At 40.8% G+C, this 125,548-nt stretch overlaps 1 protein-coding gene across 1 annotated transcript; it reads right to left on the reverse strand.

The window, feature by feature from the left end:
* Positions 1 to 12,209: 12,209 nt before the first annotated feature.
* LOC124862490 (myosin-binding protein C, fast-type-like) lies at positions 12,210 to 72,465 on the reverse strand. The gene is given in 26 exon segments (XM_047356445.1): positions 12,210 to 12,575; positions 17,688 to 17,982; positions 18,693 to 18,899; positions 22,392 to 22,531; positions 23,727 to 23,922; positions 31,575 to 31,663; positions 32,841 to 32,999; positions 33,124 to 33,264; positions 33,405 to 33,593; positions 35,020 to 35,124; positions 35,501 to 35,660; positions 35,727 to 35,863; positions 37,655 to 37,684; positions 37,769 to 37,875; positions 38,322 to 38,487; positions 39,516 to 39,685; positions 41,656 to 41,761; positions 43,222 to 43,346; positions 50,092 to 50,224; positions 50,488 to 50,654; positions 50,740 to 50,796; positions 61,395 to 61,443; positions 61,683 to 61,800; positions 64,280 to 64,428; positions 67,217 to 67,300; positions 72,429 to 72,465. Coding segments are annotated over 26 exon segments (3,351 nt in total). The 3' UTR covers positions 12,210 to 12,540.
* Between the last annotated feature and the right edge of the window lie 53,083 nt (positions 72,466 to 125,548).

Raw genomic sequence — 125,548 nt, forward strand, 5'->3', positions numbered from 1 at the left:
GCTTTGTTGTAAGTTCTGCACAAGTCACAAAAACAAGTCCTCTGCTCTGGTTACGCAGTCTGCAGAGTGTTTAATGTACATATAACAATGGATTTGTACGTCACTCCTGTGCTGGCACGTCACAGCTGAGATGACATCTGCGGGGCACGGCATTTAAGAGTGCCAAACGCAGAAATCATATGCAAAACAGAAACATAAAGATAATCATTCGGGTTTAAGTTCTGATTCATTATCCTCGTCACCACTTGTTTCAGCCTCAGCCTCATTAGCATGCTTAATGCCTCATGGGTCAACAGTTACCCTCTGAAGCTCCTGCAGCTCTTCCTCTGTCTGTGGTGTTTTTAAATAAAACGTCACTCATCCAGCATTGTGTTTATGAAAGCCAACATATCCCTCTGAAACTTTATGCCAGTCCTCATTGTTTACACTGAATCTGGCCATCTTCTATCTGCTCTTATGACCCCCTTATCAAAAATGGTTGATTTTACCAATAGAACAAAATGTTCTATTGGTAAACTTTTTGCTTCCATCCAAGCCTGGATGTAATGCTTGGAATTTGTAACTTAACTTGACATCTGGTAGTGTTAGCATCTGTTTTCTTTTTCTGTAACTATTAACAGGATTTCTTCCAATGAAGATTCTGTCCCGATGTCTCCTTGTGTTCATCTGCCCTGTTCAGTCCATGTTTCTCATATGTTTTTAGGATTTTTCAGACCGTTATCTCTCTCTCACTCTGCAGATGGATTTACATACACAATATGTGATTCATCTGTGTGTGTCAACACATTTATCACCTTCACACATTTGCATGCGTGTGCACACCCACACATGCTACTTACGTGAACCTTCTGTTGCTTATATTTGTAAATGAAAACCTGAAACTGAAACAGCTACATCACAGCTGCCCAAACTGTTTTTATTCCTAATCGTGCAGCTTTGTCTCCACCTGGTTTTAAAATCAGAATAAAATGTATAAGTCATAGAAATGGTTTTGACAGCATCCTGTTGAACTGGAACCAGAAGTCGACAAGTAATCCAGTAAAGAGGAGTAACCTCGTATAAGTACTTATACTTATTTTTCTTATGCAGCTCGCTTGAATAACTTCCCTTCTTCTGGTAATTTTGGTTCCATATGCATAACAATGTGAATCTGATCAATCATTCTAATAACTAGATGCATTTAAAAAAAAGATGTATTTCTGGATATGCTTCATCCTACTGGGATTGCTGGGGGTACTAGTCCTATCTAAGCAGCCCAGGATGCCCGAACTGGTCACCGGTCCATCACCAGAGTAGCCCTGCATGCCAGACGGCAACCTTCTACTGGTGAGGCACCAGTCTTCACTCCAGTGGTGTTTCACATGCTTTGGGTGGAGATGGAAATCACACGTTGGTTTTACGTGGTTGTGTTTTTCAATGTTTTGCTTGTTTTAATAAAACCGAAGACCTTCAAGCTGCGAAGGGGCGGTTTTAACCACCAGATCCACTACGTGACCGCTGGAGATGCTGGTAATGAATCTTTATTTGACAGTTTTTGGTTATTACGAGAATTTTAGTGACCCAAATCTTCGTCTCCACGAAGATCACACATTTATGTTTAACCACTTGCAGACTATTGTCAGGCAGCCTCAACTTATTTACATTTATTTAGAAAAATAACCTGTCTGTTTTTAAGGAGGTGATGACTTATTTGGATATAGGACATATATGCATACTTGTAAAATTGGGCATAAATGCACAAAACTCCAATATTTAGGTACACAAACATGATTCTTAGTATGTGTAGAATGTGCATCAACAGGCTTATACCTTTTTTTCTGTGAGGCAATTTTTGTACCCTCTAGACCAATTTGCGGCACAGGTAACCCTAATTTATGTTGCTTTTCCAAAGTAGGCAGACAGGAGATGAGGTGGAGGGAGGGGGAAGATATGTAGCACAGGTCTCCAGGGTCGGGACACAAACCCAGAAAGCCAGGTTGAGAACTGAGGCCTCTGCATATGGGTTGCTTGCTATATCGCTACGCCATAAGCCATGCCCCCATTTCTCCATACCTTTAAGAAAAACATATACAGAATACAGTAAAGAATAAAAGTTACAGCTTTGTGGAGAACCACTGGATCTAAACCTGCAGCTCTCTTTAGATATGTTCTTTGGTTATTTTATGAAAACCGGTGACCTTCTAGCTGTGAAGCAACAATCTTATCCACCAGATCCACTGGAGAGCCTTTTATTTGATATTCCTGGGTTATTTTGAGAAAACCATAAATTTTCTTGCTGCGAAACAACAATATTTACCACTGCAGCCACCAATGAATATTTTGGGGTTATTTCAGGAAGAAAAGTGATTTTTTAATTTAAAGCTACAGTGTTAACAGTGTTATTATGTTTCAGCATGACAGGTTTGGCTGCAGTTTTAGTATTTTCAATACAAAATCTTCCTTTGAGTTTCACCCTGTAGTGATGTACTGTAAATGTAACTGTATGAGAGTGAATCCAACTGTGAATCTGATTCCATTCTGGGAAGTTTCAACAAGGGAGAAACCTCCATCACAAAGCAAGGGGATAAAAATATACGGCCCCTCTGACCTGGGAGTACCTTGGGAACTGGAGATTCTGAGGATGAGCTGTTATAAAGGAAAAGGACGTCTTGGCTCGCCTGCTTCTCCGGTGACCCGGACCATATTGCTGGAAAATGGATGTTGGCACTAAAATAAAGTAGGTCCAAATTACCAAAAAAAGCATCCACAAACCTGATTTCCAAACTGCCTGTGTTTTATGCTGTGCTTCAGTTTCCCATCCATGGACTCTTAAATAAAGAAGAGATGCAGGTAAGATTTTCTCCTCTGTTGTGAATGCTATCTTTTAACGCACAGTTGAAGTTTAACCAAGGTATAGCACTACTATGGTAAAAGTACAGATATTCAACTGCTTCTCTGTAGTTTTATTCTGATTATCTGACAAATTGTCTTTGCTTATTGGAAATAAACAAACATCTGCTTTGCTGCTCCTAAGATGAAATATTTCTGATCACAATGGTTACATCTGCTGCGTGCTGCTGTGTCAGTTTACAGTGCGGTTTGATTATGGACCAGTGCTGTAATGCATCGGTCTATAATCAGATGTTGTAATGCAGTGTTTATTCCTGCTGTGCTGTCTACATGACTAGACTCTTCAAAATTCAGAAAAATGCTCTCAGGAGCCATAAGTGATCTCTGGCCATGTTTATGTGTAACTCAATTAAAGATGATGAGGTAGTTTCTTAAAACCATCTTATGATCTTAGTGTTTTTGCTGAAAGTTGGTAATTATTTTTAATTTATGTACACAGTTTTGTATCAGGGTTCCTACAACTTCTTCAAGGCAGAATTATAACAACATTTTTAGTCCTTTTTGGACCATTTTATTATTTATGATATAATAAAATATTTCTATAGCATTCATGTATTAAATGTTTAAGCTATAAAAAGACAGACTGTGATCATGAGGATGGATGGATGGATGGATGGATGGATGGATGGATGGATGGATGGATGGATGGATGGATGGATGGATGGATGGATGGATGGATGGATGGAGAGACTAAGGGATGAATGAATGATACAATAAATGATTGAACGGATGGATGGATGATAAGAGGTAGACAGATTGAAGGGTGATAGGATGAATTGATCAATACCTGGATGGATGATAGGATAAATGGATGAGCAGATCGATGGATGACAGGGTGAAGGGACAGACAGATGAATAGATGATAGGATGAACTGATGGTTGGATAATTGGACGAGGAGACGGAAAGAAATGATGTGTAACCTAAATGATTATTTATTTTTTTACTTGTTTATTTATTTTGCAAGTCAGAAAGAATTCATGTAATGCATGAACAACTGTGGTTTTTACGTGCTGTCCCTCTTTGTGGTCGTTTCCGGGACGTCTGACTAAAATCTGCACAGGTTTAGTTTTATTGGTTCTCCTAATAGGACCCTGCAAGGCAAGCAAAGATGAGACGGGTTAACCTACACTTGACCCAAAGCCTGTGAAGCTTGAATTTCATCAGCACAGTCTGTTTGATGAGAGTCTCTTCTGCTTTCTTCACCTCTGCTAGATATATCTTAGAGACCAATTTGTCCCACACACTGTGGACCTTTAAAAGAGAGAATGAGTAAAAATGAGTGAAGGTACTCTGAATTTTATGGGAAAGGGATAGAGAGCTTTTCTGGTGTGGTCCAAAATATAGCATAAATAGCATTTTTAAATGTGTTTGTCTGTTGTGAAGAAGCCAGTTATGAAACACTTGCAGCCATGAAGAAGTCATTTTGGAGAAGAAGAGCAGCTCTCTCCTTTAAGACCTCGATCCAGCCTGAGATACATGGAGCTCATTATATGGGTCATGGGCCCAGGGAAGGTTTGGGTTGTTCAAACAACAATCGTGATAACAGAACATAAGTCACACAGGCTTTCATTAGAGCATCCATATAAAACTAGAAAATGAATTCAGGAAATTCCTGCTGTAGTCTGGATGCATAGTAATGTACAAACGTCTTGAGTCAACTTTGTTATGTTATTTAGTATTTACTTTCTTTGATGTCAGACTTGCCTTGAGGTGGTTTAATTGAATACTTCTCCAGGCTTTCTAGAGAAGTATTCATCTTCATCAGTTTCTACAGGTGAAGTTGAATACTTCATCTGTAAAAACAGGTAGTTCTTGTACCTGTCTATGGCAACATGTTGTGCATTGAGTGCTTAAAATATGAGGGATGTGGAGAAAAGACGTTATGGAGGCTTAAAGAACTACCTCCAGCAGAAGAACGTTAGTATTGGTGAGTCAAGTCATCTAAGAGTTGTATCTATAAAAACAAATAAGTAAAAAGAAAGAAAACTGAAGAGCTGAGACACTACCTGAGATATCCATCCTTTGGTTGATTATCTACTGTAGCCATTTTTTTATCCAGTAGCTCTGGGAATCTTCTTTGTGCTAAAATGCTACTTTCTGTCTCTAAAACGTTATTTTCTTTAGTATTTTCAATATATACAACTAATGAAATAGGAATGTCTTTAGCTGTGTCTCTTTTCTGGACAGAGCCATTGTTGAAGCTATTGCTGCCATTAACTTTGTGTATTCTCCTTTTGTTTGTTTCCCATGGAACGTCCACCTGGCTCAGCATTTCTGTGTTTAGCTGCATCTATTTTCTGAATGGAGCAGTTGATGTGCTGCTGTTTGCGTTTTGTTGTTGAATTAATTAATCCTGTGTTTAGCTGTGTCTCTTTCCTAAATGGAGCAATGGACAGAGCAATTGGGTATAAAAGTTGTTCTGCGTGCTTATTTTTCTTTCCCACGGAAATTCCTGGCCAAGAGCTTCACAGCTGCTGACAGTAAAACTGGTTTTGCTGGATCTTCTTTCTGTTAAAAAACATTTGTTCCTCTCCACAGTCCCCACATACTTGCTCGGTGATCCTCTGAATTTGATGCAGACGTAAACTACACTTATAAGTGAGAATCTACGTTACAGTGAGCAGGAAATGGCTCCTACATTCTCTCAAACTTCTTCTGTGTGCCAGGTTTATGCAAAGAAAGTTTTCCCATTTGTGTTACTGACATCTCTTTTAGGCAGTGTGGGGAAAAAAACAGGTTGTTTACCAGATGAGTTTCTTTGCCACCATCATCACCAGGCTGTATTGCAATTTGACTCAGCTGGACTACATTTAATTGGATCTAAATCTGACTATGTCATTGGGTTGTAAACTGGTTTGGTTTGAACTGAACATGGATCTATAAATGAATATAAATCGGATCTGTTTGCCATGTGTTGTGGATCAGAGCTATATAATAAGACTTTATTAAAATGAAACAAAATGGGTGCATATCTGCATACAACACAGAGTACTGGACTGAGACTGGGTGAAAAAGCAGTCAAAAAAAGTTTTAAAAGACTTCCAATAAAAGAGAACTACTAATGAAGAGCGCATTCAGAAAGATAAGCAAATCTAAAAAACAATTAGGGATGATTCAAGACTTCTTATTGTGCTGGACATTAAAGTAACGTTTAGGAGCACAGGTGAAAGGTCCTGGTCCAGTGTGTGTCTGTTTCTTTTAGTTCCTATACTGTAATTACTCAGATAGGACTCACAGCGAAGCTCTCTCCCTCCACTGCTCTCTCTTTCACTCCAAGTCTGTGATTTCATGTATAATTACTCGCATAATTATAGTTCCCTCCATCCTACTGTTTCAGGAGGTCTGTTTCTGTCTCACTTTGCTCACACATACACAACAGTACTCATCCCCTCATAAATCTACCTCCCCCCTCCGCCTGCTGCTGAGACTTGTCACTTCTCTTTGTCTCGTCGTCTCAGGCAGGCCTGTTCTAATATTGGAAAAACAGCAGAGCAGATACAGTGGTGGTTTACTCCTGCACTGCCATGCTTCCTTATTAATTATGCCGCCACACATCACAAACTTGACGAGCCTTAAGGTTTGCACGGGGAATGTGGGGAAAACAAAACAATCCATTATTTTTCTTTTTGTCGTCTTATTTCTGTAAGTGCTCTAAAGTTTGTGCACGCACACAGCAGCGCTGCGAACCCAAACCCTTCTCCTGTTTGTAAAGTTTCCAAAGGCTTGCGGATGATGCCAGAAGACACAATTAATGTGATTGCTTAGCAACTGAGTGGGACTTTTAAGGTGAGGAGAGCTGAAGCTGAATATTGAGGTTATGCGCTGTCTTTCTGCAGGATGTGTTTTTTTTCCCCAAACCCTCTATGCAAAGCAAGGCGCTGTGGATCCCCTGCGCCGCTTTCTTGTGTCAGTCAGCAGAGGAACACGCCACGCTGCGTCTCAGGTTAACTGACAAAAACGTTATGTCAACATCCTCACACACGTGAACATGAGTCGGAGTTCAGGTTTCAGACTTCGCTCTGCTCTGCGTATTTACTCTGCAACCAGTCATGGCCCAGTTCTAGGCATCTGGAGGATGTTTTTGCAGGATCTGGGCCTGGATGCACTGTAAGTGATGCTGTAATGTAAAGGAGGAAAGGCAGAGAGCTGTCCACTGTGTGGATCTCTTCGGGTTTTGAGTTTCAGGCTGGGCAAAGAGGTTTAGTCATGTCTAATTTCTTTATATTTTGACTTTCTTTTTAAAAGGTTTTTTTTAAATGCCTAGGATCTATAGCTCCCCAGGCTTCCTGAAGGTCTTTTAAAGTTTTTCATTGGACCTGAAGCCTGAACCATCATTTAAACTTTAACCTGAATTTTATCATTTAGCCTCAATTAATCTTTACTTTAACAAAAACAAAGCATATTTCTCAAAGCATTAGGGTTAGTCTCTCATAATAGTGTTGTTTCTGACATTCAACGTTTTGTTCCTGTATTTAGACCCAGCTGTTTTGTCCTGACTTGATTGTTTTATTATTTATTTTTATATCTACTTCTTCTGAATTTGTTGGGTTTTTTTTATTGCATGATCCTGTGTATATCTTTGATTTTAACCTCTTGATTGCACGGTTCCTAGCAGAGGGAGAAATGATCTCTCCCCTGAGAAGGGGACAGGTACTTCTAGCATAAGAGAACCAAGGGCCCGGCACCAGAACCAGCATCAGGACCAGGTCCAGAGAAGAGCCTGGAGGATGCTTGTACTCGTCGTCTTCCGCTTATCTGGGACCGGGTCGAGGGGGGCAGCAGACTCAGCAGAGACGCCCAGACGTCCCTCTCCCCAGACACCTCCTCCAGCTCCTCCGGGGGGAGCCCAAGGCGTTCCCAGGCCAGCCAAGAGACATAGTCCCTCCAGCATGTCCTGGGCCGTCCCCTGGGCGTCCTCCCGGTGGGACGTGCCTGGAACACCTCCCGAGGAAGGCGTCCAGGAGGCATCTAGTATAGATGCCCGAGCCACCTCAACTGGCTCCTCTCGGTATGGAGGAGCAGCAGCTCTACTCCGAGCCCCTCCCGGATGGCTGAGCTCCTCACCCTACTCTCTAAGGGAGTGCCCGGCCACCCTACGGAGGAAGCTCATTTCAGCCGCTTGTATCCGGGATCTCGTTCTTTCGGTCATGACCCAAAGTTCATGGCCATAAGTGAGGGTAGGAACGTAGACCGACCCGTAAGTCGAGAGCTTCGCTTTTCGGCTCAGCTCTCTCTTCACCACAACGGACCGGCACAGTGCCCCCATTACTGCGGCAGCCGCACCGATCCGTCTGTCGATCTCCTGCTCCATTCTTCCCTCACTCGTGAACAAGACCCCGAGATACTTAAACTCCTCCACTTGAGGCAGGAACTCCCCTCCAATCTGAAGAGGACAAGCCACCCTTTTCCAGTCGAGAACCATGGCCTCGGACTTGGAGGAGCTGATCTTCATCCCAGCCGTTTTACACTCAGCTGCGAACCGCCCCAGCGCATGCTGTAGGTCTTGACTAGAGGGGGCCAGCAGGACCACGTCATCTGCAAAATGGAGAGATTAAATCCACTGGTCCCCAAACCAGACCCCCTCCGGCCCTTGGCTGCATCTAGAAATCTTGTCCATAAAAGTTATGAACAGGACCGCTGACAAAGGGCAGCCCTGCCGGAGTCCAACATGCACCGGAAACAGGTCCGACTTAATGCCGGCAATGCGGACCAAACTCCTGCTCCGCTTGTACAGGGACCAGATGGCCCCTAATAAAGGGCCCCCGATTCCATACCCCTGTAGCAACCCCCCACAAGGGCATCACGAAGGAGAACGCCAGGTCAAGACTCGCCGGAGAGCACCTGGTGGCCGGGTTGCTCCTCGCGGGACCCGGCCTTGCCAAGCCCAAACGAGAGATGCAAGGCCATCCCCCAGTAGGCCCACCACCTGCAGGGGGAACCGTGAGGGACCGGTGTAAAGAGGATTGGCTGGCCTGGAGGATGCACTGGAAGTAATTTAGCAGGGAGAGGACGTCCAGCAGCAGAAAGACAGCAGGAATGGACCTCATAAACGGGGAAGAGTCTGGTACTGCTTTCCAGTTGATACCCACAAATTTTAATCCGGTTTTTAGTTAATTTATTTTTCTTGATTCGGTTTTTGCTTCATCTTAGCTTCTGGATTTGTCGATTTTCTTAACCTATTTATTATATTAATGTTTTAACCGTTTTTAAACACAATCTATGTCTTCCTTGATTTCCAGTTTTGTCCTGCTTAAAAAGTCATGAGACTTATTTGATTTTGATCAGAGGAAATAATATTATTGTTTTCACTCCAGTGTCTGAACATTTTCAGAGAAATGTTTAATTTTTTATAATTTATGTTCCTAAACCTACACATAAACCACATAAAATGTGATCTTTGGCCGCTTTGTTACAAGTAGCCTGTTACAAAGACACAACATGCTCCAATGCTCTGTCTGGATCCATGAAAAATAGGATCTAAGTCATCGGATTTGGAAAATGTACCCTGCTCACAAATTTGCTGACACTCTTGGCACTTACAGCTGCTGTGCTAACAATAATGTGGGAGTTATATTTCCAGTTAGAAATCATTGCCAAGGTGAGGCGGTATCTCCCCAATGTCTCATCTACTGCAGCGCTCTCTATGCTGGTCAAGATCAATCCTCTCTGTATCTATAGAGCCCTTGCACTAAATCTCCTCAGCTTTGCCTTCTCTCTGCTGACTGAATGTATTTTAAGTTTTTTTTCTCCTTTTTAATTTTTTAAACACAAAACAAAAGATGTTCTCAACTTGCACACACCAGTGAGAGTGTTACGGTCAACCATCCGGTTTCTCTTCTTCCATGATCCAAATAAAAACAACGCCTCTCCATATGAACAAACACCACAGAGTCTACCAAACATTTAAATCTCTGCTTGAGGCGCGTCTCTTTTTTCTGACTTTTTATTGAAGCAGAGTGTAGAACCTACAATGTTCTTCGCTTTCTTTGACCACACTGCAAAGATGCTAAAAAGAAATTTGAAATGAAATCCACTTCTTGTGCTGAAAATTTTAGAAAAATCCAACCTTTGATTTAATTACATTGAGGGGAAAACTGCTTCCAATAAAGTCTCAGATGCCATATTTTTACGTTTTTAAGCTGACCAAAGTGTTTAGCCGCATCTAATTAGTAAACCACGACTTTATGTTCCCCTGGGGCATAAATAAATAGGATGCTTCTATTAGCCACTCTTCAAAATGGGAAATACAGGAAAAAGTAGCATTCACAGATGAATGTTGGTCTTTATAATTCAGGAAATTGTTCAACGAAAATACAATTGTTAGCTGCATAAATGTGCCCATGTCTGGAGTCAGAACTGTGTCAAATCTGACTAAAACATGATCCGAGTTTATTTAGCCACCTCACAACGTAAGCATGGTGGACATTTAGGTAAAAACAACCTTTATGACTTACTGAAGCAAAGGTCTGCACCTGGGTGGTCACCAAGCCTCCATAACAACCAGCAGATGCTATTTACAAGCCAACTGGTTCTGTCCTAACATCACAAACATATAGAGTTGGCTGAACACTACCTGGACAGGAACTATACGCTTTGGTCAGAAGAGGTCAAGACTGAGCTACTCAGCAATAAATACTCAAATCAGGCTGTAAATCAAAGGATAAATATGTTGAGTGGCTCCTCAAGCCCACTGTTAAGTACGGTGGAGGCTCTGTGGTGATGTGGGCCTGTTCCATCTCTTCCAAAGGCCCTGGGATTCTGGCTGGACTGCATGGTATATATAATAATAATCTTGTTAATGTGCGCTGTGCTGAAGAGAACAGACCAAAAAAGAAAACCCAGAACTGTGGAGGATCCAGAAAACTGTGCAGAGGTCTGTCTTTGTATGTTAATTTGTCTCAGAGATTAAAGGTCAGAGCTGCACTGATAGCATTCTGGTTGCTAGTCGGATAACAACTACAACTTCCACCATATTCTGAATGCGAGCAGCTATATTGGATACTGAACCTGGGCCCAACTTTCCAGTCAGGATTCAGACTTTCATTCCTGCTGGTTTTCTGGAGAGTCCTATTTGCTGAACAGGGTTGTACAAAACATTACATGACGGCAGCGGTGATGCTGGTAATTCTCTAAAACAAATTAAGATTTTATTATTTATTAATGAAATAATTTGTTAGTGTGGAGACAGAATACATGTACTTGAATTAAAAGTTGGACTTTTCTAAATTTGGCTGCTTCTGATTTTCCTGCTGTCAGAAAAGATGAATTATTTTAAGGCTTTTTTAAGAAGCTGGTGTTTGTTTAAAGACACCCTATCTATCCATATATATTAGCTGAAAACTTGGGATCTATGATGCCTCTCTCTGTTCGGGTCTTTCCTGAAGCCTGGTACAATTTTTCTTTCCGCTTTCTGCATTTTCTTCAACACAAACGACAACATTTTGCTATGATCAGGTACAAGGATTAGCAATGAAGTTGAAAAGCAGCCAAAGTCCAAAGTAAAACTATTGCTCAGGACCACTGTATGCATTTCAAGGCAGTCTCATGCACACATGAGGACACAGACCCTTTTGTTGGTCAGTTGTGGTCTAGGTCTCTGTGTTCTTACCCCCTCTGCTGGAGAGACAATGACCTCAAGGTCTGTCACAGTTGCAGTTATTAAGCAACATTTGATCATCGCACGAATCTCCTTCAGTCAGAAAGTTCAGGTATGAGAAAGCAAGCGTGCCCACAGAGCCCAGAACCACTAGGGATGCCGGTTCGGCCTGCAGCACCTCGGCGAGGCTTTAATTTGGTGTCTCCCAGCAGAGACGGTGCTGTGTTTGTTTTGCGGGTGTGTAAATTATTCGTTTGCTCAGTAATGACGTGGGAAAGCTAATTAGAGCAGTGTTGATGGGTGCATTAATTAGTCTCTAGCGTGCGTTGCTAATGAGACCCTGATTTGGAGTGCGTGTTTGTGTTTGCACGAGTGTAAGTCATGTATCTGTAAAGGCCTTGCACTATAGGTCATGCCACGAGGAATGCATTATCAAAGCATGTGGGAAAATGTGTGTTTAAATGATGGATGCAGCAGGGCCATATCTGTGTATAGGAGCCTCTTAAAGCCCTGTTATTCCAGCATGTCTTCCATGCCTGGCTGAGTATTGATCCCTCCACTGAACCATCACACACTCCAGAAGCAGAAGAGCATAGAGGGGGTCAGTCACACTGTGCTGGTTTTGGTTCTACAGCTGGATCACTACCATAAATTCATCCCGAGTCGTAAAAACATCCAGGACACACACGGACACAGCGAAAAAATAGACGACACAGGCAGTGGTAATGGATGAGGAGCTGTTTTATAAGTGTGTTCAGTGACAGGTCCACTTCACAGAGAAGAAGGCTCTGCCTGTGTGTGGTCACAGCAGGGGAGTCATGTTACAGAGCAGCAGCGGGGATGGGAGAAGGTGGCGGCTTGCTGGAGGAGTTTATGGCACATTACTGATTGGTCATAGCAGAAGTGAGGCATATGAGAAGTGTTTTGGGGGTTTGGTTTTAGAGCCTCACCACTGATCTATTCTGATCATATTTATTCATGACTATCCTGTTATATAGAATCCATTTACTTTTTCTGTTGGGCTGTTTTAGTCTCTGGTGCTTCATGCTGCAGCTCATTTCTTCATCTCTTCTGCCTTCTCCTGAAAAACTGCGGAGATAAAAACCATCAAATCAGAAAAAGTATTCATGCCCTTTTAGCTTTTTCTCACCATGTCATCTTACAAGCAAACATAGAAGCATACAGACCAAACACCAATGTATTAATAAGCCAGTGGTCTGCAACCTGCAGCTCCAGAGACACACGGGGCCCTTACCAATGACATTATGAATGTCAGGGTCAGGTGCATATGCTTTGATGCATAAATGAGGATATTTTATTTTATAATCGCCTCATTCTCTGTTGGATTCAAAGCTACGACCTCTAATAATGAACCTACGTCACATTTTTCCTTTAATGTTTGCAACATTTAGTTGTTAAATTAAACAAAGTTTACAGAAACTAAGTGTTTTAGTCTTTAAAAAATACAAGATGGAGTGAGGCAGAATTAGAGTTGGCAGGTAAGAAAACCAGGAATGGGTATTGGAGTAAAGCCTCTGTACAAAATGAGGAATTTGGACAAGAGGATAAGAAATAAGAAGCGTCAGGGTGGAAAACTGTCTCCAGCAGTAAATCAGTATCTGAAAGTAATCACTTTAAGGAGATTCTCTGAAGGAGAGCTAACAGAAGTCAGACTGGATCCCCTTAAAGAAAGGATTTTTAATAAAATTCTTAATTTTGTTTTTATTTAATAAATGAACGCGATTTTAAGAAAGAGTGATTTTAGCAGTTCTTTTGAATGTTGCATAGAAAATCTACAACAAAAGGGCAGCAATGGTGCAAGGCCTTTAAAATTAATTTAATGGTTTTAGCTTCAAATTGTGCTTTATATTTTTTAAGGGGGCTACCTATCTCTCTATAAAAACTGTATTTTTCCTTTGTAAAAGTTAGATGATTATTTTTTTCTAAAATCTAAAAATAGAAATACATTCTAGTTTAATTTCATTACCTTTTAAATTTTATCTTCTTTGTACCTCTACAATAATTTTATTTTGTAGCAGCGGTTTTAGTTTTTAGAGTTTTGAAGTGGGGATCCCTGTGATCCACAGACACTAAGAAGTGATTAATTGACACATGATTTTAAAATGTTTTTACAACTAAAAATCTGAAAAGTGTGGTGTGCATTTGTTTTCTGCCACCCTAAATTTAAACCTATCTTTCACTGCATTTTGTAGCTGCAAGTCCATCACACACCTGGAGGCAAAATGTTTGCCTGTTCTTTGCAAAACAGCTTAACATCCATGAGATTGGATGGAGAGCCATTTTTTGACAGATATTATCAATTTGATTTAGGTCTGGACTTTGACTGGGCCATTCAAACACTTTGATCTAAACCATTGCAGCTCTGGCTGTATGTTTAGGATTGTTGTCCTCTTGGAAGGTGAAACTCAGGTCCAGTTTTATTGGAGCATCTAACGGGTTTTCTTCTCTGACCAGCTGCCCTGTGCCTGCTAAAGAGCCCCTCAGCATGATGCTGCCACTACCATGTCTGACCATTTTACAAAACAGCTGTATTAAATAAATCATACACACAATAACTCTGTTTACTAATTAGATAAATTCTACAGATAAATGGTTGCATTGAATATTATTTAAGGGTATTTCCTTAAACAAACCTCACAAATGTTCACTACTTTGTGTTGGTCTCTCACATAAACCCCCAATAAAACACAATGGAGTTTGTGGTTTAATTGGTATGAATACCCACTGTGCAAAAGTTCTAAGCCACCCCTGGTTTTATCCAGTTTTACTTCCAAGAAATCAGATTTTCTTGTATTTTAACACATCTTGAAAATATGCTGTTATGGTCCAAAACAGCCAAAGTTCAAATGAAAATGTTACCTTCAAAAAACTCAAAAAACAACTAATTGATACGATTTTAAATATTGAATCTGGTAATGAATGAATGAGCTAGTTATCTGCTTGTTTGATTGGCTCAAAGCGTTGATCAACAGGTCAAATATGGAAAATCTGATATTTTTTCATGTCCATGTCATGTTTTAAAACTAAAAGCTTCTACTTTCTTCCAACCCCAAATGCATCAACAAATAACACAATGTTGTTTGTTTTAAGCTTAGTGAAAATCTCAGAAGGGTCAGGTGCATATGCTTTGATGCATAAATGAGGATATTTTATTTTATAATCGCCTCATTCTCTGTTGGATTCAAAGCTACGACCTCTAATAATGAACCTACATCACATTTTTCCTTTAATGTTTGCAACATTTAGTTGTTAAACAAAGTTTACAGAAACTAAGTGTTTTAGTCTTTAAAAAATACAAGATGGAGTTAGGCAGAATTAGAGTTGGCAGGTAAGAAAACCAGGAATGGGTATTGGAGTAAAGCCTCTGTACAAAATGAGGAATTTGGACAAGAGGATAAGAAATAAGAAGCGTCAGGGTGGAAAACTGTCTCCAGCAGTAAATCAGTATCTGAAAGTAATCACTTTAAGGAGATTCTCTGAAGGAGAGCTAACAGAAGTCAGACTGGATCCCCTTAAAGAAAGGATTTTTAATAAAATTCTTAATTTTGTTTTTATTTAATAAATGAACGAGACAGTAAAAAAGAGTGATTACGTCAGCCAAGCTGCCTTCCTGGAAGATCTGGGGATATTTGTAAGACAGTGCAGGCTGTCAGCTCGAGCTGCTTCATCCATGATCTACCACACCCACACAGAACATACCTAACACATACAAAACATCCTAGGCTGCAAAGCGGCATGCCTCACTTTGCATATCTGAGCTTCTGCTGCCTGCTTCTTTTCAGCCATTCCACCCGTGGGCTCCAAGGTCGGAGATATTCTCACTCTATGAATATGTTGAGCAGCATGTTAATGCAGCGATGGCATCAGAGCTTGGAAGTTAAACTCAAACCATATTCTTTAAAGAATATATATTCATTCATGTGGGGGAACATTTTTTTCTAGATTTAAGAAAATTGTTTCTCCAGTTAAGAGCAGGATTCCTTATCTTCCATCTCAAACTGTAATCCTTGCCCTAAAAACTTTCTCTCTCTTAAAAAAGACCTGCTTGCTTTCTCAAATTTGCTCATATTTCCCTCGAAACAATGTTTTTGCTCTCAGATTTAATGCTGCTTGTGCCAAACTGGTCTCTTCCCTCTCTTTTCCCTCAAACGTCTTCCTTCTGCTAGTGTATAGACAGAACACATCTTAGGGGCACAGGTAGCAGCATTGACATTTTCAAAGTAAAAAACAATATTTGTTGCATTTAAAAGCAATAAGCATCTCTCCTGCACCCAGCTGCAGTAAAAGTAACGATGTTACTGCAGCTGTGGTCCAATACGTCCAGTCTCTTGAACCACAAGACTAATTTTTCTAATCTGTTGTAGCCCATGTTTTGTGAATTGTGAATTGTTGCCCCAGTTTCCTGCTCCTAGCTGACAGGAGTGGCACCTGTTGTGGTTTTCTGCTGCTGTAGCCCATCTGCTCTACGTCTCCATGTATAAATGCACTGAGTTGCTGCCATTTGATTGGCTGATGTGCTATTTGTGTATATCAGAGTTGCAAAGGTCAGGCCACAAACATTTTTAACAATCCCCCAAATAATCTGTGGCAGCCTGTCTCTAGCTGGGGATCAAATGAAATATGCAACAGTATCGGATGCATGAGAGGGTGATGCTGCAGCGCATTTTCTTACGCCATTGAAATGCAACACAGATATACAATACAGTGAAGGAGGTATAAACTCAAAACAACATGCATCAAAGAAACAAGCTATTTACTGATGCATTAGGGTTGCAAACGTCTGGGAATTTTTCAAGGTTTGAAACTTTACATGGTAATTACCAGGAATTTATAGGAATAAACAGGAATTATCCTGGAATTTAAAATACTGAAGGCTGGCTTGTAACTGGGATTATAAATATAGTTCAGGAAAATTATTTTGGAATAATCTTCACTCAAACAAGCAGATTTCTTGCAAATGAACTTGAGTGCTTACTGCAGGGTTATTGAGGCCACAACCCTTAGACACTCTGAGCCTTCCTCCATCACCTGCGCATATGATTTCGAGAACCCTGTGATATTGAGGCTACATTTCTCATGGAGGCTGTTAACGAGGTCCACTGCCTGGACGGCTTTGGTAAAAATGTAGAAGCTGGGTTTGAGACGTTTGAGGGAGGATAAAATTTGAGGGAGGATAAAATTTGATTTCCATGTTGAATTTGACTTTTTCAGAGGGTTCTTGTGCTGTCTTCATTTAATCTTCTGTAGGGTACCGTATAAAATATATATAGTGAATTGGGTGTGTTGTTGCCATGACTTCTTAAATGGTTTGGGTTGGGGGATGAGTAATATTTTACTCAACACTCGTGAACGAATTGATTGTTCAAAAACAATTAAACAATTCTACATCTTTTGAAATTTAATGTGTTTTAGTTTTATTATTTTGCGCCGATCTCTGCGTGTCACAAAAGAATATGTCTATATTTATGTTTAGATACTACCCAGTGTTTTCAAATTACCTCCAAATTAGTATAAATTTCCATAATTTCCATTGAAAGTTAAATAGGAAAAAACAGGCAACACCAGAGGGTCCCAATATTAAGGTCTACTGAAATCTTGTCAGATTTGTAGTTAAACTGCTGTAAAAAGGTTATTTCTGCACAGAGATCATGATTTAAAAGAAAAGGGAAACACAAAAGTGTGTCAACAAGGGCTGTATTTCTATTTGAATCAGTCCATGATTTGTTTGGTAGAGGGTAAGCAAAACCAAAACTTCATCAGAACAGAAAGCGCCCCTTGTTATCAAACCTGTTTCCCAAGCTTGTTTAAGCAGTCTCTGCTGTGAAATGGGTCTGTGACGGGCCTGAGCCCGTTCAACTGGACTTAAACAACCAGCTTGTGATTTTGTCTGGGAACACGGACATTGTTCTGTTATGGAAATAGTGATAAACTAAACAAGTTTTAATATGACTGAAATCTGCTTTATAAATCTGATCTGACTGTTACCCGTATGACAATGTGTGTTTCCTGCAAAGACCTGAGATAAAAAGCTGTCAAAGTCCAAAGAAAAACTCCCTTAGCCCTTCAGAAAGCCTAATAGAACTGCTAATTAAAACAAAGCCTGGCTGCGTGGAAGCAAAATATAAAGAAATTAGGCCTAGCTGAATTTGTCTTATAAATATTTCAAAGGGAAGTCCGCACCTCGAACCTCCAGCTTGCAATCCACCTCGTCAACCCCCAGCTCGTTGATGGCCCTGCAGGAGTATCGGCCCCCGTCGAACAGGCTTGTCTTGCGGATGTTCAGAGTCAACACCCCCTGGTTGTTCTGCATCAGGAACTTGGGGTCACCTTTGATGGTTATATTGTTCTTCATCCAGATGATCTTTGGCTGGGGTACGGTGTGTCAGGACAGGAGTGGAGTGGAAGGTTGGAGGCGGAGGCAGTGATTTAACAGAGGAGGGGAGCAGGGGGAGAATGTGAAATTAGGTCAACATTTGTGGTTCTGACAAATTTCTGCTGATTTTAAAGGAACCAAAATGATCTTTCTGCTCTGCTTCTTGTTCAGGCTTCTGACATAAAAATACACTCAAAACCTTTTTATTGTCCTGCTCTTACTGTCTCACACACAAAACACATAAAGTTATAATTAATATTTATTTTTTAATTGCTTGCTCATCTGTTCTATTTTTTGTAAAGCTAAGGTTTTAATAATCATCCAGATATATTCTTCTTATTTTTTGAATTATTAAAACATATTTTAATTTTCCTATCTGTTATACAGTATGTATGTGATTTTTATAAGAAGCTGAGATTTTATTTAAATCAGAGTAAATATTTATTGAAATTAGTAAAATCTTAGATTAATTAGTGTTTAAGATTCTATAAGATAAATATATGATCAAATAAGTCTTGATTCTTGCTTAAACTGAGCCAAACTGGAAAGTGTATGTCCTAACTGGGATGGGAGTAAGACTTATGAGTGACCTACTGTACTCGCTTTTAATTGCTTTTGCATCATTTAACCTTGGATAGATTAACAGAGGGAAGCCCAGATCATAATATGGCCACCACAACAATCTGTGGTGGAATGAGAGCCTCATTTCAGCCACCAGTTCTCAACGGTGTTTGTAACACAGTCTGTAACACATTACATCTGGCAAATGCTTCATGTCATAACTTCTGCTAATCTCAGTTTCAGTTTGCCATCAGTGTCTTATGTTTCTGTGCACAGACGTTTGCAGGGATTTGTTCACCTGTTTTGTTAATGATAGCGGTGTTCTTGCTGTAGCCGGGATCGTCGCTGAGGCCACAGATGTTTTCGCTGAACACTCGGAAGGAGTACTCGTTCCCCATGACCAGGTCGGACACGGTGCAGCTGGGCCTGCGGTTGTGCTCATAGACTGTGAACCACTCCTAGGACAGAGAGACGAAGAAGCAGCTCATAGACGCTCATTCCTAAAGTTTGGCCTATAAAGTTCTATATCAGCAGCACCTACTTGTAATTTCAAAGATTCAAGAAAGCTTCACAGTTTTTGGAGGACTTTAGATCAACTATTGCTTCAATTTATTTCTGCACAACTGACAAAACACAGTATCAAAATCAGTTTGAGGTCTGGACTTTAACTAGGCCATTGCAGCACCTAGATTCTTGTCTTAGCCATTTTGTTGCAGATTTGCTGCTGTGTTTGGGATCATTGTCCTGTTGAAGACCAAGTTTGTACCAAGCTGTCAGAGAGATGTCCACACATTTGACGCTGGAACACTGTAGGGTAGGAAGGAGTTCGTGGCTGACTCAGTGAGTGCAAGGTGCCCGAACAAGCCCGCATCATCAACTATCCATCACCGTACTCAACAGGTGGTAAGAAGTCTTTGTGCTGTGTTTGGCTTTCTCTAAGGATGGTGCTGTGCATTATGGTCACACATCTCTACCTTGATCTCATCTGTACAACGGACATTGTTCTGGAAGTCTTGTGGTTAATTCAAACACAACTTTGCAAACCTTTGCTAAGTTGTGGTGCTGTAGTTTTAAAGAGATGAGGCCTTTATCTTAGGCATTTTCCAAAATGATGCATTATTATGTTATTTTTTAAAATATTTAACCTGCTAAGGCCTGTAGAGATGGAGCTCTATGGTTTTGCGTAGTTCCTCAGAGCATTTCACTGTTTGATTCATCAATTTATTGAATTTCAGCTTATAATACTGAACAAATCTATACAGATATTGAATTTAGAAGCAATTACATGAAAAGCATGAGCAGAAGGGTTAGCTTATTACGCCTACACCGTCTGACTTTATTATGAACTGTTTTCCATTTTTAAATAATCTTTTTCACAGCATAATGTTGAAAAATAGTGTGGAAATGATCTTATAACCCTTCCCACAGTGATGGGCAGCAACAATTTCCTCTCTAAAGGCATTGCTGATGTCTTTCCATCTTGGCATTGTGTTAATACATACCAGCATGCTCCAAAGCTGCAAACTGCCAAATCTAATGATGTTATAGAGATGCTCACATTGGTAGTGATCAGCTAATCAATGCTTTTGACAAAGGCTGCCAATTTTATTCCATGACTGTTAGTTCTTCAGGTCCACTTAGGTGTAGATTTAGACAACATATGAGGACCCTGACTCTATGTTATGACTGTAAGAAATGTAAAAATTACCAAGTTTGCATAGCAAAACAAAAACAACAATGCGACTCCTAACAGTTCAGGCCAGCATGGTGCTAACACGAACCCTCAGAGTGAAACGAAGCATTGGAAAGCAGAAAACTAAAGTCCATGAGATGAAAAGCAGAATGAGTCTCTGCAGAAGCTTAGATGGCTGCTTAATTGGGTAATAACTCTTTGTGGGTTTAATATCTTTAGTGTTACATGTAGTCATTTAAATTACAGTTTAATATGTATCAATTACAGTCCTTTAATCAAAATGAAAATATTACAATCTGCTGCAGAACAAAGCTGCAGCTAAAATCTAGAAAGTAGTTGTATTTCCTTTTTAATGGTTCATGGTTAGCAATAAAGGCGCTCTGGCATTTTCAACACTAACCATTTCAAGTAATGTGTTGTAAAAATAAATTAAGATGCACTTGAAACATTTTAACAGATTTGATTTAGACACTATTATCAGCTTGAGTGTCCAGGAAAAAATTATTGGTATGAAATAATCCCTCCACATGCACTTGGGCCTGTGGGAAAAATCCTATAAATGATTTTTTAAAACACTAGAAAAATTTCCCACTGAATGTTTTGAGAAAATCCAACCTTTACTTTGACTACATTTAGTCAGTGTTATTGAAAGGTACTTTTTTACATTAATCAGACTGTCTAGGAGCATTTAGTTAGTGACTTCCGTGACTTCTTGCTCTACAGGGGTTTAAATATTTCTCCTTGGCTCTTCTCAAAAAAGGAAAGACAGAACATGCCATTAACCTAAGGCAGATGTTTGTTGATCTTCATTAGTCAGGACAGGGAAATAAGGATGTAAACATGCCCATATCGACAGTCTGAGCAATAATGTAAAGTGTTTGAAGCACCTGGACCTGTGACAACCAAGGCTGGATAAAGACCCATGTTCATCCCGCCAACTCGTGCGGTGATGGTGGATGGCCTGGGAGGTAAAGAAATCTCATTAACCTCACTGCTAGAGAGCTTCATCAAAGAGTGGCATCTCGAGGTCTCCAAGTCGCCATAGTAACCACTAGATGCTATCTACAGACCAACAGGTTGTTTGGGATGCATGTTCTGTCCTACAATCACAAATGTAAACACGGGACTTTAAATAATGGGACTAAGATCCATCTTTTAGGCAACAAACATTTTATCAGGGCTTGCAAAATGGAGGACCCCAGAATGCAGACTAGCAGGCAGCATGACCGTAAGTGAAAAAAGGATTTAAAGAATAAAAACCAAAAACTCACTCACGGAGGAGGCAGGAACAAAACAATAAACGGGCAGGCAAGACAGGCATGGCATGATCCAAAAAAACAAGACATGAGCATGATCGAGAGAACAAGACATGAGCATGATTAAAAGCAAGACTTGAGCATGATTTGCAAATGTTTCCGCAAGGAATAAACAGAACAGGTGTGTATATATGGAGTGTGAACCAGGTGGAGCAAGGAGACAGATTAGCTTGGAGCAGGTGAACCATATAAAGATAATTAACAGACAGAACACAACGTGACAGGGGCAAAACAGAACTTCAAGGATACAAACAAATAGAAATCTAATTAGAAAAACATGAAAACAAAGCATAACCAGAGGCCCAATCCAAGAACACAACTTAGCAAAACATGAATATAAAAACTAAAGCATGACCAGGAAAATAAATAGAAACATGATTCAAAAACTGTGAGAAGCATATTTGAAAAAAACAGAAACCAAACAATCCCAAATCATAAAACATTTGATGGATAAATATGTGGAAAAGCACCCTGTGGAAAAGCACCCTGTGAGCCTTTTTCTCCTCTAAACTCCATTGTTAGAATCTTTGTATTATAAAATGTGAGGCCATTTTAAATACAAATCTGGTCTCCTCTACCAGATAACTGTAAATGGGTGGTCACTGGGTCTTTCAACAGGATAATGTTCCAAATAAATTTCCTCATCAATATAGAAACACTTCAAAAGATACAAAATCAACCTTCGTGTAACAAATATATTTCTTGATTTAGGATATATGTCTTACTAACTATACTAAAGGGTTAAAGGTCATCTTTATCTAAATGTTTAAGTGAAAGAATATCCTGCTGCAACAAAATATTAAGTAATTTTTTAAAGACTTTTTACATGAACCTTGGCGATTGCTTTAACCCGTAGATTTACCCAGAACACACTTGGAGTGTTGTAGAGCCGTACCTCCTCAACATGCCTGTCGTAAAGCAAATCCCTCCTTCATCAATACCTTAGTCTTCATGTCACATTTCTGTATGGTGTAGCCGATAATCTCGCAGTTGCCATCATCTTTGGGTGGCTTCCACTCCAGCGCAGCATTGAAGCCCCACACGTCGGTGACGTGCACGTTGATGGGCGGACCGGGCTTTTCTGGAAAGATTGTGAGGTAGAAAGAGACGAGTTGAAGGATTTTAGGTGAAACTCTGCAGGTTTGTTAGATGTTGTGCATAGCGAACAGACACAACTCTCAGCCCTTCGTGAAGATAAATGCTGACAGAAGACTCTTAGAGGTAAGGAAGGGAAGAAATCCCAACGAGAGACAAAAATCAACAGTTGCAGCAGTGGAGATTTGACAGATTAGAGAGATTAGAGAGATTGTCAGATTAGCTGAGCAAAAGAAAAGGGATCAAGGAAAGGCAGAGAAAGATGAATATATCACTATAAAAAAACTGTTGGCACAGAACTGACAAAGTAACCGGATGATTTGCATTACAAAGAAGAATGCAGTCTGTTGTTATTATTCACTCATCTGTGAGATCCCTATGACACACAGCATAGCAGAGGAATACTGTACAACATCACTGAGTGTTTATCATCAATCCCTCTCTCCTTTGAAACTGCTTCTTTATTCCTCCAGCTCAAACAGCATGGTGAAGGATCAGGCAAGGGAGGGAGCGCGATCTGAGCCTCTCATTACCTCAACCTTCTGAGCAAAGTTAAGTGACAGAGTAGCCCTCAAAATCCAACCCTAATCCGAGTCTACGTGCAAATAATCCTCCCAGAACCCCGGCCCACGGAGAAGAGCCCTGCAGGATGGAGAATAGAGCCGGTGGCAGCGCAGGAGTCGGGATTATGCGCGAGAGGGGAATGAGCACTTTGATGATTTGCTACTTTTAGTCACACATCCCTCGGATCAGGAAATGTGGAATTATCATCAAGTTTGGAAAAAAAATCTCGACATGTCACAGATTTAGGTACCGTCCCTCCAAACAGGTTATTAATCTTGTACCTCGTGAAAATGGAACAAGCACAATGCTCTAATCTTAAAGAGAGAACGTGCAACACAAGGCTCTTTAAGGGAGGCCAAAGGCCAGTTTATAACTCATATGGGTGATGTCAGCTGTTTTCAGGGAAGGGATGTAAGAAGGAAAACTGGAAACTTTTAAACAGCAAGAAGAGGATCTCCTTTATGTAAAAAAGTAACCACAATAGTTACAATCTGCATGCTTTTTCAGGCTCATTAGCACTGATTAACATCCATTCGCTCATGGCCTCTTAAAATGCAGAGTTTGCAGTCACACATTTTGCTGTCCATTATACCCATATGTTCAAAAACAGAACTGACCTACGACCTGGATGTTGATGTTTGCACTGTCCGACATGTTCTCGATCTGAACAGACAGGGTGAACATTCCTGAGTGTCTTCTCTCTGCAGAGCGGATGAACAGGATGCTGTCCACCTCGCTGGTGCGAGTCCCCACGGTTTTGTCTTCCAGGAGAGCGCCGTCTTTGAACCAGGTCACAGTGGGCCGAGGTTTTCCCTGCAGTTACAGCAAACAGGAAAAATCAACACAAATACGTCCAAGAAGAACTATAAAGAGCTTTACTTTTTATAGTCTTTATATGATACAATGAGGTGGAAGACATTTTTTCTCCACAGCTCCCTTTAGGTCACACTTCAGCATATCTTTTTATTTATTTCTACACTTTAGTATACCCTGAGCATCTGCGGAAGAAGGTTTAAGGCTCTACAATGTATTACAGCACCCTCAGGTGGTCAAAAACTATTAGATGAACTAATCAGAAAGCAGGCTGAACTGCTGTAAGTTGGAGCCATTTAAAACATTCAGCATTCAGAGGTGAATGGAATTTTATCAGTCTAGACAGAACGTCTGCACAGTGTAGTATGAGGTTGCTGTAATTAACATTATTTGGGCATTGTCGTGACAGTTGAGTCAGTTCTCTAGAAATACAGCATATATGTGGTATATACAGGGGTTGGACAATGAAACTGAAACACCTGTCATTTTAGTGTGGGAGGTTTCATAGCTAAATTGGACCAGCCTGGTAGCCAGTCTTCATTGATTGCACATTGCACCAGTAAGAGCAGAGTGTGAAGGTTCAATTAGCAGGGTAAGAGCACAGTTTTGCTCAAAATATTGAAATGCACACAACATTATGGGTGACATACCAGAGTTCAAAAGAGGACAAATTGTTGGTGCACGTCTTGCTGGCACATCTGTGACCAAGACAGCAAGTCTTTGTGATGTATCAAGAGCCACGGTATCCAGGGTAATGTCAGCAAACCACCAAGAAGGACGAACCACATCCAACAGAATTAACTGTGGACGCAAGAGGAAGCTGTCTGAAAGGGATGTGCGGGTGCTAACCCGGATTGTATCCAAAAAACATAAAGCCACAGCTGCCCAAATCACGGCAGAATTAAATGTGCACCTCAACTCTCCTGTTTCCACCAGAACTGTCCATTGGGAGCTCCACAGGGTAAATATACACGACCGGGCTGCTATAGCCAAACCTTTGGTCACTCATGCCAATGCCAAACGTCGGTTTCAATGGTGCAAGGAGCGCAAATCTTAGGCTGTGGACAATGTGAAACATGTATTGTTCTCTGATGAGTCCACCTTTACTGTTTTCCCCACATCCAGGAGAGTTACGGTGTGGAGAAGCCCCAAAGAAGCGTACCACCCAGACTGTTGCATGCCCAGAGTGAAGCATGGGGCTGGATCTGTGATGGTTTGGGCTGCCATATCATGGCATTCCCTTGGCCCAATACTTGTGCTAGATGTTGAGGACCATGTGCATTCAATGGTTCAAACATTGTATCCTGAAGGCGGTGCCGTGTATCAGGATGAAAATGCGCCAATACACACAGCAAGACTGGTGAAAGATTGGTTTGATGAACATGAAAGTGAAGTTGAACATCTCCCGTGGCCTGCACAGTCACCAGATCTAAATATTATTGAGCCACTTTGGGGTGTTTTGGAGGAGCGAGTCAGGAAACGTTTTCCTCCACCAGTATCACGTAGTGACCTGGCCACTATCCTGCAAGAAGAATGGCTTAAAATCCCTCTGACCACAGTGCAGGACTTGTATATGTCATTATCAAGACGAATTGACGCTGCATTGGCCGCAAAAGGAGGCCCTACACCATACTAATAAATTATTGTGGTCTAAAACCAGGTGTTTCAGTTTCATTGTCCAATCCCTGTATGAGGTCTCAGAGGTGGGATGCTCACACTGCAGGTTTTTTGTGCAAAAACCTGCGGCAGCCTGACTTAGCTGGAGATCACATTGTGCGTTACAGTATGAGATGTGTAGAAAGACAATGCTGGAGCGTTAATAATCTAAAGCCTGCAACTCACTGTGTAAATCGCACAGGTGTTAAATATGTCACAATGCAAACTTGACATTATAAAATCTAAGTAGGTGCACCCGTCATGCTGCATGACTTGTTGCAGCAACAGTCTCACGTTGGAAAGGTCAGATAGATATTTCACTGCAGCAATAGATGGATAGCAACGTATGATTGTTAACACTCCTATTAGAGTTAGATGATGAAAAGAAGGAGAGAAGGACCAGGAAAGGGAGTCAAGAGCAAAAAAAAAAAAAAAAACAGAAAGCAGGAATCTGTTGTAGCAGCAGTCCCACTGCTTGATTGCCCCAAAGAGTTTGTTACACTGCTCGATGCCTGTTGTAACTCATCTTTGTTCGCCTGGGTACAAATTCATCAGTTTGTGCCTCTGTCACACCAAATGACCAAACCTACTTCAGCTCACAATAAGTCTGAATATAGTCTGAACCCAGCTTAAGACAGCATAACTTCCTGTGGTGCTGAGACCCGAGTCAGATACGGATGGAGGTACAAGCTTGTTTAGTCCTTCACTAACATTTCTGTCATTAACTTTAATTTTTACCATTTGATCTGGGGCCTTTTTTGCAGCATTTCTGATAATTGAACGTTCTGTCCTTGTGGTGATTTTTCAAGTTCCTAGGAAGTTTGGTAGCTGTTGTCAAAATTTATTTTAGCTGTAACTGGTGTGAGAGCAAGAAGCAGAGAAGTACTGTGTTAGAAAGCTTGAGGCTGAGCACATAAGGAGGGCACCATGGCCTGGGAGACAGAGGCGGCAGAGTCATAACATTAGGACGGGAGGGGCAGAGGAGGGCATGGGTGGAAGGTCAATGAGCAAGCTCAAGTCTTTCTTCATCATTGCGTGGTGCATTAGACAATGCAGCCCCCTTGAAAAAGAAGGTAATTATTCATAGGAGGCAGGCTCCTTGGTTTAATTCAGAGCTGCATACTTTAAAGCACAATGTTAGAAAATTGGAGAGATAATGGCGCTCTACACACCTAGAGGATTCCTACTTAATCTGGAAAAATAGCCTACTGTTGTATAAAAAGACACTTCGCCAAGCTAGAACAGCTTATTTCTCATCATTAATAGAAGAGAACAAGAATAATCCTAGGTTTCTCTTTAGTACAGTTGCTAAACTTACACAGAGTCGTAGCTCTGTTGAGCCATCCATTCCCTTAGCTCTTAGCAGTCATGATTTTATGGGATTCTTCTTAAATAAAATTGATTCTATTAAAAAGAAAATATTTGACATACTCCCGAAGATGATTACTTCATACTCGACTATTGTAATTCGTTACTATCAGGATGTCCACAAAATGCAGTTAAAAGTCTTCAGCTGATTCAAAATGCTGCAGCAAGAGTTCTGATGAAAATTAAAAAGAGAGATCATATTTCTCCTATTTTAGCTTCCCTTCATTGGCTCCCTGTTAAATCCAGAATAGAATTTAAAATTCTCCTCCTCACATATAAAGCCCTTAATGATCTAGCTCCATCATACATCAGATTGGTCCATATGTTCCTAACAGAGCACTTCGTTCTCAGACTGCAGGTTTACTGGTGGTTCCTAGAGTCTCTAGAAGTAGAATGGGAGGCAGATCCTTTAGTTATCAGGCTCCTTTCCTGTGGAACCATCTCCCAGTTTTAGTCCGTGAGGCAGACACCCTGTCTACTTTTAAGGCTAGGCTTAAAACTTTCCTTTTTGATAAAGCTTATAGTTAGAGTGGCTTAGTTTATCCTGAGCTATATTCCTTATTTTTTACCTCCGTCTTCTTCCCTCCCTGTTGGATGGAGTAAGGGGGAGTCAGGTTTAGCCTAAACCGGCTCAGTTATGGTTGAGGTGCAAACACACCCTCCATTTCTGCTACCTGTATGACCCCTTCTCTTTTCCAATGGTTATAATCAGTCTGACAGAGAGAGGTATCCCAATCATTGTGGTTTTTAGTATAACAATGACCATCAGTGGGACCCTTTGTGGGGTGCCTTGAGACGACATTTTTGTAAATAAGCGCCGTTTAACTAAATAATCTGAACTGAAACTATCTGTGTAGTTATGCTGCTATAGGCTTAGGCTGCTGGAGGACATAACGACCACTTTCACCCTCTTCGCTACATTCTCACACTACTCTCCAATTTTGCATTGTTTGCTGTTATTTCAGCTTTTAAATTTGTTCTCTCTTTGCTCTTCCTAGATGCTACACCTGGCCTAACTCTGTGTCTGCCTGTGACACCTTTCTGGAGAGGGGCATTGTCCAAGCTTCTGCTGGCAACAACTTAATGCTCACACTCTACGGATGATCCACATGGCCCTGTCTTTTAGTGTTTAACCCTTCCTCTCTCCTAGACATGGCAATTGACTGAGCTTTTGTAACTAATTATATGTGCTCTCTTTCAGACTCTAACCTTGAAAACTGGCTCAGAGTTTATCTGTTCTTTCTTTCTAGGTGAAACGACTAAAGGAGCTACATCCATTAACATTTACTTTTCCTTCCCATAGAAAGTACTCCTGGATCAGTGCTTCTTTGTTCTTTTTGTGTCTCTGCTCTGTTCTCTCAAACCCCCAGTCGGTCGTGGCAGATGGCCGCTCACACTGAGCCTGGTTCTGCTGGAGGTTTCTTCCTGTTAAAAGGGAGTTTTTCCTCTCCGCTGTCGCTACATGCATGCTCAGTATGTTCAATTGTTAGGATTAATTGGAATGTATGTACCTGACTGTTGTGAAGTGCCTTGAGACAACATGTGTTGTGAATTGGCACTATATAAATAAAACTGAATTGAATTGAATTGAATTGAATTGAAAGTCATAACAAGCATGGGAGCGAGAAATGAGAATTCAGGTGCACGCTGTTTTTCATCAGTCTGAAGTTCAAAAAACAGGCAAAAGTCATAACACAGGGAGCCAGCTGCGGGCTGTTTACGACTCTGTCTACAGAGTCTACCGAAAAGTCACGGCGACCGCGTAACTCAATGATGGGTAAGCTTGCCTGGCAACAGGGGATGAGCAGTGAGGCTATCTGCACTATAAAAACTGTGCCAAATAAAGAAACGGAGTTGATTCCTCGCAGAAAACCAGTGAACAGGATCGGACGGAGAAAGAAGCTACAGATGAATCAGAAGACCAGAGACGCAGCCCCGCTGACAATTCTACATTATAAAGAGGATCAACCCGTGTGCCCTGAGAAGAGCTGCAACTCAAAATTGAGAATCTGAATTTCATCTGTTGCATTTTTACCAAGACAACTGAAGTGAATTTGGTCAGTGAACAACTGATTGCTCTAAGGTTCAGGCTTCTGGAAGTCCTGAACCAACCTCAATTACACCTCAAAGGTTTCCTTCAACTATTCAGCCTCTGGAAGCTACCGACTTTTGAAACATATGCCAACAAAGATTCTGGTTTTTAAATTAAAAAATTTATTTTATTTATTTTTTTTTTTCCAACTTGATCATTGAAACCCCGAGCATCAGCGCCTGTCCACTTAGAGGAAGAGAACTGATGATTGGCCTTTAACCCAAGAAGAAAATCACTCTTTCCTGCTAAAGAAATCATTCCATTCGGATCCATGGTGGGGCTCCGTCTCCAAAGCCTCTTCAACCAGTTTCAGCATTAGGGAAAGATAGGTTAAGTTGATTGATTTATTTCTATTATTTAAATTATTAAGTTTTGCTGATTTGTAAGCTGTTACTGACCCCTGCAAAAGCATTATTAATTAAAGAAAGCATATCAAATTCTAGATTTATTGTGGACAGTCAATTATTTGAGTCACCTTATTCTTGGGTTTTCGTTGGCGGTACAAAGTACTGTTTTCTGGTTCCAAATGATTTTAGGAGGTTTTTATAGGTTGCCTTAAGCCAAACTAGTTAAAACAATGCCCTTGGGGCTCGTGCCGAGCCACTAAAGTCAGTCTAACCCATATACTAATTGCAAGTTGTAAAATAGGGAATGAGCAGCCATTAACAGAAGTGATTGTCGAGGAGTGGATGACTGCTGTGGCCTACTCAATTGTCCAAGCCACTAGTGGAAGAAGGGCGAGACTTCTGGAAAAGGTTGGGCTGTTAGAGGTTGGGCGAGTCATTTCCCGACAGCAGCTTAAACAGATTTTCCAGTAAACCTGCTTAGTAAGACCTTCCAGATTTAGGGAAGTCCAGACCCATTGAATGGAGCGCTGGATTGAGCAATCCCCTTAGAAATAGGGAAGTAGGACGGAGAGGTTAGCTCATCGGACAACAAAACTGTCTAAAATGTTTTACTCTTGTGAATTATCTCTCGCTCTGTGGCACGATGACACTTCAGATAGTTTGGAAATATTCTTATAACCCTTCCCAGACTGATGGGCAGCAACAGTTGCTTCTTAGGGTAACTAGCAAACTGACAAAAATACAGCTTTTAAAGAGATAGCCACACTGCTGATGAGTGCATTTAATTAGCAGCACCTTATTAAATAGCTAAGTTCTCATTTAAATTCTATACAACAGCAAGGCTGCAGCTGCGAACTGCCCCAGTGCATGCTGTAGGTCCTGTCTAGAGGGGGCCAGCAGGACCATGTCATCTGCAAAAAGAAGAGACCAAACCTATTGGTCCCCAAACCAGACCCCCTAGGGCCTTTGGCTGCGCCTAGAAATCCTGTCCATGAAAATTATTAACTGGACCGGTTCGCAGCCGAGTGTGAAGCAGCTGTGATGAGGATCAGCTCCTCCAAGTCCGAGGCCAGTGTTCTCGACTGGAAAAGGGTAGAGGGGAGCTCCTGCCTAACGTGGAGAAGTTCAAGTATCTTGGGGTCTTGTTCAAGGATGAGGGGAGAATGGAGTGGGACATCGATAGACAGATTGGTGCGGAGACCCAGGGGACGGCCTAGGACACTCTGGAGGGACTATGTCTCTCGGCTGGCCTTGGAGCGCCTTGTGCTCCCCCCCGGAAGAGCTAGAGGAGGTGTCTGGGGAGAGGGACATCTGGATGTCTCTACTAAGTCTGCTCCTCCTGCGACCCATTTCCAGATAAAGTATGAGTTGAGGTTAAATTTAAGTGGTTTTAGAACCTGTTAAAGACAATTTTTTTAAATGTCCTGATATGTAAAATTATAGAAATGAAAGAGGGTGAAAATATTTTGTGGCAGTGAAATCGGGTTACATATGTGTACGTATGTTTAAACAGCATTTTGTGTGTTTTATTGTTACAAAAGCAGCTGAAGGAACAAAATGTCCAACTCTTATATAAGATGACAGAACAGTTGATGCCCCTCCTGTCTTGGGAGATCATCATGTAGCTTCGTTCTCTATTTCAGAGCGAGCTTCTCATCTTCTTCCTCTGAACTGCTCTGGCTCCCTTTCTTCTTGTCTATTTCTGTTTGCGATAAGGGCTCCCTCTTTGCCGCTTGTGTTTAGCTTCTTCTTTACCAGCGCCATAATTTGCAATTTGCTGTCAGATGCTGTAGTTGTCCTACTGCCCTTAAAGCACTTGCTCTCTCTGTTGCGAGCGATATTTACAAAACGGATTTGTGTTCCAGGAGATGAAACAAAAATGCAGCCGTCAGGGGAATCTCGATTGTTGGTTCTTTCAGTATCCAAAACACACATGGAAAATGTATCTGGATGTGTTGCACAGGCAGGAGCATCGAACGCTCTCTTGCTTGTCGTTTTTGTTTGGTAGAGTTTGAAATAATCTGCTGCATTTTTCAGCTAAGGCTCACTGCAAGAATGCAAAAAGTGGGTTCTTCCAGCTACATCTGAAACTTTCTGGCCAAATGTAGTAATTTAGGAACCGGCTTTGATCTGCAAGTATAAGAGCTTTGCATGTAAGGAAAATAAATGAATAAAGAAGTCAGTCTTACCCGGAAAGGGATGACCAAGTTCACGTTCTCCCCCACAGCTTTGATGAGCTGAGATCTCAGGTTGCGAGGGACTCTAATCTTTGGATTTTCTACATGGTGGGAAAGAAAAGATGAATCCCGCTTATAAAACGGGCATTAATGTCCCCTTTATTAGTAGCAGATTTCAGCTAAACATTTTTAAAAGGATGCTTTGGAATGGTGAAGATTGAAGTCTATTTTAAGCTTTATAAATTAGCATAATGCTGTCTGGTAGTTAGGTTTTTTTAAAGAATTAGGTGAACAAGTTTTGTTGAGGATTTTCTCAAATCCAGATAGGGTCAAATTTTTCAATACAGTCTCAAATAAATGCACACACCCTATCTAGAAGCACCTTTTGCTGAATTAACGGCTTCAATTGCTTTGGGTATCTCTCTACCAGCTTTGCTAATCAGTATATTTTTTTTCTAAATAGCTCAGGCTGAGTCAGTTCGGATGGAGCAAACAAGTCTTTGTTAACAAGTCTTGCTTGCCACAAAAATATGTCTTGATCTTAACCATTACATTGTAGCTCAGGCTGTATGTTTATGGTTGTTGTCCTGCTGAAAGGCAAACCTCGGTCCCAGCCTCAAGTCTTCTGCAGCTTCTTACAGGTTTCCTTCTAGATTTGTCCCGGATTTAGCTCCATCCATCCATGTTACCATGGCCCTCTTTGCTGCTTCTCAGATTTATGCTCTCCCTGCCCGGCCTGTCAGTTTAGGTGGATGATCATGTCTTGGTAGGTAAGCAGTTTGTCCATCCTCTTTCCATGTCCAGATGATGGACTGAACAGCTCTGGGAGAAGTTGATAGCCTGGGATATTGTTTATAACCTAACCCTGCTTGAAACTTCTCCACATGCTGTGCTCCTTAGGTTCCTTCTATAGACAATTGGCTGCTCCGGAGTTTATTTAGGGGTACCACAGTAAAGGGGGGCTAAATGTGAACTCTTTTGAGTAAAAACAATTCAAAATCATGTATTAATTTTCTTTAACTTGAAACACATTGAAGTTTGTGTTTGTAATGTGACAAAATATGGCAAAGTTCTTGGGGTGGGAATACTTTTAAAACATTGGTTCGGGTCTTGGGTTTAGAAGCGGTTTGCCTTAATGATTTAGATTTTAGATTTAAATCAATCCCACTAAAAATGAGAGAAACAGTAACCAGAAACACTTCTGAAAAAGCCTTAATTAATGCTAAAAACTACTCCAGGCATTTTTAGAAACCTGTTTGGAGAAAGAGAGTCTCTCACCAACAATCTCCCTGATGGTGACGGCCTGAGACAGAGTGGCAGGGGGACTGCGTCCAGCCACATTGACTGCAAACACCCTGAATAGCATCTTCTCCCCACTTGGGAGATCCTTCACCCTGTACTGGTTCTTTTCCACTGGTTCCTCAATGGCCTGCACCCTTGGATGAGAAAATAGAAAAATCATCAATACCTGCCAATATATTAGGAAGATAGGTATTATTATCCTAAACCATGCATCACATCACATTACTGCAATGACTTCATATTAAGTAAGATCTGTTTTATTTACTTCCTTCTGTGCGGTATTCAATGATGTAGCCATCGATGCCGCCGGCTCCGATTTTTTCTGGAGGCCGCCACTTGAGTGCACAAGTAGAGTCTGTCACATCCACCACCCCGAGATGAGTGGGCTCGCCCGTGGGGGCTGAGACAGATAAGAGCTAATTAATACCTTAATACCTGGCATAAATAGGAAGGAAAGGCAGGTTAAGCTGCATCAGAATGAGCATCGTGTGAAAAGCTTCTGTTAATTAACCACCCTGGTAATGACATGCGGCAACGCACCGATGGGCATGAAGGGCTTGGAGCTGGTGCTGGGCTGAGAGATGCCGATGCCGTTGACTGCAAACACTCTCATCTCATAAAGTACACCCTCAATCATCTTCCTGGCCTCGTATGTGGTGGACTCGTAAACGTCAAAGTTTAGTTTGGTCCACCTGGATGAACCGACCTTCTTTCTCTCCATCAGATACCCTGCAATGAGCAATAAGTCCAATGCCGTGAACAACAGTTTTCCGCCTCACGGATTTCTTCTGTTTTTGATTTTTTGTCACACGTAAATGTTTAAAAATCATCAAACAAAATGAAATATCAGACACAAATGGTCAGAGTAAATGCAAAAAGATTACTTCATTTATTACAGGGAAAAATTGTTAATTAACTTTTATTAATCACATTTCTTAGGTTTAATTTCGCTTGCTACAATCGGGTCTGGTTGCTGCCTGACCTGTAGACTCAAGAAATTACTAAGATAGTAACTGTCTGACAAGTTAAATTAGGCTAAAGATCTCAAAAAGCAACACATCATGCTCCAATCTAAATAGGTTGAAAAACAGAGAAACAAAGTCACTGACATGTATCAGTCTGGAAAGGGTTTTAAAGCCATTTCTTAAGCTTTGGAAGTCCAGAGAACCATTATCCTCAATGCAAAAAACATGGAACAATTCAGTTTAGTTTATTTATACAGCGACAATGAAAAAATCTAAGGCACTTTGCAAAAAAGTTAAATGAATCTATATAAAGACACCCAGCCGATTGCATCAAGTCACTGACTTACAGAAGTCCCTCCTGTTGGATGAACATGTAGCGACACTGTACTGTCGGTTGCATTGAGTCGTCGACTTTGCAGCAATCCCCCGTACTGAGCATAGCGACAGCGAAAAGGAAAACTCCCTTTGATGAACCGTTCCAGAGGTGGCCAGTACACCAGAATTACTCCAAGAGCCCATTCATGACTCATTTAGGAGGTCACAGAAGAATCCACGACATCTAAGACATTGTAGACCTCACTTGCCCCAGTAAAGGTCAGAGTTCATGATTCAACAAGAAGAAAGAGATTGGACTAGAGTTTCAAAGCCAAAACCACTGCTGACCAAGCCGAACAAATTCAACCAAAGCATCTCGATGATTCCCAGGACTATTGGTAAAATATTCTGTGGATTGATGAGACAAAGGAGTGAAAGGTATGTGTCCAGTTACATACAACTAATCACACCTACAGTCAAACATGGTGGTGGCAGTGTGATGTCTGGTGCGGCGTTACTGCTTGAGGAACTGGACGACTTACTCTACTTGATGGAGCTATGAAGTCGACTAGATTTAACACAAATCCTGAAGGAGAATTTTGCTTGAGAGAGGCTTTTTCCCCTCACTCCAAGTCATCATTTAAAAATTACATTTTGTTATTTATTCAGGTTATCTTTGTCTGATCTTAACATGCGTTTGATGATCTAAAGCATGTAAAAAGCAAACAGAAGAAATCTGTTAGGGGGAAATACTTTTCCACTCCACTGTAGATCTCAGAGTCGTTTTAGAGATAAACCGGATCATAAAGCAGCTTTTTCCTAAGAGGAGGACGTTAGGTGTGAGAGAATCAGATGACGCGTGTATCAGTAGTTACCTTTAACAGGAACTCTGCCATCAAAGGAGGGAGGGTCCCATGTGATGAAGGCTGAGTCTTCGCCAACTGATGTGCACTTGACATTTTCCGGAGGGTTGGGCACATCTGGAGGAGCAGGTTACAGTTAGAGAGAAATTATGAATCAAGCAGGCAGGTATTTGCATATGAATGTGTTCAGTATTAGGATAGTATGCAGATAGCATGCAGACTTGATCTAAAAGTCACTGTGGAACAATCTGACTGAGGAAGAACCCCCAGAAAGCCTGGAGAACACTTGTTCACAATCACTTTAATTAATTATAAGAGTGTGTGGCTGCGTGGATGAAAAGAAGAAAGAAATTAACAAATTAAAACTTTTATACAGCACTGTGGTTAGTTTAAAGATAGTGCTATCTCTTAATTTGAGTGCTAACATTTCTTAGTCTGATTAAGATACAAGATTTGAAAAGAGGACTAAAAAGAGAAATGCAAAGCAGCTGACCCACGATCCTGACAAAGATTTCAGCCTTGTCTTCTCCTACAGGGTTGGCTGCAGTGATGGTGTAGGGACCCTCATCTCCTCTCTCCGCCCCCTCGATCACAAAGCTACTCACGGTCTTCCTCGACTCCACACGGACCCGTCCCTCGGCCTCAGAGACCACCTGTCCCAGAGACACAGGTGAGTTTAACGTTAAGCCCTCCCATTCTGAACGGGATCCTGATCTCACCTGGTCTCCCTTCATCCAGCACACGACGGGGGCCGGCTCTCCTGTGACCTCAACGTCGAAGCGGAGCTTGTTTCCAGCCACCACGGTGATGTTCTTATTGCCCCTGCCACCTGCGTCCAGGTGGATTTTGGGAGGATCTTTCATGTGATCATCCAAAGAAAAGACATGAATGAAAAGATTATTTGGATGATAGAGACAATGATTACTTCGAGGAGTCTTATTAGGCAACCTTTAATCATTTATGTTGAAGTTTATTGTTGCTGCAAAGATATATAGTTTTCTTCAAAAAACATTATGCAAGGAGAAAATCATAAATTAGACTTTAAATTTTTAATTTCAATATTTTGTTAGACAGTTTCCAAGGGTCTCATTACATCAGTATACATACACATTTAGTAAATACTTGTCTACATAACCACCACCCATTCACCATTATCCACACTTACTGGGACTGACCACATGTGGTAAAATAAACGCAACTGAAGCTCTTAGCCACTGTTCAAAATGGAAAAGACAGGAAAACATGCCATTTAAGGAGGCCGTGTGTGTTGATCTTTAAAAGTCAAGAATGGCTACAACTAACCTAACGTTCCCCACGTCTACAGTCACTCCATTAATTAAAGTTGAGATAAACAAGGTCTTAAGTTTACCCTGATAGATAGTAAGAAGGATGGTAATAGAGGTATAAAAAAATCTCCAAATCTAAATCCCAACCAGTTGTTTGGGAAACAAGCCAGGAAAGCCTTTTCCATCCTACCATCACAAACACAAATGTGTGGAGATCTCTAAACGCTGCTAGGACTTTAACTGGAACTGTGTGCTTTAGCCAGATGATATTAAGATTTAACTTTCTGGCAACAAACACTCCATGTGGATCCGGTGGAGGATCTGTGATGCTGTGGACCTGTGTTCTTCAAGGCACCATAAACTCCTTAAAATTTCAGAACATTTTGAATACGCATCCAGATCGACCCAGAAATAGTTCCCAGAATACAAACCTAACCTTCTTCCATGGCCATCTTAATCATCATACCTTCAGAAACAAGTGAGCTAAAGAGAGGGGAGCATGAAAGAAGAACCAGAACTCTGGAGACTATAGAGAAATGGCCAAAGATCCCTCTCTGTCTGCTCTAATCCTGTAAAATGTTATGGAGTAGGAAAAATCTGTTTTATCAACAGCAGGAATGCCAATGATTGCACTGGGTTCTGTATTTTTATTATGTAGAACGAGATACAGTAAATTCTGGTTCTGAATACGGCTTGTTTTAAGAAATAAAGATTCATTTGCTAAAGCTTTTTGTACTCGACAAACGCAGGCAGTATACAACTATTGCTCAATGAACATTCATCATGGTGGCAGTCAGCCGCTAGTATTCCGGCGTCCTGATAACATTAAGATTGAAATTAAGGACGCAGTTACAACTTACTCATTATTTCTCAGATAAAAGCAATAAATAAATGGCAAACAATTCCCAAAATTGTTGCTGCAAGTTTTATACTAAAATGTAGAGTCAAGGTATCCTAAGCTAATGTAAGCTAATAAGTTGTTTAATGATATACATAGTTAACGTTTTTATGATATAATTATTATATTTCTTTTGGTAGGCTATGCCACCTGCTGGGGGAAACAGATAACTGCATTTGGCTAAAATACAGAAATTGCAGTTTGTTCTTTTTCGGCGCACTTCAGCATGACGCGTCCAGTGTGTGCTTAGGTTTTTCCCTATACCTTTTAAAACAACTTTAAAAAAGGAAAATCTGTCTTTAATAAACAGTTAATTGCCATTTTCTTGCATGTTAGTTTTTCTAAACTGTTTAATTAGTGACTATCATAAGACCATTTGCAGATGGTTCTGGTGTTCATTTTTAAACAATTTTCATTCCATCATGCACCTCAATGAATATTCAAATAAAAACCAGAAAAGTACCTTGTCTGGGAACATATTCAATCTTGATCTCTAAGAGAAAAAAAGAAATGAACCTGTTGATGAGCTATTTAAGGTTAAAAAAGATTGAAATGCCAAATTTTTGTTTTGCTTCACCTAGGAAATTGAGTTTGGCAGACAAAGAAAGAGCATATCCATCTGGGATGAAGGTATAATCTCCTGCATCTGAAGGCTTCACGTCATCAATCGTCAGCTTGTGGGTCCTGAGGATAAGTAAGCAGATGTTACAAAGGCAAAAAAAACACAAACATTTATGCTAAAAGATTGTTGGCCTGGCAACATCTGCAATATTAAAGAGCGATGCTTTCACCTTGCGTGACCGCAGTCACCTCATGTATCTCCTACCATGGGCTTCTTTGATGGAAGGATTACTGAGAGAAAGCCCAGACCCCTGGGATGTGTGTGCTCTGTGTGAATATGCTTTTATTCTGTGTTTTCAGAGGTTAGAGCCTTACAGACTGCAGCCTATGTGGAAAAATAGGTCAAACGACCAAAAAAACCCTCTAGTAATAGTTTGCCAAGCCATTTGGCAGGCAGTGTTCTTAAGACTCAGTTTGAATGTGTGAAGCTATCTGGGATGGGAGAAAATGCTCAGCTGTCCTGAAATAAAACACAAACCCACATTGTTGTGTAATGTGTTTGGGAATACCTGTCAAAGTGGGCTATTTTGATGCGATCGCTGGGCTGGACTTCAACACCATCCTTCAACCATTTTCCCGTCACCTTTTCATCAGACACTTCACATTTGAACACGGCCTGTTCAGCTGCTTTTACTGTCAGGTCAGCAATGCTCTGCAGAACCTCAAGCTCCTTATCTGCAAAATAAGCAAGGCATAAGAAAACCGCATTGATGCTGCAGAAGATGGAGCTTTACCCTCTAGCTGGACAAAAACCCTAAACAAACAGCGAGAGCTACAACAGAATGGGAACGGTCCAGTCAAAGTCCAAGCCGAAATCCAATTGAGAATCTGTGGCAAGACTTGAAAGTGTATCTTCACAGATGCTCTTTGTTTAATCAGGCTGGGAGTGCAAAGAAGGATAGGAGAAAAGTTTGAAACTGTGGCGTTTCTATTCAGCCTCCTAAACTATGATACCCTTAAATAAAATCCTGGGCAATCAGCTGACTTCAGGAGTGACATATATTAGTGAACATAGTCCACCTGTATGTGATTTGATCTCAGAATTTATTTGTTAAAAGTCTGATATCACATAAAATAGAAGTTTGTGGTTGTAACAATACAAAATGTGAATCCTTTTAGAAATCCGGTGATGAATGTTGGTCCTTTAATCCGCAAAGACAACAGATTCACGCACAGCAGGTAACTGAAACTATCTTCTCTGTCAAAGCACATCCAGTTTCATGGTACACATATGTTGATGTTCACAGACTCTCAGTAATCTCACCAATTAACTGAGGAGGACAGACAGACATTGTCACACCATAATCAATTACCAGACTTATCTGGACTGAAGTACTGAGACAGCCTGATGGCTGAAAGAAGATAGCAGTCTTAGAGGTGTACAGGGAAATTAGCATGACGAATGCGGTGAGCTGTTGATACAAGGAACTAATGAAGTTATATTAATTACGACATAAGTAATGACTAATTTACTCCTTTTCATGCTTGTCAGGATGGAAAACGTCAACATCAGATTAAATCGAAGGAAGTCTGAGATTCATACTGGTAAACTTTAAATAGCAGCAGATTATTTAGATGTTACTGCCATACTTTTCTCTTCATTTCTGTTTTTACATTTATATGTAACAATGCCTAACTTTGACACGCATTTGTTTCTTGCTTGGTTGTTTGGTCACATTAGGTTATCCCTGTACACAAGGTACCTTCAACCTCCAACTCTGCCTTGGACTCTCCACCGTTGGTGAAGGCATAGTACATCCCAATGTCCTCTTTAGTTGCTTCATTTATGATCAAAACGTGCCTCTTCCCGTCTTTCTTGAACCTGTATTTGGAACCTGCTGTTTCTCTGTTCAGCTCAGCTTCGTCTTTCATCCTGTGGAGAAAAAACACAGCGATTGGAGACACTTTGCACCAGCAGAGGAATCACATAACCTGGAAACAGAACCGGCAGCACAAGGGGTTACGGTACCAATTTGTGTCAAACTTTAAATAACAATCAATTGTAAAGCTCAAGAGTGGGTATCAGATAACAGATTAAAACAGCAGAGATGTAAAACAACAACAGCTTATTAACTTCCTCAACTAAGCTTTCTTTTCTTGTTTTACGTGCAGCAATAGTTTTGTTTTTGCTCAGGTCACTTTGTGATACTCTTCACATCTCTATCATTATTACCTGAACATTTCTGGAGGAGGCAGCATCTGATTGGTAGATTTTAAAAGCATCATATAGATCAATCTACAATCATGTACAAAAATTAAAATAAGAAATTACACTAATAGTTGCATACATGAAGGTATATTCAGAAGTTACTTTATTTGCATCTTTAATCACTTGTAAAAATTCTATAATTCATCAAATTAAAATGTTTGGTTAGAGCTTATTAAATTCCCCTCTTTTTAATATTTTTTTAACCGAATTGGGAACTCGTTCAATTAGTCAACAAAAATGTTTATATTGAATGCTTTTGTTTTCATAACCAATTAATTACTTTAATCCACTGATGACCACTCCAGTAATGTTTTGTTTAATTAAATTAAATTAAATTATTTAGATGTATTTTATTCTTTATTTTAGGTATTTTACATTTATTTAAATTTATAACAAATTACTTTATATGCTATTTTATTTTTATTTTATATTTAATTAAGAACTTTTATCATTTAATTTACTTTAATGTTACTATTTGATTTACTTTTTAAAATAAATTAAATAAGTTAAATAAATTAAATAAATTAAATAATTACGTCTATATTAATTTTATTTATTTTATTTTGCATTGTTTTATTTATTTATTTATATTGTGTTTAAATAAAATTTCATCTTATTATTTTATTTTAGATGTTTTTTTATTGAATTCAGTTTATTATATTTTATTTTGTGCACGTTACTTTGATTAAATTTCATTCTGGTTTGGTTAATTTACTTTTATTTATTTTTTGTTTGACTTATGCTTATACAGATTTTTTTATTCTTATCATTGTTTTGGATATTATTTTGCTGTTTTTATTTTGTTCTATTTAAATCGCTTTAATTTAATCCTTCATTTGCTAAATGTTGCTACAGAAAATATAAAATAAACTGTCAAATCTTTGACTCTGGAAAGTTGAAATTTTTTTTATTTATTTAGTCCAGTTTTCCAACAGATTTGCAAAGGTCTCCTAATATATTCCTTAACTATAGCTGAACTTTGCATTTCATCCAGCTCCCTATAATGACTTTCCTGCATACTGCAAAGATCTTGAGGAGATCTATTTATCACTACTTTGAAAAATCCTAGTATCCAATTTTTGGTACTAGCAGGTCTAATCCAAGACACTTTGAAATCTTGAACCCAAACATTTTTTCAAAACTTGAAGAAGATTTCCCTAAAACTACTGAGGAGAGTCGCTGTTTTACCGCTCTTATTGTAATTATTATAGCTGACAACAAGCTAAGCAAATATTCAAAGCAGGTTTATGTTAAACTGGATTTCAATAAGTGATAAGGAGGCTTTTATACAGATTCAATTATTTCTGTAAAATTTGTTGGTCCTTCCGAAATGTCTTTGCAATCACATCAATTTCAATTATCCCTAATAAAAATGTGCTTCATAAATTTTGTTTTTATAGTTTATATCCAGGTAAAAAACAAAGTGCTCTGTAGCAAAATAACAACATAAAGAACCATCTGTGCACATGTTTCAGTGAAAGCGGATTCAAACCCTTTACTGTTGCAAATAAATGGTTTGGAATATTTGTTGGCAAGCTTTTGTTTCATGAATTGTGAGGCATTAAGAAAATGCCATGTTTTAAACTCAGCATAAAGTATTTGTACTTGGTTAACCTTGGAGTGCATGCACTCACCATTTAACGTTCGCACCCTCCTCTGACACTTCCACTTCAAACTCCACCTTCTCTCCCACCACAGTGTGAACATCATCCAGCAGCTTGGTGATGGTGACTGGAGGCTCTGAGGACAAATGGAAAGCCCACAGTTGCAAATTAAAATGTTTATCAGAGGAGCTGAGTTTAAGGTTGATTAAAACTCGAACAGAAATATGTCAATATGTACAACTGTTCAATCATAATCTCCCTTTTAAAAAAAGGTTTAGTTTTGTATCTATGAATGTAAAACCCAGAAATTCAAGCCATCACTTGCAAATGAATAATGTCACAGTATGCTCCTAAAGTCGTTATCTAAGCCCCCGAACACATCCGTCTTGCAGAGTTGGAAGGTAGATCAAGTCTCCTGAGGTGGCGGGAGTCACATTTTGCATTGTGCAACCACAGGGTGTGATGCTTGGTCCTCCAGTAGCCTCGACTATTTGTCATCGTCGCTGTTCAGTTTCCCCTCCAGACATCTTTAGTCCCTCAGCTGGAGCGCCCACAAATTCTCTGAGCCACGTCACAACACCACAGGAATGTGAACAGGTTCACTGCAGGCCTTTCAGAAGTTTTGCAGAATAACGTGGATGTCTTAAGACTAGTTCATGGTTTAAACTCAGAGTTCTTACCTTTAATTCTGGTGCAACAAATGATTCAAAATGTGAAATGAACTTTCTCCCCATGCAAAGGTTATTTCTCCTCCTTTACTGCATATACTGCCGAAATACTGTGAATAAAGGTTGTGTTAACAACCAATTGAACCATTTACCAATCTGATGTACAACCAGAGAACCTAAAAACGTGGCCAGTGTTTCTCTCATCTCATGCCAAAGAGATGCTGCATAGCACCAACCTGCCTTTAGTCTGATGAGAATACGCTTGACTTAGTCATTTTTAGTCCTCCAATAAGACCTGCTAACCTTCAGCTTTCAGGCCCATGCAAGAGATCTAGGTCTTCTTCTTGGACTATAATTTCAAATTTGACAAATCAGTGGTAAAGAGTTGTTATTTCTCATAATTAAAAAATACAAGATGAGATTCTTCCTTTTTATAAAGATGGCTATCAAAGAGCACTGTTAAAAAAAATGTATAGTGCAGTGTTTTTTTTAGCTTCCATTAATGGTAAAAAATAACCTGAAATGTGTAGGATTATTTAAACTGTAGCTTTCAAAGCTGTGGAATGAAATACTGAGTTATAAACGATGTAAAATATTTATTTCTTCTAAAGGAAATATCAAATTCAGTCAAGCTCTAATAAATATGTCAGCCCACTAATACAACCTACAAGAATACATGGTAATAAATAAAGCATGAACATTTCCTTTGCTGTGCAGCTATTAAATATGACTAAGCAGACAGGCGAAACAGAGAGCTGCATGTTACTGTCTGACATGAAAGCATTGAAATAAACAGATTACATCACAGGCACATAAAGTGAACAGAGCTGACAGGCCTCTCTGTGCTCGAATGAAAACATTTGTTAAACTGAGCAGAAAACTCTCTCCTAAGAGAGGCAGCTTCATTCAAAGACAGTGACTAATTTACCTTTAACAAAAACCTCTGTGAAGCACTTCTCCTCCCCAATAACGCACTCATACGCTGCGTCATCAGACAGGTTGCACCTGTTGATGTTGAGGGTCCGCTTGTTGCCCACGCTCTCAAACACGTACCTGGGATGGGGGGGGGGTCGTACAATGAGAATAAAGAACAATGACACGATGAAATCATAATGTGGTAATGCATTCAGCAAATCAGGCACAATGAGAGGCTTAAAGGCTGATGGCAGCGGAGTGACTCAGTCTGTAACAATCCACACATTTCTTTTCTATGTGAAGACCTCCAGACTTCTGTTTGCTTCCACACAATTCATTCAGGTTACAGTAAATTTAGTGCAAACATTAAAAAGCTGCAATGTCATCTTACAAGAGTCTCTTAAGATACAGATTGAATTGTCATGGTTACCAGCCTGCATTATCCAACACCCCAGTCTGGTACTGAGGGGTGTTTTTGAGAAGTACAATTCAGTGTTTAGACTTAGAAAAGAATGGGTTTAGGTTTGTCTAGATTAGTGTATTGGCCGCTGTAAGATGTCAGGATTTATGTGCTCTCATTGTAAGAAAGCAAACAAACAATATAAAGCAAAAAACAAGCACACAAATAAAAAAATTGAACTCCTTTTTAGCCAACATAGTTTTTCTTCATGTTTTAAATGCAGCTAAACTAAGAAACCTGTTCTTGTAAACAGCTTCAGACCTTAGGGCCTTTGCTGCTCTCTACACTTTTCCTGTCTCAAACACCATGAAAAAAGGCAACAAAATCTTTAAAATGTTTTTAAATTTATCTTAAATTTTGTTTTTCAACTTTGAAAATCAGCTAGCCATGCTAAAGCTCTAATGCTAGCTTAGCTTGTACGTAAACAGGAGCAACAAGTGAATATGATAAGAATAAAAAAATCAGCAAAATCAGCTTTTTTTATTCTTATTATAACATCCTGCAGCAACTGATAATGCTGAAATGCTAAATCCTATTGTCCTAACCACAAACTAGTTCAGATTCACTTTCAGGTGTATTATTTTATTTTGTCCTCATTGTTTTCATGTATACAAAATAGTTAGCAAAACCAGTTTTACAAAAAGAAATGTCAGTCAGTCATTTTCTACCGCTTATTCCACAGTGGGTCGCGGGGTAGCTGGTGCCTATCTCCAGCAGTCTATGGGCGAGAGGCGGGGTACACCCTGGACAGGTCGCCAGTCCATCACAGGGCAACACACAAACAACCATGCACACACTCATTCATACACCTAAGGGCAATTTAGAGTGACCAATTAACCTAACAGACATGTCTTTGGACTGTGGGAGGAAGCCGGAGTACCCAGTGAGAACCCACGCATGCACGGGGAGAACATGCAAACTCCATGCAGAAAGACCCCCAGCCGGGAATCGGACCCAGGACCTACTTGCTGCAAGGCAACAGTGATACCAACTGCACCACCGTGCAGCCTCAAAAAAAAAAAAAAGAAATGCTTATGTGAAATGGTTTTGTATTTTCAACTTTATTGTTCTAGCTTCCTGTAACGTCAAGGTGTTAAGTGCTAACATTAGCTGGGTTGCTAATGCTAGCTTCTATATAAACTGACAAAACAAGTAAAGATTTAGTCTTTATTATATTTAATTCTGTTGTTCCTCTGTAATTTACCTTAAAAGACCTAAACAGTTCTTTACATTAATTTCATCATTATTCCAACTTTGCTTTACTAGCCTCTTGTAGCAAATAGCTAGGAAATGCTACCGCTAGCTTCTATATTAAATAAGAAAAGTTGAGATTCAGATTTCATTTTGTTGTATTTATTTTTGCTCTTCTGTACTTTTTAACCAAGTCAACAGGAAGTTTCAAAACAGTATGTTTATTTGTATTGATATGATCATTTTTGTTAAGTTTACTCGTGCTGTCATGTAAGCAGCTACGCTCTTAAAAAACAGATAAGTAAATGGATAAAAATTATGTTTTCTTTAATTTTCAAGGATTGAAATAAGGAATATTAAAATTACTAACTTTCAGACATTTTAGAGCTAATGGAGGAAATACCTCCTGAGAGGTTTTTTTTAGAGCAAAATAAAAATGTCCTCTTTATCATAACAGGAAGAGCCTTCCTTCCTATAAACAGCATGAAGATCTCAAAATAGCAGATGGTAGAGAGACATTAAAGAAATACCACTTGCAACAGCTGTACCCTCTTCAATAAAACACTAAAAGAAGCCTTTGAAGGAGGAGGGGAAAAGAGCATAGCAGAAGGAGATACAGACGTTGGATGAAGCCCAGAAGGCAAAATGGGCTGAGAACTAACACGTATATATACTGTCTGACATGTCTCAAAGTCAAAGTTGATCCAATAAAATTTTAAATGAACACTTTATAAAGCGATCTGTGCTCAAACCAAAGCTCAGACTACACTTTCCTGAACAGATACTGTGGTAAACTGTACATTAGAAAATACAAAATTCATTCTTTGGAGTCTTTGGAATAATTCAACGAGCACATAAAATAGTTTTTTTTTAAATAGATGTCTGCTGAATAAGGTCTGTAGCACTGGAGCAGAAATATGTAGTAAAAGGTAGGGAAATATCTCTGTGTGGACTTGTTTCATGACAGTCACATTACCAAAAACTTTGCATTCATGTATTGTTGTATTTAAGTAGGACATGACTATAGTTAGCTCATCACATTTCTGTAAGCTGCCAAAGGAGCAAGACTGCAGCCACTCCAAGTGTCCACAATATTTCAATATGTGATATTTCCTAACCTCACTTTTGTCATATTGATGCCCCTTAACCTCAAATTTCAAGATTCAAACAAAAGTCACAACACAAGAAAATATTGCATTTTAAAGTGATTTTAAAAGTAGTATGTAAATCTGTGAAAATAAATGGGCAGCATTTCAAAATAAAGTCAGATTAAGTTTTCTTTACTTCACGTTTTCACGTTTCTACTCAGCTTTTAGGTTTTCTTAATTATTCCATTGAGATTGTGTAAGAATTACAGCCTTACAATATATCTAATAAGATTGTTTTTGAACTGCCATTCTGACAGGTCCTTATGTGAATGTCACCATTATCATCTTGGTGTTTTTGGCATCAGTAAATAAGAATGTATACCTAATAAAATGTTCAGTTGAAGTATTCTATGTATTCTAGACTAATGTGTGACTTTTACAAGCGTTATACTGCCACTTTTGTCACTGCCATTATTTCACGTCAGACGTGTAGAAGATAATTAGCTGAAGTAGGGCTCTCTCTAAATACCAATGGATCTATAATCTGACAAATTACATCTATTATCTTAATATTTATCTATCCTTATGACATGAACATTTCTGTAGGTCTTTGCTTCCCTTTTAAAGTGATGGCTCTTTTCAGTTTTAAACTGTTAGCTTACTCTTCTACTCTGGAGTGGCCCACGGGGAGAGGTGGCGGGCTGGGGTGGGTTTGCTTGTCGACCCCCAGCTCAGCCGTCTCGTGTTGGGGTTTACCCCAGTGGATGAGAGGGTCGCAGCCCTGCGCCTTCGGGTTGGGGAGAGGTCTCTGACTATCATTTCAGGCTACGGGCCGAATGGTAGTGCGGAGTACCCGGCCTTCTTGGTGTCCCTGTCGGGGTTGCTGGATAGTGCCCCTCCTGGGGACTCCATTATTCTGCTGGGGGACTTCAACGCCCACGTGAGAAACGACAGTGACACCTGGAGAGGCGTGATCGGGAGGAATGGCCTCCCCGATCTGAATCCGAGTGGTGCTTTGTTATTGGACTTCTGTGTTAGTCACGGATTGTCCATAATGAACACCATGTTCAAACTTAAGGGTGTCCATCAGTGCACTTGGCACCAGGATACCCTAGGCAGGAGGTCAATGATCGACTTTGTTGTCGTATCATCAGACCTTCCGCCACATGTTTTGGACACTCGGGTGAAGAGAGGGGCTGAGCTGTCCACTGATCCCCACCTGGTGGTGAGTTGGATCCGCTGGGGGAGGAGAAAGCCGGACAGACTTGGCAGGCCCAAGTGCATAGTGAGGGTCTGCTGGGAACGTCTGGCGGACCCCTTGGCCAGGGATGTATTCAACTCTCACCTCCGGGAGAGCTTTGACCAAATTCCGAGGGATGTTGGAGACATAGAGTCCGAGTGGACCATGTTCTCCGCATCTATTGTCGATGCTGCTGCCCGTAGCTGCGGCCGTACGGTCTGCGGTTCCTGTTGCGGCGGCAATCCCTGAACCCGGTGGTGGACACCGGCAGTAAGGGACGCTGTCAAGCTGAAGAAGGAGTCCTATCGGCTGTGGTTGGCTTGTGGGACTCCTGAGGTGGCTGACAGGTACTGTGGGGCCAAGCGTGCCGCGGCCCGGGCGGTGGCAGAGGCAAAAATTCGGATCTGGGAGGGGTTCGGTGAGGCCATGGAGAAGGACTACCGGTTGGCCCCGAAGCGATTCTGGCAAACCATCCGGCGCCTCAGGAGGGGGAAGCAGTGCTTTGCCAACACTGTTTACATTGGGGGTGGGGAGCTGCTGACCTCGACTGGGGACATTATCGGCCGGTGGAAGGAGTACTTCGAGGATCTCCTCAATCCTGCCATCACACATTCCCTGGTGGAAACAGAGGCTGGGGACTCAGGGTTGGACTCTTTCATCACCCAGCCTGAAGTCACCGAGGTGGTTAAAAAGCTCCGCGGTGGCAGGACTTCGGGGTTGGATGAGATCCGCCCTGAGTACCTCAAGTCTTTGGATGTTGTGGGGCTGTCATGGTTGACACGCCTCTTCAACATTGCGTGGCGGACGGGGACAGTGCCTTTGGATTGGCAGACTGGGGTGGTGGTCCCCCTACATAAGAAGGGTGACCGGAGGGTGTGTTCCAACTACAGGGGAATCACACTCCTCAGCCTCCCTGGTAAGGCCTATGCCAGGGTATTGGAGAGGAGAGTCCGGCCGATAGTCGAACCCCGGCTTCAGGAGGAGCAGTGTGGTTTTTGTCCCGGCTGTGGAACACTGGACCAGCTCTATACCCTCTACAGGGTACTCGAGGTATCATGGGAGTTTGCCCAACCGGTCCACATGTGTTTTGTGGACCTGGAGAAAGCATTCGACTGTGTCCCTCGTGATGCCCTGTGGGGGGTGCTCCAGGAGTATGGAATCGGGGGCCCTTTACTAGGGGCCATCCGATCTCTGTACAAGCGGAGCAGGAGTTTGGTCCGCATTGCCGGCACTAAGTCGGACCTGTTCCCGGTGCATGTTGGACTCCGGCAGGGCTGCTCTTTGTCACCGGTCCTGTTCATAACTTTTATGGACAGGATTTCTAGACGCAGCCAAGGGCCGGAGGGGGTCTGGTTTGGGGACCAGAGGATTTTGTCTCTTCTTTTTGCAGATGATGTGGTCCTGCTGGCCCCCTCTAGCCAAGACCTACAGCATGCACTGGGGCTCCTCCAAGTCCGAGGCCATGGTTCTCGACCGCAAAAAGGGTGGCTTGTCCTCTTCAGGTTGGAGGGGAGTTCCTGCCTCAAGTGGAGGAGTTTAAGTATCTCCGGGTCTTGTTCACGAGTGAGGGAAGAATGGAGCGGGAGATCGACAGACGGATCGGTGCGGCTGCCACAATAATGGGGGCGCTGTGCCGGTCCGTTGTGGTGAAGAGAGAGCTGAGTCAAAAAGCGAAGCTCTCGATTTACCGGTCGGTTTGCGTTCCTGCCCTCACCTATGGCCATGAACTTTGGGTCATGACCGAAAGAACGAGATCCCGGATACAAGCGGCGGAAATGAGCTTCCTCCGTAGGGTGGCCGGGCACTCCCTTAGAGATAGGATGAGGAGCTCGGCCATCCGGGAGGGGCTCGGAGTAGAGCCGCTACTCCTCCACATCGAGAGGAGCCAGTTGAGGTTGCTCGGGCATTTATACCGGATGCCTCCTGGACGCCTTCCTCGGGAGGTGTTCCAGGCACGTCCCACCGGGAGGAGGCCCAGGGGACGGCCCAGGACACGCTGGAGGGACTATGTCTCTCGGCTGGCCTGGGAACGCCTTGGCCTCCCCCCGGAGGAGCTGGAGGAGGTGTCTGGGGAGAGGGACGTCTGGGCGTCTCTGCTGAGTCTGCTGCCCCCGCGACCCGGTCCTGGATAAAGCGGAAGATGACGAGTACGAGTAGCTTACTTTTTAACCACTATGTATGTAAAGAGGAAGGGGTTGACACTAAGTTTCAGCTGTACTATCTGGTTTTTGACTTTGGCCTCTGTGAATTTTCCGCTTATTATAACGCTTAGCAAAAACAACTTTTACAAAAAACAGATTCTTATTTCAATTTATTATATTATTTTCAGCTTTCTGAGGTGGCTTTGTAATGCTAGCTGTAACGCTATCTGTGAAGCGTTAGCTTCTACATAAGTCAGAGTAGCAAACTAGCAATTCTCTTTTAGTTGTATTATATATTTTTCATCCTCAAACAGTAACGTTTAGAAAATATGTATAGATTTATTTTATTTATATTGATTTTTGTCAGGTGTGCTTTCTTATCTTCCTGTAGCAGATAACTATGCTACAGTAGTAATTCTATACTAATTCAGGGATAAATGTGTTATGTTTATTTTTTGTCTTTTTGTACAGTCCGCAAGATATTTCTTTTAAAATGAATGTTTTTAATCAATTTGATTAGTTTTGTCCACTTAAGCTTACTGGCTTCCTGTAACAGCCAGATATGCTAAAGGCTTCAAAATAAATGTTAAATTTACTGTTAGTTGTAATTATTTTAGTTTGAGTGTAAGTTATGAGTAATGTGACTCTATTATAATACAGTAGGGCAAAATAAGCTTTAACTTCAGCCTATTTATTTTATAAATAAAACAAAATAAAACCATTCATTCATTATGCTCACACAGGTACTGTCAATGTGACTCACTTGGTTGAAGGTTTGATTTCCTGTCTGTTTTTCAGCCACTTTATTTCAGCTGTGGGGTCAGCAACTTCCACAGTAAGCTGGATCTTCTTTCCCTTGTTCACGGAGTAGGCTGGATCCAGCTTCGTTAGGAAAGCTAACCAGAAAGTGTCATGTCAGAGTAGAACAGTTTTAATAGACAAACGATCCATGAGAGCCAACTTTTAGCAGTAAGAGGCTAACACACATTCCGCCTGTCATCTAGGCTATATAACCTCTCTCCAGAGGCCTTTAAATGCTGCCAGTTTTTACAGCCTGGTGCATTAAAGAGGTTTAGTTTCCTTCTTGCCTTTTTATCCTTTGTGCACATTCTGCCTTTGTCTCGTAAAAATGTCTCCTCTCAGTTCCTCTGCCCCTCACCATCACTTTTCTTGGACCCCGCCTTCATCTTCTTCAGCCTCTTCAGCATGCCCCTCAGGTCTGTGATGCCATACTGAAAGGCAATCTTCTCGTAATCACAAGGCTTGGCTGCCTTTAGGATTTCCCATACATCCACCTCCTCCTTCGGCTCCTCCGGCTTCTCCTTTCTAAACATCAGCATTAACCCAGAAAGAAAATGAGACCGGATATAGCTGAAGTCAAAAGATGCATTTTTTTGGGAAAAGATCTTACCTTTTCTTAAGCAACACACTGAAGTCCAGCTCACCAGCATCCTCATCCCCATCTCCTCTGCAGAAAAGAAAATGTGAACAATTTAATCGTGGTGAATTTTTTTCCTTTTAACTGAAATTGAGAATATTTGACATCACTGGTTCGTCTCTTGAGTTACTGAGCCTCTTTACATCAAATAGTTCAGTCAATTGGCTTAAACTCGAAAGGTTGCAAGGATTCGGCTCACTCTAAGTGAAGTGTGGAGAAACTACAAAATTTCAACAACAAATTTTGACACTCCCTACTGCTTTGTTCATACTGCTTAACACTGAATTTATGGTTAAGTTTGACCCAAAATGCCTCAACTTTGGGCTTTAAAGTCCATTAGAAATCTGCAAACTACCTTTGAAATAATTAAACACTGAAGTTTAATTTTTATTCAACAAAGAGTTTTTTTGTGGAAAATGAAAGCATTAACAAACATGCTACCATTGCCTTTGAAAACAAACGTTCTATTAGCTAATATGCTCACATTAGCTAAAATTCTACTTGTTGCATGTAACTATTAATAATGAAGAATAGCTACTATGATAAAGTTAGATAATGTTCTATCATTTGCTTACAGTTAAGCCCTGTTATTTTTCCCTTTGGCAGATTTAGTTTTAAATTTCTTTTTTATTCCACCAAGAGTTTTATGTAGGAATTGCAAACATTATCAGACATGTTAGCATTAGCATGTTGCTTTTGTCAGCAAACATTATCTATTAGCTGATAAGTACATGTCAGCTAACAGGCTACTAGTAGCATTTTAGACAACAGTTACTACCACAATCTGCTATGCTAATAGCTCAGTGACCAGGGGTCAACAAACTTTTCAATAAAAAAAACACACTTGCCCCGCTGCTACAAAAAAAAATTGTCTTGAGCTGAAAAGATTTTATAAAGATGTACTAAATGAGATTTTTTATTGTGAAAGCTAAAGAAATTAAACTAAATGAGGCCAGCTGAGTCAGGCTTTTCCATAAATGTGGAAAATTACAAAAATATAAAACACATTGTTAAAAGCTAAAAATTATACTAGTTTTAAGCCTTGTACCATTGGTGCCTTACTGTTGCAGATTTTATAAGCAAATATTGCACAAAACAGAGGAAAAGCTAAAACCACCGTTTCTTGTTGCTTTGGCCATCTCATATTTATTATTTAGTTACATGTGATTTAATGTGAAAAAATGTCTACATTGTTTAGTGTCAAATGAATTTATGGCTTTTCACACCTCTTTACCAGAGATGCTAAAATGTATGGAAGGTGTTAAGGACATGTTTGTTGTCAAAAAAAGATTTGTTCTTTGTTTGTTCTTGTTACACAAAACTATGATTATGGTTGACCTTCATTTTAGTTTGAAGGCTCAGTGAAAGTTTTTCACATCAATGGTTTTTGGTGTAGATGCTGAAATATTATCTGTGAACAAAACACATTTTTTACAAAACCGTGTCCTACTTCCATCACTGAGTGTTTTAATGATCAAAAAATGTCCATAGTCCTAAACTTGGTTAATATTTTCAAATGCTGTGGAAGTAGTTGTACAGCTAACATAATTTTCATGCTCGGTCAACCATTTTTTATTTATATTTTGTTATTTATGCTGTGTGAGTGAGAACATTATAATCCTAAGAGAATTTGCTCCCATCAGGATAACTGGATGGATATTGGCCTCAGATAAACTGTTCTCACAGGTCAACCACTACTGCCGGGGTTGTCTTTAAAGTTTAGATTTTTCATGGACTCAGATGAGTTAAATGAACCTCAAAAATACACAGAAAACGCTCACTTTCTTGTAAACGAGCATCCAGGGTTAGAAAACAGCAATAACCCATTCCTGCTGATGCTTATTGGACTATGTCATGGATTATAGATGTTACTATGTAGACTGATGACTCAGCCCCCCAAGACATTTCTTAGTTCTGATTGGCCTCCATATATGTAAATGTAAAAGGCTGATTAAGGCTTTTATGTATAGCTACCCTGCCAGAGAACAATAGAGGATTATTCAATGAATTAACTTGAACCATTAAAGGACATACAATCTTTTTTTATCTAGCCCAAATTAGTTGGCAAAAATTGTGGCTTTCAAAATCCTGGGTAATGGCTAATAGTCCCTGCAATGGAAAAGCTCATTTTGTCAATGATTTACTGAGCCCACCAAATCCTTGAATTCAGGTGTTCCAATCCCATCCATATCCACAGGTGTATACATCCAGCCCCTAGGCATGCAAACTGCTTCTACAAACATTTGCGAAAGAATGTGTTGCTCTCGAAAGCTCTGATCTCTAAGGAGGGGCTCTGATCTCAATTGATCTGAGCTCAATTCTGAGTGTCATAGCAAAAGGTGTGAATACTTATAGTTACATCCATATTTATATAGTTTTTTTTACCCATTTTCTGAAACATGCTCCAATTATAGTTATATTATGGACACGAACATAATGTATACTCTCAGCTTTCATTTGAGGGTATCCACATTCAAGGTGGATATAGGGATTTACAGTTTGAACTCCTTAACATGTCTCAAAGGCTATTGCATGGACATAACTCCTTCGTTATGTCATTATCAATTGAGCAAATAAAAGACTTGGAGCTGATTTGAGGTGTGGTGCTTGTATTTGAAAGATGTTGCTGTGGGCAGGCAACATGTGGTCAAAGGACCTCTCCATGCAGGTGAAACAAGCTATCCGTAGGCTGAAAAAACAGAAAACATTACTCCTAAATTACAATATTAGGAGTGGAACAATCTACAGTTCGGTACATACTGAGAAAGAACACACTAGTGAACTCAGTAAAAACACCTGGACATCCACAGAAGATAATAGTGGTGGATAATAACACACATATTTCCATGGTTAAGAGAAACCCCTTCACAACAGCCATCTAAGTGAACAACACTCTCCAGGAGTTAGGCGTCTACCAAGTCTACCATAACATCTCGCTGAGCTGATTACAGACATGGAGAAAAAATACACGGACTCTTTCATCATAATACTGGGAGATGTTAACAGTACAAACCTCTCCAAAGAACTCCCCAAATACAGACAGCATATTAAGTGCCCCACCAGAGACAAAAACACGCTGGACCATTGTTACACAGCTTTAAAGGACTCATATCATGCTGTTACCAGGGCTGCTCTGGGTTTTTCAGATCATTCTCCTATCCACCTCATCCCAACCTATAGACAGAGACTAAGAGCTTCCAAACCCATGGTGCACACTGTTAAGAAGTGGACTGAGGAATCAAAGCAGATGCTACAGGCCTGCTTTGAGTGCACAGACTGGACTGTTTTTGAAACTTCAGCCACTGACTTAAACCAACTAACTGATGTGGTGACATCATACATCAGTTTCTGTGAGGACATGTGTGTGCAGACCAAGACCTTCTGTACCTTTGGAAATAACAAGCCATGGTTTACTCCACATCTCAGGAACCTGCGCAGGGATGAGGAAGAAACTCACAGCAGTGGAGATTGGGCGCGGTACAGGCAGGCCAGGGACAAACTAACAAAGGAGATCAAAGCAGCCAAGAGAAGCTATAGTGAGAAGCTTAAGAACATCCTTTCTACTGGTGACACTTCAGCTGTATGGACTGGTCTGAGAAACCTGACTGCCTATAGGAGCCCCCCAGCCATCCTGAACAGAATCCTCGCCTGGCTAACTGTCTGAATGGCTTCTACTGCAGACATGACAGGAAGCCGTTCACACCCCAAACCATCTCCTCCACATCCCAATCAGGAACAAATTCTTCCCATAAAGCAACCAACCCCCTACCTTCAGATCCTCTGCCTGCACTAAAGATCTCTGAGGAAAACGTAAATAGGTTCTTTCAGCACATGAAAACAAAGAAAGGTGGAGGACCTGATAACGTCTCCCCATCATGTCTGAAAGCCTGTGCAAATCAACTTGCCCCGATCTTCACCCGGATCTTCAACAAGTCACTGGAGAAATGTGAGGTCCCCTCCTGCTTCAAACGATACACCATCATCCCGGTGCCCAAGAAACCCACCATCCTAGGATTAAATGACTACAGGCCTGTAGCCCTGACGTCTGTGGTCATGAAATCCTTTGAGCGGCTGGTGTTGAAGCATCTGAAAGACATCACAAGCCCCCTGCTGGACTCCCTGCAATTTGCTTACCGAGCAAACAGGTCGGCAGATGATACTGTCAACTTAGGTCTACACTTCATCCTGCAACACCACGATCGTCCAGGGACATATGCCAGGATCCTGTTTGTAGACTTCAGCTCGGCCTTCAACATCATCATACCAGACATCCTCCACCAGAAGCTCACCCAGCTCAATGTCCCAGCCTCCACCTGTCAGTGGATCAACGGCTTCCTGACAGACCGACAGCAGCAGATGACACTGGGGAGCATCTTCTCCTGCACCAGATCAATAAGTACTGGTGCCCCCCAGGGGTGTGTTCTATCCCCACCCCTCTTCTCCCTGTACACAAATGACTGCACCTCATCGGACTCGTCTGTGAAACTCCTGAAGTTTGCAGATGACACCACTGTCATTGGACTGATCCAGGATGGTGATGAGTCTGCATACAGACAGCAGGTGGATCGGCTGGTACGCTGGTGTAGTCAGAACTACTTGAACCCAACCCGCTCAAGACTGTGGAAATGGTGGTGGACATTCGGAGAACACCACCTCCATACACCCCCCTTACCATCCTCAACAACACTGTATCGGCTGTGGACCACTTCAGGTTCTTAGGAACCACCATCTCTGAGGACCTGAGATGGTCTTCACACATAGACACTGTTCGGAAGAAGGCCCAGCAGAGGCTGTACTTCCTGAGACAACTCAAGAAGTTCAACCTTCCACAGGAGCTGCTGGTCATCTTCTACACTGCCATCATTCAATCTGTCCTGTCTTCATCCATCTCGGTGTGGTTTGGCTCATCCACGAAACAGGACAGGTCCAGACTGCAATGAATAATTAGGTCTGCAGAGAGAATAATCAGGGCTGACCTTCCCTCCATCCAGGACTTATACAAGTCTAGGGTCAGGAAAAGAGATGCAAAAATCTCTGCAGACCCCACACACCCTGCACATAAACTGTTCAGAGCTTTACCTTCAGGCCGCCGCTACAGAGCACTGTTTACTAAAACCAGCCGCCACAGAGACAGTTTCTTCCCCCAGGCTGTTTCTCTGATGAACATTTACCAAACAACCTCATACTGAAGTTGCAAATGCACCTTTGTTTATGTGTATATTTGTATATATGCATTTAAGGACATAAAGATATATGCATTATATATTTTATAACGCATTAAAAAGGAAAAAAGAAAACCCACAGACCAGAGTCAAATTCCTTGTTTGTATGTACGAAGTTGGCAATAAAGCTGATTCTGATAAAGAGAAGAGAGCATAAAAGTAAATACAAAGGGTTCGCTGCAAGGTGCAAGCCACTCATAGGCCTCAAAAACAGAAAGGCTATGCGGGACTTTGCTAATAGAACATCTAAAAAAGCCAACACAGTTCTGGAAGAACATTCTTTAGACAACTGAAACCATGATCAACCTCTACCAGAATGATGGCAAAAAAGTATGGAGAAAGCGAGGAACCGCCCATGATCCAAAGCATTACAAATCATCTATAAAACATGGTGCTTGGGTGTGCATGGCTGCCAGCAGTCCTGGGACACTGGTGTTTATTGATGATGTGACACAGGACAGAAGCAGGCAAATGAGTCCTGAGGTGTTCAGAGAAAAACTTACTGCTCAGATCCAACTAAATGCAGTCAGTTGATTGGGTGGCGTTTCATAACACAGATGGACAATGACTGAAAGCACACAGCCAAAGCAACCCAGGAGTTTATGACAGCAAAGAAGTGTAATATTCTTGAATCAGTCCCTTGATCTTAACCCAATGGAGCATGCATTTCACTTGTTAAAGACTAAACTTCAGACTAAAAGGCCCACAAACAAAAGACTTAAAGCTGCTGGGGTAAAGGCCTGGTAGAGCACTAAAAAACCCAACTTCTGGTGATGTCCAGAAGTTTAAGAATTCATCATTTTAGTGCCAGCAAAGGGTTATCAACCAAGTATTTGAAATTAACACTTTATTTTCAGGTAATTCTTTTGTCCAATTACTGTTAAGCCCCTGCAATGGAGGGATTGTTAAAAAATGCTTTAGTTCTCCCACTGAACCCACTGAATTAAAGTTTAAAGTCATTTCAACTGCATCTGAGATGTTTGATTTAAAACTCATTGTGGTAATGTACACAACAAAAATTATAAAAAATAATTGTCTAAATAATTTCTGGTTTTCTTCACACAGGCCTGAAACTTTGCAGTTGCTAAGCTGGGCCATCTCAGTCTTTTACTTTTACTTTCCTCAAGGTGTGGATTGATAAAGCTTTATTTGAGGAGTGAAAACATGAGAAAAGCGTAAATTATATGAGTTGTTAAGTTTGCCTTCTGGAACAAGACTTACCAAACACTTTCAGTTAGAACAACACATTATTTGGTGTTAGTGCTAATGTAGTCAGGCCGAAGGCTCAAATCGTCTGTGCACCTTTTCAGCTCAGAGTGAATCAGCTTGTCTTTAGGTTTTTCTGACAGTATGGCTTCACTCTGTTACTTTTGCATGTCTCAGATAAACTCTAAGACAAATACATATACTGAAACACAACCTGGAACATTGTTTGGGCTGTGATAAAATGCTCAATGTGTCATAACACCAAAGAATTGTGTGTTTTGTACTCCTGGGCCATCACTGAAGCCATCACTTTAATTTCACAAACATCAGACATTTCATTCTGGACATGAGTGTACCCAAATGCTTGTTTTAATTATTAGAGTTGAACTCTACATTTGCAACTCAGTAGATGAGAAAATCATAGCTTTTTTAATTTTGTTTTATTTTTACTAATTTAATGTAAAAAGTCCAACTCGTAAATGGCTGTTTCAGTACACAAGGAGTTACATTTAAAGCATTTATTTCTGCTAACTTTGATGATTAAGGTTTGCAGCTGACCATAATCAAACATTTGTTAATCTGCAAATTAAAATATTACATAAAACCAATAATAACAGAATTTTGCACAATCATTGGAAGTCCTCCTTTCAAATGAAAATTTTAATTTGGAAACTAGAAAAGCTATCATAAAATGTAGAGCTCTGCCAAGGCAATAGAGTCAATGACGAATGTCAACTTTTTTCTATACTGATGAGCTACACTCTGGGTGACCTCTGGCCACTGCATGTCAGCTGCTGACAGGGCGAGGAACCATGTAGGAGTTCCAATTTTTTGCACGACGGTCTGGGAATGATGAAGAATCCTGCATAAAAATCCAGGATCCAGATGGTACCCCACATCACCACCAAAATCTAATCATCTGTTCATCCAAATCCGATCCCAACTTTTTGAGTTATTTTGCAAACAGACAGACAGACGGACAGGCAAACCAACGTAGACAAAAACATAACCTCCTTGGTGGAGGTTCCCAAGTTTGTAAGAAGAGTGGAAAGGCGGTTGAGGTCCATTGTGAAGTTTCCACAATCAGTGATAATTTGTGGATCCATTCCATCTGCTGGTGTTGGTCCAATGGGTTTTATAAAGTCCAAAGTCAGCACAGCCGTCTAACAGGAAATTTTTGAGTACTTTGTGCTTCACTCTGTTGACAAGCTGTATAGAGATGCTGATTTTATCTTCTAGCAGAACCAGTACCTGCTTTAATGACCATGAGATCACTGCGTCTGATTGGCAAGCAAACAGGTCTGACCTAAAGCCCATGGAGGATATATGAAGCCACAGGTTGCTCTCCTTCTCCTTCATGCAAGGAAATCATGCAAAAGGATCCCCGACCAAGTACTGAGTACATAAACAGTACTGTACAATTTGGACAAACATTTCAGTAGTGGATTTAGTGAATTTAGCTTTTCCTTAGCTGCACTCTATAATAATAAAAATGAAAAGCCATGAAAAACACATAAATATGGCTCTGTGTGTAATGAATCGATATAATATTCAAGCTTCACGTTCTTAAACTATTCAAATAAATTGACTTTTGTGTGATATTGTAATTTATTGAGATTTACCTTAGAAGTTATTTTAACATATATGCTTGATCCAGTTAGAGAATTAACACAGACTGATTCGCTTTTGATCCGTTGAAACGCAACAGAAATGTTCCTGCATCCTTCGGCAAATCTGTGCATTTAAACAATCCTTTCTTGCAGCTTCACAGGCAATACTCGCAACCTCAGGACCCTGTTTTACATTGATACAATCTGCCTTGTTAGTCATGTGTAAAAAAAAAATATAACGGGACCTGATTAAAGATGCACCAGAACTCCGGTTCATTCGTCATAATTTGTCTTCATTGTGACAAATTATGAGGAAAATGTTAATTTAATCATTAACATAATAGGTTGTCAAGAAGTAAAAATACCTGAAAGTTTCTGAAATAATTTCTATTTTAAGCTGCAATGATTGAACTGAAGTGAGGATCCTAGTTAGAAAGATGATCCTCCTTACTTTCTCTCTGGAGGTGAAGCTGCATGAAATCCAAATCTTTCACACATTAACTCTCCAGCAGCATCCTTGGGTTTTAACTAACATCTCACTTTTCATTTATCACACCAACCTATCTCTCCCTCATATCACCACTCTGCAAATAAGCTCAGTGACATCTTGTCCAAAGCACAATATGAAGCTGTCTTTTTGGATGTTGACTCTCTCATCTTTGCCCACGCCTTTCTGCCAGGGCTCTAATGAAGGAAGGGAATTATGTTTTCAAACACGATCTGCAGATACGAGGCACCATGTGTCGGTGCAAAGGTGTCAGCTCATTTACGATCTCACATATTTACATGGTGTAAGAGAAGTAAAAAAGAAAAACAATAAACAAAATACGAATTTAAATCCTTGGATACATTTCACCAAAAAAGCTGATAATGTTATATTTATAGAGCTGTGAAGAAGTATTGACCTTCTTACAGATTGCTTTTGTTCTTGTTTTTGTTTTTGTTTTAGATCCTTAAATAAATTTTATTATCAGACAAAAATAACCTGTTGGAATACAAAAAAGCAGGTTTCCAATCAAATTAAAAAGGCAAAACTGCAATCCAGACATAGCCAGCCACATGTGAAAAAGTAATAAACCCCTTTACAGAATAACTGGTTGTTCTCTGATAACTGGCAAATGACTCTTCCTGGTCATTGTGGAGAAAGTTTGGACATCCTTTCTTAACTGTTTCAAATCAGGAATTTCTAGCTTTTCAAGCATGAATGGGCTGTTTAACGTAATCTCAATCTCAGTCTCAGTGAAGTCCAGACTTTGTCTAGGCTACTTTATTCCCATTCAAAGATGGACTTTCTGCTTTGCTGTGGATCAGTGTCCTGCTGCATAACACAAGTGTGCTTGAGCTTAAAGTCACAGACTAATGGATGGACAGAATATTTTTCCAAAACTCTCTGGGATCTACATGCTTTTTGGTAAATCTTAGACGGCCTCAGTGTTCTTTTTGGTCAGCAGTGGTTTTCATCTAGGAGCACAGTGGGACAGTTGTTAGCACTTTGCATTGCTGCAAAAGGTCCTGGGGTCAAATCTTGGCCTGGGGTCTTCCTGCATGGAGTTAGCATGTTGTCCCTGTGCATGCATGGGTTCTCTCAGGGTACTCCAGATTTCTCCCACACTCCAAAAAATGGTTAATAGGTTAATTGTAAGGTTAATTGGTCTCTCTAAATTGCCCTCAGGTATGAGTGTGTGTGTGTGTGTGTGTGTGTGTGCGCGTGTGTGTGTGTGGCACCAGCCCTCCCGCAACATTACACGGTTAAGCAGGATGGATGAATGGATGAGGCCTGCATGGATGATGCCAGCAGGGGATTTAGATGTTGTCCTGGGTTCTTTTGTGACCTCCTGGATGAGTCGTCAGTGCACTCTTGGAGTAATTTTGGTCAGCTGATCTTTCCTGGGCACGTTCACCACTGTTCCATGTTTACTCCATTTGTGGATAATGGATCTCACTATGATTTTCAAAAGTCCCAAAGTCTGAAAAACGGAATTTTCTAACTCTTTTTCAGACTCATAGATTTTTTTCATTAGTTTTTTAAAATTCGTTATATTGGGCATTATAATATGTTGCATTTTGACATCTTTTAGCCTACTTCATGTTATCAGACAGGTTCTATTTAAGTTATTTCTTGATTCTACCGCTGCAGCAGTAAGCAGGCCTGGATGTGGGTAGTAAAATCAAATTGGTTTAGATCAAGGGATGTAATTACTTTTTTACAAAGTGGGAGGTTTCTATGGATGGATTTTATTCCTTTATAAATTAACTTTATGTCTTTTGGTGAAAAAAGCAAAAACTGAAAAAAATGAAAGGGGGTAAACACTTTTTAAGTGCCCTGTTTGCACAGTCTCTTAAAAGATGTTAGCTGAAACACATGATGAAATACAGCAAGCAGACGCTTTGGGACATGACAGGAAGAGAGAGATGGCGAGCAGACTGACTGGAACAGATCCTGCAAGCCGTGAAAGATTGACAGACACATGGGCAGAGACGCTGGCTGAGACTGGCAGAAGCCCAGAGGCGGCGATCTGCAGAGTGACACCGAGCGAGACAGCGTGACGGGTGACATGTCGAGTAGACTCCCGTCGACACTGACACTCACGATCGTTTAAACGACTCCAAGATGTTGTCCTGCTGGTCCTTCTGTGCAGCTGAAAGCAGACAGAAGAAGGAAGGCTGGTGAGTGCTCAGGGAGGTTAATTCATTACACGGCAGGCTCCAGCACCAAAGGAATAATGGACTGATGACCTCGCGAGGCCACTAAATGACGGGATCTAATGTGTATCGCACTCACTGAGTTATTGGCTGACAAAGTCAGTTACATAGTAATGGTGGACACGTTGAATGGAAGATGACAATAATGTGATTAAGTGTCTATGTGCAGACCTACCCTGCACAGAGACTTCGAATGTGCAGCTGTCGCACTTGTCTTTGGCGGTGACCTCACAGCGGTAGCCACCTGCGTCTCCATCCACCACTTTGATGATGTTCATCTCGTAAGTGTAGATCTGACAGAGAGAAGGGATGAAACGCTGGGAACACACATAATCACATCGAAAACCAAGCACGTCCCGCAAATCCGTGGGTATGCGGGACGTGCTCACAAGCACATATACATCCCTCTTCAGTTACAGGGTAATAATTAAAATTATTTGGTTTTTGTCAGGTTCTAAAATAATGTAAATCTTACCAATGTGTACAAAAACACAAAACAGATTTCACACTGTCATTAATTATTTAACAAAATGCTGAAGCTTAAAAAGTACACCCCATGATTCCACATCCTTGTGGCCTACTCTTCTTTACATCGTTTCGGGTAATTGAGGTTTGCATACATCAAGTTCTGTACAGATCTCTGGACTTTGACTGGACCATTGCAACACCTTGATTCGTTACTTTTTTAGCCATGTTTGTTTAGATTTGCTGCTTTGTTTGGGATTATTGTTCTGTTGACGCAGTTTGGACCAAGCTTCAACTGTGGAACAGATTTGACTCCAGAATAGTTTAGTATACTGAAGTGTTCATAGTCTACTCAGTAACTGCAAGGTGTCTGGGACCTGTAGCTGGAAAACAAGCCCTAATCACCACCTTTTAACTACAGTGCTTGACTGTTTGTATCAAGTTCTTGTGCTGATTTTGATGTGTTTGGTTTTCTACACACTGGTGCTGTGCATTATATTCAGACATCTCTACTTTGATCACATCTGTTCCAGAAATCTTGTGGTTTAGAGAGGTTGGTTCCTAGCATATCTTCCAACCCACATGTTTAGTTGGGTTGGAGGCAACTGTGGCTCAGTAGGAAGAGTAGTCGTCTTGCAATCAGAAGGTTGTGGGTTCGATTCCAGCTTCCTCCTGCCACAGGTCGATGTCCCCCTGGGCAAGGCACTTAACCTCAAGTTGCCTACCGATCTGCGTATTGGTGTATGAATGTGTGAGCGTTAGTGAGTGCAATTGGGTGAATGTGGCGCTAGTGTAAAGCGCTTTGAGCGGTCTGTATGACTGGAAAAGCGCTATATAAGTTCAGTCCATTTGCCATTTGTTCTTTAAATGTCCTGCCTTGAACATTTAACATTCTAATTGAGTCCTGCAGACCTTTCAGTTTCTCTGAGCATTGCACAGTCTGAATGAATGGTGAATTTGCATGGATGTCTGTCTAAAATTTACAGTTGGATGATACATTTCAAATTGTTTGTAAATTGTCAAAAAACTCCTCCCAGATTTATGGGCAACACCAGTTGCTTCTTTTAGCCCATTGCTGATGTCTTTCTACCCTGGCATTTTACAGACACATAAATGCTCCAGCAAACTGCTGAAACTCCTGCTTTTAAAGATGTGGACAGTATTGATCATCAGTCATTTAGGAGCTTTAATTTGCACATTTCTGTTTCCCACTCAGATCTCATGGAGGAGGTAAGGGTGTCCTTTTTTCACACAGCCTTTTTTATTTTTATTTTCATATGTGTTTAATTAATAATGGCAATGTTGAATCTGATGTGTGTCTGTGTACATTTGAGGAAGGACTTGAATAATTTAAGTACCTGGTAAAGACCAATCATTTTTTATTATGCTCTCATGCCTAGAAGCTTTGAATTGAAGGGTGGGGCGTTCTTTCCTTTAAACCTGAATGTAAATGTTAGTCAATGAAAGGACTCTGGGGTTACAGTTGTCTGTAGACAGGGTATCTGTCATCTCATGTTCATATCTACAAAGTCTTTTTAATAGCTGCTTTTGTTTTATTTTTTTATTATTTTACTGTATTTCACTCTTTATTCTGTGAAATGGAATTGAATACAAACCTACTAAAACAAAACCACATAAATTGCTTTGTTTTTCTTTATTTATTGCCTGTTCTGGTCTGCTTATCCACTGTGATTTGTACACATCTTATGTACATTGCAAATTACATGAAAATACAAGTAAATTACAGGCATTAATGGAAATTTAAATACCTAATGTAAAAAACATGAAAAGCACCATTAATACACCAAAGCTTTAGATTTTTAAGAAAGGTTTTCTTTACAGAATAAACTGTGTTAAAATACATTTGAAAATGTACTATAACTTACAAATATTTACTGTTTTTCAGTGAAGATGTGCATTCAAATTTAAGCTTAATCCTTCATGTGGCCTTAGTTAAAGAGTCTCTTATTATTACTGTTGAAGATGAAAATATCCTTCCTTTAGAATCAAAAATAAAAAGAACCAATTAACATCTTTAAAATTGTGTAAAATGACTGTTTTTTCAGTTATTTTCTGTTTAGCTGTCAGATTTTACATTTAGAAGTTATGGCTAATTACCACTAACTGTCTGTTTCAGAGTGGTTCAAGTAATTGATATTTTTATTATATTTTACACAAATACCCACTTCCAGAAAATCTGAACTATCCCTTTAAGCCTGGCCAAAGTCCAGCAGTAGCATTTACCGACCAGTAACAGCTTGTAAAGCAATGCAAACACAGGTTATGACACAAATAATAGATGTGTACCTTGGTGTTTCTGTCGTAAGACTCCTTGAACTGCAGGTGCTTCCCAGCTTTGCTAGACAGGTCGAGCCACTTCCCCTTCACCCATTTCATGACGGGCTTCCTTGTCAGAGCCGAGGAGTTGACTTTGGACACAAACGTGATGTCCTTCCCTGCCATGAACAGAGATAGAGGACATTTTTATTCAAAGCAAATAAACAATTTGTCCTCTTGCTGGACATTTTGTACACATCTCTGTAAAAATACCAGCTGTCTGTGATGTAAAGAAAATGAGACAATGACAATGTTTTTAATATTGATTTGTATTCATTGTAAGGTGACCTTGAGTGCCAGAAATTTGCAAGGTATCTGATCCTTGACATGCTGTGGTGGCCTTCCTCCAATGCTTCCTTTTGTGGCTTTGGCCCCTGGCTGGGCCCTGGGCTGCCGTTGGCGGTTGGGTGTGTGGGGCGGTGGAGCATGCCTTGTACCTGCACTGGGGTGGCTGGCGGGTTGTGCTTGGCCTGGAGTGGTTGGCCTGCCCGGCCTGGTTACCCGTCTGGTGCATATTTCCCTCTCATGGACTGACGGGCTGGGGCCGCTGGCTGTCGTGTTCAGTGGGGATCGGGACGACGGGCTAGAGGCTGGCGTGGAGGGGCTGCAGCGTGTGGGGATTGTGTTCTGTTCTTGGATTTTGGGTCACCGGTATTTGGATCGGCTGAGCGGCGATGGTAGAGCTGAGCTGGATAATGTTTCTCCCTGGGCCATCATTGCAGTAGCAGTGATGTGGTGTGTTTTTGTGGTTGCAGGAGCCGTGGTGCGGGATGCCGGCCCCAGGTGCTTGCCGCTGGCTGGGGACCTCTTGTGGGGTGAGTTTGTCCCTTCTTGGTGTGGGGTCGGGGATTTGGTTTCGGGTGTGGTGCTCGGTAGTGTCTGCCCTGTTGCACCTGTGGGCGGGGGCTGGGGTAGCATTGCGTGGGGTCTTTGCGCGCTGTGTGGTGGAGGGGCAGGATGCGGTGTGGGTGTGGCTTCATCGGGTTTTCGGGGATGGAGCTCACCTGTGGGGGCCCCTATGCTGTTGAGAGGGTATTCATGGCGTTTGGGTTCGGGGGCATGTGTTTGATATCTGTCTCCTGGTTGGGGGTGGCCCTGTGGGGAAATTCATGTTAGGGTTCATTGGGAGTGGGGGGCTCATGGGGTTAGGATCAGAATTCATTGGGGGTTGGGACTTTTTCATCCTGTGGCGGCTCTGGTTGGCAGGCTGGTTTGGACCATGTAGACCTCTCTTTTTTACATGGCCCCCTCTCCGGATGAGGATGGGGGTTGTTAGGGACTGGGGTCGGGGCGGGGGGTTGGGGTCTGGGCCAGGGTTGCTCAGGTTCAGGCACCAGCCCAGACTAGCCCAGCCCAAGTTCAGGTGCTGGGGCGGTCTGCCTGTCTCCACCCCAGAGGGAAATGGACCACCTCCTGGGTTCGGGGCTGGTTGCCCCTATGGGGTATGGGCACCTGGACCTGGGAGTATAGAGTATGTATGGGGAGTGTGAGTGTACGACGTCCATTGTTGTTTGTCTTTACGTTGGGTGTGAGTGTTTTTATGTGTACGCATGTGGATGGAAATGTATGATTGTGACTGTGTGTGCCTGTTTTTTGTGTGAGGTTGGGTCTTGGACTGCTCCCACTCCTGGATCAGTTTAGGCCCCCTATCAGATGTGGGGTCTACTTTCTCCCCGCCACACTACCTGCCGGTGGTTGGTGTCTCTGCCAACTGGTGTACTTGTGGTTCTCGGTGTCCGGGGCTGGATGCTTTGGTGTGTGCTGACTCACTCCCAGTGGCTGCATGCTGGGGCCTGGACCCCTGGGCTCTGTCGGGCCTCTGCTTGGGGAGTGATGTGTCCTGGGGTTTCGGGTTTCTGGGCCCGTGGCTGGATCTGCTCGGGTGTAGACGACTGCTGGCAGGGCCTGTGGGCTCATTGCTGCAGCTCCCTGGGGCTTATGCACTGTGGCTGTTGCAGTAGTCCTGGTGGTGGTTCTCCTGGAGTTCCTGTGCTCTGGGGGGCCTTTGGATGTCTGTGGCTCGGACCTCCTCTGTATCTGTCCTGGGTCCAGGGGGGGCAGGTCTGTGGCTCCTCACAGTCGCTATTGCATATTTTTATGGAGAAACCTTGTAAACACAAGCGCGCTCACACTCAGACCCACAGGGGTTTAGGTTCAGGTGTTAACAGATACACAAATGTTTTATTTATATGTACTGTGCACGTTTTGGTAAAAAAAGCTGTTAATATGAACATTTCTGCAGGTGTAGAAGCAAGCAGGGTGTTATCTTGTATTCTCTTCATCTTGCTTCTTTTTTTTTCCTTTTCATTTCTGTCTCCGTGTTCGTAACAATTGAAATAATCCCAAAGGAGTTTCTGATAAAGTTTCTTTTAGAAATATCAAGCAGAGCTTTAAAGCGTTAGCTGTAATGCTCCACTTGTTAAAGTAAATCTGTTGGGCTTTTTCTTGGCACTCAGACAACAATTCTGAGTGCTACTCTGCCAGACAGGACACAGTTTGAAAAAATTAAAGTCTAAACAGTTTGTGTCCAGGATGTGTGGGGTCAACAGAGATGTTGTCTCCCATTTACCTGACCCTAGACCTGCACAAGTCCTGGATGGAGGGAAGGTCATCCCTTATGATTGTTTGTTGTAGTTTGGACCTGTCCTGTTGTCGATGATGCGCCGACCAAAGAAGACTGAATGCCGAAACTGAATCAAAAATGGGCTTCAACAAAGATACAACCAGGTCATTGCGCCTTGTTTAACTAGTTATTTTACTTTTTAAATTGAAAAATTGTGCAGCATGTCACATCAAGTGTGAAAAAGACAATTGTTTTACTTTACATCATAAAAAGTTAGCTGTTGAACAGTGCTGTGTACTCTTTTTTTACCTCCTCTGTATAACTCCAAGCTTATTTTGACAAACCTTTCATAGCGGTGACGTTCTCTGGCTTCACTACAAACAGACCACTCAGCTCCGACATCTGAGAGCCTTCTCCTGGTGCAGCATCTGTGAGTATAGTTGGATCACAGAGGACAGTTAGTACACAATAACATGATCCGACATCACTGATGAATACACAGATAATAGACAACAGGAGACAAACGGACCTAGGAAATCACTACATTGTCTGCGTTCCTGCAGCTCTCTGACCTATACGGGAAATTTTTAGGTTTAATGAAACAAAGTATTGTGACATTAAGTTATCTTCTCTAGGCTCTGAGCTCAGGGTTTTAACTCTGCGTGTTTCAGTTAAAAAGGGGCATTCTTTATGACGTGTTTGCTTGTCAGAGTGTTTGCTTCACAGAGAAACTAAAATATAATTTTTTCTTACCATCAAGAGGCAACTCTGCACCAAATGAGGAAAAAACAGACATAAAAAACGAGGAACACATCAGTCTGTGCAGAACCTGCACTTGCTGTTAATAATCAAATAAACGTGCTTTCACACTCCAGAAAGCACACCTTTCCGTCTGTTTCCAACATAACTGTAAGGAACGATGTCTCTAAGTCTCTGGTCCAAACATCTCTCTACGCACACACAATGTTCCTGTCGCTATGAAGACGGACAAACTGTGAGTTTTAAAGGGAAAGAAGGCAAGAAACCAGAAAACAGCTAAAACCCTGTGTGAACATCCATTGGTTGTGTCCAGATGTTGAGTGAATGGATCCAATGAGGTCAATAAGGTTATTGGTTCTCCATAAATTTACAGAGCCATGCTGTCGGTGCCCAGTCCACCCATCCCCCCTCTCCCCCCTCCTTCTATTTTTATGGGTTCAGTAAATTTGATCTTTTAATCAAAAGTACCCCTGAGAAAATATCCAAGTTCAGATGTTCAGGATAATTTAAAGGGTTTCAGTTAGAATGCTAAGCAGGAAAAACTGATCTCAGAAAGGAAACCCAGGGGACACTTTTGAATGTTTGCAGTCTTACACTGTTACACTGGATACTCCACTGCATTTGCAGTGGAGCTTCTCTGTGGCAGTGAAGCCCTGGCAGTAGAGCCGGGGATCTGAATTTTCGACACAAGCCTGCAGGGACTTTTGTAGACTCTATTTATAATTTAAGCAGTTTATGACAAATGGAACAATCTGTAATTAAATATTTTGCAGGGGTGTTATATACTGCTTGTTAAATTTCCCTTTAAGTTTCCTTTAACAAGCAGTATTTGGTGCAAATCCTACTTTCATTCTTCTAAAAAAAAAAAAATTAAATAACTGTAATAACCTCCACAAAGTGGAATTCAGACTTTGAAAATCATAGGTCCCTGACCAACCCTGAGTTCAAATCCAACATGGCTGCCATTTATGTGAGATCTAAAAGTTGCAATAGTAAACTGTGTTTTCGTACATCTTATGGTTTGTTTCTCATGAAATCAGTAGAACAGGTTACTGTAAAACACATTTGTGGACACAATCCTTGTACTTTGAAACTTTAAATGCTGGAAAATATGACCAGCTTTTGTTTACTGCATGCATGGGTCTCAGAGCTGGGGTGTGAAATCCTAAATAAACTGTATTTTTCAGTGTGCTTGTCCCACTTTTCTTTCCCTGAAGAAAATTAATAAATAATGAGTACATTTTAGTGGCCAAGAGATAAATGCTGCACACATTTTTAGCTGACTAGACAAAGCTTTTAATTAAACCCCTGCCAATTTACAGATTTTTAAAGCTATTAAAGACACTAAAGATACCGCAGTTATATAATACTGTTAATTTCACAGTTGTTACTAATTTATTGTAGTAGCAATTTATAAATCTCACATAGCATGGAAAGACATTCACAACAGAACCATAACTGTGTTAATTACATACATATTGAAGTGTAATATTGTTCAGGTGTAGTATAATGGAGCTCATCTCGCACATAGATGGCATAAATCTATCAGAATTAAAGGCAGAACACAAAATATTTTACATGGCAGGCCTTAACTTGTGCAGGACTAAATCATTTGCTTGGATGCTGCAGTGCAAGCAGTCAGTTTGTTCTGAAACACTCATTAGCTTCTTTATCTACTATATTTCTGTCTCATTTACTCATTTTACATTCAACTTGTTTCATCTGGCTACTAATTAGATGCATTTATAACTAGGGCTGCTTTCAAGCTGTATTCACTGCATTGTTTTCTGATTTTCATTTTAGGCACTTTAATCCTTCTTTATCGTTTTCAAATAGCATTGCAATAATTACCATGGTTTGAAATATCTATTAATAATGACGTTAGTTAGCAGACACAAGCAGGCTGCTACACACTGATAAAGACAAAAGCAAAGCATTTACCTACAGAAGGCTGGACATCAGTTAATAGTAATAAAGACAATTTAAGCAAATATACAGGAGTCAATGAGCCGTGAAGCAAAAGTAATGTACTGTAAGCATTACACACAAAACTTCACTCTACATTAAAATGTTATTAGTCAGCCTGCTTCTCTGGAATATGTTGATGATTTCAAATATTTGCAGCATTTTGAGTTTAAAAACCAGTAAACCAACCAACCATACAACCCACCAACTAAATGATCTGTGAAAAACTGCAGGGTTGTCTTTCATGATACCACACAGAAATAGGGTCTGTGTCCCAGAGATGATTGTTTTGGTGTGAAATGAGTGAATCAAAGAATGCATGGTGGAGCTTTGCAGTAAGAAGGTCCAGGGTTTGAATCTACATGGAGTTTGCATGTTCTCCCCATGCATGCGTGGATTCTCTCTAGGTACTCCGTCTTCCTCCCACAGTCAAAAAAATATGACTGTCAGTATAAATAGTCCTTATGTGTGAGTGTAAGCACGCATGGTTGACTGTTTAGTGTGTGCCTGTGATGAACTGGCGACCGTTCCAGGGGGAATCCATTGAAACACTCACCCAATGATTACCGGTGAAAGTTCTACCTTCTCTTGCCGCAATAGAAGTCGGCATAGATTCAGATCCAAATAGTATAAAAGTATAGTTCTGAGTTGCTACCCTGCCATTGCCTCATTAAATCTCTACATTATGCTTAAATCTACAGATAATTTTGGCCTTTTCAGCACATTTTTGACTCCCTCTTTTGCTTCATCTCTGGAAGGAATTCACAAAGCGCTTTTGCAAACACCATAAAATATTTTTGCCCTGGCTGTATTTTAATATTAATTCAGAATTAAATTATTAAATACACACCCATCACAGAAGAAAAGTACACCCTTTTTCAACTGTGGTGCTTTACTTATAAGAATATAATAAAGATGATCTCTGCTTTATTCGATTCTAAAATCCTTCACAACTAACCTCAAGTGCGAAAAATACAGATTCGTTATGTCATTATTTATTAAACAAAACTGAAGGTAAAATGGAAAAGCTATGTGTAAAAAAAAGTACATGATTTAATAGCTTGTAGATCCAATTTTAGCAGCAACAACTCTCTGTCTGACTTTGTCAGTCTCTCAGATCTAACGCTGCTTCTTTTAGTTAAAGTTTCCAGACATTTGCTTCTGCTCTCTTAAGGTCCCGCCACGGTATTTTATCTAAGCTGAATCTAGGACTTTGACTGAGCCATTAAAAGCCCCTTAATTATTTTCTTTTTCAGTCATTCTTGTGTAGATTTGCTACTGTGTTTAGAATTATTCAACTTGGTTAATGTCTCTGTTATTGTCCTGCCGTGAACTTTAACATTTGAGCCGCTAACTGAGGCCTTTCGAGTCTGAGATGGAGCTCCTGGTTCTGGTTTTTTGCATTTTCTCTGAGCGTTGCATGTTCAGACCTTGTGTTGAATTTTTTGGGACATCCACTCCTGGCAAGATTGGTAGCTATCTTAAACAGTAGAGTGATGGACTTCTGAATGTCTGGAAAATAACTTTTAACCCTTCCCATTGCATGAATGTGTGAGTGCACCAAGGTAAATGGAGCTCTTGTGCAGAATGGTCAGTCTGACTAGAAAAGCAGTCTCTAAGTTGAATCTATTTAACAAAAATAATTGACTTCCATGAATTTGCCATGTAGATGTTGCTGCACCCCTTGCATCAGAAATTATGTTTTGATGAACTCCTGCAGCTGTGAGTTAAAGTGACATACTTACAAACAATGAAAGCCTAACATAGATATTTTATGCGAGCTAAAAATATGTCAGATTTCATAACATTCCCTCTGGAGAAATCCCTTTCCTTTATGCTTCTATGTGAAGAAAGGATGTGTTACGTCAGCAGGATAGCCCTTTAAACTGCCAGGAATTGGTTTTAGCAATCACATGTTCTCCTCTTGTTCGGGTGAACTTGATTTGAGTATCCATGAAATCCAAACACTGCAACTCTGCCAGCAACAGCTAAACCCCGTAACATGTAAAGGTGCAACCAGAAAGCTCTTATCATCTGCAGCCAACACCAACATTACATTACAAACGCTGGAGTCAATTTCTTTGATCTGTGCTCTGCGAGCAAGCAGAACATATTCTGGTCCAAGTGAGAAGCAAAGAGCACAGAGCAGAATGAGAAAATAGGTGGAAAAGACTTTGCTCTCTGAGGAAGAAGATGGTTCAACAGGGAATACAGCAAAGGTGTGCCAGACATGCTTGTCCAGGTCTAATGTCTCGTTTGCTGCTCATGATCATCGCTTACAAAAGAGTCTTGTGGGGCACAAGTGTAACTTGCCGAGTGTTGGCCACCCTAAAGACTGCGATTCAGAATAAATCAGTTTAGTGTTAGTTTTAATGGTTACTCCACATGTTTAATCAGTCTGAGCGAGCTACAGAAAATGTATTACGATAACTCACTGCAGGTGCACAGAAACATCTTTCTTCCTTTTGCTTTATATTGTGAGCTGACATTAAAGTGTACTCAATCTGAGCAAATTCAACATTTATAAGTCTGCATATTCAACAAAGGTTCTCCTGGGACTTGTTATTTATTACTCATGACAAGAAATGCTCATTAAACATTTGCCTGACAGAAAAAAAGATTGTTCTTCATTATTATTCTATTTGATATATGAATCTGTAAAAACATTAAACATTTAAAAAATGTTTATCATGTAGTTGCTTTGCTGTGGGGCCATCCACCCACAGTCAATAATTTCCCACTTTTAGCTTATCCACAGTCATGAATTTCATTGGAAACATCAGGATTTTTTTATTCAGGCAGCTGGGGATATAAACTGCAAGGAATAATCACCCGTTCCTAATATGCCTCTTGTCTCCTCAAACGCCATCATCTCATGATCTGCAGCATGTTGAAAAAACAGGCAGTGACAACTGATGACAGCACAGAGGAAATCAGGCACACTCAACAGAGCACAGCCAAACCGTTTAACATCACGGGCTGTGGGAATATTTTGATCTGCTTGGTTTAATCCAGGAGTTTCCAGGAATTAGAAAAAGAAAGAGCTATGATATGGAATATGATTACCCCTAGGAAAGACGTGTAAAAAGCTTAGAAATAAAACAGGAGTCTCACACTGAAATATTTATAGAGATTCAACCTTTAATTTAATTTATTCAACAGGTTTAACACCTCATATTCAGAAATAATTGTTTTTAAAAAATGAATGAAGTGCCTTTTTGCATGTTCATCCTCTGTTTTATAGGAGACCCACCTATAATTTTCCTACTGAAAATCTGGATCTTGGTCTTATCTCATCAAAGCACATGATTCTAGTTGGTCCCAGCAGAGTCCGGAAGACTTTATGTTTACGTTTGTGATGGTAGGACAGAAACGGCTTCTAATTGTTTTTTAAATATTTAACACCATCTGATTTTCAATCGGTAAAAAGTAAAAAATAATAATACAAAATGCATTGCATGTATTTTTGTTGTGATTTTAGTATTTTTATAATTTTATTAGATTAGATTAATCTGTGTTCCTTCAGCATGTCAATAAAAATTCAGCTTTTTTTTAACTCACTGCCACTGCAATTTAATTTCTGTTCCTCATAACCCTTCAGAATTCATGTTTTATTGCAGGTCACTCTTGAAAATGAGACTTCATGTCTTAATGAGACTTGTCTGTATAAATAAAAGTGAAATAAAAAAAACAAAATAGTTTTTCACTCCATGAATATATTTTTTTTATCTACTGTGGATCTAATCAACATGAAGGTGCATTAAGTGAAAGCCATTCAAGATGCTTGATAATCACCACAATCTGAAACATCCAAGGGGTCTAAAGGGTCGTGAAACATTATTTGCCCCATACAGATTTCCTCTCTGTTTGCTTTTTTGTCACACTTAAATATTTCAGATAATTCATATTTTAATATGAGAAAAGAGAGGGATAACCTGAATTAAATACAAAATGCAGTTTTCAAATTTTGATTAATCTGTTAAGGGTGAAAACCAACCTGGTCTTAAACCTAATGGCTGGTTGTGAACTCCTGGCAGTAAAAACTGCCAGGAAATGACAGTGAGTGTATGACATTGCTATGGACGACATTTGGCCCAATCTTCTTTGCAATATTGTTTTTATTCAGCTGCACAGAGGGTTTTGAAGCATGAATTTCCTGTTTGATCTAAACTGGATTTGAGTCCTGACTTTGACTAGGCTACTCCAAAATATTCACTTAATGCTGTTTCTTTTAACCATTCATGGTGAACTTGCTGATGTGGATCACTGTCCTGCTGCATAAACCAAGTGTACCCGAGGTTAAGGTCACAAACTGGTGGCCAGCCATTGTCCTTCAGGATTTTCTGCAAGGAAAATCCTGAAATCTGCAAGGATGGATCCATCCATCAATTACAGCGAGTCATCCAAATCCTGAAGCAGCAAACAGCCCCAGACCATCACACTACCACCACCATGTTTGATTGTAAGTATAATGTTCTTTATTTGAATTACTGTGTTAGATTTAGGAGTGCACATCTTACAAAAAAGTTCAACTCTTGTCAGTCCAAAGAACATTTTCCCCAAAGGTCTTGGGGATTGTCAAGCTGCTTTCTGATGAATATAAAACAGGCATTTGTTTCCTTTATGGTCAGCAGTTCTTTACGTCTTGGAACCATGGAAGCCCTTTTCTCCCAGCCTCTTTTTTGTTGTTCATGAACACTGATCTAAACTGATGCCTTCAGTGCTTTGGATGTTCTTCTGGGTTCATTTATGCTGTCAGACAGGTTCTGTTTAAGCGATTTCTTGATTCTACAGATCAGGTAATGAAATTAACTAAATTGTTGTAATTTAAAGTTAATTCAGAATTGGGCTAATACTCACTCAGTTAGTTTAGAAGGTTTTGTAATAGATAAAATCATTATTTGATAGCTGCAAAACTGAATAAATCAAATCCTTTAAAGTGTTGTATATCAGGATTTCTTTGCAAAATTAAGCTGCAGCTAATTTAAAGGTTCGGGGAGTCTAATAGAAATGATTTAAGAATGTAAATGTTGCAAATAAATGAGGCAATATAGATTAATGGCATATTTTTGATGTGGAACCACTTGTATATCATACACTATTATTTTTGCATGATCTTCAGATGTTTTTGACATCCACATGATTAAACGAAGCACAATGTTCCTCGTTTTGTGGAGGGACTCATTAATTGTTCCTTTTCCAAAGTCTTAATCACCAAAACCAATTATGTTAGGCCAGTGGCTTTAACACCCCTTGTTATGAAAGTATTTAAGAAATTAATTACCAGGTCCAACAATTAATTGTTGGACCTGGTACAGGAGAATTTTGATCCTTTCCAGTTCGCTTATAGCTCAGAGGTGTAGAGGATGCAATAGGGACACTTTTAAACATCATTTTGTAACAACTCGAAGGAGCTAAGATCTAGCTTAGACTAATTTTATTCACCTTTCTTTGGCTTTTAATTGCATTCAGCCTCACATTTTACCACACAAACTAAAGAACTCCTTTAATGTTTTATTTCCTGGTTGATGGATTTTTCTAACATTGAGGACACAGGTCAGAGTGAACTGTGTTTTATCTAATCCCCTCCATTTTTCCAATGGTATTCCCCAGGCTTGTGTTCTTTCCCCTCTTTTATTTGTTTTATATCCAAAAGACTTCCCGAGCCATCACAAATTAAACAGTTTCCTGTTTAAATTTCAGTGTGGAGAAAACAAAAGAAATGTGCAGACTCTGGAAAAAAGCCTACAATGATCTCTTCAGTAGCAATCAGTAATCAAACTGTCGAACTGGTGCCATGGTATAAATATCCGGGGGTGGTTATTTAATGACATGTTGTGTTTTGAGCCCCAGGTGGAGTCAGTGGCACCAAAAGTCCCACCAGCGTATACACTTCTAATGTCATTTCTGTTTTATTGAGGATACTTTATTCTTGTTTTACTGAGTCTGTTCTTACCTTTTCTTTTATCTACAGATAGGGGTCACTTTCAGTCGAAAACAAGAATTGTCTGCAGGGTACTGTTAACGTATGCAGGAAAGTTGCTGCCATACCCCTGAGTGAACTTTGTGACTTCTACAACACCAGATGTCTAAAGAAGGATAAAATCATCTTGGCTGAGTGCAGCCATCCTTTATGGGGAGAATTTTCCCTGCTGCCTTCAGGAAGGAGGTACAGGATGCCACGCTTTGGACTGAAAATACCTTTTATTTCTGCTGCTGTGAGTTTGGTGAACTCAGACTGTTTATTTTTCTAATGTTGTTGTTATTGTGTGCTTGTTTTAATGTGACTGCTGCCTGCACAACAAATTGCCCCTCAGGGATAATAAAGTTTACCTTTGACCTTTGTATAGCTGTGCTAAAATACCTAAAGTCATATATGGATCCATCCAGTGTGATGCTTACTCATAAATAAACACCTCCTGTTTCGCTCGGGATTTTACCAGCTGACTTTATATTATGGTGCTAAAACTGAGCTCTCAGTGCTAATAAAAGACACAGAGACAGTAAATGGCATCTGCTCCGTGTATGTGACGCATCCAGCAGCGACACAGTGGGAATCATGCACCTCCACACTCAGTCCCATCTCCCACAGAAGCTCATGGCTTCTGTGTTTGTTTCATCTTTCAGCCCTACCCTCCTCGTCAGCTGGCTTCTCTGAATAATTGGAAAGAAACACTAAACTTGGTGATGATGATGATGATGATGATGACAGGAAAGATTAGGACGTCTGGTGGGGTTTCTCTTACCCTTTTTGTCTGAAAGTAAGAACAGTAAAAACATGCATCTGAAATGTGTCTGCAGATGTTATTCTGACCACAAAGTAAACCAAGAAAGGTCTAAATTACACTGGACTCCCTTGTAAACTCAGGTTAGGTGCCATTAAGACACTTACCAGCAGGGGCTGCTGCAGCCTTATAACCCTCAGCTTCTGCAATTAAACAATTATGCAAATTAATTTGTACATCCTCATTATTTCATATCATGAAGCACCAGCAGCACTGGGTTTGCACAGTCACATTAAAAATGCCGGGACTCAGTGAAGTGTTTGAAGAGCCACATCTTGTGATCTGAATGCTCAAGAGACCCAAGTAATTATTACCAAAAATACCTCATCTTTTCTATAAATAACTAAGGGCACTTATCAGTTTAGTTATATGAAATACAGAAATGGAATAAAAAAAAGTACTTTCTCTTTTAAATGTAGAGTTTTATGTATTGGTACTTGTTAAAAACATAATCTGGTCTTTACCAGCATCTAAAACTATTTAAATCTAACCTCAAGTGAAAAAATGCACCGTACTTAATTACTTAATAAACAAAGATGAAGCTGAAATGGTAAAGCTGTGAATAGAAAATGAGTCAATACAATAACATTTAAAAACAATCTTCTTCTAATCAAACGCATTGATCAACAGGTCATTTATCAGTGTGACTGATAAACAGCTACAACATGAACTATAAAAGCAGAGATTGTGACAGTTTGCTGCTCTGGAGGCGTGTTTTAACACAATGTCAAGATGGAAGAACATCAGCAATAACCTTAAAGAAGCAGTTGTTGCTGCTCATCAATCTGTGAAGAATTATAAGACCATTTTCAAACAATCCAAAGTCGTTTTACAGAGAGATAGATTCGTTTAAAGTAAAAATATTAAAGACTGCTTCTAATCTTCCATTTCAGCACAAGATCAGACTGTTGAAGGCCCAGAGAATTTGCAAATAAAAACCGAGAGACTTAATCTGAGACTCTACAGGCATCAGTAAGGATGTTAAATGTTAAAGTTTGGAAAAGACTGAACAAGCGTGGGAAGTTTGGAAGAGTGGAAGGACAAAGCCTCCTCTCTAAAACAAATATGGAGGGACAACTTCTGGAACAAGGTCCTTTGGAAAGAGGAGATTAAAATAAAGATATTTGGTGAAAATCAGAAATCAGCAGAAAAATCTACTTTCAGCTGTCAAGCATGGTGGTGGAGGGCTGATGATTTGGGCTTGTTATGCTGTCACAATGAACTCCTCTGTATACCAGAGTACTCCAGAGTTAAATGTAAGGCAATCTGTCCAGTAGCTGCAGCTTAACCCTGACCTGGGACATAAACTGGACAATGATCCCAAACACGGTCAAAGTTTCAGACCTCAACCCTGACACAACTGAAGTGCTGTGGTAGAACCTTTAGAGATCTGTGTGGAAATGGACGTGTGCAAACCTTAATGAACTGAAGCAGTTGGTTTTGGTTGGTCTGATAAATCCTGTGGTCTGCAATCCAGCAGCAGTTCCGGTTGATAAGTGTGAAACAAAAACCAGTCAGTTAGTGTGAACGCCTGGTCTTCTCGAGATCTATGCCGACTGTGAAAGTCATGGAGTGTGACTCCAGCTCTTGTGTTGTGAGGAGAATGCTCTGGGTTGTCCCTTCTTTGCACACACCTGTGTTATTCCAGCAGCAAACTGGCCAAACATCTGCTTGTGTGGAGGAGCTCATACTGATGATCAGATAATCAGTGCATTTAATTAGCAGCGCCTGGCTCAGCTTATACCCAGATGACGGCTTTTCCATTTCCCTAGAGAGAATAACAGAGTGGAATCTGTTTATTATTATTACATTCATCTTTGTTTTAAGAACCTGGTAAAGAGAAGATTGTTTTTATTGCTGATGTTTTTCCTTCTTGGCATTGTGTTAACACACCTGGTTCTGGTTCTTTTCCTCTTAAATCCCATAGAGGGCTGTTTTTTTAGTTTTGGGTTTGGCTTTGGACAGTGTGTACTCATTTGAATATTTCTAAAACATTGAAGTTAAGTTCAAGTAATTTTGGTACCTGGTAAAGATGAGATCATTTTTAAAACTCCCCAAAATTATAAAAGGGTGTACTTTCTTCCCCTGGATTGTAGAAGGCAAACTCACTACAGAGTGGGAAAAAATAATCCTAACAGTACATAAAACTACAGTTTAGAATAAACAGTTTGACTTCTTCCTCATGCACCTCTTCTTCATCTCTGCAGGGATCGCCTCTGGCAAAAGGGAATATTGGATTTTAACAAGGGAAAAGAGCATGATCCAAATGAGCCGAGTTTACACAGACAGGGAGGCTGAGATAAATATAAGTAAATTTTTACAGAGATCATGAGGAATAATTGAGCTTTAAATTTTTCCGAAAGGCCCGGCCTCATGACAAATGTGCTTTTGATAGGATAAAGCACATCAAAGTTCCAGGATCCCAAAATCTAGGTTACTTTAGAAGCCTGAGGATGTCTAATGAGATGGAAGATTAGGAAGAAGTTTCTGTCTGCCAGGAAAACGAAACCCCACAGCTGCGTGGTAATAATTTCGTTTTGGCAGCATTCACCATCTATCCATTTGAACCAGCTATTTTAATCATTTTATGGGTTTGTGATCTCATTGGGGCTATGTTTAAATGGGAAAAAAACGCTTCAGTTCCTTACTTTGCAGCTCGGTGGGATAAAGGGCTGAGTTGCAGTAATGGATGAGGACATCTCCTTGACTGCTATCATCTCTCCAAACCAACAAACCCAAGCCACAAACTGGATCTGTCGCATCCCAGGGGTCCACTTAACAGTGAGGGTAAGATATCGAGGCCCTGGCTTGGATCTCCTTTCAAGGCACGCCATGTCTGGCATAATGGTGAGGAGGTAACACGTCTATTTTGGAGGGTTTATTTTTCAGGTCACAATCTCCTAAAGCTGCTGTCAGCATTTCAGTCCTGCAGCCAATCTGTGGCTCATCTGGCAATAAGACCTTGTTGAGGTTCCTGCTGAAACATCTCTTCCACGTTTCACTAGAAATGAAAGGAGACTCAGCTTCAAATTCTGGATTATTTTCCTAGACTTCAGGGGATTTTTTTTTTTAGCAATTTTGATATGTAATCTAGCTTAGAATTGCAACAGGAGGAGACAACAGAGACATTAAATAAATTAATGAAAATCACCATGGAAACCACCTTGTGATGACTTTAGATATTTGATTAACAATGTAACTGATTCACAAAAGACATCTGAAGTACCAAAAGTGTCCCAGCGGTGTCTCGTTGTGAACAGAATATGCCTCAAAGTGAGAAATTACATAGCAAAGCTTTGTAAATTGTAACCAGAGCCCTCTGCTTTATATCAAAGTGAACTAAAACGTATTTCCTCAAAAAACAGTTTCCATGGCTACTGCACATTTTTCATGTAAAATGTCAAGACTTTTCCAAACTTTTCCAGACTCAAAAACTGTTATCAGTCATTTTTGCACATTTTAAAGTGTAAATATGTGTATATACTGAGGAAGGAAGGAAGGTAGGTAGGAAGGAAGGAAGAACCAAAATAGGGAAAGATGGAAGAATGTGAGGACAAAAGGACAGAAGTAATAAATTAATGAAGAGGACATAATGGCACACAAACCAGAGTCACACAAACACATATGAAGGGAGACACAAAGAAGAATGAAAGCACATGAAAAAAATGACAAAGGAAAGACAGATTAAAAAGGGAGGAAGGACGCAGATGCAGGAGCAGACCAATCAAGCTGACACTGGTGAACATCCAGGGATCAACCATCTATATAACCATCACTGCTCCCAACAAACACAGTAAACTGTTTACATCATATTGTTATAAATAATCTGATTATACACAAATATACATGAGCTGTCAGGATCTGGGTTTGTGTTGGTGTTTGTGTTTGTGCTTCCTACATGTGCTCATTCTCAGGTGGTGCTGGAGTTCTCAGGTGTGCTGGGTGACAGGTGCGACTTATTCCACTGATTACTCTGAGGAGTACTTAAGCAGGAGGCTGCCAGCACTTTGATGCCAGAGTGTTTTGCCACCAGTGGTACAAGCTTGAGCCAAACACTAAGTTAATGCTTTGTACTTCAACCTCGTGTAACTTTGTTTTTGCTCCTTTGCAGATTTTGAAAGCCTAAGCTTTGGATCTATGTCACTAAGTTTGACTACGTTTCTGGAGGTTATTCTGGATGATCAAGCCTGCCTACGTTTTGTGAATTTCTATCCAATCATCTGTCTTCATTTGGACAGTTTTCCTGCTCCTGTCGTCTCCTGGACCAAGCTGTAAGCATAACCTGTCCACCCTCCAACATAAACCTCCAAACACCAAAATCATTACTGTCCGCTCCGATGTCACACCGAACAACACCCAGGAGACCTTCTATGGACTCGCCCTCACTAAGCCTGGATCCTGAATCTCTCTACCCCAGGCGACCTGACCACAGGTATTTAGTAAGCCGTACTCACGCTCATTTAGGTTTAATGTTCTTAGTTATGTTTACTTTCTGTTTCCTCGTATTTATCCAATCTCTTCCCCTCTCTCCTTACAGTGAGTTTTTCGACCATTACGTTCCTGATTATCACCCTCAAAATAAACTACCTTTCATTCATTCTGTTCTCCGGAGTGCTCTCTGTATGAGGGTCAGATCTATTGCTAACATAATGACAGAACACTCTGGCCAACAAGACCCAGCAGAAGCACTTCGTAGAACCCTCTCTGAGCATGCTAACCAGATCCATTTTCATGATTCTTCTCTCCGTTCACTTTCAGAGCAACAAGGTCAGACAAATCAACAGTTAGAACAGATAGCCTCCATGTTACAACAAACCCTAGGTACACCATTCTCCGCACCTGCAGAGGGCGCAACTGCTTTTCCGTTATCCCAGCAGTTACCGCATTCCCGTGACGTTACTTCCCCTAATCCAGAGAAATTTTCTGGTGAGGTGAACAATTGTGGGGGATTTTTTTCTTCAGTGTTCTTTGGTTTTCAACTAATCCCCTCGCTCTTTTCCCCATGATGAAGTAAAGATTTCGTATATTATTGGATTACTGACTGGCAAAGCTTTACAGTGGGGTGAAACCCGGTTTCCTGATTGCAGGGAATTTGGTTGTACTTTCGATGAGTTTGTTAATGAGTTTAAGAAAATCTTTTCCCCGTATTAGACAAGTCAAGTGCTGGCCGACAGTTGAGAGCATTAAAACAACGTCTCAGACCCATTACTAATTTTTCAATTGAATTTCATACATTAGCAGCCATGTCAGGTTGGAATAATGAAGCCGTAAAAACTACCTTTTTGCATGCCTTAGATGATTCACTAAAAGATGAATTAGCAATGATTGACGTACCACCTACATTGGATGAGGTCATTTCTTTAGCAACACGAGTTGACAACAGAATAAGAGAGAGAAGGAAAGCTAGAGCAAACAGGTCAAGATACAACTCCTGGTTACAGAGATTTACTCCAACCTACACCAAAGTTTCACCTCAGCCACCATTTTCTGAGCCCGAGCGCATGTTAGTGGGGCGCACACGTCTCTCCTTTGAAGAGAGACAGAAACGCAGAGTATCCAAACAGTGTTTTTACTGTGGTTCCTCAGATCATTTCGTAGCAACTTGTACTGTCTGTCCTGGGCCGTTAAACGACAGGGTCCACCGACCTTGAAGGGGCAGTTGGTGGACCATGCTCAGATTGTCAAAGCCCCCAGATTCAGTTTATCTGCCAACCTTATAGTGAACCAGTATACCATGAACCTACCTGCTCTCATTGATTCAGGCTTATCATTTGGTGAGGATTCGCCAGGGGGATGAGTGGAAGACGGCTTTCAAGACTGGACCATTTTGAATATCTGGTTATGCCCTTTGGACTTTGTAATGCACCTGCCATTTTCTAAGCCTTAGTTAACGACGTTCTCAGAGATTTTTTTAACATTTTCGTTTTTGTATACTTGGATGACATTCTGATTTATTCAAGGAACATTCAGGATCATCGCAAGCACGTTCGTCAAGTTCTTCAGCGTCTTCTGGAAAATCGCCTGTTCGTAAAAGCCGAGAAGGGTGAGTTTCACCAATCCTCAATCGCTTTCTTGGGCTACATCCTTGAGGGTGGACAGGTACGTTCAGATCCAGAGAAGATAATGGCTGTACTGGAATGGCCTGTGCCAGACTCACACAAATCTTTACAGCGTTTTTGAGGATTTGCCAACTTTTACAGACGTTTCATCAAAGACTATAGTATCATTGCTGCACCTCTAACTGCTCTAACTTCCTCCAAGATCTCTTTCTCCTGGTCATCGGAAGCCGAAGCAGCCTTTCAAGCCCTCAAGGAGAGGTTATCCCATGTACCCATCTTGGTCCATCCAGACCCTACTAAGCAGTTCATCTTAGAGGTCGACGCCTCAGACTCTGGAGTTGGAGCAGTGCTTTCACAAAACTCAGGAGAAGCGAGACTGCACCTTGTGCTTTTTTTTTCTCGCAGGTTTAGTAATACTGAAAGAAACTACGACATGGGAGACAGAGCTGCTGGGGATAAAACTGGCCCTTGAGGAGTGGCGCCACTGGCTTGAGGGAGCCGAGCATCCCATTCAAGTCTGGACTGACAACAAGAAATTGGCTTACCAACAATCAGCTAAAAGAGTGAACCCACAGCAGTCTTGTTGGTCCTTATTTTTCTCTTGCTTTAATTTATGTATTTCTTTCAGACCCAGATCAAAGAATACCAAGCCAGATGCCCTCTCCAGACAATTTGCCTCAGATGATTCGGTGAAGGAACCCGTGCCCATCTTACAGCCCAGTTGGACAGTTGGCGCACTCAGATGGGTGATTGAGGATACGGTACTAAGGACCCAACAACTGGAACCAGACCCTGGTAATGGCGCACCTAACTGCATCTATGTCCCATCAAAAGTACGTACCAGGTTAATAGATTTGCATCACACAGCAATGTTTTCTGCCCATCCTGGGGTTAGTAGAACCATTGCATTGGTTCAAAGAAGGTTTTGGTGGCCGTTGATCCACAAGGATGTAAAGGAGTTTGTTCAGCCTTGGGTTACTTGTGCCAGAAATAAGTCTTGCAACCAGTCCCCTGCGGGTCTCCTCCAACCTCTCAACATCCCTAGTCAACCCTGATCTCACATAGCTTTGGATTTCGTTACTGGACTTCCCCTCTCCTCAGGTATGACAACAGTTTTCACTATTGTGGACCGCTTCTCTAAAGCATGTCATCTTATTCCCCTCAGAAAACTTCAGTCAGCCTACAAACAGCCAAGCTCCTCACTAAACACGTTTTTCTTCTCCATGGCATCCCACAGGACATCCTATCAGATCGAGGCCCACAGTTCATCTCGCAGGTTTGGAAACAGTTTTGTTTAGCTCTCGGAGCTAAGGTTTCATTAACCTCAGGTTACCACCCTCAGTCCAATGGTCAAACCGAAAGGCTAAATCAACAACTGGAATCCACCTTAAGATGTCTCACATCCACTGACCGCTCTGATTGGTGCTCATACCTACCTTGGGTGGAGTACGCATTAAATTCTCAAATTTCCTCTGCCACTGGGCATTCTCCTTTCGAGGCCTCCCTTGGGTATCAGCCACTGCAGTTTGCAGCTGATGAAAGAGATATCACTGTCTTCTGTCCATCAACACATCCACCGCTGCAAGAGCATTTGGAACTCTACCGTCCAGAGCCTACACCGTACGGCTGATCAGAACAAACACTTTGCTGATCGTAAATGTAGACCCGCACCTGAATACCAGCCTGGACAGGTGTGGTTGTCTGCGCGACATGAATCCCGGAAGTCTATGTCACGAAAGCTTTCCCCTCGTTTCATTGGTCCCTATGAGATTGAAACTATTATTAGTCCATCTGCTGTTCGTCTCCGTTTGCCTGTAAGTCTTTGTATCCATCCTACATTTCAAGTTTCCCAGATCAAACCTGTGGTCTCCAGTGACAAGTAAGAACTTGCATCTGCTATGTTTGTGTATTTTTTTCTGATTTTTTTTATATTGTTAGCCTCATAGCATAATAGCCTGAGTCACATTTGCCAAAATAGGACTCAAGCAATTATGCTATGAGGTTGAGGATATCTGACTGCACAGTCTCGCGTTTATTTTTATTCTGTATTGTTATGACCTCAAACCAAACTTCTTAAATTTTTGTGAAGGTGTGTTGATTTCAAGATTAACTATTGTCAGAGTTATTTAACTTAAAATAAGAGAAATTCATATTTTGATAGAAATAGTTACACAAATGTTTATGACATGAAATTTGTTTTTTAGCTGTTCCAAATTGGAATCCAGTTTCAAAATTTTTTTTAGGACTCTCAAAGGATATATTAATTTTGTTTGTGAGAAAAATTGGAAACAAATGTTAAATCTACCCTTGATGCTGTATTATAAGCTGGGCAGCTACAGTGCGTGAGCTGCAAGCTATGACAACCTAGCATGTAAACAGAGACACGTACAGCACTAAGCTGTTTTTTACAGCGCCCGCGAGGGGACATGGGGGACTTTTTTTCTTTTGCGTACCCACGAAATACTTTTGCATTCGCTCGCAGTACTTTTGCACCCCCACACAATACTTTTGCACCCCCACACAATACTTTTGCACCCCCACACAATACTTTTGCACCCCCACACAATACTTTTGCACCCCCACACAATACTTTTGCACCCCCACACAATACTTTTGCACCCCCACACAATACTTTTGCACCCCCACACAATACTTTTGCGTTTGCTCGCAAAACGTTTGCGTTTGCTCACAAAACATTTGCGTTTGCTCGCAAAACTTTTTGCGTTCTCACGCAATAGTCTTTGCATTATCTCGCAATACTTGTGGGAGACCCGTTTTTGAGATTTATTGAGTTTATTTTGAAATCGGCCTTAAATAAAAGGATCTTCAATCAGACCTAAAGACAGTTATTATCCACATGCTGTCAAACTGCTGAACTCTGGACAATAATTCAGCACGAAACCACGTCTGTGACACTTTATTTGCTTATTGCTGCTGCATGATGTGTACTTTTTTGCACGCCACTTTTGTTTTTACAGTGATTTGAACGGTTCTTCTTATCCTAAGCATTTAATAGCATTGTTGACTGCGTGTTAACCTGCATATAACAATAAACCATATCAATGTTTGTTTTGTGAGCAGTTTGTCAAATGTGCTGCTGTTCCAAAATGCACAGCTTTCTCAAGGTGATTAACAACTTTTGCGAGCGAATGCAAAAGTATTGCATGGGGACACAAAAGAAAAAAAATTCTCCCATGTCCTCTCGCGGGCTCTGTAGTTTTTAGCCAGTTTTGGAGTAAATTCTGTACAAGTGTTGGAGCTGCAGAAGTTCTTTCAAAGACATTGCAGTGATAACTTCAGTCACTGGATCTTCAGCTGATTTGCTCAGTGCAGAAATGGTACAGAACTCTACTACATCACAACAGAAAATAATTCTAAATTTCCAATTTTCTTTATACATGGCATTTCTTTTAATAATGTATGTTAATCTGAACGGCCTATAAGACGTTTTGCCTCATAGGAAAACATGTTTATCTCACTTTCCTCAGACTTGAAGCAACCTTTACAGCCACCTGTCTTGGCTCTACAAAGCAGTGCATGATTTAAGCAACTAAACAAATTAATAAGAAATGCAAATCTCTAAAATCTAGTCATTCATATTGGAAAGGAAAATATTTTTCAGTCAGTCCTGTTTTAGAAACAGGATCCTTTCCTCAGTAAACAAACTCTTTTCGTCCTGCAGCTGAGCGCTGTCTCACACAGACTCTCAGCAGTCACTGTATATTTTCCTCCATTACTTCCAGCAACATTTTTAGACCAGGAAATTGAGTTTCCCTAAAAGACATTTTTAGAAAGTCAAGGTCACTGCTACCTTCTCTAATGCATGATTACATGGGGACTTTATACATGTTATCAGGATCATCCTTCATATCTAATTTATAAGGTTTTGCTCGCTCTGCATTGCCTATTATCTCCCATTTGGATAGCTTGCGAGGCAGTGTCTGGCTGATTTATTTTTATATGTCCCAGGTGTAACATTTGATGCAGATGATCAAAGAGGAAACACAATGTCAAAAGCACCCGAGAAAATATATAAACATGTCCAAAACAACTCCAAAAGGCAGTGAGAGGTAGTTTAAGAGATAATTGCTGACAAAAACAGTTAGGCTCCCAGATGGAAATGCAGAATTTGGTACACATGCAGACTATTGAGTGTTGCTGTGTTGCCCTGCGATGGACTGACAACCTATCCAATGTGTACCCCGCTTCTCGCCCGTAGTCTGTTGCAGATAGGCACTAGCCCCCTCTTGACCCTGCAAGAACAAGCGGGTCTTGACAAAGGATGGATTTTGGGACCACTTGAGGCTGTTTTGTTTTTCCCCCACAGGGTCAGATGATCCTTAGATATTAAAACTAACAATCAAAAAAATAATACAGTGATGTCACAGTAAATTAAACTTGCAGGGAGCTGCAGTAATAAGCTATTTAATTATTTGTGTCTTCTTGTGGTTGGTGTGGCATGTTGTGTGAATGTAGAAACTAATGAAGTTTAACAAGGGGAGCGGAGTCTCAGTGAAAGTCATAACTGGGTATTGTGAATGTTCCTGCTGAGTCATTGTCATTATTTCAGTCTCAGTCATTGTACTTGCTAGGGATCTCACAGGGATTCCTGCTCTCCATTTTCTCTCGTCCTACATCCCAAACATCTTCTGTTCAACTCGTAAGGGGATTTGGGGTCTTATTTGTGGCATTAGCCCGGCTTTGAAAAACTCAATCAGCCGCTCAAGAATGTAAACAATTCTACCAATGGCACGGTTACTCTTAATAACACACATTAAACAGTGCCAGAAGGAGCAGCACAAATCACTTAAGCAAACAAGCATGGAAAATCCTTTTAAAAACCATTTTCTACCAGACAGTAAGATTAAAACACATCGTTCAAAATGTGCTCCTAAAACATATGAGTTCACTGTCATTTTAAATAATGCTGTTTTACCCAGCAGGTCAAGAAATTACATAAGGAGTATACAGTTATTTGCAAAAGTTTTCATACCCAGCCACAAACTTCAGTGTCTTTTATTGTGATTTTATGTTAAAGAGCAACACTAAGTAGGGGATAATTAACTATGGAAGAAAACTGAAAAAATGTATTCAATGTAACACCCCTAAATAAAATCCAGTGCAATTAATTGCCTTTAAAGGTCACCTTGTTAGTAAATAGAGTCAATTTGTGCCTAATTTCATCTCAGCATACAGTAACTCCAGGTGTTCTGTTTCATCCCTACTGTGGGAAACACCGGTGACAGCATTATGCTGTGAGGATGTTTTTATCAGCAGCGACATTGAAGATGGTTCAGAGTTAATGGGATGAAAAATGGAGCTAAACACAGTTCAGCCCTGGAACACAACCTGCTTCTGCTGGTTCACCTTCGGTCTGCGAAATGACTTTAAACGAACAGCCAGCGCTACAGAAAGATGGTTTGTCTTAAAGCATATTCTTTAGAATGGCCCAATCAAAGTTTAAATCTAAATCTAACTAAGAATCTGTGGCAAAACTTGAAAATTGCAGCTTAGAGAATAATTTGTTCCGCTGTTTTGCAAAGCATGAGCAAAGATTTCAAATCTGTAAATATGCAACAACTATTAGTCTTGTAGTTGTAACTGCAGCAAACAGTGATTCAACAAACCATTAACCCAAGGGAGGTTGAACACACCACACTTTTCAGATTTGTATTTGCACAAAGATATTAAAAAACAGTTATAATTAAGCATCAAGCAATGTTTTGATTCTTCTCTAATCATCCTCTGACCCTCATGAGAGCCTCTCTTCCCCTGCAGTAGACTGTTAGTACACAATCGGCACAACTATGACCCTGGAACTCTCCCTGCTAGGATGCTAACAGTAAACATAAAGGCTGCAGATTTGTCTGTAAGTATCTATCTATCTTCCACCCTTCATGCTATGGACTAACCTTACCCAGCAGGGGTAAGGTCTGTTTCCCTGTTAAATGGATAATATATCTTCCTTTTTGCTTAATGTAAATCCTCACTCTCAGCAGGTTTTATCCCACTGTTTTTTTGTCCTACTTTAATCTGATTCCATGCTCTTCTAAAGGGAAAAAGAACAGAGCAGAAGGAAGAATAATAATGTTCTTTACTATATGAAATATATTCTACATAGCTATGTTGTGATATGGTTTTGACCTTATTGTGCTCAGTTTAGATCACCTTGTAACTATCAATACCTACTTGAAATATAAACTAAACTAAATAACTATTTTTTTTTCATCTCCAAAAGTCCATCTCTGCTATATGTTTTAACCTCTGGGGACTATAACATGGTTCAGGCTTACTGTATAATAAAACTAAAGTCAATACATGATAAAAGCTTAGTTAGCAGAGAAAAGCAGATGACTCAGGGATTTATCAATGAAATACTGAAAATGTATTCATACATACTTAATTACTCAAGTGTATAACAGTCAGTGCAGTGGTGTATTATTAAATGCACAGATCAAACTTACAGTTTCTTCCCACCAAAGAGGTATTTTATTTTTTTGTGACATAAAATTTACAACAAATTTTAGCTGCTCCACTGCGTTTTAGACTTCAAATATTGTAACATAAATAAGTGTAGTGTCAAGGTGTGGTTTGCGGGCGGACCAAAGTGCAGACAAGAGCTGGGCAGCAACATGTTGTAAAAGGTTTTCAGCTTTATTTCCAGAGGTTTTCAAAAGAACCAAACAAGGCACTGCAGATACAAACAAAAGTCCAGATCCAGAAAACTTACAAGAGGTTCTGCAGGAACATGGAAAAACTCAGCACAAATACGTGGGTAAAGAACGGGGTATGACAAACACAAGGAACCAGCAACAAACAATGACACAAAACCAACTTATATACTGAGGGATAACAAAGGGCAGGTAATAAGAGAAAACAGGGAACAGGTGTGACAAGGAGGCAGGGAAGCAGAAGGAACAGGTGAAACCAAATGCAAAGACTGAGGATGGGCAAAGTAACTAATAAACAAATAAACAGAAACACAGACCAAGCAAACCTATAGACACAGATAAATAATCAAATGGGGAATAAGAAAACTAGAATAATCATGACTAAAGTAAACAGAGAAACTAGAGGGAACATAGGAACAACAATAACAACCTGAGAACAAACAAAGAACCCATAAAGAAAACCTGAATACAAAAGTAAACAAACCTAACCACACTGACTGAAATAACTGGAAAGGAAACAGAAAATAAACTAGTAAACAAGAAGAGTGCAAAGGAACAAATAATAAAACACAATTAAACACAAAGATACTAAAGAGAAATAAAACTACAGAATCCAGGGAAGACCAAGAACTATAATAATTACAATAATAATAATAATAAACCATACAAAGTAATAAGAAAACAGCCATAAAAGAACTTAAGAAGTAAACAAAAGGAGGTGGAAGAGGGAGAAAAGAAAACATGATACAAAAACCAAAATAGAAACGTCTAAGCAGAAGGTAAACAAACACAAAGCCACAAACAAAGTCCAAAAATGTCACTCCTTGACATGTAGGAACTATTAGCTACTTTAAATGACCTTAATGCCCACAAAGCAACCAGTCTTGGAAGTCATGAATAACCTTAATTCCATCTGAAGCATGAATTACACATTTCAACTGAGCTGCAATTGGACTTAAAAAGATTTGTCATTGGATGTCTCATCATTAGTGGACTAAACTTAAAATAAAACAAAGCAAGCTTAATTTTCTTGTAGACAAAGCAAACAAACAATAAAATCAATTGTTAACCCACTTGTTGTTGACAGGAACAAGAGCTTTTTTCTACAAAACAAAGCTGATTAAAGCGTAAAAATAATCAAGTATCTGTTTAATTCACAGATGTCTAAAGGAAAGTTATTTTTCTGATCTAATTGGGGGTTTTAATGCTGGTTCTAATAGTCACTTTGAGGGGGAAACGTTTGAGAGAGAAGAAACATGAAGAAGCGCATTTATGTTATTTTCACACTTAAAATCTCTTAAAAACTACAAAAATAGTAGTAAATTATTCTATATTATCATATGAACTCTGCTCAGAGGTTGGGTTGAAAACCTTACCTTGTTAACAACGAACCACTGTGTCGGACTAGGTTTCTTTACCTGTTAAACTGTGAAGTATTGATTGCCAAAATGTAAACCAGAGATCATTCAGATATAGACCACACAAAACATCAGAAAAATATGATGGAAAGTAAAACATTTTATGTTTTAGGTAATACTACTGTTAGCTTCTGTTAGCTTGTGTAGATGTCACAGTGCTGAGACTGTCTCTGTTGTTTTAAACTGAGAAACAGCTACTGCTTCAATAATATGATTCTTATTTTAAAACATTGCGAGCCTACTTTATTTAGAGCCAAAGGCTATGGTATAATTTTATTTCACATTGTTTGGCAATATATTAAAAAACAAACAGAAGCAACTCTTAATGCATCGGAAAAACCAGAAGATTAACATCACAGTGCTCTCTTTGTCTCTTTCCTACAGACTCACTTTTGAAGGGAACCTCAGTGGAACGTGCTGCATTAATCTCTCCTGACATTCCCTTCTTCCTCAGCTGTAAACGTCTTCTCCTTCTTCGATGAACAAAGCCAAGAAAGGCCTTTTTGAATATATGTTTGAATATGTTGAGAGTCTGATTCATCTACACTAAGCAAAAGAAGGAGCTGATTAACCCTCCTAGATCCCTGGACTTCTCTTGCATTAAAGGTCTACCATAACTTTGGCTGCATTCATGCAAATGGCATTTTAGCCAGGTTATGTCTTTTTGGGTGAAATTAATTTTGTACGTTTAGTTGTTTATAGGTGAATTCTTCTTCTTCTTCTTCGTGTGAGAGGAGTGTGAGTGGAAGAGCGGAGGAAGAGCGAGAGTGTGAGTGTCTTTTTTTTCTCTTTTGGGTGTTTATTCTAAACTGTTTCACTGGGTGTTGTATATATTAGTCGTTTAATTGTTCTTTTGTTTTTTTTTTTGTTTGTTTGTTTGGTGGTCTTGGTGTTTGTAGTTCGGGTGTGACCGTCAGGGTCTCTCCCTGACTGGTCGGCGTCTTAGGACGCCATGGTGGGTGGTGGCACTGGAGGTTTATCCGCGCTGACGCGGAGGAACGGCATCAAGGTGGGTGCCGGGTCATCGTGCAGCGTGGAGGATGTTTGTTTAGCGGTAGGTGAGATTATTGGTCATGGGTCCATTAAATCTGCGGCCCGAATGAATGGAGCGGTGGTTTTGTTTGTAGAGAAGGTGGAGCAGGCCCAACAGCTTTTCGAGTCAGGCCTTTCGGTAAATGGTTTATTTTTACAAGTATCGCCACTCACCTTACCTGCAACAAAAATAACTTTGTCAAATGTTCCACCGTTCATTTCTGATGATTTTTTGATTAAGGAACTGTCGAGACACGGGAAATCGGTGTCTCCCATGAAAAAGGTTTTGTCTGGGTGTAAATCCCCACTATTAAAACACTTTGTCTCCCATAGGAGACAACTTTGGATGATGTTGAACCGACGTGATGAAGAGTTTCATGTGAGGTTCCACGTTAAACTGGATGATTTTGGTTATGTTTTGTTTGCAACGTCTGCGAACATGAAGTGTTTTGGGTGTAGTCAGGAAGGGCATTTGGTGAAACTGTGTCCCAATAGGGCCGGACCAGCTTCGCCGGGGCCGGAACGGCAGCAAGCTGGTGCTGTTGATGGGCAGATGGGAGGCCCATCAACAGCAATTTATTTATCTCGGAGAGACAAACTGCAAGCAGGACCTCAACTTGATGTTGTGGCTCTGTGGAAGTGCAATGTGAAGGCTAGGATAAAGTTGGTATTTTGCTTCCACACAGCCACCAGGGGCAAGGAAGAGTTTACAAAACTGTGGGGTTTTAAAAAAGTGCTCTGCACCATTTCAAATGAATGACAGTTGCAATTTAATAAGTTGTTAATGTAATTACTAAATTTACTTCTGACATTCTGTAACATGGTTTTAATTGAATTGTGTAAAGAAATGTTTTGTTAAAAAAAAAAAAATCTTCATATGGCACTCGAAATGCATTTTTCACAATGGATGAAATGATTATTAATACCCATCCGTCCATCCATTCAACCATCCGTCCATCCATCCATCCATCCATCCATCCATCCATCCATCCATCCATCCACCCATTCATTCATTCATTCATTATCTAAACCCACTTGTCTTTTCAGGGTTACCAGAGGTGCACCCAGCACCGGTCGCCAGTCCATCACCGGACAAACAACCATTCACACACACACTCGTACTGAAGGACAGTTATAGAGAGATCAATTAGCCTAACCGTCATGTCTTTGGTCTGTGGTATGAAGCCGGAATAACCTAGAGAACGTACACAGGCACGGGAAGAACATGCAAACTCCGTGTAGAAAGAACCAAAGGCAGGATTCGAACCCAGGACCTTCTTGCTAAAAGGCAACAGAGCTACCAACTGTTCCACCGTGCAGCCTATTGTTATTATTATTATTATTATAATTATTATTGAAATCCCTTTATACACTGCTCAAAAAAATAAAGGGAACACTTAAACAACACAATATAACTCCAAGTAAATCAAACTTCTGTGAAATCAAACTGTCCACATAGGAAGCAACACTGATTGACAATCAATTTCACAGCTGTTGTTCAAATGGAAAAGACAACAGGGGGAAATATTTGGTGATTAGCAAGACACACTCAATAAAGGAGTGGTTCTGCAGGTGGGGACCACAGACCACTTCTCAGTACCTTTGCTTTCTGGCTGATGTTTTGGTCACTTTTGAATGTTGGTGGTGCTTTCACACTCATGGTAGCATGAGACGGACTCTACAACCCACACAAGTGGCTCAGGTAGTGCAACTCATCCAGGATGGCACATCAATGCGAGCTGTGGCAAGAAGGTTTGCTGTGTCTGTCAGCGTAGTGTCCAGAGCCTGAAGGCGCTACCAGGAGACAGGCCAGTACACCAGGAAATGTGGAGGAGGCCGTAGGAGGGCAACAACCCAGCAGCAGGACCACTACCTCCGCCTTTGTGCAAGGAGGAACAGGAGGAGCACTGCCAGAGCCCTGCAAAATGACCTCCAGCAGGCCACAACTGTGCATGTGTCTGCACAAACGGTTAGAAACCGACTCCATGAAGATGGTATGAGGGACCGACGTCCACAAATGGGGGTTGTGCTCACAGCCCAACACCGTGCAGGACGCTTGGCATTTGCCAGAGAACACCAGGATTGGCAAATTTGCCACTGGCGCCCTGGAGTCTGGAGACACCATGGAGAGAAATCTGCTGCCTGCAACATCCTTCAGCATGACCGGTTTGGCAGTGGATCAGTAATGGTGTGGGGTGGAATTTATTTGGAGGGCCGCATGGCCCTCCATGTCCTCGCCAGAGGTAGCCTGACTGCCGTTAGGTACCGAGATGAGATCCTCAGACCCCTTGTGAGACCATATGCTGGTACGGTTGGCCCTGGGTTCCTCCTAATGCAGGACAATGCTAGACCTCATGTGGCTGGAGTGTGTCAGCAGTTCCTGCAAGATGAAGACATTGAAGCTATGGACTGGCCCGCCCGTTCCCCAGACCTGAATCCGATTGAGCACATCTGGGACATCATGTCTCGCTCCATCCACCACAGACTGTCCAGGAGTTGGTGGATGTTTTAGTCCAGGTCTGGGAGGAGATCCCTCAGGAGACCATCCACCATCTCATCAGGAGCATCTCTAGGCGTTGTAGGGAGGTCATACAGGCACATGGAGGTCACACACAATACTGAGCCTCATTTTAACTTGTTTTAAGGACATTACATCAAAGTTGGATCAACCTGTAGTGTGTTTTTCCACTTTAATTTTGTGTGTGACTCCAAACCCAGGCCTCCATTGGTTCATAAATTTGATTTCCATTGATGATTTTTGTGTGATTTTGTTGTCAGCACATTCAACTTTGTACAGAACAAAGTATTCAATGAGAATATTTCATTCATTCAGATCTAGGATGTGTTATTTGAGTGTTCGCTTTATTTTTTTTACCAGTGTATATTGTCTTCCAATAGGTGAATATACTTTTTATGTAATATAAATTTACTTATATGTAAATATGTGATTGAAAAAAAAAATTTTTATGTTGTTTGATTGTTGGCAATTATTGATACCTCCAGGCTTGGGTAGTATCCTCTTAAAAATTCAGATTTGTATAAATGAATGAAAAAAAGCTACTTTTGTTATAAAAACATAATAAAAGATACTTCAATTGTTTAAAAAAAAGGTACAGAAAATTGAAAAATGTCTGTTCTGTCTGGCAAGGACTGCAGTTATTAATGCCATTTATTTAAAAAAAGGGGAAAATGTTTGAAGTATAATAAATTATAAATGGTCTTTGGGTCACAACTAGGATAACCAGAATCTTATAGTTCTGCCACCACCATGTTTAGGCCTGCTTATTGTGCTCAGTGGGGAGGTTTAAACATTCATTGATTCATTCACTTTTCTCAGGAATCAGGTGGTATATTTATTCCTTTATCCAAATAACATGGTTTTATTAAGGTTGAATCTTATTCCCTGTCCTTCAGTGTCTCCGTGGAACTCTACTCAGCATAGTGGTAAAAATATTCCTCTCCAAAATAGGAAATGTCTTTAAGTAGCTAAGTCACTGCTTTTTAAAATTATTAATATCTCTTAAATATAAAGTGTGGCATGTATTCACATTCAACTCCCTTAATTTTAATTTACATGGACCTTTATTTGACAAAATAAAATCAAGAAAAACCTCAGAGTTCACCTGTGTGCCATTAAATCTCAGTTTAAATACAGCTGTTCTATAAAGGCCTCAAAAATTTTATTAATATTAATGGAAAAATGGCAACATGGGAACAGAGCCCAACAGACAGGTTAGGGATAAAGTTGTGGAACCAGACTTGAGTTATAAAATAATACCCCAAGCTTTGAACATCTCACAGACACCTCTTCCCTCTACTGTACACAAATGCAAAAATAAGACCATAATGTAACTTTCTGCATGCAAACCGCTATGTGTGGTAAAAAACACATCTCCTGAACATACTATCCCCACTGTAAAGCATGGTGGTGGCAGTATTGCTTTTCTTCAGCAGGGAAGGAAGCCACTCATAGGTGATGGCTGGAGCCAAGAAACTGCAAAACACTTGAGACTGGCTCAGAAGTTCACCTTCCAGCAGAAAAATCCTTAATATTCAGCCAGAGCTGTTTTAAACTGAAACATATTCATTCGTCAGAATTGCCTACTCAAAGTCCAGACCTAAATCCAATTGAAGAGATAAAATTTGATGTTCAGGGAGGCTCCACATACAATCTGACTGAGCCTGAGCTATTTTTTGAAGAAAAGTGGGCAAAAATATAAGTTTCTAAATATGCAAAGATAACAGAGACATCCCCAAAAGGCTTGCAGCCAGGCTTGTATTGAAAGGTGGTTTTACAAAGTGTTGAATTAGGGGGTCTGAATACAAAGCATGATGGGCTTCAAGGATTTTTACACAACTATCCTAAATGTTTTGTCACGCTATCAAATAAAATTCATTGAGGCTTGTCTTTGTAACGTGACAAAACATGGAGAGGTTTAACGTGTATGAATATGTTTGGAAAGTAGTGTATGTCGTAAACTGTAACAGTTCCTCTGACCTAAACTGTCTCAAACTCATTTTTATTGTTAGCAACGTAGGACCCCAGAATGTAGACGAGCAGGCAGCATGACGGTTGGTGAAAAAAGATTTAATTAACAAAAATTCACTCACAGAAAGAGGCAGGAACAAAACAACAAACGGGCAGGCAAGACAGGCATGGCATGATCTAAACAAGACATGAGCATGATCTGAAAGCAAGGCATGAACATGATTTGAAAAGGATTCTGCGATGAATAACTGAACAGGTGTGTATTTATGGAGCGTGACCAGGTGAAACAAGAAAACAGATTAACTAGGTGCAGGTGAACCGAATACAGTTGATTGACAGGACAAAACGTGGCTTGAGCAGAACGGAAACTCTTGAATACAAACTAACAGAAACCAGAAAAACATGAAACTGAAACAGATCAACAAAACCCAAAAACACCCACAAATCATAACATTTATTGAGTAGAGGAGCTTTACTGTTGCATAGTATGTGAAAAATACCAGGTTGGATAACCTCATGATAGCAATCAGTGCTCAGATTACACCTATTCCACTTCTTATTCAACAGGGAAACCCTGTGAAACACATTAATCCCACTGTTAAAGCAACTCACTCCCTCGTTATAAACTAGATCAGTTTTATCCAAGCTACTTCCAATATCCTGAATAGACTCAGTTGATGCCCAGTGCAAGATTCAGATATATATAACGGAGCGTAAAAAACAGATAAATTAATATTCAGACATTCTATTCAGGGCTGCACGGTGGTGCAGTTGGTAGCACTGTTGCCTTGCAGCAAGAAGATCCTGGGTTCAATTCCCAACCTGGCATCTTTCTGCATGGAGTTTGCATGTTCTCCCCGTGCATGCGTGGGTTCTCACCAGGTACTCCGGCTTCCTCCCACAGTCCAAAGACATGCCTGTTAGGTTAATTGGTCACTCTAAATTGCCCTTAAGTGTATGAATGAGTGTTTGTGTGTTGCCCTGTGATGGACTGGTGACCTGTCCAGGGTGTACCCTGCCTCTCGCCCATAGACTGCTGGAGATAGGCACCAGCTTCCCCGTGACCCACTATGGAATAAGCGGTAGAAAATGACTGACTGACATTCTATTTATAAAACTGATGAAAATCAGTGGTAGTATTGGCTTTTATTGGTTGGCTTCCATAGTGGCAGCAAGATGTGACTGATGGAGTTTATGCATTTCTGAAGGGGACAGAGAGTGATGCTGGCGGTGCAAATCAAGGTGCACTTAAGTCTCACTATTTCTTCAATCTTCAGCCAAAGAAACATGATGGTCTCCACGATCTTACCTACATCTGTGTGACTATCTAAACTGAGCTTTATTTCTTGCAAAAGGAAGATTAAAGCAGCTAAACTGGCATTTTGTTAACATAAATGATTATATTTATCCAGCATTTCAGTGAAAAACCATCAAATCTATCACTGGCACATTCTAAATTAGGTCACCTTTAAATGAGATCATGTTACAAAGGAACAGAGAGAAAATTAGATCTTTAAACCTTGATCCAAGAGCCAAAGCCATGCAGTAAAATTCCACTCTGCTGGTAATTAAGGATTTCGAGAAGCAGGTTATTCTGCAGGAAATAAGAGCGCTCACAGCTTTTACCGGGAGGATTGGAGCAGGGGGGCTCTGTGTAAATTTGGTTGACCTACTTTTTGTTTTCTGGCTGCTGTGCTTCAGCTTTTAATATTTGAGAAGATCCTTTTTTCTAGTGAACCTGTCTCAGAATTTGTGTAAGGTGAGCATGCTGCACAAAGCAAGGCTGTTTCTTCTTTCTTATGTTGATTAAACTGTTTTTAATTATTTTATGAGAGCTAATTATAGTAATTTTGAATAATGAATAGTTAATTCTGCAGAGCTTTTAAAGGGTTCTGAAGTAGAAAACTATTACGAATCAGAAACAGGCAGACCCAAGATTCAGCCAGACACCGTACTGAAAATTTAAAAGGTTTATTCAGCCACAGGAAAACCTCACTCAGGTAAAACTCCACACAGCTTCCGGGAATCACTGGGGCAGAAAGAGGGATTAGTGACTTGTAGTTTCTCCAGATATTGCAGGGATCAGAAAAGTCACTAACCTGCTTTTGTCTTGAGTAGAACTTGAAACCCAGAGGGGAAACCTCGGTGGGTGGCAGGCAGTGATCTCCACAGCACAGGTAAGATGTGACTTCAGGCTGAATAATCCAAGGGCAAGGCCGGCTCAATAATCCGAGGACAGAAACAGGGTCAATGATCGGAACAAGAGACGTCAGTCAAGGGGAAGGCAGAGGCATTAACCAGATGCAAGAAACAGGGTCGACAACCAAAATCCAAATAGTCCGACAGGGAGCAGGCAGAGAGGCAAAAACCCAAAAGGCAAGGCAAGGTCAAGAAACAATGTTCAGACAGGAAGGAACGCTGGATATCTACTCACACGATGGTTTTCAAAAATCTGGCACCGTCTGCTTGTCAGAGTCAGTATATATCAGGGAAGACACAGGTGCTTGGCATGCCACATACTGCACTGCACTGCAGCAGTCACCAGGTGCATCTCATCTGCTGATTGCAGCCAGGGAGACAGGGTAGAGCAGACATGCCAGAATCATAACAGTACACAACCCCCCCCCCCCCCCCCCCCCCCCCTTCTAAGGTCCGGCTCCTGATGGACCACGAGGCTGATCAGGATGGAGACGATGAAACTCACAAATTAGGTCCTTATCAATGATTAACCTCGTAGGAATCCAAGTCTGCTCCTCGGGCCCATAGCCCTCCCAGTCAACCATTGCAATCCACGTCCTCTTCGCCTGGACCTGAGAATGCGCTGGACCGAGAACACTGGGCCACCATCAATGAACCGGGTGGGTGGATGGGACCCGGAGGTGGGCCCAAGTCGGGGCTCCACGAAGGGCTTGACCTGAGAAACGTGGAACGTGGGGTGAATCCTCATGGAATTGGGTAATCTCAGCCGTACCGCTACATGGTTGATGATCTTGGAGATTGGGAAAGGTCCAACAAATCGGGGTGCTAATTACTGGGATTCTACCCTTAATGGAAGGTCCTTGGCGGAGAGCCAAACTTTCTGCCCCACCTGGTACTTAGGGGCAGGGGTCCGTCTCCAGTTGGCCGTTCTTGACTGAACCAGTGACATTCTGATCATTGACCTCCTGGCCTTTCTCCATATTCTTTGGCACCTTAGAGCAGCCGCTAGGGCGGGCGGAACATTAGTCTCTCTCTCCTGAACCGAAAACATGGGTGGCTGGAAACCAAACACAACATGAAAAGGGTACAAACCAGTAGCATTTGATTGCATAGAGTTCATGGCGTATTCAACCCAGGGCAAATTTTGTCACCACTTGGTTGGGTCTGACTCACATAAGATGCGCTGTTTGGTTTCCACTTCTTGGTTTGCCCTCTCAGTTTGACCATCAGGCTGAGGATGAAAACCTGAAGAGAGACTGATAGAAATTCCTAACAAGGAACAGAACTCCTTCCAAAAACGTGACACAAACTGGGGTCCTCTATCAGAAACAACGTCATTAGGAATTCCATGTAGCCTGAAAACGTCTTTGGTCTCACCCATCTCCTTTGCAGACAGGAATTTCTCCAGGGGCACCAGATGAACCATCTTAGAAAATCTGTCAATTATGGTCAGTAGAACAGAGTGACCATTTGACACCGGTAAACCTGTTACAAAGTCCATAGCAATGTGTGACCATGGGCAAGGGGAAATGGGCAATGGGTGCAACAACCCCGCAGGGGGGCGACGAGAAGACTTGGCCTGGCAACATTGAGTGCATGCATAAACAAAGTCTTTGACATCCTTAACCTGCGATGGCCACCAAAACTGAGTTTGAACTGTCTGAATCGTTCTGTTGATTCCAGGAAGACAAACGAGACGAGAGCAATGACAAGACTCCAGTACCTTTGGCACAAGGCGTTCAGGAACAAAACAGCGGTCCAGTGGGCATGATGGTGGGATAGGCAGATCCCTAATGGCCTCCTGGACCTCCATTTCCACCTCAATTTGGGACACAGACAACCTGACGGGTTCAGGAAGGATAAACTCCTCTTCACCCGCAGACTGAGATTCTGTGGGCTCTTGAATCCGGGATAGGGCGTCAGGTTTGCCATTTTTACTCCCTGGCCTGTAAGACAGGGAGAAATTAAAACGACCAAAAAACAGAGCCCACCTTGCCTGCCTGGGGTTCAGTCCTTTTGCTGATTTCTTGTACTCCAAGTTCTTATGGTCAGTCTACACCATAAACGGCTCCTAAGTCCCCTCCAGCCAATGTCTCCACTTTGTCAATGCCAACTTGACGGCCAGTAACTCTGTTTCCCACGTCGTAATTTCGCTCAGCCTGAGACAGAGTCCTTGAGAAAAAGGCACATGGGTCAACACGATCATCCTCACCTCTTTGGCTTAATACGGCTCCGACCCCAGTGCTTGAGGCATCCACCTCCACGATAAACTGTCTCTCTGGGTCAGGTGACTGTAACACTGGAGCTGACGTGAAGAGCTCCTTCAACTTATTGAAGGCCTTCTTTGCATCCTTATTCCACAAAAATGTTGTCTTGGAAGAGGTAAGAGCGTTCAGGGGAGTAGCAACCAGGCTGTAATTTCTAATAAACCTCCGATAGAAGTTTGCGAAGCCAAGAAATCTTTGAAGCTGCTCGCGATCAGTTGGAACAGGCCATTCCAATACGGCCTTTACTTTGGAGGGGTCAACAAGCACTTGATCTGGGGAAATGATGAAGCCCAAAAAGGAAGTGGTAGTTATGTGAAACTCACATTTGTCTGCCTTGACCAACAACTGGTTTTGGAGAAGACGCAGGAGAACAGCTCTGACATGTTTTCTGTGGGTTTCCAGATCTTGAGAATAAATCAGTATGTCATCAAGATAAACAAATACGAATTGACCCACCATGTCTCTTAGAACGTCATTGACTAATGACTGAAAAACTGCAGGAGCATTAGTAAGTCCAAATGGCATGACCTTGTATTCATAATGGCACGTAGACGTGTTGAAAGCTGTTTTCCACTCATCTCCTTATCTGATTCGGACCAGATGATATTCATTCCTTAGATCCAGCTTAGAAAATATCTTGGCTCCCTGGATCTGATCAAAAGCTGTGTTCATGAGTGGTAAGGGGTATCTATTTTTAACTGTTATCTCATTAAGGCCTCTGTAATCAATGCATGGTCTCAACGAACCATCCTTCCCAACAAAAAAGAAACCAGCACCTGCAGGAGAGGAAGAAGGTTGAATATGCCCTGATTTTAATGCCTCATCAACACAATTCTTCATGGCCCTGTGCTCTGGACCAGACAATGAATAGATTCTGCCTTTAGGGGGTGATGTGCCAGGAAACAAATCAATAGCACAATCATACGGTCTGTGGGGTGGCAGAGCTGTGGCCTCAATCTTATTAAATACTTCCTTTAAATCAAGGTATTCTTGCGGTACCTTGGATAAATCCAGATAGGTCTCCTCAACCTCATTCTCCACACTGACCTCCGTAGCAGCAGACAAAAGGCAGTCAGCGGAACATGACTCAGACCAACCCAAAACTTCTTTTTTCTTCCAGTCAATGTGAGGGTTGTGTTTCTGCAACCAGGAGGCCCCTAGGACTACAGGAAGTTCAGGTGAATTAATGATCATGAAAGTTACTTTTTCTTGATGATTACCTCCAACTGTTAAGGTAATCTCCTCCGTCTTGAGGTGTGAATTGTTCATGCTGTGACCATCCAAGGCTAGCACGTTTCGTGTGCCAGCTGACAGAATAACTTTTATGCCGTTCTTATTTGCGAATGTTTCGTCCATGAATTCAGTATTTGCTCCTGAATCAATAAACACGGCCCTCTGGAGAGACATGGAAGAGGTTTGAAAACGAGCAGGAAACAAGAAGGAGGAGGCAGTAAGTTGACTTCGGCTCAGTAGAGACCTCCTTTCCTCTGCTGAGCCTGTCCTTTTAATGGACACCTGATTGCTAAATGTCCCTTTTCTCCACAATAAAAACAGAGCCTGAATCTTCTCCGACGATCTTTCTCCTCAGGGGTAATCTTGGTTCTGCCCAATTGCATGGGCTCACGATTCTCATTTTCCTCAGTGAGAGGTGACCGGCTCCTTCTCTCATGCCGGTGTGCAGAACCCTGAGTTAATGATGAGCGACCCTCCTCATGTCGCTTCTCCCTCCTTCTCTCTGCCAGCCAGTGCGAGCAGCCAGGTCCCTCGAGTTGTTTCATGGAAGAGGGGTAGTCACGGGTCGCTAGCTCAACCTTGATGTCTGTGTTTAATCCTTTCATGAATGCATCCATTTGTGTTGCCTCATTCCAACGGCTCTCTGCGGCCAACAAATGAAAGTCAATTATATAGGACAAGACAGGCTTATCACCCTTTGTGAGGGACAGTAATCCTCTTGCGGCTTCACGACTTGGAATAACAGGGTCAAAAACTCGAATGAGTTCCTTGGAAAACGTTTCATAGAAGTTACAAGATACAGACGTGTTATGCCATTCAGCAGTCCCCCACTGTTTTGCCTTTCCTGCCAGTAGAGATATAACAAAAGCCACCTTGGAACGTTTAGTGGGAAAGAATGACGACTGAAGCTCAAAATGAATTTCACACTGAGTTAGGAAAGCTCGACACTGGTCTGGGTCTCCCCTGAACATCTCAGGCGGAGATAGGCGTGGCTCCCTTACCTCTGCTGTTGTCCGTGTCAATTGGGCGTGGTTTCTTTGTGACGGTGACGGCTCGGAGACAAGATTGCAAGAACGTAATGTGGAAATTATTTCCTCCATGCCGGAACCCCACCAGGAAATGGTCTCATCAACGTGGGTGCGCCACTGTTGTGCTGACAATGGGTCCATTTTTGGCCAGATTTTTCTATTACGAATCAGAAACAGGCAGACCCAAGATTCAGCCAGACACAGTACTGAAAATTTAAAAGGTTTATTCAGCCACAGGAAAACGTCACTCAGGTAAAACTTCACACAGCTTCTGGGAATCACTGGGGCAGAAAGAGGGATTAGTGACTTATAGTTTCTCCAGATATTGCAGGGATCAGAAAAGTCACTAACCTGCTTTTGTCTTGAGTAGAACTTGAAACCCAGAGGGGAAACCTCGGTGGGTGGCAGGCAGTGACTTCAGGCTGAATAATCCAAGGGCAAGGGTGGCTCAATAATCCGAGGACAGAAACAGGGTCAATGATCGGAACAAGAGACGTCAGGCAAGGGGCAGGCAGAGGCATTAACCAGATGCAAGAAACAGGGTCGACAACCAAAATCCAATCAGTCCGACAGGGAGCAGGCAGAGAGGCAAAAATCTAAAAGGCAAGGCAAGGTCAAGAACAATGATCAGACAGGAAGGAACGCTGAATATCTACTCACACGATGGCTTTCAAAAATCTGGCACCGTCTGCTTGTCAGAGTCAGTATATATCAGGGAAGACACAGGTGCTTGGCATGCCACAGATTGCACTGCACTGCAGCAGTCACCAGGTGCATCTCATCTGCTGATTGCAGCCAGGGAGACAGGGTAGAGCAGACGTGCCAGAATCATAACAAAAACGTGCATCAGAACAGCTGTTTAGGAAAAGGTTAAACCATCTGCGTTATGATAATGGACAGATAAGGCAAACTAAATCTTCCACATCCATCTTATATTTTCCTCTGGGTCAAAAGTTCAAACAAAAAATACTGTTTTTATTTTTTCAGCTAATTTTGACCTACTTTTGCATTATTTAACAAACAAACGTTGTTTATTTTCTTAATCTGAGTCTTATGGATTGTTCCAGTTCCTGAGATATGCATTATAGTTTTAAAACCTTGTGAAAAAGTATTGGCTCAATTAATGATGTCTTCTGCTTTAAATTTCTTTTGTCCCACTTACATTTGTAGGATCATTATACATTGCTTTAGAACACGGACACCCTTGGAAAATATATAATGTTCTGTCAACATTACTCTGAGGACTCATCAAATACTCATCCAGCAGGTCACAAAAGAACCCAGAACAGTGTCTAAAGCACTCCAAGCCAACACAGCATTTCAGGAGCTGCTTTACTACAACAGGACCTTGACAACCTGACGTAACTGATGGATCCATGAATTCTGCTGTCTACAAGAGAAATCCTGAAGGAGATTGTTTGGGCCATCAGTTCATGACCTTCAGCTCAAGTTAAGCCAGCAGCAAGTCCACTTCTAAATGGCCAAAAAATAAATAATAAACGTTTTGGGGTTCTCTAGTTAAAACCCAGACTTAAATTCGACTGCGATGCTGTGGCATGACTTTGAACAGGCTGTTCATGCTGGAAAACCTTTTAACAGGAATTAAAACAGCTCTGCAAAGAAGAGCAAGCCAAAGTTCCTCCACATGAGGATAAAGAATCAGGGTCAGTGTCTGATGACAGTTATCAGGTGTAGGCGGTAATTACTTTTTTCAGACAGTGCCAGGTGGATTTGCATAGCACTTTTATCAACATTTTCATTTGATTTTAAAATCGCATTTTGTTTTTACTCTGGTTATCTGTGTCTTTAAATGGGACTAAAAAGCAAAGACAAAAAGAATCTGTGAGGGGGTAAATACTTATTCCAGCACACTGTATGTTTGGACCTATTACTTTACAAACTTTTCTTCCTCACTTTATTCTTATGGATACTTTTTTGGCTGTAGAGATATGCTTCCAAACGTTTGAAGGTGCAGACATTCCTGCGTTATGTAGTTGGTGCCCGACATAACGGTCATTAAGCTGGTAACGGGTGAGGACAGTCCTCAAACACGCAGAGAGAATGTAACAGGCGTGTTTATCAGTGTTTTACAGTGATGATGATAAGAATTATGACTTGTTTGGATTTCGCGTATGATTATAGATTGAAGGTTTATGCAGAAAAGAACAACAGGTAAGGATTTTGGTGGAAAACGGGAAGAGAATGTGTTAAACTTGATTACAAAGCTTTAAACGTTTATGAAAATTAAATAATACACGTGTAAACAACTGCAATAGGGTTTTCGGGAGTGTGGAATCAGAGATGCTCAGTTTACAAGGCTGGCTTTAAATTGTGTATTAAGATGCCATCCTGCTTTGCTTTCCAGTCAGTTCCCTTTGTCTTCCTCCATCGACATAGATTGTTCTCTAATTAGGCCAAGGCTTCTCTGAGGCTCCCTCTCAGATCACAGAGGAAGATTTAAGAAAGAGAAATCAATTCTGGGCGTGTATCTGCTGCTCTGGCTGTGTTAAAGAGTCTTCGGTAATGGCGTATCTGTCAACATTTTAGTCTGTCTTTGAGGGACCTCATAGCGCAGTTGCTTGCCTCTGCATGTGTCTGTAATCCATCACGCAGTGGGTGCATACCTGCGGGAACTCGATGATGGCCTTGGTATGAGGTAATGCAACACTGAGCCAGTTGTGATACAGATAGTTTTTGTTGGGTCTGGGAGGTTTAGGGAGGAGGGTGAGAGTACATGATGTTTGCTTCCCTCTTTTCTGCAGCCCATCTGGAGGGTTTAACTTTTCACTCAACAAATGTTGCCCTCCAGAAAGAAAAGAAGATGGACCTTCGATGCCCAGAATTCTTCAGGCCACTGCTGGAAATCTAACGCCGCAACTACAGCCCTCCAGAGGTGTTTTCAAATATTTTGCCATGTCCTTAAAGAAAGGTTTCAGCAACCAAGGATTGCGCTGTGAAGTCCTACCCCTCTGACTGTCAGCCTGCAGGAGAATGGATTCATGTAATTTATTCAGGCTGCACTGGCTGGACCCGATGGTCGGTTGGCCCGGCCACCAGATGCACATCAATGAGCCTATCCCCCAGGTCTAACTGGGGGGGGCGTCTGCAGTTACGCGAATGTTGTATCGATCTGTCACAGTGAAGAGACAACTGAGCCAAAACGTGAAGCTTCAGATTCACCAGCTTATCTAGATTCCAGTCCTCGCCTATAGTCAAGAACTGTAGGTAATAATTGAAAGAACTAAACAGTTAAAACAAGCAGCTTTGAAAAGTCTCCCCATCAGGGCAGGTGGATTCACCCTAAAGCTGCTGTCTCACTGTCTGGAAACAGAATTTAAATACTTTATGAGTGCTCCCAAGTGCTCAGATAATTATTACCTTAACTGACTGGACAGTCGGACAAGCTGCCTGTTCCACTTTCAGTTTGGCAGGTGGGTGAATCCTCATCAATGCAAACAGCAAAGTTTTGCATTAGATTTAGAAAATATATTGGGTCACTGCTGCAGTATTTGAGTCACAGTTTCACTGATTCTGTATCAGCAAAGGGATGACACAATGTTATTTTGCTGCAGCATTGTGCCTTCCTACTCCACTGAGCTGAAAGCAGATATGCATTTGTATGGCGTGGTAATAAGGGATACAGCAAAGAGCTTTGCTATTTGGGAAGAGCTCCTTGCAGAGTGGAAGGCTTTACCACAAAGCACTCTGTTGTGGGAAGCCTTTTGGACACTTTACTTGCGAGGTGTTTCACAAATGTCCCAAAGGGAGAAGATTCACTTGTTTGCTCGGTTGGGAATGCCTTGGAATCCCCTAGGTTTGTGCTGGAGGAGGTAGCCAGGAAGAAGGAGGTCTAGAAGGTCTAGCATCTGACATCAGGACATAACTAAGAATAACAGCATGCATGTTCAACATGGATAACTGTTCTCCCAAACATAATCATAATTGAATGGCTGCAGATTCTTTATGGCATTTAGAGGCCTAGTGGTAGTATTGCACCCTCACAAAACTGAGGTCCCTTCCCGCCAGCGGCGCCGGATTCATTTTAGAGGTGGGGGGGCCGTGGGGGTGTTGCGTCACAGATACTCAATTTTGTCACACTATAATGTTGGTGCGTACTTAAGGGGCGTTTTTAGGGTCTTGATATATTTGGGGCTTTAGTCCAGAACCCTCCTTCCTCCTGTTCTCTCTTTAAAAGTTGCCCTTTAGAATCTCTGTTTATGTATTTTGACCACTATGTTTGTTCCTCCTGCTACCAGCTGAGTGGGGCACACCCCGGTCTCAGTATAAATGATGAGACCGGACAAGTGGTTCCCAAATATGTTTTTTTTTTTCAGCCTTTAGGAACCAGTAAACTCCAGACCTTGAAGGGCAGTGCCTATTCTCATAGAATCTGGGGTTATGTAACCCCAGATTCGTAAAGAGAAGCGTAAAGGCTTCGAGTGCGTAAATACGCAGTCAGAGGCACTCAGCTCAAATGAACAGGGAGGATAAATGATCTCATCAGGGTGGAGGGTGACATGACAAACCTGCTGCTGTAAACAGTGAGGACACAGCTTAACAAACTGTAACAGACCAGAAAATCAGGAGCAGAAAATAACAGAAAGAAAAACATCAGCAGCTGGATCATTCATAATGACGCAGCGCAACAACCTCCTGCGTGCTTCAAGTGGCCAGAGCAGAGGGCATCTGTTTGCTACACGGGAAAATGTGCAGTGCCAGGCCAGCTGTGGTTCTCACTGAGTCCACAGGAGGATCCACCGTCAGGAGTGGACGACTTCCCTCACAGTCCAAGGCCAAAGACGCTCCTTTGTGGTTTTGCTCCAGTTCTGCTGAACCTGCGGCCTCTGGATTGGGTCACAGTTCCTCCTGCAACCCATGGAGGAGCCGCAGGATCAGCGGAAAATAAAAAATAATTTTAGATGATCAAATTTGACCTTATATGAAATATTTTGTTTTTCTTGCTGTTGTATTGTTGAACAGTATAGAATTAATCAAAGCATAATTAAAAGCTTTTAAACCAACAGTTTTAACTGAGTTAAAAACAATTAAATATCAGTTTCTCTATAGGGTTCATATATTTGTACATCCGACTCTAGAGGATTCAGGGCTTCACCAGTCATGGACCTCACCACACGTCACTGAACTGAGATCAAATATAGCCTGGGAAATAATAATGGTGGACAAATATGTTATAGACTATTATTACATCACAAATAATCCCAACAACAATTTTATACATTGATACACAAACCGGTAGAATAATGATAAACAGCGGTGTTTTCATTGCAAATCAGATTTGTCAGATGTAATATTTTTTTATTAAAATAAAGACAATTATAAAATAAAATAAAAAATTGTCTTCTGTTTTGTTGTTATGTTGAACAGTTTTTGCAGAACTTCTGCTGACAAAACATCCGTTTATTCCTTTTTTTCATATTAACCAATTGTCTTTAATAAAAGAAAAAGTAAAATAGAAGTTTTCCATTCATTAAAAACATTTCTGTGCGTCCTGGGTGTCTGGAGAGATTATGTGACGGCCGTTTCTGCCTGGCAATGCATTCAGAAAACGATACAATGACTCCGACAGGCTGCCACAAGTCCTGATTGTTTTATTATTTTGTTATTTCAAAGATGTTCACACGAACAGAGAAGGTCATTGCTATTCTTTAAATCTGCCTGCATTTTCTCCACATAGCAACCTGCCATTGGTGCGCACTGCGCGGTGCTGTTGCAAATGGCAGCTGCCATGGATGACAGACTAATAATGAATTATTTGCAGTTTTGGTGAGTTAAAAACACTGCAGGTGTTATACAAACATATTGGCATTCTCTCTTCCAAGAATTTGATAACTTTGCACGGAAACGTCCGGTATTGCACATTCATTGAGGCAATCGTGTTAACTGGACAGAGATATTTTTTGGCGCTTCCGATTTCATTGCGCACGTAGGTATATATATCACGCTGTGCGTGTTTTTGCAGATGCTCTCAGGTTTCAAGAGACACAAACGTTTTGTTTGTACCTGTCTGTCTCTAAACAGCGAGAGTGCCAGAGAGAGAGAGAGATAGATCCATCACAGCCTCTCAACACAATCGGGTCCAGCCCACGTGAATATCTGTTGGGACCAGATCACGGCCAACCAGGGCTGTAAAGTGGGGGGCCATTGGCCCCCTGGCCCCCCCTATTCCGGCACCACTGCTTCCCGCTCACGCTCGAGCAAAGAAAAGCAAACATTTTGTAGTAGTTTGGATTTACAGTTGGGTTAGCAGTCAGGATTACAATTAGGGTTAGGTTTAGGGCAAGGGAGGAAATATTTTCCTTCACACACCCGTGCTGTCAGAAGCTTCACTAAACAGATGTAGCCTATTTTTTTATCTGAAAAGAATCTATAATTTCCTCTCATCAATGGCGATTTTCAGTAAAAAACTAAAGGTTAGATGTGATGCAGATGAGGCAAAGCTACTTATATGTATGAACATGCAGTACAAATTGACTGTTGTTTTGGTGTCAGCCTGTAGTGTTTGTGTTTCTAAAAAGGTTTTTTACCTATATAAGCTTCCACTTCCGTTTGTACTGAGTAAATAATGAAGCCTCAGTTGTAAATGCACACCAACGTGGACAGCAGCTTTCATCTGTCCACGTAGCTTCACTTAGTCAACCCCTTTGTCTGTCATTACTCTGTCTCAGTCTGTCTGAATGTCATATTAAGCGCTCCAGGGATTTATTCATCAGGATGTAGCCAGAATTGACTTTCAAGGCAAAATGTCATCTGCAACTTTAATCTGAAGTCTCGACTGTCCTGTACTTCTTTTTCTCTTTTACTGTTGTTTAAACGCCTTTTAAGTTTGGAAAAGAAATTACTATATTTTTCCTAACCTACAAACCTGAACACAGCTTGAAACGAAAAGTTGGTTATGCTAGTTATTTATGCACTTTAACGTGGTGTCAGCCAAGGTTATGGGATTCCCAGTTTTCTTTAAAAAATAAACAGAATCTGGCTGTTTGATTAGTTTCTCCATTTAACGTTTTCTCTAATTAATCCATCTGATTAAAACCAAGCAACCTCTCCTCCTGCTTACTGTGTCATCATCCCTTATATGGATCCACAATCCCACAGACTTCATACTTGGGAGTTATTCTCGCTGCTGTTTATTGGGATGCGTGCTCCGTCGAGTCTTGGGTAGTTTTCATTGCAGAGAGCAAGACGCCACGGGAGGAGTCACATGAGCCGTGACCAGCTGATCGACAGGGGCAGAGGGGACTTCGAAGCTAAGACAGTGCGATCAAGTTCAAGACAGGGGAAGCAATTTGAGGATGGGTAGGCAGGAAAAAGAGGAGCCTGATAATGTGGTGTTAGGAATATAATATGAATGATGTCAGGATCTCGGGTTGGAGACTCATTTGTAGGACATAATAAAATGCAAGGATGAAATTTCTCCATGATCGGGGAATAAAAATGGGAAAGGCTTAGAGTTCTCTGCTAGGGAGACATATCAAATCAACACATATCACGCATCAACATTTGCATACATCTCTACATATGGACTTTATGCGTTTGGGAAAACATCTTCTTTGGGTGAGTCTTGTTGACTTTGAGAGACTCGATATGTACCGGCGATTCATGACCTGAACCTGACTTTTCTTGCATAATGACAGTGAGACAGTGAACATCGTGAAGATGGATGCCAGCAGGGTAGACAGTGTGAGAACAGAATGAAAGAAATCAACCAGGGTCACACAGATAAGGTGTCTGAGTTGCAGAGACATGATGCAGCATATTCACATCTGACTTGGCAGAGGAGTGTCTGACAAATCATCTCTCTGCTTTATTGTGCTACCTCCTGCTGCTCTTCGTACCTTCTTTAACCACTGATGCTCTCACTGACCAAAGCAGCAGACCAGAGTCCTAATGACTGATAAAAACATCACAGCCTGTATACAGCTGAATGTCATGAATGTTGTCTTATGGTTGATTAATGTTTCATTGCAGAGGCGACTGGATATTAAGCCACAGGTTTCGTAAAATGATACTAGATTACTGGAAAAAACTTGCAGTTTATTTGTAATCTGAGATCGTATTATTAATGCTGATGGAAGGGTATCTGCTGAGTATTACATGTCAGTTTATTCCTTATAGTAATACTTATTTTATTTGTACTTCCTAGCATTTCTTTTCTAGTGTGTGAAGAGGTGTTTTGGTTTTTTGTCATGTTTTTATGTTTCAGAATGTCACAGAAATTTCAATATCAAATAAACTGAAAAGTAGTCATTAAATTGCAATTTTAATTTATTAAGGGAATAAAGCAATCCCAACCAAAATGTTCCAAAGTGAAAATGTAGACTCATTATATCAAGAAATCACTTAACTAGAACCTGTTTGACAACACGAAGTTTTCAAGATGATCCCAATAAACAGCACACAATGCTCAAATCTGACCTGAAACAGGCGGTAGCTGAAAGGTGCCAGAACCAGTTAGTCTTACATATAGGGCCAGTTTGGTTGAGATAGCAGTTTTCTCTAAATAAACAAAATAATTAGTTGAAACTGCATTTTATATTTACTCAGGTTATCAATATCTGACACATTTGTTTGATGATCTGAAATGATTTAGAACTAATAGAATATTTCTGAAACTCATAACAAATATTTCCAGAAAATACCAGTGAATTTTAAAACTTAACAACAGCGGTGTCCAAACTGCAGCCCTAGGGCTCTTTGTGGCCCTTGGAATGATTTTGTGTAGTCATAGACAATAATTCAAGAATACTTAGGGGCTGCCAGTACAAGCTGTCGATGCAGATAGACACTTTTTGTAATTTATTTTATTCAAAGCTTCTTAATAATTGAAAATATTGGGTAAAACACAAAATTTTTGTCTTTTAGGAGCCTTTTTTTTAGCTTTCATTTTAATTGTATAGAAAGTAGAACCACAAACATCAGAGCTGACTAAAATAAATGTTGCATTCTTTTTGCATTCTTTTGAAAAGAAATTGTGGCCCTCTTGGCAAAAGGTTTGGACACAGCTGCTTAAATTGTAGAGAAAGTTCATAATTTCAGTTCAGAAAAGTCTGCAGTTTACTGTTGGGACGCTAATTTGTTTACATTCACAAGTTACAGGAAATTGTCTTATTTTTCACCTTTGAACCTTTCAAGAAACTCCAGTCCCTCTTCAACAACCAAACCAACTTGATAAGAGTACGTTTTAAAATATCTTATTACTCCCTGAACAAAATTCAGTCAATAAAAGAGAATTTATGAATAATCTTAGGGTTGATCAGATGGATGGACTTTCAGCGTCTTTGTTTAGGCTACACACCAACTCAAAAAACTACAAAACCTTCTCAAAACTAATTTCCAGACACTAAAGCTGCCTCCGTTAGACACATCTTAAGATCATTTACAAGGTTTTAAAGACACACACGATGACGAATACAACAACTTTCATTACATTTAAACCTAAAGAAGCATTAGAAATATTTGCAATTAAAACAGTGCGTCAGACACATTTCTGTTTGTGGTCTGCTGTCACTGAGATGTATTTGTTCTAATATATGCTGTCATGTTGTCAGAAACTTGATAAGAATAAAGTAATGAACTTGTAAGTAGGACAATAAAATCTATTGCATGATAAAGTAAGACAAAAATGCTGATAATCATCAACTTTGACCCTCTTCAACCCCTTAATGTAGTACAGAGATTTAATTATAATTAGAAGCCACATATCAGTATATGATAATGCCAAAACAGCCTCTTTTATTCAATTAGTAATTTTCTGGGTTCACATATTGATCTGATGAGTGGGTTTTTTGTCATAATCTCCCAGGATGGACTGTCTTACCTGGCTTCTTTGGCTCAGGCATGTCTATGTCTGTTTAACAGGAATCCTCTGAAACCGCCTTCCTCCTTGCTTCCCAGTGGAACTGCCGGCACATCTCTTCATCCCCTCCTTTTATGAGCTAGCTCCCCACGCCGCCGCCACAGCTGCTTCCACCACTGCCATCCACCCCCGAGTGGAACAAGAAAGGAGGAGAGCGACAGGAGCGCTGTCACTTGAAACCTTGGCAGGAGCTGCGAGGCTTTAAGGAGGACGAAGGAAGACACCATGAGGGGAGAAAGTGCTTCAGAGCCCTAAAGAAAAGTCTGTCCCTCTGGAAAAACCTGCCAGATGATTACCTCATTATGCCCTGAAGTCAGAACATTAATAAACTAACTGATGCTTCTCAGCTCCTGACAGTTTGACTTAGGAGTCCCAGGCTGCAAAGATGTCTTACACATTACTGGAGAAAAAAGGAGAATGTATTTGTTTCTCCTCCAAACAACGTATCTTTATTCATCTGTCTCAGTAAGGAATGATTTTAATTTTATATCCAGACACTTTAAAATAATTATGTAAAACACTTGGGCTGCAGAGACACACGGTACTACATACAAGAATAATTTATTTATGAGTTAAACATCCTGCCATTGTAAAACATATATTATAAGATTAGGAAGACTGTTGTACTTAAGGGCATCAAGCCATTGTCTTCAAGTCATCCGTGATCGGGTCGTGGGGCTAACAGGTCCGGGAGACAAATCCCGGTATCCCTTTTCCAGGGTTTCTACACATTTTTCACGCACGCAAAAATAAGTCAACATTCATTTATTCATTTTACTTAATTTTGAAATACAAAATATTAAAGTTCACCGTGAATTTAGGGCAAATATTTCTACAGTGGGTGAGCTTTAAAAATATGGAGCCTGAAAAAATCCGAATCGAGAAGGAAAGAAGGAAGGAAGAATGGGAGGTAGGACGCAAGAAAAAAGTAAAGAACACAGGTAGGACAAAAGGAAAGAAGGAAGGAAGGACACGCAAAAGGAAGGAGACAACATTTAGACAACAAAATAGATGTTAAAGCTGCAGAAGGTAACTTTTGTAAAAACAATTTCTAAATATATTTGTTAAAACTGTCACTATGTCCTGACAGTAGAATATGAGACAGACAATCTGTGAAACAAAGAAGCTCCTCTGGCTCCTCCTAGTGGTCCTACTGCCGTTTGTAGAAATACACCTCTCCCCGTACGAAACAACCAATCAAAGCCAGGAAGAATGTCTTAGCACTCGTGTACGCGCTGCCCACACCCCTTGCCCACACAACGCATACCATCGTTTAAGCTAAAGATTGCTGGTGTGCTGCAGCTGTGCTAATGGGGTGGGCAGGTCATAGTCAATATAAAGCATATCGTTGATGCTTTGTCCCTACCAGTGAATGTGCCGTATATGTTTATCCACAGTCATTGGTGGCCCTGCTTACTAGCTTGCGTGTGCACGGCAGGCTCTGCTGTGGAGGGATGACTGTAGCACAGCAGAGAGCAAGGGGAAGGGATCTGTAAGGTGTGCTTGTTAAAATTTTCAGGCTGTCCAGGGCTTTCTCAGAACTCCCTATTGCAGCTTTAAGCCACTTTGTTACTAATTTGGCAGTATGCTTAGTTATTGTCCAGTTCGAAGACCCACTTGTCTTCATGCTTTACCTTCCTAGCTGATGTCTTGAGATATTGCTTCAATATTTCCACATAACGATATGATGCCATCTGGTTTGTGGAGTCACCCAGTTCCTCCAGTAGCAAAACACCCTCATGACATAACCATCCCCCCTGTACATGACGCTCCACCCTGGACTGTTGGGATGATGTTTTCAGGACTGTAAGCTTTCTCCTTTTCCCTCCAAATGTAACTATTGTCATTTTGGTCAAACCCTTAATCTTTTCAACAGAACACAGGACATGTTTCCAATAATTAAGGACTTTGTCTCTGGATGCATTTGCAAACTGCAATCTGGCTTTTAATGTTGTTTTTGGAGTAATGGCTCCCAGTAGCCCACGTTGGTACAGCACTGGTTTTACTGTGGATAAAGACTTTTCACCAGCTTCATTAAGCATCTTCACAATATCTTTTGCTTTTGTTCTCGGTTTCAGATGCACATTTTGCAGCAAAACGTGTTCATCTATGGGACCCAGAACCCAATTCCTTGGTGAGCTGTGATGGCTGGACATTCCCATGATGTTTAGGTATGCTTGTAAATAATTGTTGGAACAAATGAACAAAACCCTTCAGGCATCTGGAAATTGTCCCTAACACTGAATCAAACTTGTGGAGGTTCACAGTTCTTTTCCTGATGTATTGGCTGATAACTCCTAATATTTTCTCAAGATGTCACTGAAAGCAATGTTTTTACTGCGTTGCCGCAGGTTTAGGTTGCCACTCTGTTTAACTTAAATGTTTTAAATTAACTAATCAGCTGCTTACAAGTCCATGAATAAATCATCTCAGCCAAGACTGCAGACAAGGCTACGCTCATATGTGGTGCTCCAGGAGGACAGAAACAACTCTTCATTGTTTAGGTTTAATGGGCCTTCTGTTTTTCATACTTGAGAAGATAGGCATGCATTTTATCAATCATTCAGAACTTCCTCAATTAAAATCAGTCCTGGTAAGTTTAAATTACACAACATGCTGTCATAGTCAGATGCAAAGACCTTCTGAAAGTCTGAAGAACTGATCACGACCTCTTTCGAAGGTTAAAAAAGGTTTTTTTAATGTTCAGCACTTTGGTCAGAGCTCACTACTTTTAAAGAGCTTTATAAATAATACTGGCTTGACTTAAAAGGTTGCTAAAATAAGTGCTGAATCAAAACGTTTTTACAGTATTGTGTACATGTGGTTTTTTTATTTAAACCAAATTAAATCCTTACTTCTAAAACCTCCTGCAGAGTATTGCATGTAAGGTAGTTTAGTTTCTAAAGAAACAGTAAAAATGTTCACAGATTGGTCTCTATGTTGTGAAAATGCTGTTGACGTTGGTCTGGTTTAATTTTGCTGAACATCTCCCCTGATTTTAGTCCTTATGGGCACATTTTTGGCTCTGCAGATATGACTCCATCAGCATATTTGAAAGCTGGGTTGAGTTTTGAAATTAGTTGAAGGAGTATTCCAGCATTTTACTGTGTCATTTGGAGACTCGAAGCTACATATCCGAGACCCCTTGGGAGGGATCGGCATTCCAAGAAGCCAAACATGAAGTTCAAGTATCCTTCCCAGAGTAGCAGGTCTCGTTTTTTAAACACGCTGAGGAAGAAATGGCAAGGGTGGAGAAGAGAACTACAAAATGAGACTGAACAGGCAACAGGCATGTTTCTACATTAAGGGCTCTGACCATTGCATTTGCTGCTGTGATGCTGCAGCTGTTTGTAGGATGAGCTCTCAGAGATATTTATCTTCAAGCAATATTTTTTTGTTTTCTTTTTTCCTGCCCAAATTACTCAGGCAGCCACAATTATGGAAATAACAACAACAAATACTAATTATAATGATAGCAACTTGAAATTTGTGTTTATTTTAGGAAGAGCAAATCACACACTAGAAACTTTACACAGATCTGTTGGAACAGAATTAAAATGTCTTGAGTCACATTAGAGTAGTTTCTTCTGATTAATCCTGCTGCCTAACTGCCATTTGTCCCTTTGCAGATTTCTTGTGTTTTTTAGCTTTCTTCATGCTTCAATGTTTCAGATAATCGAACTTTCATAACAGAAAAATGTAAATAGAGCAAATTCAAAAGCAGTTTTGAAATGATTTAATTAATTTTGGAAAAAAAAGATCCCAACCAATCTAGTCCTATTTGGAAAAGCAATTGCCCCCTAAACCTAATAACTAGTTGAATACTAAAATTCTGGTTATGAAATAACTCAGTTCTTTTTTTTAACTGGACAAATGAGTGCGTTATCACCCCCTGTTAGACTTCGTTCAAATTGTAAATCCTTGATCTAACACTGTGACACAACTGATCCAAAACATATTAGAAACAAGAATATAAGAACTAACACTTTGATAAATGTCCTCAGCTTTACGCAGGACAGCTCATAGCAACACAAACGGCTAACAGCGAGCTGAACAGCTCTCGGTAAACCTTTTACATTTACATTTTGATATGCATGCTTAAATGTTAAACATCTGCACTTCATTGAGTGATGGCTGGAGTAATCCTGTCTAAAGAAAAATTTAAATAATTGTTTTTTTAAATTTTGTTTCTCTGACCTTCCTTCTTAAAGCAGTCAATGTTCAGCACCAGGCATGCAGTCGGAACATGAAAACAAATGCATGAGTTCATCTTTGACCAGGAGTAGTAAAGTAACATAGAAACATTTACAGCGATGAATGAGACTAACGAGCTGTCCTAGTATGAGGAAACAGACACTGTACAGGCCTGCGTGGTTTTAAAGGCAGAGCCTAGGGGAATCATGTGCCCCGGTCGCCATGTGCTCCATTCAAAGATTCACTACCTTTAAAACAGTCACACACACACACAACACACACATTTGTATGTCTACCCATATTAGGACTTTGCATTGACTTCCATTCATTTTAGTAACTACATTACCCCTATATTCCTAACCTTAATCAAGACTTAGATCATGCCATACCGCTAAACCCACCCCTAACACTAGAAAAGGGGTCTGCGACATCAGGAACCCATACGTCTTCAGACGGTTAGTGAATATACCAGAAAAGGTCCTAAATAAGTCACATAAATGAGTACAAACACACACACTGGCATGCAACAATATTCCATCTAATTTTAATATGGATACAATAAATTCACAGTTTAAACACTATTTTTGTTGACCTATGGAGAAGTCAAGAAAATATTTTTTTATTATTTGTCATGTTTATTGACATATTTAAAAGTGGAAACTTTCTCTAAATAATTCATGGCTGCATTTCTTTTTTTTTATATCCCTTACTGAGAACTTTTACACTTACTTTAAATTGATGTGATGAGTCATCATTTACATTGTTTGTCCTTGTTCTTATCTTCTGTGACTCTCTCAAACATGCTGTGGGAATCAACTACTGGTCCAAATCCCGACTGGTGATGAACCATTCTTGTCTTGGCAGCGCTTGGAGTTTATCAAGGTTTGTAAGCCTCTATTCTGCTTTCTCCATCTGCTTTTAGGTTCTCAGTGGGGTTCAGATTTGGGGTTTTTCCTGACCACAGGTCCAGTTTCTCAGTGTTCTGGTCTGTGGGCAACTTCATCCCAGTGCTCCATCAGGCTGGAAATCCACAGGGCATCACCAAACTGTTGGATTGTTTGTTAGAAAAGGATTATATATCATTCTTTATTTAATAAGATGTTTCACACCTAACTTCTGATAGCACTCACCTTTTCATCTGCAGGTAAGTGCTTTCTCCAGATGCCCCATATACTCAGGAGGAGGATTCATCAGAGAAAATAACTTTGTCCAGCCTTGTTTCCTGAACTGTTTCAGTCTTCACAGACTCGGAAGTGCAGAACTGCTGGAGCTCTGGGTAACGTCACTTCCTGTTTTCGCTGTTGCACTCGGTGGATTGTTTGGTGTGTGAAGGCTCTCTCGGTTGATCAGATTTCTCTCTACTGTGACATCTCTTACTTGTTCTAATACATAAGCATGTTAAAACACATACTTTCTGTTGCTGCATTTAACTTTGGGGACTCTCCGTGTCTTACACAGTTTTTCTAGTAGTGGTAAGGGGTCGCTAGCTTAGTGGGGGATTTTAACATTCATGTTGACACTGAAAGTGATAGCCTAAATATAGCGTTTAATCTTAGACTCAATTGGCTTGGCACAAAACATTAACAAACCTACCCACCTTTGTCTTCATTCTCTGGACCTTGTGCTGACATATGGCATTGAGTGTAAAGACATAACAATATTTTCTCATAACCCTGTCCTGTCTGACCATTTCTTAATAACCTTTGAGTTTAATTTAACTGAGTACTCCACACCTGAAAGAAAATGTCATTATACTAGATCATTATCAGACAATGCTGTAACAACCTTTAAAGAATATGTTCCACTTTTAATTTCCTCATCACAGAAAAGCACAGTGGACGGCAATAATTCTGTTTCTGCCCCTTCACAAATTGATTCTCTTGTTCATAGTGTTACTTCATCTTTGCATGGTGCATTTGACAATGCAGCCCCCTTGAAAAAGAAGGTAATTATTCACAGGAGGCAGGCTCCTTGGATTAATTTAGATCTGTATACTTTAAAGCACAATGTTAGAAAACTGGAGAGAAAATGGCGCTCTACACACCTAGAGGATTCCTACTTAATCTGGGAAAATAGCCTACTGTTGCGTAAAAAGACACTTCACCAAGCTAGAACAGCTTATTTTTCATCATTAATAGAAGAGAACAAGAATAATCCTAGGTTTCTCTTTAGTACAGTTGCTAAACTTACACAGAGTCATAGCTCTGTTGAGCCATCCATTCCCTTAGCTCTCAGCAGTCATGACTTTATGGGATTCTTCTTAAATAAAATTGATTCTATTAAAAAGAAAATCTTTGACATACTCCCGAAGATGATTACTTCATCCTCAGCAGGTGAGACAACATTGGAAGTGACTGTAGAACCTGATTTGTGTTTGGACTGTTTTGATCCTGTGGAACTTCCTGAGTTATCAGAAATATTAGCTTCATCTAAACCTTCAACTTGTATGTTAGACCCAATCCCAACCAAATTATTTAAGGATGTGTTCCCTCTGATTACCAGCCCCATTTTAGGTATGATTAACCTATCCTTAGTAAATGGATATGTACCACAAGCTTTTAAAGGCAGATCCTTTGGTTATCAGGCTCCTCTCCTGTGGAACCAGCTCCCAGTTTTAATCCGTGAGGCAGACACCCTGTCTACTTTTAAGGCTAGGCTTAAAACTTTCCTTTTTGATAAAGCTTATAGTTAGAGTGGCTTAGGTTATCAGGGAGGGAGCCTTCCTCCCTCCCTGTTGGATGGAGTAAGGGGGAGTCAGGTTTAGCCTAAACCGGCTCAGTTATGGTTGAGGTGCAAACACACCCTCTATTTCTGCTACCTGTATGACCCCTTCTCTTTTCCAATGGTTATAATCAGTCTGACAGAGAGAGGTATCCCGATCCTTGTGGTTTTTAGTATAACAATGACCATCAGAGGGACTCTTTGTGGGGTGCCTTGTGACGACATTGTTGTAAATAAGCGCCGTTTAACTAAACAATCTGAACTGAAACTATCTGTGTAGTTATGCTGCTATAGGCTTAGGTTGCTGGAGGACATAATGACCACTTTCACCCTCTTCGCTACATTCTCATACTACTCTCCAATTTTGCATTATTTGCTGTTATTTCAGCTTTTAACTTTGTTCTCTCTTTTCTCTTCCTAGAAGCTACACCTGGCCTGACTCTGTGTCTACCTGTGACACCTTTCTGGAAAGAGGCATCGTCCGAGCTTTTGCTGGCAACAACTTAATGCTCACCCTCTACCGATGATCCACATGACCCTGTCTTTCAGTGTTTAACCCTTTCTCTCTCCTAGACATGGCAATTGACTGAGCTTTTACTGTGACTAACTCTATGTGCTCTCTTTCAGACTCTAACCTTGAAAACTGGCTAAGAGTTTATCTGTTCTTTCTTTCTAGGTGAAACGACTAAAGGAGCTACATCCATTAACATTTACTTCTCCTTCCCATAGAAAGGACTCCTGGATCAGTACTTCTTTGTTCTCTTTGTGTCTCTGCTCTGTTCTTTCTCTCAAACCCCCAGTCGGTCGTGGCAGATGGCCGCTCACACTGAGCCTGGTTCTGCTGGAGGTCTCTTCCTGTTAAAAGGGAGTTTTTCCTCTCCACTGTCGCTACATGCATGCTCAGCATGAAGGATTGCTGCAAAGTCAATGTCAGTGACTGTCCACTGTCTCTACATGCTCATCCAGGAGGAGGGAATGCTGCAAGTCACTGACTGGATGCAATCTGCTGGGTTTCCTTAGACAGAAAAACTTTTTATCCAATTTGAATAAATAACTAACTCTGACTGCACTGTTCAATGGTTAGGACTAATTGGAATGTATGTACCTGACTGTTGTGAAGTGCCTTGAGACAACATGTGTTGTGAATTGGCGCTATATAAATAAACTGAATTGAATTGAATTGATTTAGCTGTAATTAAACGTTTACTGAAGAAATCTTCGCTTGATCGAGATGACTTGAAAAATTACAGACCTATATCCAATCTTCCATTCTTATCTAAAATTCTTGAGAAAATAGTTGCTAATCAAATGTGTGAGCATTTATACAGCAATGACCTGTTTGAAGAGTTTCAGTCAGGCTTCAGAGCTCATCATAGCACTGAAACAACTCTGCTGAAAGTCACTAATGATATTCTTATGGCCTCAGATAATGGACTTGTGTCTGTACTGGTTCTGTTAGATCTCAGTGCTGCATTTGATCCAGTCAATCACAATATTCTCTTAGAAAGGCTGGAATATGCTGTAGGGATCAGGGGAACAGCGGTAGGCTGGTTTAAATCTTATCTGTCTGACAGATTCCAGTTTGTTCATGTAAATGATAAATCATCTTTAAACTCCAGGGTTAATTGTGGAGTACCACAGGGTTCAGTACTTGGGCCAATTCTCTTTACTATATATATGCTTCCAATAGGTCAAATTATCAGGCAGCATAGGATAAATTTTCACTGTTACGCTGATGATACTCAGCTTTACTTATCAATAAATCCTGATGAGCCCAACCAGTTAGATAGACTACAAGCATGTCTTGAAGATATAAAAACTTGGATGACTTTAAATTTTCTGCTTCTAAATTCAGACAACACCGACGTTGTCGTCGTTGGATCGGAGTCTTTGAAAAAGAAACTGCTTAGTCAATCACTTAACCTGGATGGCATTAAATTGACCTCCGGTAATAAAGTAAAAAACGTTGGTGTTATTTTTGACCAGGACATGTCATTTAAATCCAATATTAAACAGGTTTCTAGGATTTCCTTCTTTCATCTCCGGAACATTGCCAAAATTAGAAATATCCTGTCCAGGAGTGACGCTGAAAAACTAGTCCATGCATTTGTTACTTCAAGGCTGGACTATTGTAATTCTTTACTATCAGGATGTCCACAAAATGCAGTTAAAAGCCTTCAGCTGATTCAAAATGCTGCAGCAAGAGTTCTGATGAAAATTAAAAAGACAGATCCTATTTCTCATTTTTTTAGCCTCCCTTCATTGGCTCCCTGTTAAATCCAGAATATAATTTAAAATTCTCCTCCTCACATATAAAGCCCTTAATGATCTAGCTGCATCATACATCAGAGATCTGATTGTTCCATATGTTCCTAACAGAACACTTCGTTCTCAGAATGCAGGTTTACTGGTGGTTCCTAGAGTCTCTAGAAGTAGAATGGGAGGCAGATCCTTTAGTTATCAGGCTCCTCTCCTGTGGAACCAGCTCCCAGTTTTAGTCCGTGAGGCAGACACCCTGTCTACTTTTAAGGCTAGGCTTAAAACTTTCCTTTTTGATAAAGCTTATAGTTAGAGTGGCTTAGCTTATCCTGAGCTATCTTCCTTATTTTTACCTCCGCCTTCCTCCCTCCCTGTTGGATGGAGTAAGGGGGAGTCAGGTTTGGCCTAAACCGGCTCAGTTATGGTTGAGGTGCAAACACACCATCCATTTCTGCAACCTGTATGACCCTCTTTTCCCATGGTTATGGTCAATCTGACAGAGAGAGGTATCCCAAGCCTTGTGGTTTTTAGTATAACAATGGCCATCAGTGAGCTCTAGATGGACAAGCAGTCTATTTTTAAGGCTAGGCTTAAAACTTTCCTTTTTAATAAAGCTTATAGTTAGAGTGGCTTAGTTTATCCTGAGCTATCTCTGTAGTTATGCTGCTATAGGCTTAGGCTGCTGGAGGACATAATGACCACTTTCACCCTCTTTGCTAGATTCTCACACTACTCTCCAATTTTGCGTTATTTGCTGTTATTTCAGCTTTTGACTTTATGTTCTCTCTCTTCTCTTCCTAGAAACTACACCTGGCCTGACTCTGTGTCTACCTGTGACACCTTTCTGGAGAGGGGCATTGTCCAAGCTTCTGCTGGCAACAACTTAATGCTCACCTTCTAGAGATGATCCACTTGGCCCTGTCTTTCAGTGTTTAACCCTTTCTCTCTCCTAGATATAGCAATTGACTGAGCTTAACTGTGACTAACTCTATGTGCTCTCTTTCAGACTCTAATCTTGAAAACTGGCTCAGAGTTTATCTGTTCTTTCTTTCTAGGTGAAACGACTAAAGGAGCTACATCCATTAACATTTACTTTTCCTTCCCATAGAAAGTACTCCTGGATCAGTGCTTCTTTGTTCTCTTTGTGTCTCTGCTCTGTTCTCTCAAACCCCCAGTCGGTCGTGGCAGATGGCCGCTCACACTGAGCCTGGTTCTGGTTCTGGTTCTGCTGGAGGTTTCTTCCTGTTAAAAGAGAGTTTTTCCTCTCCACTGTCGCTACATGCTACAGTATGAGGGATTGCTGCAAAGTCAACGCCAGTGACTGTCCACTGTCTCTACATGCTCATCCAGGGGGAGCGAATGCTGCAAGTCACTGACTGGATGCAATCTGCTGGGTTTCCTGAGATAGAAAAACTTTTTATCCAATTTGAATAAATAACTGAATCTGACTGCACTGTTCAGCTGATGCTGAGTCTGTTTCTAGGAATAAGTCCAATCTTGTGGTTCCTGAAGCTTTCTTCTTCACTGCCACCAAATCTCTCACCTTGAAGCTCTTGAAGATCTAGAAAATGGTTCTTTCAACTCCAACATCCTTAGTTTCCTGGAGGTGAGGCCATTTTAATGAAAGATTATGATGAGTTTTTCTTTAAAGGTGGCCCTTTCTGACATATCTGCTCCTCCGTTGTAGTAGACGCTCTGCTAATTAGGTGGATAGAGAGATTTCAGCCGGATTCTTTCAGAACTTCACCTGTGTTTTGGACATGTCTGTACTGAAATGAGGTTGGCTAATTTATTTCTGAAAAACACAGACAAAATGGGTTTTGTTGCAAAATAAACATTATAAGCTAACAAATATCTTTAATTAAAGAAACTTGTGTCACTGTCAAATAGAAGAATAAATTAGTATCTTCTGACAATCTCCAACAGAGCAGATTTGACAAGAGTTCTGTGAACCAAAAGCGAAGTCTAAAGCAAGTTAGAGACCCAGAAATAGCTCTGGCTTTTTAAAATCTCAGACTTTAGATTTATTATTACTGAATGCAAAACTCTTTGTCAGCATGAAAGTGCTAAAAAAGCACTTTCATGCTGAGACGTTGACTTTAAAACAGATGAATGCTTTCCAGTTCTTTCCATGCAGGCTTTATTTATGGGTCACCAGCCTTTCAGATGAGAGTAAACACTGAGTACATCTATCACATTTAGCAAAAAAGTATAGAGCATGTTCTACTGTTTAAAGATTTGATACTTTTCAGCTGAATGTTGCGTTGTTCGGCCATTTGGCTGAACCAAACTATTCAAAGGCCCTTTGGAAACCACAGCCTCTGTTCAATTAGCAGCTGGAGTCAGAATCCAGTGCCTGCAGGCCAAGAAAAGAAGAGAGATCCATAAATTCTGCCTTGAAGGTGCTACATATTGTTTTCTGTTCTCACTGAGTATGTTGAATTATTTTATTACACTGCTAATAAATCAAGGAAGGAGCCAGTGAGAAGAAAATAAGGCACGGGACATATTTCTTCTTCTTCTTCTTCTTCTTCTCTTATTATTATTATTTTTATTATTATTATTATCACTACTACTACTACTGGTGGTGGAAATAGTATGTTTGATTACATAACTAATTTAATTATTTATTTATTTTATTTGTATATATATTTATTTGATAAAAATAATCAGAATAATATAGCAATGGTAGTAGCTAATAGTTTTACTTAATTATTTGCATATTTACATTTTAGTGTAATTTATTATTATATACATGTTTATTCATTTCATACATTTATTATTAGTAGTTGTAGCTATAGTGGTGAAATTAAATTATTTGTTAATTTATCTTCTTAATATATGTATGTATTTGTTTATTTATTTGTTTGTTTGTTTGTTTATTTACTGATGTATTTGTCATTCTCTGTGTAAATAATAAAAATAGGAATCTATATCATATGTAGAGTCCACATATTGCTAAATAAAACAAAGCACAAAAAAAACATTTAAAATTTGTTTTCATATCACTTGTACTTGTACTCATCGTTTTCCGCTTTATCCGGGAACGGGTCGCGGGGGCAGCAGACTCAGCAGAGACACCCAGACGTCCCTCTCTCCAGACACCTCCTCCAGCTCCTCCGGGGGGAGCCCAGGGCGTTTCCAGGCCAGCCGAGAGACATAGTCCCTCCAGCGTGTCCTGGGCCGTCCACTGGGCCTCCTCCTGGTGGGACCTGCCTGGAACACCTCCCGAGGAAGGCGTCCAGGAGGTATCCGGTATAGATGCCCGAGCCACCTCAACTGGCTCCTCTCGATGTGGAGGAGCAGTGGCTCTACTCCGAGCCCCTCCCGGATGGCCGAGCTCCTCACCCTATCTCTAAGGGAGTGCCCGGCCACCCTACGGAGGAAGCTCATTTCAACCGCTTGTATCCGGGATCTCGTTCTTTTGGTCATTACCCAAAGTTCATGGCCATAGGTGAGGGTAGGAATGTAGACCAACCGGTAAATCAAGAGCTTCGCTTTTCAGCTCAGCTCTCTCTTCACCACAACGGACCAGCACAGCATGCCCCCGTTACTGCGGCAGGCGCACCGATCCGTCTGTTGATCTCCCGCTTCTTCCCCCACTCGTGAACAAGACCCCGAGATACTTAAACTCTTCCACTTGAGGCAGGAACTCCATTCCAACCTGAAGAGGACAGGCCACCCTTTTCCGGTCGAGAACCATGGCCTTGGACTTGTTTT

This window comes from Girardinichthys multiradiatus, chromosome X, assembly GCF_021462225.1.
Source record: "Girardinichthys multiradiatus isolate DD_20200921_A chromosome X, DD_fGirMul_XY1, whole genome shotgun sequence".
NCBI lineage: Eukaryota > Metazoa > Chordata > Actinopteri > Cyprinodontiformes > Goodeidae > Girardinichthys > Girardinichthys multiradiatus.